This window comes from Dendrobates tinctorius, unplaced genomic scaffold (assembly GCF_039654945.1).
Source record: "Dendrobates tinctorius isolate UK_male_01 unplaced genomic scaffold, ASM3965494v1 ptg000396l, whole genome shotgun sequence".
Classification (NCBI taxonomy): domain Eukaryota; kingdom Metazoa; phylum Chordata; class Amphibia; order Anura; family Dendrobatidae; genus Dendrobates; species Dendrobates tinctorius.
Window position 1 is genome coordinate 1,028,579 of NW_027362062.1, and position 108,922 is coordinate 1,137,500.

The 108,922-nt window shown below is 44.3% G+C and overlaps 1 protein-coding gene across 1 annotated transcript; it reads right to left on the reverse strand.

Annotated features, from left to right (window-relative positions):
- Positions 1-18,426: 18,426 nt before the first annotated feature.
- Positions 18,427-95,952, reverse strand: RAB3B (RAB3B, member RAS oncogene family). The gene is made up of 5 exons (XM_073563659.1): positions 95,757-95,952; positions 82,921-83,148; positions 29,639-29,757; positions 27,409-27,533; positions 18,427-19,041 (listed from the first exon to the last, which is right to left on the reverse strand). Exons 2-5 carry the CDS (start codon positions 83,146-83,148, stop codon positions 18,854-18,856), a joined length of 660 nt encoding a protein of 219 aa, XP_073419760.1. The 5' UTR covers positions 95,757-95,952; the 3' UTR covers positions 18,427-18,853.
- Positions 95,953-108,922: the final 12,970 nt, after the last annotated feature.

Sequence of the window (108,922 nt, forward strand, 5' to 3'; positions counted from 1 at the left end):
CAAAATATCTCTCACCTCAAAGACATCATCGGCCCCTACTGGCTGAGGAACAACAGGAGGCGCAGGGCAGAACTGATTGAGGACGACCGGTTTCAGGAGTGAGACATGGAAGGTGTTATGGACCCGGAGTGAAGCAGGTAGCCCCAATCTATAGGTCGTATTGTTGATGCGTCCAAGAATCTCGAAGGGACCGATGTACCGGGGACCCAATTTATATGAAGGGATTTTCAAGCGGATGTGCTTGGTTGACAGCCATACTTTGTCTCCTGGATGGTATGGTGGGAGATCCCTCCGCCTCTTGTTGGCATGTCTTTTCATCCGGGCCACAGCTTGTATAAGAGCCTCTTTGGTCCTCCTCCAGACCTGGGAAAACTCTTGGGAGAGGGCATCGGTACGCCAGAGGATGAACATACTGGAAGAGGCACACCTGGGTTCTGACCGATGACCACAAAAAACGGAGACTTGGTGGTGAATTCATTGGAATGATTGTTATGGGCGAACTCTGCCCATGGAAGAAGATCGACCCAATTGTCATGATGGGTGTTGGAGAAGTTCCGCAGGTAGGAGGTCAAGACTTGGTTGACCCGTTCGACTTGCCTGTTGGTCTGTGGATGATAAGTGGAAGAGAAATCCAGAGATATGCCCAAGAGTTTACAGAGTGCTCTCCAGAAGCGGGAGGTAAACTGTACCCCGCGGTCAGACACGATTCGCCGAGGAAGCCCGTGTAATCTGAAAATCTGATGAATGAAGATTCTGGCCAATTCGGAAGCCGTGGGCAAGCCGGGTAACGGGACAAAATGGGCCATTTTGGAAAACCGATCGACTACTACCAGAACAGTCGTGCATCCAGAAGAGCAGGGTAAGTCGGTAACAAAATCCATGGCGATGTGTTGCCAGGGGGCTTCGGGAACAGGCAGCGGCTGAAGGAGACCGGAGGACAAGCTTCTAGGTACCTTGTTCCTGGCGCAAATTGAGCAGGAGGCCACGATGTCTAACACATCCTGGTGTAGAGAAGGCCACCAGTAATAACGGGAAACCAGTGCAAGGGTCTTCTTGATGCCAACATGTCCAGCGATCTTGGAGGAGTGACCCCAGCATAGTACTTCTGCCCTTTTGTCCTGCGGGACGAGGGTCTTGCCAGGTGGCACGAAACGAAGATTCACCGGAGTTACTGTGATAAACCGGGCAGGATCGATAACATGCGACGGAGCCTCCTCCACTTCGGGTGACTACAGGGACCGGGAAAGAGCATCTGCTTTGGTATTCTTGTCACCGGGTCGGAAGTGGAGCTCGAAGTCGAAGCGAGAGAAAAACAATGACCACCTGGCTTGTCTGGAGTTGAGTCTTTGAGCCGACTGGAGGTAGATCAAGTTTTTGTGGTCAGTGAAGATGGTGAAGGGATGAACTGCCCCTTCCAGGAGATAACACCACTCCAGCGCCATCTTTATGGCCAGCAACTCTCGATTCCCCAATCGTGTAGTTACATTCTGCGGGTGAGAATGACTTGGAGAAGAACCCGCACGGAGCCAAGCGCCTGGTGGACGTCTTTTGGGAAAGAATCGCCCCAGCCCCAGTAGAAGATGCGTCTACCTCCAAGACGAAGGGCTGGCCGATGCAAAACCAGAGCCGTGGCAAAGACCCGCTTCAGGGCGAGGAATGCGTCTTCAGCTTCCGAGGGCCAGATGTTCGGTCTTGCTCCCTTCCGGGTAAGGGCAACAATAGGCTTGGTTAAAGCAGAAAAGTGCAGAATGAATTGCCTATAGTAATTTGCGAAGCCCAAGAACCGTTGAATGGCTTTCACTCCGACAGGTCGGGGCCATTTCAGCACCGCAGACAATTTCTCTGGGTCCATTCGCAACCCCGAGTCAGTGATGATATACCCCAAGAATGGTATGGAGGTCTGCTCAAACAGGCATTTTTCTAACTTGGCATAAAGTTGATTCTCCAGCAGGCGTTGCAAGACCAGGCAAACACTCCTCTTGTGAGAGGAAAGGTCTGGTGAAAAGATGAGGATGTCATCTAAATGCACCACGAGACACGAGTACAGAAGATCCCGGAAGACGTCATTAATAAATTATTGTAAGAACGCCGGGGCGTTACAAAGTCCAAAGGGCATGACCAAATATTCATAATGGCCATCCCGCGTGTTGAAGGCGGTCTTCCACTCACCTCCGGCATGTATTCGGACCAAATTGTAGGCCCCCTGTAGATCCAGTTTGGTAAAGATCCGGGCACCACGCAGGCGGTCAAACAGTTCGGGAATAAGTGGTAGAGGATACCTATTCTTGACCGTGATGTTATTTAAGACTCGGTAATCAATGCAAGGTCAAAGGGATCCATCCTTCTTACGAACAAAGAAAAACCCGGCCCCTGCTGGAGAAGACAACTTCCGGATAAAGCCCCTGGCCAAGTTCTCCTGGATGTACTCCGTCATGGCTGAGGTTTCTGCAGGCGACAATGGGTATATTCTTCCCCTGGGAGGAGTAGCTCCAGGAACTAGCTCGATTGGGCAATCGTAGGCCCAATGCAGGGGAAGGGTCTCAGCTTCCTTCTTGTTCAAAACATCCGCTAACGAATGGTAGGCCACAGGAAGATCCACGGGCACTTGGTGCAGACTGGTACGGGTAACAGGCAGCAGACAACGTTCTTGGCAAGAGTGACCCCAGCGAAGGACTTCCCCGAAGCGCCAAGTAAGGACTGGCTCATGCGTCATGCGACCTGAGCCAGGGCAAGCCAAGGAGCAGGGCGTGAGTCAAATTAGGCAAAACATAAAAAGCTATTCTCTCCCAGAGGAGAGCTCCGATCTGCATTTCCAGCTCGAGAGTGACTGTGGTGACGGGGACAGGTAACGGCTTGCCATCCACCGAGGTGATCACACGCGGCTTTTCAAGAGTGACGACAGGAATCCGAAACTTGTCCACCTCTTCCATCCGAATGAAGTTGCTCGCCGCACCCGAGTCCACATACGCCTCCACAGATCTACGCTCCCGACCTAGGAGAATTAAAGCTGAGATAGTAAGGGGTAGAGAGGGAACAGAGTCACCTAGGGAGGCCTCTCTTATCTGGCCTAGGTGGAGGAGTTTCCCGGCCTCTCGGGACAGAAACGCAGGAAGTGGTTGGTTCCACCACAATAGAGGCATAATCCTTGCTCTAACCTTTCCCTGCGCCACAGATCTGCTAGCTTAACGTGATCCACCTGCATGGGCTTCGGGGCAGAACTACTGGCAGGCTTGAACGAACGAGGACTGGGGGCTGGGTAGAACCCAGACGGACCTCACTCCCTGTGTCGCGGGAGCGTTCCTGGAACCGCAAGTCAATATGAGTCGCCAGGGATATAAGGTCTTCTAAAGAGGTGGGGGTGTCCCGACCAGCAAGCTTGTCCTTGATTTTCCCCGAAAGCCCCCTCCAAAAAGCCCCTACCAACGCCTCATTATTCCACCTCAGTTCTGAGGCCAGGGTCCGGAAGCGAATAGCGTACTGTCCCACGGTAAGAGTTCCCTGTCGGAGATTGAAAAGGGACTCCGTGGTGGAGGCCAGATGCCCGGACTCATCAAGGACCCGGCGGAAAGTATCCAGGAAGTCGTGTAGGCTGGATACCACCGGATCATCCTGCTCCCACAGTGGGTTCACCCATGCCAAGGCCTCCCCCTCGAGATGGGACACGATAAATGCCACCTTAGCCCTATCAGAGGCTGGGGCAACCGCTCGAAATGTAGGCGGCACTGGTTAAGAAACCCCCGGCACAATTTGGGATCCCTGCTATACCTAGGAGGCTTCCCCAAACGTGGCGGTGGCTGAGGTGCAGGGTCGCGGGGAGGGGCAGAGGCCGCTGCGGACGACTGCAGGGACTGCAAACTGTCATCCACAGACGCCATGTAATTTAGGGTATGGGACTGTGTATCACGCTGCTGCGCGAGCTCCTGCTGGAGTCCCACCAGCAGGGGGCGCTCCCTGGATCGGAGGTTTGAATGGCGGATAACCGAGTGTCCATGGACTTCATAAAAGCCATAATCCGGGTTTGTTTCTCCCGCAAAAAGAGTAGTTCTTTTTGAGTGGCTGCCGAGGCACCAGCGGGGTCCAGGGACTGATTATGCTGTAAGGAGTAGCAAGAGTGGACCCTCTGGGTCACGGTACCGGGATCCCTGGGGCGAGCTGGCCAGGTGGTGCCGACCCCTATACAGAGACCTGTTATGAGCTCATTTTCGGGTTTGCCTCTGGTTTCTGATGAGGGTTATGGAGCTGGCTGTGCTGACAGAGGAGTAGTGAGTTCTCTATCTGGACTCCCTCTGTTGGTGAAGAGAAGTAATGAAGCTGATCTAAATGGCAGAGACCGGCCACCTGAGGAAGAGGACTGCGATTGGACATCAGGAGTTTCTGATTGGATTTAAGGCAGCCGACTCCCTAGTTTCTTGCTGGTGATTTTTCCTGACTGTGGCTTCTGGTCTCCAGTTTGGTTCCTGCCTTCCTAAAGCTAAGTTTTCTCTGCTATTGTTCATATGAGTTTTTGTCTGGTTTACTTAGTTTTTGTGTTCAGCCAGCCCTGGCTGGGACTGGGCTGAATCCCCATTTTGTCTCTGATCAGTTGATCTCTTTTGCTCTGTCTTCAGAATATACCTGAGTGCTGATATAGTGATTTGAAGTCTAGCGACTTCAGGGCCTTTTTCTATCAGACGTGTTGGACATTCTTTTTGGCAGGGTTTTTTGCGTGATTGCAGACAGCAGCTTTTCTTTCCTGTCCTTTCTAGTTAGCGAGGGCCCCGTTGTTTGCTCAGCCTATCTTTCTACCTGTGTCTGTGTTTTCATCTTGTTTCACCGACAATACATGTTGGCGGCTGTCTATTGCTTTGGGGTCTGCTCTGGGGCAGTTTAGATTTTCCCTTTCTTTAGGCTTATTTAGTTCTCCGGCCGTGACGAGGCGTCTAGGACCACCGTAGGCACGCTCCACGGCTACTGCTAGTTGTTGTGGATAGGATCAGGGATCTGCAATCCGCTAGTTACCAACCTCTCCGGTTTTCTGGGCTTAGCTTGCTTTTTGTTTTTTCCTCCTTGGTGACTCATAACAGGGACCGTTAGGAGCAGGCCCGAAGGAGTCGAATACCGCGACAGCTGATACCAAGAGGGGCGGCTCAGGTGCGGATGAGATAAACAAGGCAGAGGACCAGAAGCGACCGGAGTCAGGAGCGACTGGAGACAGGAGAGACCAGACGGGGCCAGAGTACCGTACGGAAGGCACACGATAATCAGGCGCCTCCATGAGGGAGGAGCCGCCTGATATACCCTGTGCTGGAGCTTGATTGGTAATCGCTCCACAGGGCTGGTGCAGCAGGGGTTAAGTGAGGGAAAGGGAGCGCGCCCGTGGCCTAAGGCGCATGCCCGGGACGGGCAGAGGAGGAGGAAGTCCCATGCAGCGCTGCAGGATGAGAGACTGGGGGTGCCGCGCGCCGGCTGGAGTGGGGAGTCGGGGGAGACCCCAGGAGCAGGCAGAGCGAGACAGGCGGCGCTGGTACCGACCTGACAGGTGGCGCCGGCGTGACAGCCATAACCTTTATGGAGCAGCATATGGGGCATATTATTCTATGGAGCATCTTATGGGGCCATTATTAACTACCAAGGGTGGTTTGCACGTTAACTACCGGGCCAATTTTTACAATTCTGACCACTGTCCCTTTATGAGGTCATAACTCTGAAACGCTTCCGTGTATCCCGGTGATTCTGACATTGTTTTCTCGTGACATATTGTACTTCATGTTAGTGGTAAAATTTCATTCATATAACTTGCGTTTATTTATGAGAAAAAGGGAAATTTGGCGAAAATTTTGAAAATTCCGCAATTTTCCAACTTTGAATTTTTATGCCCTTAAATCACAGAGATATGGCACACAAAAAAGTTAATAAGTAACATTTCCCACATGTTTACTTTACATCAGCACAATTTTGGAACCAAAATTTTTGTTTGTTAGTAAGATATAAGGGTTAAAAGTTGACCAGCGATCTCTCATTTTTGCAACACCATTTTATTTTTACGGACCACATCACATTTGAAGCCACTTTGAGGGGTCTATATGATAGAAAATACCCAAAAGAGACAACATTCTAAAAACTGCACCCCTTAAGGTGCTTAAAACCACATTCAAGGAGTTTATTAACCCTTCAGGTGCGTCACAGGAATTTTTTGAATATTTAAAAAAATTAACATTTAACTTTTTTTCACAAAAAAAATTACTTCAGGTTCAATTTTTTTTATTTTACCAAGTGTAACAGGAGAAATTGGACTGCAAAAATTATTGTGCAATTTGTCCTGAGCACGCTGATACCTGATATGTGGGGGGAACCACTGTTTCGGCGCATGGCAGAGCTCAGAAGGGAAGGAGCGCCGTTTGACTTTTTCAATGCAAAATTGGCTGGAATTCTGATCAGACGCCATGTCACGTTTGGAGAGCCCCTGAAGTACCTAAACAGTGGAAACCCCCCACAATTGACCCCATTTTTGAAACTAGACCCCCTAAGGAACTTATCTAGATATGTGGTGAGAACTTTGAACCCCCAAGTGCTTCACAGAAGTTTATAACGCCTGGGCGTGAAAATAACAAAAAAATTTTTTTCCACAAAAATGATATTTTTGCCCCAAAATTTTTATTTTCCTAAGGGCAACAGGAGAAATAGGACCCCAAAAGTTGTTTTACAAATTGTCCTGAGTAGGCTGATACCCCATATGAGGGGGTAAAACACTGTTTGGGTGCATGGCAGAGCTTGGAAGGGAAGGAGCACCATTTGACTTTTTCAACGCAGAATTGGCTGGAATTGAGATCAGATGCCATGTTGCGTTTGGAGAGCACCTGATGTGCGCAAATAGTGGAAACCCCCAATTCTAACCCTAGCCCTAACCCTAATCTGAGCCCTAACCCTAATGGGAAAATGGAAATAAATACATTTTTTTAATTTTATTATTTTTCCCTATCTAAGGGGGTGATAACGGGGGGTTTGATTTACTATTTATGGCGGTTTTTATGTTTGACAGCTGTCGCACGCTAAAAGACGCTTTTTATTGTAAAAATAGTTTTTGCATCACCACATATTGAGAGCTATAATTTTTCCATATTTTGACCCACCGAGTCATGTGAGGTCTTATTTTTTGCGGGACGAGTTGACGCTTTTATTGGTATCATGTTTGGGCATGTGACATTTTTTGATCGCTTTTTATTTCGTTTTTTGGGACGCAGAATTTACAAAAACCAGTGTTTCATGAATTTCTTTTGGGTGGTGCGCTTACGCCGTTCCGGGTGCGGTAAAATTTATAAGGCGGTTTTATTCTTCGGGTCAGTACGGTTACAGCGATACCTCATTTAGGTCTTTTTTTATGTTTTGGCGCTTTTATGCAATGAAAACAATTTTATATAAAAAATAATTATTTATTTTTGCATCACTTTATTCTGCGAGCTATAACTTTTTTATTTTTTCGCTGATGATGCTGTGTGGTGGCTCGTTTTTTGCGGGACAAGATGACGTTTTCAGCGGTACCATGGATATTTATATGCGTCTTTTTGATCGCGCGTTATTGCACTTTTTGTTCGGCGGTATGATAATAAATCATTATTTTTTGCTTCGTTTTTTGTTTTTATTTTTTAAGGGGTTCGCTCAAGGGGTTAACTATTGGGACAGTTTTATAGGGCGGGTCGTTACGGACTCGGCGATACCAAATATGTGTACTTTTATTGTTTTGTTGTTTTTTTTTATTTCCAAAAAATGAATTTATTGGGGAATATTTTTTTATTTATTTTTTTTAATTTATTTGGCGATTTTTTTTTAATTATTTTTACACTTTTTTTTTATTTTTTTTTTACTTTATTACAATGTCCCAGGGGGGACATCACTGTCCTGTGACAGATTGCTGATCTGTCACATCACAGATCACTGTGACAGATCAGCAATCTGTCACAGGCACTGCACAGGCTTCCTCATGCCTGCGCTTTGCAGGCACTGAGGAAGCCAGCTTCCTGCAGGCCCCCGGAGGTCTCCGTCGCCATATTGGATCCGGGGACCTGCAGGAAAGGAGTCCCCCGCAGCAGCGCTGCACATTGCGCTGCCGTGGGGGGCTCAGGGAAGCACGGAGGGAGCCCCCTCCCTGCCGATGCTTCCCTTTAACCCCCGGTACACCGCGATCGTGTTTGATCGCGGTGTGCAAGGGGTTAACGTGTCGGGGGCCGTCCGTGACCACCCCTGACACATTGTGCCGGGTGTCAGCTATGATAATTAGCTGACACTCGGCCGCGATCAGCGGCGCTCACCACGTGGGCGCCGCTGATCGCGATGACGTAATATTCCGTCCATGGTAATTAGGTCCATGGTCACATGGACGGAATATTACGTCATTTGTAGGTAAGGGGTTAACCTTTGTGCAGCATTATATGGGGTGTGTTTTGTATGGAGCATCTTATGGGGCCATCATGAACTGTATGGAGCATTTTATGGGGTTCCTGATTCAATATGACTATTCAAAAATATTTAACCTACTGATGTCTCAATTAATTTTGCTTTTATTGGTATCTTTTTATTTTTGAAATTTACCAGTAGCTGCTGCATTTTCCACCCTAGGCTTATACGCAAGTCAATAAGTTTTCCCAGTTTTTTGTGGCAAAATTAAGGGGGTCAGCTTATACACGAGTATATACAGTAAATAAAATTTAAAAAAAAAATATTAAAATAAACTAATAAAAACACCCATTATATCTGGGCATCTGTAGCGGGAGTACTGCCCTGATGGCGGCCCTGACCTCCACCCAGCCCATTACCCCACCTTAGTAGGCCAGATAATAACTATGGAGAATTGATTAAAGCAGGCCACAAGATTGAAGCAAAATAACATTTTTATTACAGTCAAAAATATGTAAACAATAAAATAAACACAACATGTCATAAGTAATCAGTAAACAAAAGAAAGCATCACTCAAGCTACAATTGTTGATAATACGAGTCTAAATTGTTAAATCGTTGCCTGGGTGGAGTAAAAAATTGGGAAGCCTGAGGTAACATGGGATACTCTGGGGGCCCAAGGTTCAGGTTTTGCGGAGGCTCAATCCCCCTCCTCGGTGTGCTGTCAAGAGGCTCTTGCATATGTGTCCATGAGTACTGTTAACACGGATTTCGCTCAAACACAGCAGACGTCAGTTTCCCTGCTGCCGCTTTATTTAATGCCTCAAATATTACCCTTTCAGCATGCATCCTTTGGGTTTCATCCAGCGTACGAATTCTGTCATCCACAAAGTTTGCAAAGCCGCTAATGGTGGGTTTGCTCTGCTGTGTTAAAATTTTCTTTGCCAAATCGAGGAAATCAGATGAAGGCGAGGTGGTGGCCTTTCATTTGCGACATGATGATGAGAGTCACCGAGGTATAGTAGAAGGTGCAGCTTCTTCACTAGCCTCCTCAGTATTGATTGCCGTACTGGCGATGTCATCACTGCCACATGTTGGTGTTGACAAAGCTTGACAACGCTCCTGCGAGAACAGAAAATGCATGTTAAAGCAAAAACCAAAACTTATTGTACATCATACAGCAACACCCAAATACAGTAATACGTTTGCATTGGATATCACGAGTAGCAGTCACAAGCGTACACGTGCACTGGAAACAAATGTGGGGGCGGGACTAGTACTACAGGATATGAAATGGCATTCAACGGTATGAAAACTGAGTGGGCCGAAACAAGTAACGTAGTATACTTATCTGTACTGGAAGGGATAACTTTTGTGATCTGTAAAATTAATCATGCAAAACCGGAGTTACTCTTTTCTATTCAATTATGCCATGTACATACTAAGTTTAAATGCTATTTAGAGGGAAGCAAATAAGGTACTTACATCTCCGACAGGGGAGTCAGGCCGGATCTCTGGCTCTTCTTCCTCAGGCGGTGACATCATCGATGCCATTGGGCATGGTACCTCTTGGTCAAGTGTGAAGGCCATCAAGTCGTAGTACCATAACTTGGACACATACACTTCTTCTGTACCGGCACCAGACTTCGTGGACTTCTCGACCTTAAGTTCTTTTTTGTAGACTGTGCGTAGGCCCTGAATCTTTTTCTTCACCACAGTCTCATCCACCGTGTTGCTGGGATTGTGCTGCTTGAAGAGGGCAACTAGTTTATCTTAAGCCTCCTTTTTTTTATATTTATTGCTGTAGTCAGCAGATTTGATCTTCCAAAGGCAGGGCAGGGAGCGATACAATTCGATCAATTCCCGAATGAAATCATGGCTATTGAAGGACTTCTGAAAAAAAAGAAAAGCAAACAGTGAGAACGGCACAATACATGTAACATTTTAGAAAACTCAAAATCCACGTTTGACATGCACTAGTGTTTGTTGGGCGGGGCAGCAAAACTAAAATGACTGTCCATGGCAAAGCGTATGTACACAGAAGCCAAGCAGCCTTCCAGTGTAAAAGCATGACCACAATGTAGAATAGAGTTATAATTGCATATAATTGATAGCTGACCTATAAAAGGAAATGCTACAAAGATCCCAATTTAAGACCCCAAACAATGCCTACCTTGCAGACGGAGCAACCAGAAGGTGTAGTAAGATCCACTAATAATTGCGCACTAGCGACTCAGAAAGGGACACTGAAGCAAACCGCGTAGTGAAATCCACGAATAATAACGCCCTAGCGACCCCGTGTCTGTGACTGCGGATCCACGAATAGTAACGCACTAGGGACTCAGACAGGGACGCTGAAGGAAAACCATATAATATGATCCACAGCGCTCAGGAACAAAGGATGGAAGTGCTACTACGTTGTCTTTTATGACGAGGTCGCCCAATCAGAGAATGATAGCGCAGTAGTGGCCTCTAATCGCAGCTGAGTGGGCGTTGAAAAGACAAAGCAAAATCACGCCTGCGTCCCTGAGTCGCTAACGAGGTCGCTCGTCGTTGTTATGGCGTCAAACAGCGATTTTGAGCATGATCAGTGATATCCAGCGGGGGGGGGCGGCGGTCACTGGTGACACACGTAGCGAGATCGCTGTTGCGTCACAAAACCTGTGACGTTTCAGTGATCTCCATCTGTGTGAAGTACCCCTTAGTCCTGTGACTGACTGTTCCAGGCAATAAAAACTTTTAGCAGCAGTTTTTTCATGTCTCAGGCATCACATCTAATGATATCTGTAGCAAATAGATGACTTAAAGGGACTGTCCACTATTTAGATGGTGATGGCCTTTCTTTAGAAGAGGATATCAGCATCAAATGGGCGTCTGACACCGCGTGCCCAATTATTCCCGGTGTTGCCCCCTATGTTAGCGATGTATAGTAGACCGGCTGTTCAACAGTGTAGTAGTTGTTGTGTACTTCACATTATAGATGTTTCATCCCCGCCGGGAGCTTCATGGCCGAGCAGCTGCATGCAGCCTTACACCACCAAGCACAATGCCGAGCCTTGGATGGAGTGGTGTAAAGCCACCAACACTGGACTCTGGAGGAGGCGAGTTCTGTGCAGTGACTGATCACACTTCTCTATCTGGTAGACAAGTCTGGGTTTAGTGATTCCAGGAGAACGTTACCCCCTGCATTGTGCCCCCTGTACAGAGGGTGGAGCAGGATAATGCTGTGGGCTGTTATCAGGGCTTGGCCTCAGCACCTTAGTTCCAGTGACAGGAAATCTTAATCCTCCATCAGAAGCTTCAGCTTTGTGGGAACAGTTTGGAGAAGGCCCTTTTCTGTTCCCCATGACGGTGCCCAGTGCACAAGATTCATAGAGTCATGGATGGGGGGAGCTTGACGTGGAAGTACATGACTAGACGCACAAAGCCCAGACCTCAGCCCCATACAACACTATTAATCGAGATTGTGAGCTTCCCCCCAACATCAGGGTCTGACCTCACAAACGTTTTTCTGGACGAAGAGGCTGAAACTCCCACAGACCCCTCCAAACTGTTGTAGAAACCTTCCCATAAGAGTAGCTGTTATGCAGTTGGTCCTTTGCAGTTTTGCTATATGGAACCTGCCACTTGATTTATGCTGCTGAAACCACTGCCAGAGACCAGACTAGTCCGACTTCGCCCTTAGTCCTCAGTGTCGCCACTGCAGGTGATTGACAGGTCTCTCCCATAGCTAAAAACCTGTCAAATTTTTCAGCGGTTTTCACCCATTCTAACAAAAAATTGTATCAAAAACACACATTTCACACTGTTTTTCCTGCCAACACATCAGAATTTGCAGCATATTTTTGCGCTGCAAATTCTGTATTTGTGCACATACCCTTAGTAAGACTTTTGTGTTAAAGGGTATGTGCGCACATTCAGGATTTGCAGCTTTTTCCCATTTAAAATAGGGCCAGCAACTGTAAACCCCCCGTCACAGTATTCTAGAATACTCGTTGTATGTCCCCAAACCACGCTCCATAAAACAAAAATAGCTTTTATTATCTTCACCTACGGGAAGGCAGTCTCTGGTATCGGTCCGGTGCCTCTTATAATAGCAGTCCTTTTTGCTTAGTGTGGATGACGCTTCCTATGTGGTGATGAGCGAACGTGCTCCAGATAAGGTGTTATCTGAGCATGCTCTGGTGCTGTGTGTCTTCGGCATGCTCGAACAATATGTTTGGACCCCGCTGCAGCATGTCTTGTGGCTCTTCAACAGCTGCAACACATGCAGGAATTGTCTAACAAACAGGAATAGCTGCATGTGTTGCAGCTGCCGAACTGTACAGCCACGTGACATGCAGCCGCAACAAATCAAACATTTTTCGAGTGTGCAGAAAACTCTCGGTTAGCACCTGAGCATGCTCAGATAACACATTAGCCAAGCACATTTGCTCATCACTAGTCCTACGTCATCCACACAGTGTCCTCGGCATCACGCTCCTTCACAGACCTCTCGCTGTGCCTGTGCACAAGCACAAAGCCGTGGACATTGTGTGGATGATGTAGGATGCGTTATCAGGAGGATGGCGATCACAAGAAGAACAGAGGAGCCGGACTAAGACCAGAGGCGCCCGCCAGACCGTGCCATAGGCGAGTACAATTTTAAAGCCATTTTAGTTCCATGGAGAGCAGATTGGAGACATAGACCGCATTCTAGAATGCTGTAATGGGGGCTTACAGATGCTGGCCCTACTCTATATGTGAAAAACCTGGTGACATGTTCCCTTTAAACATAGTTTAAAAAAAATGTAGCAATATTTTTCACCATATTGCAATATTTATTGCTAATAAAAATTGGAAATATTGAAATCTTTAGTCCAGTTTTTTTAGACTTCAACTTCCTTTTTAAGGAAATACACACGTACATGCAAAGAACAGACTCTGGATCCTATCTTTTGTATTAATGCATCTAGTGAGCACGTGAAAAAGGTCAATGTGAAAGGAAGGGCTGCTGGTTCAGCTGTGATATCACCTAATGTGATTGTTGGATCCAGTGTTATCAGCTGTGCATAGAAGTGTAACCTGTCATTGTAATCCTGCCCCTGCTGATAATGAGCCTGCTGAAAACTTCTCAAAACAAGAGGAAGTAGGAGTCTAAAGGCGACTGAAAATTGCAGGATAATTTTTTATACAGTGGGTACAGAAAGTATTCAGACTCCTTTACATTTGTCACTTTGTTTCATTACAACCATTTGGTAAATTCAAAAAAGTTCATTTTTTTTTTTCTCATTAATGTACATTCTGCACCCCATCTTGACTGAAAATAAACAAATGTAGAAATTTTTGCAAATTTATTAAAGAAAAACTGAAATCTCACATGGTCATAAGTATTCAGACCCTTTGCTCAGTGTTGAGTAGACGCACCTTTTGAGCTAGTACAGCCATGAGTCTTCTTGAGATTGAAGCAACAAGTTTTTCACCCCTGGATTTGGGGTTCCTCTCCAGTTCCGTCAGGTTGGATGGTGAACGTTGGTGGACAGGCATTTTCAGGTCTCTCCAGAGATGCTCTATTGGGTTTAGGTCAGGACTCTGGCTGGGCCAGTCAAGAATGGTCACAGAGTTGTTCTAAAGCCACTCCTTTGTTATTTTAGCTGTGTGCTTAGTGTCATTGTCTTGTTGGAAGGTGAACCTTCGGCCTAGTCTGAGGTCCAGAGCACTCTGGAAGAGGTTTTCATTCAGGATATCTCTGTACTTGGCCGCATTCATGTTTCCTTCAATAGCAACCAGTCATCCTGTCCCTGCAGCTGAAAAACCCCCATAGCATGATGCTGCCACCACCATGTTTCACTGTTGGGATTGTATTGGGCAGGTGATGAGCAGTGCCTGGTTTCTTTACACATACCGCTTAGAATTATCACCAAAAAGTTCTATCTTCGTCTCATCAGACCAGAGAAGTAGTTCATGTGTTTTCTAGCAAACGCTTTGTGGGCTTTCATATGTCTGGCACTGAGGAGAGGCTTCCGTCGGGCCACTTTGCCATAAAGGCCCGACTGGTGGAGGGCTGCAGTGATAGTTGACTTTGTGGAACTTTCTCCCATCTCCCTATTGCATCCGTGGAGCTCAGCCACAGTGATCGTGGGGTTCTTTACCTCTCACCAAGGCTCTTCTCCCACGATTGCTCAGTTTGGCTGGACAGCCAGGTCTAGGAAGACTTCTGGTGGTCCCAAACTTCTTCCATTTAAGGATTATGGAGGCCATTGTGCTCTTAGGAACCTCACGTACTGCAGAAATTTTGTAACCTAGGCCAGATCTGTGCCTTGCCACAACTCTGTTTCTGAGCTCCTTGGTCAGGTTCCTTTGACCTCATGATTCTCATTTGGTCTGACATGCACTGTGCGCTCATATATACAGTACTTGATTTGTAAAGACACACACCTATCAGTTTAAGTAAACACAGCTGGATTCCAATGAAGGAGTAGAACCATCTCAAGGAGGATCACAAGAAAATGGACAGCATGTGACTTAACCCCTTAACCACCGCCGATACGCCTTTTAACATCGGTAGTTAAGGGTACTTAAACCACAGCGCCGTTAACGGCGCAGTGGAAAAAGTGTATAGCGCCCCCCAGGGTCGGATTTTCTCCAGGCTCTTGGTTGCCGGGGGTAGCCAAGACCCCATATAACATGATTAGGGTCGGTTTTTACCTACCCTGCTTTTGCGTATAACGGCGACTGCAAAAAAAAAAAAAAAGACCAATGTGCCATTTAATTTCTCTCTCCTCTGATGTGATCACACATCAGAGGAGAAATAGGGTCCCCTACCCCCCGGTGATCCTCGGCCCGCATGTTCCCCCTCCATGGGCGCCTCCATCTTATTCCGGTTAGAAAATGGCAGGCGCATGCGTAGTGCGCTCGCCAAAATCTGCCGATCGGCAGATTTCATTCAAGGTACATTTTGATCACTCTGATAAACCCTATCAGAGTGATCAAAATAAAAACAAAAAAAGTAAATAACCCCCCCCCTTTATCACCACCTTAGTTAGGGAAATATAATGAGATAAAGAAAATATATTTTCATTTTTCCTTTAGGGCTAGGGTTGGAATTAGGGCTAGGGGTGTGTTGGGGTTAGGGTTGGAGCTGGAATTGAGGGGTTTACACTGTTTAGGTACATCAGGGGGTCTCCAAACGCTGCATTGCGCCATCATTGATTCCAGCCAATTTTGCGTTCAAAAAGCCAAATGGTGCTCCCTCCGTTCCGAGCTCAGACGTGTGCCCAAACAGTGGTTTATCCCAACATATGGGGCATCAGCGTACTCAGGACAAATTGCATACCAACTTTGAGGGTCCTATTTTTCCTGTTACCCTTGGGAAAATAAAAATAAAAAAATTGTGGGCTAAAAAATAACTTGTAGAAAAAAGTTTTATTTTCATGGCTCTGCGTTATAAACTTCTGTGAAGCACTTAGGGTTCAAAGTGCTCACCACACATCAGTAAGCTTCTTGGGGGGGGGGGGGGGTCTAGTTTCCAAAATGGGTTCACTTGTGGGGGGTTTCTACTGTTTAGGCACATCAGGGGCTCTGCAAACGCAACATGACACCCGCATAACATTCCATCAAAGTCTGCATTCCAAAATGGCGCTCCTTCCCTTCAGAGCTCTCCCATGCGCCCAAACAGTGGTCCCCCCCCACATATGGGGCATCAATGTATTCAGGACAAATTGCACAACAACTTTTGTGGTCCAATTTCTCCTGTTAGCCTTGTGAAAATAAATAGCAGGCTAAAAAAATCATTTTTGTGGAAAATAGAGATTTTTAATTTTCACGGCTCTGCATTATAAACTTCTGTGAAGCACTTGGGGGTTCAAAGTGCTCACCACACATCTAGATAAGTTCCTTGTGGGTTTTTTTTTTTTTCACTGTTTAGGCACATCAGGGGCTCTGCAAACGCGATATGGCGTCCAATCTCAATTCCAGCAAATTCTGCATTGAAAAAGTCAAACGGCGCTCCTTCCCTTCTGAGTTCTGCCATGCGCCCAAACAGTGGTTTACCCCTACATATGGGGTATCGGCGTATTCAGGAGAAATTGCACAACAAATTTTGCGGTTCATTTTCTCTTTTTACACTTGTGAAAATAAAAAAAAAAAAAAAAAAAAAAAAAAAATTGGTTCTGAAGTAAAAATGTTTTAAAAAAAGTTAATGTTTTCCTTCCACATTGCTTCAGTTCCTGTGAAGCATGTAAAGGGTTAATAAACTTCTTGTGTGGTTTTGAGCACCTTAAGGCTATGTGCCCACGTAGCGTTTTAAAACGCTCACTAAAAACCGAACTCCTTCCCAAAAATCGCGCGTTTTTTTCCACGCGATTTCACCGCGATTTTGCCACGATTTTCGCCTGCGATATTCAAGCACTTTCCAAGCGATTTGAAGCATCGCTTGGAAAGTGATTGACAGGTTGGTCACACTTGTCAAACATAGTGTTTGACAAGTGTGACCAGGTTTTTACTATTGAGGCCGCCTATGCGGCTTCAATAGTAAAAGATAGGATGTTAAAATGCAAAAAATAAAATTTAAAAAAAAAAAAATAAATAAATCAGGGTATATTTACCTTCCGGCATCCCGCGCTGCATTCCCGGGCCACAGCGTTCCCAGTAATGCCTTGCGAGACCTGTGATGACGTAGTCTCACGTTGCTATAGCGATCTCGCGAGACCGCTAGAGTCACACGAGACTAAGTCATTACAGGGCCTTGCCGCAAGGCATTACTGGGAACGCTTAGGCCGGGAATGCAGCGCGGGACACCGGAAGGTAAATATACCCCGATTTTTTTTTTATTTTTTTTTTTACAGGGGTATGGTACCCAGGGCCTGGAGGACAGTCTCCTCTCCTCCACACCGTGGGTACCAACCACACATGAGACGCTTCACTTCCCGCATGGTGGGCATAGCCACATGCGGGAAGTAAGCGATTCTCATGCATTCCTATGGGTGCGGAATCGCAGCAATTCTTTGCGATTCCACACAAAAGAATGAGCATGCTGCGATTTTTTTCCGCGATGCGATTCCGCCGCAGAAAAAAGCGCAGCATTAGCACAGCATGTGCGGAATGCCATAGGAATGCATGGGGGGGCGTTCTGTACACGATTTTTAAACGTTTTTGCAGCGTTTTCGCTCCGAAAATCGCGGCAAAAACACTTAAAAATCGCTACGTGGGCACACAGCCTGAGCGGTGCAGTTTTTTAGAATGGTGTCACTTTTGGGTATTTTCGGTCATATTGACCTCTCAAAGTGACTTCAAATGTGAGGTGGTCCCTAAAAAAGATGGTTTTGTAAATTTTGTTGTAAACATGAGAAATTGCTGGACAACTTTTAACCCTTATAACTTCCTAACCAAAAAAAAAAAAATTTGGTTCCAAAATTGGGATGATGTAAAGCAGACATGTGGGAAATGTTATTTGAGTATTTTTTTGTGACATCTCTGATTTAAGGGCATAAAAGTTAAAAATTGCTAAATTTTCACCGTATTTGTTTTTTTTTCATAAACGCAAGTCATATCGAAGAAATTTTGCCTCTAACATGAAGTAAAATATGTCATGAGAAAAACAATCTCAGATTCAGCGGGATCCTTTGAAGCTTCCAGCGTTATAACCTCAAAGTGACAGTGGTCAGAATTGTAAAAATTGGCCTGGTCATTAAGCTGCAAATTGGCTCTGTCACTAAGGGGTTAAATATGAGTGTCTGAGCAAAGGGTCTGAATACTTATGATCATGTGATATTTCATTTTTTTTTTTTTATAAATTTGCAAAAATTTCTACATTTGTTTTTTGCAGTCAAGATGGGGTGCAGAGTGTACATTAATGAGAAAAAAAAAACTTTTTTGAATTTACCAAATGGCTGCAATGAAACAGAGTGAAAAATTTAAAAGGGGTCGGAATACTTTGTGCACCTACTGTATTTAATAAATAGGATATAAACAAAAACTTAAACACCAGGTCATTATCTGACGACAATTCACTGTAAACTTAATTGGAGAAGAAGCAACAATTTTTTTTTTCTTCTATTGGAAAAATAATAAAACAAGTTTAACTTTCTAACAAATAATTTTATTGTCGGCAGATGGAAATATATTTATATATGTACATTTCTATGACATTTAAAAAACTGCACCCAATTTTACACATCGGTCATAAAAGCACAAGTGTTTCAAAAAACTAAGTCTGGTTCACAAAATGACAGCACACACAGGACTGCAGTCACTTTTCCATACAATTACATATTAAGAGGGTCTCCCATCGTTACTACTTATAGGTCAGTTACGTCCGAGGCTGATATTCAGATTTGTGGAATCAGATTCCAGCCATTGTATCCGGGAACATGAGTTGGGCAATAATGGATTGTTGATGACATCTTATCCCCAGCACAGACTGGTAACGTTTTACCCAACAGTGAGTGGAATCGGTAAGATGGCGTACAGTTCGGGCAGCACCGCTTGCTCCAAGAGAAACAGATTAACATGAACATTTTTGCTGCATGTGGACGTCGGAGTCTGTAAAGCGGAGGTTTTTCGCACCGGTGGCTGCTGATTGCTCATTGTCCAGACTCTCCGACATCTTTTCACAGATGATATCCACAAGCCGCTCAAAGACCTGCTTCACCTGTATGTTCTCCTTGGCGCTTGCTTCAAAAAATTCAAACCCTATTAAAACGATAAAAAATAAAATTGCCATGTCACGTGGTCTGATACTCCAGAGCTGTAGTCACACAGACTTCACGCTTTTGTATAGACCAGTGGTTCCCAAACTCCAGTCCTCGCGGACCCCAACAGGTCATGTTTTCAGGATTTCCTTAGTATTTCACAGGTGATGGAAGTATCATCAAGGCATCAGGAATTCTCTCACATGTAACACTATGGAAATCCTGAAAACATGACCTGTTGGGGTCCACTAGGACTGGAGTTTGGCAACCACTGGTATAGAGTAAGGCTAGATGGCGACTGTCACGTGGCTGCTACATCGTAACATAATGCAGGTGGATAAATTTGCATTTTGACCCCTAAGTTACAGTGATTAAAAATTGCAAAGATTTCAGAACCAATTGGGTTTTTGCAACTTGCTTCTCGCGGTATCCTAGGGGTCATGGTTCTCCGGCAAAGTAGCACTTAAACGGAGCGATCTTTGGCCATGCAGCCTGTGTTGTGGCCAGAATTGACTTGTAGCTCCACCCGAAATCTTACATCTCACTTTGACTTTCCTTATTGCCATAATTTATTGAGAACTAGGATGAGGGCTCCTCGGTGCGCCCTTGGTGTGGCTAAAGACTCACCACACCATTCCAATTACAAGTCCCCATATGGAGAGATTGACATCACGCACTTTGAAGCCTTAATTGAATCCTCAGCACTGAACACACTGACACTGCATGTGCCAAGAGCACACAGCATCAACATAGGCATGGCTTATCCTTCTCTGCCCGCAGCGGTTGCTTTCTGCATACAGGATCACAGAATAACAAGCAGCCGATGGAGACAGAAGAGGAAGATGAGAATGAGCCCACTCTGACACTGCAGGGGGCACACAAACACAGCTGCAGACAGGAGAGAGGAAGGAGAGTACCCCTGCACTTACACTGTGTGCTCTTGGCTCCTGCAGTGTCAGTGTATGCAGGGTTCAGGATTCAATCCAGGCAGCGTTTCAAAGCAAGTGCTGTCAATCGCCACACTGGGGTGTGTGGAGGATTGCAATGGAGAAGGCAGAATGGTGCACGGAGCTCTTGGCCTCGCCAAGGGTGCACCGAGGAGCCTTCAGTTACATAAAGAAAAAATGACTGGCTATGTAAAATTAAATTAGCAAAATCAGTGCTAAGTGTAATATTTTGTATAGGGGTCCCCTAAAGTGGTTTAATTTTATTTTTTGGGGGTGATGTTGACTACTTTTCAAATCTACCTTCTAGCCGATATTAAAATGACTATACCAAATTTCTGACTCCTGAAAGTAGTTTAACTTTATAAAAGGTAAAAATAAAGAATTCAAAAGATAAAAATTTTAATTATAGAAATAAATAAATATATTCATTTTCTGTAATGAAGCCTCATCCTGTGTATGCACAGCTGCAGGCAAACCACTTTCCTACTCATAATCAAACTGTCATTTACGATTAAAGTCGTTAATAGGAAAATATATTCCTCCATCCAGTGACTAAGCAGATCCATGTCTGCAGAGAGTCAGTGTGGCAGCCTTGTAAATGACAGGACTGTAAAATGCCAATGTTAAAGGATTAGATTATTCATTACTGTCTGTGCATGGCAAGGATTCACTTCTGCCTGTATCCAGATAAAGGCTAAGGCGTTCAGACGCTGCAGTTGTGTGCTGCATAGCAAAACCCCATGCAATTTACTATGATTTTAAAATGGAATTAACGGTTTTGTGGTGAACTTTGAAAGCTACTGATTTTACAAGGTTTATTCCCAACATAGATGATAACTTTCTGATCGGTGGGGATTCTGAACCGCCCTCACAGATCCCACGATCGGGACTCTGAACCGCCCTCACAGATCCCACGATCGGGACTCTGAACCGCCCCCACAGATCCCACGATCGGGACTCTGAAACGCCCCCACAGATCCCACGATCGGGACTCTGAAACGCCCCCACAGATCCCACGATCGGGACTCTGAAATGCTGCATTTGGCTTTCTTCTGCAAGCCCTGGAAAAAGAAATGCTCTGTGCATGCGCGGACACATCCATTCTGACCATTGCTGTCAGCCCATAGACGTGATTAAGTCATTACCTCATGCCGCATAGACTAGAGAAGAGGAAGAATGGGAATTTTTTTTTCATCAATGAACTCTTTGTGGTGGCCAACATACAATGAGGATGCCATTTGTGGGGTCATTCTATGTAGAGGTCTATTTGTGGGGCCATCATACTATGTAGAGGACTATTTATAGAGTCATCATACTATGTGGAGGCCATAATATTATGTGAAGGGCTATTTGGAGACCATCATACGTTTTGAGTCCTATGGGGCGCTATCATATAGGCTATGTAGACGGCTATTTATGGGGCTATTATACTATGTGGAGGACTATTTGTGGGGCCATTACAATATGTGAAGGGCTATTTGTGGGGCTATCATACTATGTGGAGGGCTATTTGAGGGGCCATCATACTATGTGGAGGGCTATTTATGGGGCCATCATACTATGTGGAGGACTATTTATGGGGCCATCATACTATGTGGAGGACTATTTATGGGGCCATCATACTATGTGGAGGACTATTTATGGGGCCATCATACTATGTGGAGGACTATTTGACGGGGCCATCATACTATGTGGAGGACTATTTATGGGGCTATCATACTATGTGGAGGACTATTTGACGGGGCCATCATACTATGTGGAGGACTATATGGGGCCATCATACTATGCGGAAGGCTATCATACTATGTGGAGGACTATTTATGGGCTATCATACTATGTGGAGGGCTATTTGAGGGGCCATCATACTATGTGGAGGACTATTTATGGGGCCATCATACTATGTGGAGGACTATTTATGGGGCTATTTATGGGGCCATCATACTATGTGGAGGACTATTTATGGGGCTATCATACTATGTGGAGGACTATTTATGGGGCTATTTGAGGGGCCATCATACTATGTGGAGGACTATATGGGGCCATCATACTATGTGGAGGGCTATCATACTATGTGGAGGGCTATTTATGGGGCCATCATACTATGTGGAGGACTATTTATGGGGCCATCATACTATGTGGAGGACTATTTATGGGGCCATCATACTATGTGGAGGACTATTTATGGGGCCATCATACTATGTGGAGGGCTATCATACTATGTGGAGGACTATTTATGGGGCTATTTGAGGGGCCATCATACTATGTGGAGGACTATTTATGGGGCTATTTGAGGGGCCATCACACTATGTGGAGGACTATTTATGGGGCTATTTGAGGGGCCATCATACTATGTGGAGGACTATTTATGGGGCTATCATACTATGTGGAGGGCTATCATACTATGTGGAGGACTATTTATCGGGCTATCATACTATGTGGAGGTCTATTTGTGGGGCTATCATACTATGTGGAGGACTATTAATGGGGCTATCATACTATGTGGAGGGCTATCATACTATGTGGAGGGCTATTTGAGGGCAATCATACTATGTGGAGGACTATTTATGGGGCTATCATACTATGTGGAGGACTATTTATGGGGCCATCATACTATGTGGAGGACTATTTGACGGGGCCATCATACTATGTGGAGGACTATATGGGGCCATCATAGAATCGTAGAGTTGGAAGGGACCTCCTGGGCCATCTGGTCCAACCCCCTGCTCAAAGCAGGATTCGCTAAATCATCCCAGTCAGATGTCTGTCCAGCCTCTGTTTGAAGACTTCCATTGAAGGAGAACTCACCACTTCTCGTGGCAGCCTGTTCCACTCATTGATCACTCTGTCAAAAAGTTTTTTCTAATATCTAATCTGTCTCCTCCCATTCAGTTTCATCCCATTGCTTCTAGTCTTTCCTTGTGCAAATGAGAATAAAGTTGATCCTTCTACAATGTGACAGCCCTTTAGATATTTGTAGACAGCTATTAAGTCTCCTCTCAGTCTTCTCTTTTGCAAACTAAACATTCCCAAATCCTGCAACCTTTCCTCATAAGACAGGGTTTGCAGACCGGTCACCATTCTGGTCGCTCTTTTCTGAACTTGCTCCAGTTTGTTGATGTCTTTTTTAAAATGTGGTGCCCAAAACTGGACACAATATTCCAGATGAGGTCTGACCAAAGAGGAGTAGAGGGAAATAATGACTTCACGTGATCTAGACTGTATGCTTCTGTTAATACATCCTAGAATTGCATTTGCCTTTTTTGCTGCTGCATCACACTGTTGACTCATATTCAGTCTGTGATCTATTAGTATACCCAAGTCTTTTTCACATGTGCTGTCACTTAGCCCTATTCCTCCCATTCTATATATGCTTTTTCCATTTTTATTGCCCAGATGTAGTACTTTGCATTTCTCCCTGTTAAAAACCATTCTGTTTGTTGCTGCCCACTTCTCCAGTTTATTTAAATCTTTTTGAATCCTCTCTCTCTCTTCTCTAGTATTAGCTATCCCTCCTAGCTTTGTGTCATCAGCAAATTTAATCAGTTTACCCTCAATGCCTTCATCTAAATCGTTGATAAAGATGTTGAACAATACAGGGCCCAGGACAGAGCCCTGTGGTACCCCACTTGAGACATTCTTCCAACTGGATGTGCAGCCATTTACAACCACTCTTTGGGTCCGATCACTAAGCCAGTTATGAATCCACCTAACAGTTGCCTTGTCCATTCCATACTTAATCATTTTTTCAATAAGGATTGTATGAGAGACTTTGTCAAATGCTTTGCTGAAGTCAAGATATACTATATCTACAGCATTTCCTTGATCCACCCAATCAGTGATACCGTCATAGAAGGAAATTAAGTTAGTCTGACATGACTTATTAGTTACAAACCCATGCTGACTCTGTTTAATCACTTCATTCTTATCCAGGTATTGACATACATGTTGTTTAATAATTTGTTCAAAGATCTTTCCTGGTATATAAGTCAGACTCACCGGCCTATAGTTACCTGGGTCCACCTTCTTCCCCTTTTTGAAGATAGGAACAACATTTGCTCTTCTCCAGTCTTCTGGCACTTCTCCTGTTCTCCAAGAATTTTCAAAGATTATAGAGAGGGGTTCAAAAATTTCTTCTGCTATCTCCTTCAGTACTCTGGGGTGTAATTCATCTGGACCTGGAGACTTGAATTCATTTAGGCTAGCTAAGTGTTTCCTCACTATCTTTCTGTTTATAGATATCCTGGATTCTTCTATTCCCTTAATAGGACAGTGAATAACAGTTGATGTTACATTTCCTTTCTGAGAGAAAACAGATGCAAAATAGGAATTTAAAAGTTCAGCCTTCTCAACATCCTGTCTTACCATTGCATCATTTTCATCCTGTAAAAATCCTATAGCATCTTTGACTTTTCTTTTACTTTTGACATATCCCCAAAATCCTTTATTATTGCTTTTGACATCTCTTGCAAGCCTCAATTCATTTTCAGCTTTAGCTAATCTGATTTGTGCCCTGCAGGTTCTGCAGACAGCATTATATTCTTCTTTAGATATGCCTCCCTCTTTCCATTTTATAAACATTTTTTTCTTCCTTTTTAGCATGTGCTTAAGTTCTGTGTTCATCCATCCTGGTTTCCTTAAATGCTTCCTATTCTTCCCTCTTTTCGGAATTGTTAACAACTGTGCTTTGAGAATTTCATTTTTCAAGATTTCCCATCCTTCCTGGACATTTTTGTCTTTAAGGATATCCAGCCATTGGATCCCTCCAATTCTCTTTCTGAATCCCTTAAAATCTGCCTTTCTGAAATATAACCTTGACGTCTGAGTCTTCACAGGTCTTCCGCCTCTAGTTATCCAAAATTCTAAAATAGCATGGTCGCTACCTCCTAGGGTCCCAGCCACTTTTACCTCCTCAACCATTTCCTCCCTGTTTATAAGGATTAGATCCAAGGTAGCAGTTCCCCTTGTTTTCTCCCTTACCTTTTGGAAGATAAAGTTGTCAGCAAGAGAGGATAAGAATTTCCTTGACCTGTTAGTTTTGCCTGAGAGAGATTCCCAACAAATGTCTGGATAGACATGCGGAAGGCTATCATACTATGTGGAGGACTATTTATGGGGCCATCATACTATGTGGAGGGCTATTTATGGGGCTATTTATGGGGCCATCATACTATGTGGAGGACTATTTATGGGGCTATCATACTATGTGGAGGACTATTTATGGGGCTATTTGAGGGGCCATCATACTATGTGGAGGACTATATGGGGCCATCATACTATGTGGAGGGCTATCATACTATGTGGAGGGCTATTTATGGGGCCATCATACTATGTGGAGGACTATTTATGGGGCCATCATACTATGTGGAGGACTATTTATGGGGCCATCATACTATGTGGAGGACTATTTGAGGGGCCATCATACTATGTGGAGGACTATTTGAGGGGCCATTATACTATGTGGAAGGTTGTGTGGGGGTCATTATACTGTCCGGCGGGCTATGTGGGGGGGCCATTAACCATTATAGTGTGTGGGAACGCTAAGGGGATTCAATAGGGGCAGAATTACTTTGTAAGGGCTGCCAAATTGTAGTATATGCTCTTCTGTTCCCCTGAATGTATTTATTTTTTGGGTGGAGCCCAATTAGGACTTTTGCTATGGGACCCCATGATTTCTATGTCTGCCCCTGCCCGTTAATGGCTATGTTTGGATGTGTAACATGTTGTAAGGTGTCGGTATGCAGCGCTGGCCTCCCCGATGTACGGTATGGGTCGGTGCTGCTGGATACAGAGTGTTACAATGTAGACTGATGACTGTGATCTTCTATAGAGCGCTGACACAATGCACACAATCAACTGGAAGGATCAGAATGAAGAAGCGCAGTTTTCAGCTGACTCGGAGCTTGTAACTTTTATACTAAGCCATCAGCTGCCATTGTCCTCAACTGCTGATCCGAGCGAGTGGAAGAGGATGATGTGGGGACATGAGGCATCAACCCTGTAATAATCACTCTGAAAGGAAACCAATCACGGCAGGGCTCAGTCAGGCACCACAGAAGTTCATTTGTCGCCCTATTAAATGGGATGACTAGAACTTTTCCAACAGTAGTGGAACATCTGCAGCGTAGAGTTCTGCAAAATCCTACAAAATCAATGCAAACCGTTAGTTTATAGCAATTATCCACTTTGGAAAACTTTTGCTCCATAAAAAAAGTAAGGTGTCCTGGAGACAAGTCAGTGGGAAGGGCAATATATATTCTGGTGGCCTAGAAAGAGAAAGAAGAATTACGACACCTATACAAAATTAATTGATTGCAGATTTAAAGGAGCAGCTGTAGCCTTCAACAGCCAAGAAAAGTGCATTATGTAACACTCTGCTTTAGTTATTGGCCATTGCCAGGGACCTAAAAAGCTAAGAGGACCTGATTCATTATTGTATTTGCTCTGTCTGTTTTTTGGTGTTTTTCACCTGTTTTTGAATTTGCACCTTAGACTTTCAGGAAGGCACAAATTAAAATAATAATTTTACATTTGCTTCACCTGGGTTTTTTTTCTCCCAGAATTGCCATATTGGATGAGTTTTAGGGTTTCTTGATGTTTTAGGTGATTCATCAACTGCTTTTTTTTTTTTTTTTTTTTTTTTTTTTTAAAGACTATAAATTTGGGGGAAATGTTCTCCACTCCCACGGCAAGGAGTTCTTTCATGCAGATCTGAAATATTTACACAGAAATTACAATATATTAAACAAAACATGCAACTAAAAAAAGTAAAAAAAAAAAAAAAAAAAAGGTTAAACAAAAAAGAAAGTTTTTTATTTTCTGTAAAAATTAATGAACCGTCATATTGAACAATCTGGAGCAGAAACAAAAATTGACAAATACCACAAGACAAAAAATAAAGAAAAAAAAAAAAAAAAAAATAACGCAAAAATGATGAATTGGGTAAAAAATGCCCAGAATCTATTGTTGTAAATGTTAGTGTATATGAAGGACATAGCAGTAATATTACTTCTCATTGTATGATCTCAAACCTTTTAGCCACATTTAGTAGAATGTATACATTTGAAATTCTTATATCATTTAATGTTCTAATAAATATATTTGATTAAGATTATATTATAATAATTTTAATTTCATTATATATAAAGAAATTAAAATTCTTATTAATATATATATATATATACATCTCCCCCCCTAATACTAACACAAGGATCTATATATCAGATGGTGCTTCATAAATAATGGCAATTTTAGTTTTGGTTCTATTTTTAAATCATTTGCATTTATAGATATTTTTTTTTCCCCCATGTGCAAAAAAAGCACCTGCAGACTGACTCCAATGCACCACACAAGAGATAATTTCAGCAATAACAGACTGTAATGCATCTTGTACCCAGCAGGGGGTGCTGCAGCACAGAACATACCGAGCTGATCGGCGAGGTGCTTCCCTTTTTCAGTCGCTATCACCCGCTCTTCTTCCATATCACATTTATTTCCCACCAAAATGACTTGTGCGTTGTCCCAGGAGTAAGTCTTTATCTGTGTAGCCCTAATAAAACAAAGAATAAAACAAGTGTAATAAGCGACGGACTGAACGCATACAGAAAATTCCTTTAAATTTGGCAATTAAATCTGGGTTTTAGATTTGCAAAATAATTGCAGTTTTCTCCTTATTACAATTTTCAGCCATTCTTGAGATATTAGCACTTTTTCCTTTTGTTTACAGCTCGTTGACTTGGAAACCGACCACCGCTGTTTAGACTACAGAACCTGCACAGTGCTTGCCAGCCTTTTTCTATTGAACTTCTCATTTTGAAGCTGGTGGTCTTGCTGGAGAGTGCAGTTACCTTGTAATCCTACACTTGCTTACAAGAGAACCAGCAGCGGTGGTCGGTTTCCAAGACAATGAGCTATAAACAAAGGTGGTAATATCTCATGATCGGCTGAAAATGTTAATAATCAGTAAATTGCAAAACAGCTTGTGTCTACAAAGCCGTCTGACAGTATCAGTCTATGGAGATGGGAAATAACCCTTTAAAATAAAAAAAAAAAAAATTGTAAAAAAGCCATTATTTATGGCTAGAAATGTTAGAAGGTGGAACAAAGTCTCGAGCGCATCACTAAAATTTCCATCAGAAAAAGGATTAAATTATAAACTTTACAGTATATTGCCGCCCTACTTGGTTTAGTTTGTTGTTTGTTTTTTTGCATTCTTTAGTAGAAACTGCAGGAAAATATATTTTTGTATTTACTATATTTGTGCAATGTGGAAATGTGTATATATGTTTATGAGTGAATTTGTAAGGTTAATGTCAATATGCATGACGGACGGGGGTGACCCTAGACAAGTCCTGCACAGGGGCCCTTGACCTTCAATATCCGCTCCTACTATATGGATACGTTTACAGTGTGCATGAGAATCGTATGCTGAACACCGTTAAAAAGGTGTGAACAGAATCTACGTGCACACGTTGTGGATTTTGATGTGGATCCGCAGCGTTTTTTTCCGCGCGGATTTTCATCAAATCCGCAGTGTAGTGCACAGGCAATGCAAGTCTATGGTAATTGAAGAACTGCTGTGCACATGCTGCAGAGAAATCCGCGCAGATTAGCAGGTTTTTCTTTTCCCGTAGCATGCGTTTTCCATTCTGGCACATAAAAACACTCTCTCTCTCTCTCTCTCTCTCTCTCTCGGCACAAGGGAGAAAATTCACAAATCCGCACACCAAAAACGCATTACAATCCGCATCAATTCCGCAAGCATTTTCTGCCAAGAGATGCAGATTTTGTGCAGACTAATCTGCATCGTGTTCACATACCCTAAGGGTATGGGCACACGCTGCAGATTTTGCTGTGGATCCGTAGCCGATTTGGCCCTGAGGGTCCGCAGCAGAATCTGCTGCGTTGTACAGTACCATAATAACCTATGGAAAATGGAAACCGCAGTGCACACGGTACGGAATTTTCTGCGGTCTCTAATCCGCAGAAAGATTTGACACGTCACTTTTCTGTGGATTCCACAGCGGTTTACCATCTCCTCCATTGTAGAGATGATAAACTGCAGGTCAAACCCGCAGGTCTTTTGACCTGCGGATTTAACTGCAGCTTTTGCAAAATCCGTGCCGAAAAATCCGCAGCGTGTGCACATAGCCTTAGATGGTGAGTAAAAGTACTGGGGCCCCCAGTGTGGTTTAAAAAAAATAAATAAATAAAAACACTGGACTCTAAAATCCTATTCTCAGCCAGGGATTAAGGAAGGTTTCTGACCTAGGAAAATAACACCCAACAGGAAGAAAAAGAAAAAGAAGAAAAAGAAGAAGAATTTCTCCACCTTTTCCTCTCCATTACTCAGTGAAAAATGGACAGCACATGCATGGCAGCCGAATGCTGTCAGATATTTTCCCGGACCCATAGACTTGCATTGCTGATTTTGATCAGACACTCAGATCAATATCAGACATGTCTCCATGATTTCACATGGAACATTCGATCTGAGGGGAAAAAAAAAAAAATTGACATGTGAATGACCTCATGAACTGTCATAACTGCGAGTGCTATCCATGAAAAACACAGAGAGCACTCAGATGAGAAACTAATGTGTGATTGAGGCTCTATAGGCAACTAACAATAGAAGGAGCTACCAGGAGGACGTACCAGTCCTGCACAGCATTGTACGACTCCTCGTTGGCGATGTCATACATCAGTATGAACCCCATTGCCCCTCTGTAATATGCGGTGGTGATGGTCCGGTATCTTTCCTGCCCAGCTGTGTCCTGAAAAAAAAAAAAAAAAAAAATATATAGTATTAGTCAGATACCTCGTTAAACATTTTGTAAATTCCACAGTAGGGCTATAACAGAACTGAAAGCTTTTGCAGGAGGTGAAGTGTGAAACTTCACATTCCAGAAACAGATTTGTAGGTTTATATATTCCAATATGTTTATGCAAGATAAAAGTTGTGAAATGCTTCAAAAGAGGTTACCCCCCTTTGGGAATATTTTTTTACTTACCGTAAGTGCAGGTATTTGGATATAAAAGTAATTTTTCCCCATTGGGGTTCATAACACTGTTTTTTTACAATTCGGCTTTATTTTCCTGCACATTCAACTTTGATGCAGTCTGGGGTCAAATCAGTTGAGAAGAGCTCAGAAAATGACAGTTCAAGCTCTCCCATCAGAACGGGCACACTGGTGGATTTTCAGTTAACTCATTCTGCAGACCGCAATAGACAGGGCAGCAAAGAGGATATAGAAGGCAAACTGTGCAAAATATTTATTGAAAAACAAAAAACTAAGTGAAAAAAATTAGTTTTAACCCTATGCATTTAAGGGAAAAAAAAAAAAATACTCAAAAAGTGGATGATCCTTTTAAACCAGAGAAACTGAACAAGCAGACCTGTAAAGTAAAGAGGGCAGATCTAGAAAAGGTGGATTTAAGAATACTTTATAAGCCATGGCTTCCAATGATAGATCCTGATGATGCAGACCCGAAAAGCAGCCTAAAAACAAATTGATAAGCACCACTTAGAAAGATATTAACTTCTGAAGCCCATCCATGTCCAAAGTTTTGGAAGATTCCCAAAGTCAAATAATTTGTTTTGTATGGCAAGATTGACAGATTGTTAGTCCTGTAGGTATAGAATGTATTCTGTAAAGTGTCATCAAAACTCACACTTCAATATAAAGATCATTAGAAGTCTAAATTCCCATGTAGCATCTCCACTGTGGACCCCGGACCGCACAACATCACTTACAGCAGCACATTTGCATTGAAAAAGGTGAAGTTTAAACCTAAGTGTGCAGCATAAATTTACCTGCTGAGGATCTCAAACCCGCCACTCTTGTCAATTTACCCTGCAGATATATTTTACAGCATGTGTATGCAGTTTTATTAAAATGTCATACATTATTCTTGGGACTGTAAAAGGATTTTTTTTGTTTTTTTACAGCTTAGACCTCAGTTTGTCTGGTACAAAATTCCTCTGCGAAGATCAGAGAGTTTATTGATAGAATTCTAGGTCCATGCAGCCACCACTAGGGGGAGCTGAGGAGCTAAATGCATACAGTTCTTCTTGATATCAGTGTGTATGGATCCCCTCATGTCTAGCCGTTACGTTTGTAATGTCTCCAACATTAAAAAACAAACAAACTGGTTCTGGAACAAATAAAACAAAACCAGATGCAATATAAAACATCATGTTTCCTCAATTCATAGACTCCCTGCTCCTAACCCCTTCGCCCCCCGGCGATCTTCTACCCACCACAGCAGCTCTAAAGAAAGCTTGGTCCTTATGGAGCAAGCCAGTGTCACAGGCTCTAGGTCCCAGCCTTCCCCTTAGATCGCTGGAAGCCTTCATTCCGAATTTGAATCTTGCCGCCTGGACACGTGGAGGTCCAATTACCCTAGCAGATCTCTATAGAGAAGGCGTCCTACTCCCGTACTCAGAAATGTGTGTTAAATTTAACCTCCCCCGACACAGTTTATTCCAGTTTTTTCAAATACGTCACTTCCTTCAGTCCGCTCCTCACCTACCGGTTCCCACAACAGCCGACCACGCCGCAATTAAAAAATTCTTTCAAAATAGCAAAATCAAAGGCCTTTCATACATCCATAACCTGCTAAACTCCCCGGAACCGGACAAACAATTGCCGTATATGCTCAAATGGGAAAAAGATCTAGCCTCTCAGCTTCCGTCGCAAGAATGGTTCGCGGCCTCAAAATGGATCCACAAATTCTCTTCATGTCTCAATCACATAGAGCAATTAAAGGTTCATCTGCGGTGGTACAACTCCCCTACTAAACTGGCTTCTTTTTCCCCACATATGTCACCTTTGTGCTGGAGGGGATGCAACCACAGGGGCACCTTGTGTCATATGTGGTGGTTTTGCCCTAAGTTATCTAACTTCTGGCAGGAGGTGTTCAATCTAATCCATGAGGTTACTAGTCTCCGTCTTTCCCCAAACCCAACCTTAGCGGTGCTACACATTGGCCTAGATGGGATCCCGGATCTTTTAAAAAATATCATTTCTCACATTCTCATAGCCGGCAGGTACTGTGTGGCATACAAGTGGAGGTCGGTGAGCCCCCCTACAAAAACAGAACTAATTGAGAGGACCAACCTACACTGGCTATACGAAACCAACTTGACCCCCAATCTAGAGAAGAGAACGGTGAGACTTAAACAATGGCATCCGTGGGCCACTTCCCTTTATGCAACGGCCCTCCCCCAGATACAGACACCTACACCATAAATAAATTGATTGTGCCTAAGAATGCCATGCATGTAGAGCTGCTTCCCCTTCCCCCTCCCCCCCCCTCTCCCCGCTTCTATGTTCAAGTTGTTGTTGGAAGGGGTATTTAATGTCCCAGATTGATATTCTAATAATGGCTCGAGGTTATTCCACCTCTTGCTACTCATTGCTCCTGTTCTTGATGTTTTTGTATGAGAAGTTTGTATTTTTTCTGAAAACTCAATAAAAACCTTTATGATAAAAAAAAACAAAAAACACATCATGTTTCCCATGTTGAATGGAAAAAAAAAAAAAAAAAAAAAAAACCACAAAAGGGTGAAAGACCAGTTGTCCCTTTTTATCGTTTCACTTAGAAATTGCTAGAGATCTAATTATCTGAAAAGGAGAAACTCCATAAATTATAATAAAATCCTCATCTGGTTTTAGTGTCTCCATTGCAGAACCTGAAAGCAGCAGATTCCCGTCCGGCCTTTCAGATGTTGTAAAGGCCCCTCTGAATTCCGGCAGAGGTCAAACGGAGCTTTGATGAAAACTAATCCCTGTTAATCATCCGATACATTTGCGAGGGGTTAAAGCAGAAGGATTCATACAGATTCAGTGATTAAATGCAGCAATTAGCAGCCACCGAAAAGACTCTTCAAAACTTTTCCATAGCATCTTAATGATGCCAAGATGACGGCAGAAGTGAAAAAAAAGCCAAAAATATTGGGTCTATCAACGGCTGAATTGAAATCAGAGATGTCAAGCAATAAAATAATAGCACAAAAAAAAGGAAAGTAATGGAACATAAACAAAAGGAAAAAGGTGACGATTCTGAAGATTGGGAGAGTTGGCACTGGATAGTGGACCAGGTGAGGTTGGCATGTCCCCATTAGAGGGGACCAAGGGTCATGTCAAGAGCCGCAATTGATGTGGATAGACGTTAATTCAGAAATTATATTACAATAGATAGAAGGATTAATAAAAAAATATATAAAAAAAAAAAAAGTCCTGGACCAACCTCTGCAGATTTTGCACTAACAGAGGGAATGGATACTTGTGCATTTGACTATCTTGGTAATATTTTGGCCGTAAAAAGATACTGTAACAATAAGAATAATACCGAATGCTCTTTGTCTCTCGCTGCAGAGATGCGTCAGCTCCAGGGGTCTACATGGCACCTGGCCTTTTGAAGATAAACTCAACAAAATAAAAAAAAAAACAAAAAACCAACAACAACATGTGTCTCCTCTGACGAGATGCTGTTATAATAAGTATCCAGACAAGTCCTTATCTCCCAGACACACACACTTTGTGCAGTTGGCGACCCGGTGCACCGATAAGCCATTTACAGCCAGCAACAAATAACCCGACCTCTTATTCTACCAGATGGCAAATCTAGATCTGTATTAGGGGATGGAGGGTGAACAGTTTCCCAAAAAGAAAAAATGCATAGAAACTTTATTTGGGAGGGCAGAAGAACAGAGGGAGAGAATATAATCTTACAGGATACTTATTGATGGCCAATTGTTGTCTATATTGTGGGTCAATGAGCATTTCCTAAAAATATATTTGGACAGAGCTTAGAATCCCCTGATTTTATTCACACAGCTATTAGGGTAAAAGGAAACTAAAATTTGATTTTCGCTCCCCTAATCACTACCATACAGCTTTGCAAAAGCTTTCCCAAACTTTTCCTGTATGAAAACAGCATTTTAGCATTGTGCATAAAATAAAGTTATAATGTAGCGTATGCCCTATAGCTAAAGAGCTCCATGGGCGGAGGTATTCAGGTCAAGGAGTCATTCAGTCCAATGCAGAGGGGACACGGGCAGAAAAGGGCCCCTGTGCAAGGACAATATATGGGCTATTTGCAGTCCAATAACTCATCATAATGCACAATTCCACGTTTTGGAGGTACAAGTGGTCCCGTTACCTACTGGACCTCTGAAGAACATTGGGCCCACCAAAGGATTTGATTCTGAAGGGTGTTCTAGGGCAATTGTAGTAGGGAAAGCCGTCGTGGAGCGGGGACGCCAATTGCGCAGGTCTTTAGGGTGCCAACCTCCGCTGGTAGGAAGGTTTTTTTTTTTTAGTGTAGTGTCTAATAGGGAAAGGATGATAGTTGGAGCACATCTTTCTAAAACACTTAATAATGTGTCCTTATTTGGTCATTCCCTCCGTTATATGATCTGCTGCCCTTTTCTGGGTTTAATTTGTGCTGTTCTCTCTGGCATAGATATATATTTATAAAACCAATAAATAAGGTTAGATTTCCTTCTGTGGTGCTTTTGGATGATTACCTAATTCTGACCCCATTGCAGAACACTGAGTAAAATTGTATCGCTACCATTCCTCTGGGTTTGGGAATTCTATATGCTATTGCATTAGATCCATTTATTTTTTTTTGGACAGGTGGATTGCCTGTTACCTTTTATATTGTGGGCATACTGGAGATATTTACTGCCCTTTTATAATTAAGTGAGCTGCGGTAATCATTGAACCATATAAACTACAGGACCTTTGGTGATGTCAGAGTCACATGACTTGTCATGTGACATCGCTTGAACCGCAAATCCGGTTCTCTGTTTCAGAGACCGAGACCAAGCGCTCCAGGGACCGGAAGTGGTCTTTTGAACCTCAGGAAGCACGCGACTCACAGCATACAAAAGGTAATTAGCTGCACAGGCGTGGTAAGCATGCCACTGTGCCGTATCAGTGGGCAACAGTGCCTGCATGTATGCTGACCCCTATACATTGCCCCATACTCCCCTGAAGAATCTCTATAGGAAGAAACGCATTGGGAGTGGAGTTACCATCCGTGATCTCACCACCTGATTGATGTGATAATGTGCATGAGAATACGGGGTGAGATTGTTCCTTATATTGGGTCTTAATATGTGAAATAAGCCCTTGGTTTTCTACTTGTACATAACTGGGTGCTGGTATATATTGATAGCACTGTTGTAAATATGACATTCATTGTGGGCATATTATCCACTGGTAGACTGGTTTGTTATAATCAGCATACGTGAAGTTTTAAATGCCCCGAATCTCATATCTGCCCTAATATTAGCTATAATGAGCTGAAATTGTTGTATATATCGGTTGGAATATATAAATATAAAATTCTGAAGGCCCATCTTCCTCCCCCACTCAAGAGCCCAATAGCAGCGGCAAGGTTTGCACTAGGTTCTCTCCTGAAGGTGACGTCAGGGACCACTGGAGGATTCTCCGGTTCTCTGGTGGGCCAGTCCAACCCTGGCGGCTTCACAGGTTGTACCAAGGATATGTCCGCCTCATGTTCCATGCTCCTCCAAGCTTGACTAACAGGACGAAACATGGAGGAACAAGAGGCGGAATATGGAGAAGTATGGAACAAGTTGGGATTTCGGATACATCATTTTAACCCAGTTCTGGCAGCATCCGGCACAACCAGACAAAGGCCAGTACACTAACGCACCTAACTTTACAGCGCATGCGTCAGAGGTCAATGGCATTGACCACACATTCAGAAGCGCAACTTGCAGCTACAGGGCCCCAATGCAAAAATCTAACAGTAGAGGAGTCCTGGTGTAGTCGCCATCTCTGTATCCTCTGACTAGACATGCAAGACAAAAAATAAACCCTTTAAAATCAGCTATAAAAGTCCTTTTTTCAGATTATTGAAAATGAAGGATGTTACATTAAAAAGATATAGATATATATACACATATATATATATATATATATATATATATATATATATATATATATATATATATATATATATATATATATATATATATATATATATAAGCAAATGTCTCACGAAAACCGAAGTCATTCTACGCCACAAATGACACCAACTTATTAGATCTATTAGACTTCCACAGGTACATGCAGCATGTTTGAGAAATCGTAAAATGTTAGGCCGGGGTCACAAAGTAGCAAAAAAGAGTAGAGAAATAACCATGCACAGGACTGCAAGGCTTAAGGATTGTCAAAGAAATCAGATTTCCAGATACATTAACGGTTGGAGAACTTAGTGCCGGACTGTCATATTAGACTATGTTCACACACTGCATTTTTTTTTTTTTTTTTTTACTGTGCTCCCGCCCCCCCCCCCCCCCCCCCCAGCAAAACCTGCAGTTACCCATTGTTTCCTATGGGTGAAAAGACGCTGCAAATACGCTGAGAGAAGTTTGCAAAAAACGCAGCAGTTTTCCAAATCAGTCAGGAAGGTAAACCAATTTTCAACTCTTCTTGAACACACCATGACTAATATGTCCAGGGCTGCTCCCATTCTCTGCAACCATCCACTCTTATTTCTGTGGGTGGCTCCTCTGTCAGCATTCTGCCATCACTATCGGTGCCATCACCTCCTTTCCCTCACTCCCATGGTTACATTGCAAAAATAGGTATTAGACCTACCGGTAATGATGTTTCCAGGAGTCCATCCTGACAGCACCATGGAGGACGTCCTCCTCCTCCTTACAGGGACAGGAAGCACACAAGAGGTTAAAGGTCACGTCCCACCCCCTCTCCCTCAGTGATTTGACAAGTACCGCAAGGTGGATGATGCTAATAACAGTTTAATGAAATAATCATATTACAGCATATGGCATATGAAAATACAACATAGCATAACAGGGAGGGAAGTACCCGTGCTGTCAGGATGGACTCCTGGAAACATCATTACCGGTAGGTCTAATACCTATTTTCCAGGACGTCCACCTGACAGCACCATGGAGAGTACCAAAGCACCTCCTCAGGGTGGGATTACCGCCTAGAGAACTTTTCTCCCGAATGCGGTCTGCTGACCAGCCAACACATCAAGCTTGTAGTGCTTGCAGAATGTATTTAGATTGGCCCAGGTTGCTGCTCTACAGATTTGGTCAACCGAGGCCCCCGCCCGTTCAGCCCATGAGGCTGATACCGCCCTTGTAGAGTGGGCTTTTATGGACCCTGGCGGGCTAACGCCCTCGGCTTGGTAGGCGTCAGATTACCGAGGTAATCCAGCGCGCGATAGACGCCTTAGAGGCTTTCTTCCCCTTATTTTTACCCCCAAAAAGGATGAACAAGTTTGGGTCGATGTGCCAGCTATTGGTGGCTTCTAGATAGTCTAGCACTGCGCGCCTCACGTCCAGCGAGTGAAGGCGCTGTTCTTTTTTATTACGGGGATTGTCGCAGAACGATGGTAACACTACCTCCTGGTTTAGATTCTTTGAGGAGACTACCTTCGGGGTAAATGCCGGGTCTAACCTTAGGATTATACTATCCTCTCTTATCTGAAGATATGGGTCCTTAGTGGACAGGGCCTGGATCTCCCCTATTCTTTTGGCCGTGGTAATGGCTACTAGGAAGGCCGTTTTACGGGTGAGGGCAGAGATGGTTATCTTCTCATCTAGAGCATAGGGGTCTGTACAGAGAAACCTGAGTACCAGGCCCAGGTCCCAAGGCGGGGTGAGCTGGAGAAGTGCCAGAAGACTGGAGAAGAGCAAATGTTGTTCCTATCTTCAAAAAGGGGAAGAAGGTGGACCCAGGCAACTATAGGCCGGTGAGTCTGACTTCTATACCAGGAAAGATCTTTGAACAAATTATTAAACAACATGTATGTCAATACCTGGATAAGAATGAAGTGATTAAACAGAGTCAGCATGGGTTTGTAACTAATAAGTCATGTCAGACTAACTTAATTTCCTTCTATGACGGTATCACTGATTGGGTGGATCAAGGAAATGCTGTAGATATAGTATATCTTGACTTCAGCAAAGCATTTGACAAAGTATCTCATACAATCCTTATTGAAAAAATGACTAAGTATGGAATGGACAAGGCAACTGTTAGGTGGATTCATAACTGGCTTAGTGATCGGACCCAAAGAATGGTCGTAAATGGCAGCACATCCAGTTGGAATAATGTCTCAAGTGGGGTACCACAGGGCTCTGTCCTGGGCCCTGTATTGTTCAACATCTTTATCAACGATTTAGATGAAGGAATTGCGGGTAAACTGATAAAATTTGCTGATGACATAAAGCTAGGAGGGATAGCTAATACTAGAGAAGAGAGAGAGAGGATTCAAAAAGATTTAAATAAACTGGAGAAGTGGGCAGCAACTAACAGAATGGTTTTTAACAGGGAGAAATGCAAAGTACTACATCTGGGCAATAAAAATGAAAAAACCATGAAAAAACCATATATAGAATGGGAGGAATAGGGCTAAGTGACAGCACATGTGAAAAAGACTTGGGTATACTAATAGATCACAGACTGAATATGAGTCAACAGTGTGATGCAGCAGCAAAAAAGGCAAATGCAATTCTAGGATGTATTAACAGAAGCATACAGTCTAGATCACGTGAAGTCATTATTTCCCTCTACTCCTCTTTGGTCAGACCTCATCTGGAATATTGTGTCCAGTTTTGGGCACCACATTTTAAAAAAGACATCAACAAACTGGAGCAAGTTCAGAAAAGAGCGACCAGAATGGTGACCGGTCTGCAAACCCTGTCTTATGAGGAAAGGTTGCAGGATTTGGGAATGTTTAGTTTGCAAAAGAGAAGACTGAGAGGAGACTTAATAGCTGTCTACAAATATCTAAAGGGCTGTCACATTGTAGAAGGATCAACTTTATTCTCATTTGCACAAGGAAAGACTAGAAGCAATGGGATGAAACTGAATGGGAGGAGACACAGATTAGATATTAGAAAAAACTTTTTGACAGTTAGAGTGACCAATGAGTGGAACAGGCTGCCACGAGAAGTGGCGAGTTCTCCTTCAATGGAAGTCTTCAAACAGAGGCTGGACAGACATCTGACTGGGATGATTTAGCGAATCCTGCTTTGAGCAGGGGGTTGGACCAGATGGCCCAGGAGGTCCCTTCCGATTCTATGATTCTATCGTGGGGCGCAGGCGCTGCGTGGCTTATATAAATCTTATTACCCATGGATGTGAAGCTAGCTGGTAATCGAAGAAGGCGCTTAAGGCTGAAATCTGGACCTTTAGAGTACTAGGCTTAAGGCCTTTATTAAAGCCTGCCTGCAAAAAACTTAGTATGCTAGGGAGGTCGGGGCTGCCTGCCACGAGATTGGACCTGCCACCCTCCATACAGAATCTTTTCCATATCTTTCTATAGATTGCGGATGTCACCGGCTTCCTACTGGCCAGTAGGGTGGATATGACCTGGTCCGACAATCCTTTTGACTTCAGGATGTCCCTCTCAGGATCCAAGCCGATAGATGAAGTCTTGCTGGGTTTGGATGGTAGATCGGGCCCTGATGGATGATGTCCTTCCACAGGGGTAGCTCGACTGGATTTCCGGCTGCCATGGCTCCTAGGAGGGGAAACCAGCTTCTCTTCGGCCAGTATGGAGCGATCAGCATCACTCGTGCGTGGTCCTCGCGTATTTTCCTGAGCACTGCCGGTATGAGGGCCAGTAGCGGGAATGCGTAGGAGAGGGATTCTCCCCAGGTCTGACTCAGGGCATCCATGCCATCTGGGTGGTCCGTCGGATTCAGGGAATAGAATCTGGGGACTTTCGAATTCTTTCGGCTTGCGAAGAGATCTATACTGGGGGTCCCCCAACGCTGACAGAGATGGTTGAAGATCTCTTCGTTCAGTTCCCATTCCGTCGGGCGGATCCGTTGTCTGCTCAAGTAGTCTGCTACTTCGTTTTGGGAACCCTCTAGGTGTACCGCGGTCACTGATTGGACTGTTCTTTTTGCCCAAGCGAATATTTTTCCCGCTAGGTCCTGTAGTGGTTGATGTCTGGGCCCTCCCTGGTGCTTCAGGAATGCCACTGTCGTCATATTGTCGGATAGTATACGGACATGACGATTCTCTAGTATCGACTGGTTCCGCCGTAGCGCTTCCCAGACCGCGTAGAGTTCTCTGAAATTGGAGGATCTGGTCTTGATGTCTACTGGCCATCTCCCCTGGAAGATCTTCCCTTCTATGTGGGCTCCCCAACCCCACATACTGGCGTCCGTGGTGACTACCACGTATGGAGAGGCTGTCCAAAATACGCCCACCTGAAGGTTTCTGGACCGTGTCCACCACCGAAGGGACTCTCTGACTTGTTCTGGCAGCTTTAGGGGTCTGTCTAGCGACGCCTGACTTCTGTCCCACCTCGCAAGGATCTCTTTCTGCAGTGATCTTGAGTGGAATTGGGCCCATCGGACGCACTGGATGCAGGCCGTCATGAGGCCCAGGACCTCCATCGCCTCTCTTAGGCCTGTTTCACACTTCCGTTTTTTCAAATCCGTCAAAATCCGTTGTTTTCCGTAAAAAAACGGATCCGCCATTTTTTGCAGGATCCGTTTTTTTTGTCCCATAGACTTCCATTACGGTTACCGCGGATCCGTCAAAAAAACGGATCCGTTTTTAAAAAAACGGATCCGTTTGCATCAGTTTCCGTCAAAAAACGGAAACGGATCCGTTTGGCGGACACAAAAACGGAAGTGTGAAACAGGCCTTATAGAGCACTGACGTCTCAACAGGTCTCTGGTTCTGGTCTGAATAGTCCTCTGCTTCTGTTCGGGTAGCCAGGATATTCTGTCGGTTGAGTCTAGGAGGACCCCAAGAAATATTTTCCTGGTTTCTGGCCTGATGTTCGACTTCTCCCAATTGATCACCCATCCAAGGAACTCCATTACCGCAGTTGCTCGATTTCTGTCGCGAACAAGCGCTTCCCTGGATCTTGCCACCAGTAGGAAGTCGTCTAAATAGGGTATGATCACAATACCCTGATCTCTCAGGTAGGCCACTACTTCTCCCACCAGCTTTGTAAAGATTCTGGGAGCTGAGGCCAACCCGAATGGAAGACACTGAAACTGGAAGTAGCAGGTCCGGGCTGGTAAACTGACTGCAAACCTTAGTCTCTGGGATGAGGGATGGATAGGGACCTGGTAGTAGGCCTTCTTTAGGTCTAGGGTGCACATGACGGCGTCCCGATCTATCAGCAGGGTTGCGGATCGGACCGATTCCATCCGGAATCTCTTGTACCTGACCCAGGCATTCAGTGGTTTCAGGTTTATGATGGTACAGGCCTCGCCGGACGTTTTGTGATAGAGAACAGGGACGAATAGTGCCCTTTCCCTCTTTCTGACGGGGGAACTGGTACTATGACCTTTGATTTTACCATGTCCTGTAGATCCGTCCACATTGCGGAGTCCTCCAGGACGACAGTGGGGGTAATATATCTTTCGGGGGGAGGTGAATAAAGTTCTATATTGTAGCCCTCCGCGATGGTTTTGAGGACCCACTGATTGTGGGTGACTCGGGACCAGTTTGTCGCGAAGTGGCAAAGTCTCCCCCCAATACCTATGGCGTCATTGCCTCCTCGATCTAGAGGTTGATGAGAATGGAGGACCTCTGTCCTTTCCGGTCTGGCTGAAGGAGCCCTTATAGGAGCCTCTACTGGACCTTGCCCGACCCCTGAACTCGGTCTGCCTCCTAGGAAAGGGACCTCTCCGAAAGGGCTGGGGCCGCCTGGGTTTTTCCTCCGGGAATCCCCTCTTTTTATCGGACACCGACTCTAGAATGTTATCTAGGGCTGGCCCGAATACCCTCAGGCCCGAGAAGGGGATGGCGCATAGCTTAGCTTTTGAAGCGTTGTCCCCCGACCAGGATTTGAGCCAGACTGCTCTTCGGGCCGCGTTGGAGAGGGAGCCGTTTCTGGCTGCAAATCTTACCGATTCGGCCGACGTATCTGATAGGAACGCCGTAGCCGATTTCATGAGCGGAAGGGATGCTAGGATGTCTGATCTAGGGGTCTTGTTGGTTAGGTGCTCTTCCAACTGCCCCATCCACAAAAACATAGATCTGGCCACCGAGGTGGCTGCTATGTTGGCCCTAATAAGAGCCGCCGACGTCTCCCACGCTCTTTTTAGTAAGACGTCTGCCTTCCTATCCATCGGGTCTCGAAGACCTGATGAGTCCTCGAATGGGATAGCCGTCTTTTTGGTAACTTTAGCGACTGGGACGTCTATCTTAGGAATTTCCTCCCATGCTCGGGTTTCCTCAGGATCAAAAGGCAGTCTGCTCCTAAAGTCTCGGGAGAGTGTCAGTCGACGCTCTGCCTCTTTCCACTCCTCCTGGACCATCGTTTTGATGTGTTCACTTACAGGGAACACTACCTGTCTCCGGGCCACCAGTCCTCCGAACATTAAGTCCTGTCTGGACTGTGGTTTAGGGACCTCCTCTATCTGCATAGTATTTCTGACTGCTTGGACCAACTCGTCCGTGTCCTCCAGTCTGAATAGGTATTTCCTGCTCTGATCTTGTCTATCCCCCCGGATCTCGCCTTCTCCCTGATCCGAATCCCGGAATTCGGACTCCTCACTAGGGCTTTCTTCCGACTCTGGGTCCGCTTCCCACCTTGGACGTTTGTGACTCGGCCCTGGGCTGGGAGACTGACGCCGTGCGAGGCTGGATGTAGTGGCCCGAACTTCCTCCCTTATCAGCGATCTCATTTCGGCTAGGAGGGATGGCTGTTCCTCGCCTACGACCCTTGAGGTACAGGGTCCGCATAGGGTCTTGTTATATGCGTCTGGCAGCTTTACCCTGCATACTGGGCACTTGACCGATTTGGAGGTGGCCTTTGCTGGGTCCTTCGCCCCCGAGGGGGATTCTGTCGGGGCTCCCCTCTCCTAATAATACAGAAGGGGCACCTACTCAGATCTGGGTTGGGGTAATGGGCGGGGTTGTCTGCGCTATGCGCACTTACCCCTCCGCCTGCTGGAGCGACCCCTTCCATCCTGGCGCAGTCACCGAAGCTTGCTCCCTGGTTCTCCAGAAGCGCGCTCTGTGCCTTAGGAGCGCGCGATGTGGACCCCCCAGGCGAGCGGTGTGTGGTTCAGTGGCAAGTCTCAATAGCGAGTGCTGTCCGGCCTTAGTAGCGAGCGCTGTCTGGCTTCAGAGGCGAGCGCTCAGTGGCTATCAGAAGCGTGCGCCGGGATTCAGAGGGCAGCGTCTGACGTCACCGCATGTGACGTGCGGCCTCTCGCGCTAGGCCGCCTCCTCCACTTCCTGCGACTATGGCGGCCTCCTCTGTCCTGCGCCGTGGGGAGCCAACCCCCATCCATCAGCGTCGGACTGCCACTCCGGCCTCTTCGCCTGCTATGGCGGACTGCGGAGGCCTCGTTCCTGCCTCCCAGTGCCACTGCGCCGGTCGTCCGTCGGTGCCCACCCGGCCGACAGCCTGCGGGGAGCTGACCATCACCTGCCATGGCGGTGAGTTTTCGGAGCCGAGAGCCTCCCATAGGGAGGAACGGTTCCCTCCAGGAGCGTCGTCCTGCTCCTGGCCTTTGGGGCAGAGGGACTCCCCCTGGAGAGTTTCGGCCCCGGGACCTCTTGACAGGGGAAGGCTTGGACTGGCCGTACGATCCCCTGAGCTCCTCCGGTAAGCTTCTCGTGTGTCCCTCCATGCAGGGACAGGAAAAACACTGAGGGAAAGGGGGTGGGACGTGACCTTTAACCTCTCGTGTGCTTCCTGTCCCTGTAAGGAGGAGGAGGACGTCCTCCATGGTGCTGTCAGGTGGACGTCCTGGAAAATGGTCTTGATTGCCCAGAATTTAAAGTCTCTTGGCTTCCGCTCACCTGTCTAACTGCTCATAGGTACCACAAAGACAAAAACCAACCCCACTTCCTACTGCAATCCATCTCAGAGTCTCTGCTGCTACAGACAGATGATCACACCTGACAACAGGCAGGGGAGCAAGTAAGAGGCAAGGGAGACACCTAGTGGTCAGTAGTTTGGAGCAAGTTTCATTTTAGATGCATTGATCATAGGTTGCAAACATTGTCAGAACACAGACAGACCTTTTCAATTGTCAACTCTATATTACAAACTGAAAAAAACAAACAAAAAAAAAAAAAAAAAAAAAACAGCTTGGTGGACACATTTCATCTTTTTAGAATTTTATACAGAAAAACAAATGGGAAGCGCTCAGAAAACTCAAGTGAATGGATCAGTGGGGGAGGAAATAAGAAAACCCCACACAGATAGCACATAAACGTCATCCACGATGCATCACTGTGCTGTACGATTTTCACTGGTTGCACTGTCCCATTGGGGCTCACAATCTAAATTCCATATCAGTATGTCTTTGGAGTGTGGGAGGAAACCGAAGAACCTGGAGGAAATCCACACAAACACAGGGAGAGCATACAAACTCCTTGCAGATTTTGTCCTTGGTGGGATGACGTGCAAATGGTAAAAGTGGGGGAAAAAAGGACAAAACCAAAAACGTAAAGACAAAGCAGATGACAAATAAGACAGATGAAACATCAGCACATTGATGAAAATTAGTTTGTTATTTTGCAAATTTGTCAGTTCAGCTTTAGTTCACACTTGGACTTAAGTTTTTCTGTTATAGAAAATAGAAATAGACTCGTAAGAAACCGATCCATCCAACGAGGGAATCCAATGGCTCCAGTTAAATCACCTTCAATAGAATGCGTCCATTAGGTTGTTTATCATTGTAACAGCAAACAATAAATAGATAAATAAACCACAGAATGCTGCTCCTTCTGTTCTTGCAAAAGCAGCTTTCCTTCCCGTTGTTTGGCGTTATATTTTTGCACGTAATGTTTGGTTTTCTTACATGCATCAGCTGCAAAATAAATGTAGATTTTCTATGCAGGTATTCAAAACGGAACAAAAATATAATAAATATGTAAAAAAAAAATCTAGTATAAAACAGAACTTCAGTGGGTCAGTTTGCGCATCTCAACTTTATATTATATACAAAATAAGGTTGCACTCTATCATGCTAAGGCATGTCAATCTGGAATATGTGACATTTGAATAGCAATACAGCTTTGGAATTTTAGGAAAAAAAAATGAGACGCTTAGCATAAAATTTGGCCAAATTTTATGCTAAGCGTCTCATTTTTTCCTAAAATTCCAAAGCTGTATTGCTATTCAAATGTCACATATTCCAGATTGACATGCCTTAGCATGATAGAGTGCAACCTTATTTTGTATATGGAGGTAGCTCCTCCTGGTATGCACCTATTCACACTAGACTGGATGTGCCAGTCAGTTTTTTGTCAAACTTTTTATATGTTCACGTGCGTGAGACAAAAGACTTATTGCAATGGTAGTATTAGCAGTTAAGGACGAGTTACCTTTGGTGCTTTAGAAGCCATAAATAATCTATTCAGAGTGCAAACAAGGACGAATCTCAGCTTATTCTAAGCTGTCTACAAGACAGATCCAAGGAAGCCCAAAGTGCAATTTTGTTTTTGCCAATGCTTCATTCACTTATAAAGAAGCCGCAGAGCAGTTTTTACTTATTTGGTGATCAACAGAAACTGTTGAAGATTTTTTTTTTTTTCCCCAGTCTTGTCAATGTAAGGTTGGTTGCACCGATACTTACACAGTTTGGAGCTCGTTTCAGTGTAACAAAACATTTTAAATCTTTTCAGTGCCCTGAATAATAGTACACCAGTTGGAAGATCAGAGCCCTGATCTCGGCAGATCATAAGAAAACAAGGCTTTCAGATCTGTGGTCGGTTCTCCAAGATGTTTGGAACAACTTCCCCACGAGTTCCTTCAAAAACTGCAAGTAATTAGAAGAATTGAAGGGAGCCAAAAGGAGGTTGCACTCAATATTGATTTGCTTTAGATTACCCCTTTTGTTCTTTTAGTTTAAAATATTGATAATAAGCTAAGAAAAAAGCATTGTTACCTTGCAACAATTTTCTTCAACACCTAACTAAAATTTTTGGCACAGTAATATACATATCCCAAATGCAACAGTGGTAAAAAAAAATAAAAATAAAATAGTAACCAGCTCACCCCTGCAAAGGATATTATAAAATTCTTGGCATGGAGAAAGCCATTCCTGCCCAGTGTGGTTCAATGAAGATTCAAGGATCAGGGAACTCCAGTTGCTTTCCAAATAAAAATGGTAAAATTCTATTCCAACATCTTTAAAATGGAGATGTTTTCCAGTATGTCGAAATAAAGCGCACTTTTCCCCCACGCGTTTCAGACCAATAGTAGGTCTTTATTCATGAATAAAAAAAAAAAAAAAAGCTATGAAACAGTATTCCCCTACTTAAAGATGTTAGAATAAAGTTTACCATTTAATTTGGATAGCGGCTCATGCAGATATCTGTGCAAATCGGTCCGAGCACGGACGGCAATGCACGGACTGGCCAAGGCTCTCCCAACCAGAGCATTACAGCTTCATATATGTCCATGAGGCTGTGATGGTTGGGTCGGGAGACTCGCCAGCCAGTCTGTGCTCGGACGTTTGCATGAGCCCTAAAGGAGGAATATGATCACCGGATGAAAGGGAGGCATCCACAGCCCAGATCAGCTGCTGAACATGCGATACGTATGTAGAAAGGGACTGACAAACATCACCGTCGTGTCAAATGATCTGATGTTTGAACAGCTGTCGACTAAAAATGCTCAAAATAAAGAAGCCTGCAGACGAGCACACCATGTAACCACGTCCAGAAAAAGGGGAAAACGTGGTTTTGCTAAAAACAGATAATATTTTGGGGTATTTTTCTTTACCTTTAATATACTGGAGGCACAAGCCAGATGGGTACCTGAGATTTCTCACACCAAGGTAAAATATACATCAAGGTATACTATATTAAAACTATAATATAAATCATACTAGTCTTTCGACAGTCACCACTCCAGAACAGAACACCTTGCAGATCGCCTTCCAACATACGCCTCTGGTTTTAGACTTTGCTCATCTATGACTATAGTGGGGGTAACATGTTAATCACTCCTGTAGCCCTGTACTTAGAACAGGTCCAAAGGCCGTACAGACACTATATGGATGAATGTATTGTGCCCCCTCCACATTACACCCCAGGAGCTTCTCTGACCTCCCATTCTATATCCATAGACATTAAATATGGAGTCGGCCCCTCTGCAGATATAACGGTTCCCGCTCTGCTGGGAAGGTTTTCTACAAGATTTTGGAGGTGTCTGTGGAATTTTTGTCCTGTCAGCCAGAAGAACATTTGTGAGGTCAGACCCTGATGTTGGGGAGAGGCCACGCAAACTGAGACTAACACATCCCAAAGGTTGTTGGATGAGGCTGAGGTCTGGGTTCTGTGCTCATGATCTTCCCACCAAATTCACCCAAACATGTTTTTTTTTTTACATTGTGCACTGGGCACAGTCACGGGGGAACATAAAAGGGCCTTCCCCTGTTCAAAATGTCTTGTGCTGAAGCTTTAGGATTTCCCTTCATTTCAATGAAGATTCTGAACCCTGAAGAAAAAAAAAAAAAAAAAAAAAAAACCACCTCCCCCACCAAACTGTACAGTGGACACAATGCAGTCAGGTGGTAATATGCTCCCGGGAATCACCAAACCCCACCATCAGACGCCAGATAGAGAAGTGTGATCCGTCACTGCACAGAACACGTTTCCTCCAGAGTCCAGTGGTGGCAGCTTTACACCACTCTATCCGACGCTCGACATTGTGCTTAGTGATGTAAGGCTGCATGCAGCTGCATAGCCATGAAGCTCCCAGCGGGGCGCAGTGTTTGTGCAGATTTTATACCAGAGGAGGTCTCGACTCTGCAGTTATGGGGTCAGCAGAGCGCTGGCGACTTCTGTCCTCTGCTCCTCAGCACTGTGAACCCGCTCTGTAATGTTACGGGGTCTCCATTTCGTGGCCTAGCTGCTGCGGTTTCTTCCACTTCTCAATAATATCAGTCACAGGTGATGGGAGAAGAGTCAAGAGGAAGAAACGTCATGGACGGACTTGTTACCCCGGTGTCTCCTATTACATGATCAAGCTGGTATCAGTGAGCTCAGCACCACCAGCCGTTCTGGCACATGTTCGTAAGGGCAGATGGCATGGCGAGGAGTCAGATAATATACTCTGGGGGGGGAGGTTATACACCGGCGTGGGGCGCCAGGGGTCCAGATGATATATACCTGGGGTAATTGGGCTGGATGAGAAACCAAAAAAAAGGCATGATAGATTATACATAACTGCAATACCAGTTAAAGCTATACTTGATGTTTGGGGGGAGGGGTGCAGTGTCTTTGAAGAGTCAGAATAGAATTGTACAGTTTTCTAGACATCATGAACAGACCTTCCTGAGACTGTCTTCTTGACTTGGCTTCACTACATAAGAGGTTACAGGAATTTATAATATGGGTATTTGTCTCGGCATCTGTTGAGCTCCTCCAATCTGGGGATTCCTGACAATAACCCCTCGGATATCTGACGGCTTAATATACACACGTCCGCTGTGATCTTGTCAAATAAAAATCAAGAATTGATGCAGAGCCTCCCCTCATCTCTAAACTCTCAGAAATAACAGAACCCCTGGGAACGGGATGTACGAGAGCTGAGTGGAAATCTCACAGAATACTAATGAAGCCAACGTGCAGCAAAAGGGAGAAGATCAACTGTTCAGACAGCGGGTAAGAAATAATGCTTTATGTAGCCAGGCAATGGAATACCTGCACATTTTAGGATACGGCTTGACGACTTCAGGTGTTCCATAAGGCCCCTTCCACATTCCACTTTGGCCTATGCTCAGTGGCTCAGTTGGGGCTTATATCCAAACCCCCCACAAAAAAAAAAAAAAAAAAAAGAGAGGAAAAAAAAACAGAGTTTGGGCGTGTGCACCGACGGGGGCCATGGACTATAATGGCGCTCTCTGCCAAGCATCATTTTCTGGCATCTTCACCTACTAGAGGCGGACAGCCAGATGTAGCACACTGCGTCTGAGTGTCTGTCTCATGTAGGCGTACACGCCCGAAAATAACGTCAGACAGAACACATCAGCACCATTATAGTCAATGGCCACATCAGCACAAACTCCAAAATCTCGTTTTTCTTGGGGAGGTTCGGACGTTAACACCGGCTGGACCACTGATCGTAGGACAAAACACACTGTGAAAGCACCCTAATGGAAACAAGCCCTACATTTGCCGACTCTGAAGAGCAAGTGGCGGCTTTGTGTTAATATACAGAAGCAAGTCTGCAAAAGAAGACCTGCAAATAAATCATCCCACACTAAACACTTCCTTATTTTGAGAATTTGATGACATTTATAAAAAAATAAATAAAATCAAAACACGGACACATATACCATAGATCCTAGAAAAACCAAGATGAGAACATAGGATAACTCTTCTATACCAATTCTCCTCCTTTTGTATCGAACCAAATCTTCCTCCTGTCTTGATGGATTTATATGAGGTAGTAGTGTATAGGGCAATCTCTGTAAATTTTTGACAGTTCACTAGGGGCACCACTGAGTAGTGCTTTATGGCAGTACCTAGGTGGTCCTATAACACAATTAGAGCCCCCTCTTAGTGCTAGTTAATGCCATTATAACGGGGTCTTCTGTGCTGTAATACCTCTTACATTACCACCCCGTGTTTCAGGAAGTCCACTCTGCTTTTCCTCACTTCTGGATGAAGGATGCTGGCTCGAAAGGTTTTGTAACATGAACTTATAAAAGATCACTGCTTCACCACGTATTTCCAATGTGACAACATTTTACTCACCGGTCTCAGAATATATATTACACATACAGAGGACAGGACAATCAATATGTGGCGGGCCAGTAGATAACAGGCTCCAATTAAGACGCCAGACGTACATTACAATAGCCTCTGCCCAGGGGGGGGGGGGGGGAATGGGGTCGCAGCCGGTCGGTTACTGTATTAGGGGTATGCATCTCACATTGCACCTATCATACATGCATCTCCTATTCGGGGTGCTGGGGGGCGTCTGTAACACGGTTCCCCCTTTTCAGCGACGTGATCGGCATTCACAGTCTGATCCTTAACGGATCGGCTTGGGGATGACAGAAGTCTATGGGGTTGGTACAAGTTCCGTTTGTCGACTTAATCCATCGGCGTTACCATTTTGTTTGCCGGGTCTGTAGTGGATGGTGAAGTCCAGAGGTTGTAGGGCTAAACTCCACCGCAGTAATCTGGCGTTGTCTCCAGAGACCCAATTAAGCCACACTAGGGGATTATGGTCCATTAGGAGGGAAAACTGTTGTCCATACAAATATGGTTGTAACTTCTTGAGTGCCCATACTACTGCCAGGCACTCCTTCTTGATGGCCACATAGCTTACTTCGCGGGGCAGCAGTTTTCGACTCAGGTAAGCTACCGGGTGGTCTTGACCGTCCGGCCCGACTTGGCTCAGCACTGCGCCAGTCCAAACATAGAAGCGTCTGTGTGAACAAGGCAACGTTTAGTTGGATCGGGTGTGGTATTTGTGAGGGCGTCCTTTAGCTGGCGGAAGGCTTCCTCACACTCGGGGGTCCAGGTTACCTGGCGGGGGAGGTTCTTACGGGTCAGATCAGTAAGGGGCTTGGCTATGCTGCTGTAATTGGGGACAAAATTTCCTATTATACTCTGCTATCCCTAGAAACGCCATGACCTGGGTTTTAGTGCGTGGGGTGGGCCATTTGGCTATGGCCACAATCTTGGCTGGTTCTGGTCGCTGTTTCCCACCCAATGTCCTAAATACTGAACCTCTGCTTTGCCCACGTGACACTTGTTGGAGTTCAAGGCGATTCCGGCCTTGTGGATCCTGTCCAATACTGTCTCTAGGTGATTTAGATGCTCATCCCATGTCACGCTGTAGATGGCGATGTCATCCAGGTAGGCACAAGCATAGTCCTGGAGACCATCCAAAGCCTGTCAGCCAGCCTCTGGAAGGTCGCAGGGGCATGCTTCATCCCAAATGGCATAACTCGAAACTGGAATAAGCCGAACGGGGTGACAAATGCAGACTTGGCAATAGCGTCAGGACTTCGGGGGATCTGCCAATAGCCTTTGCATAAAAAAAAAAAAACAAAAAAAACAAAAAAAAACAAAACACACTCGATGGTGGTCAAATACTTTGCCCCCGCCAGCTGGTCTAACAACTCATCCACACGCGGCATGGGATACGCATCCGTCACAGTTCTCATTTAGCTTGCGATAGTCTACACAAACCCGGGTAGTCCCCTCCTTCTTGGGTACTAACACTACGAGGGATGCCCAGGGACTGACTCTTCAATGACCCCTAACGCAACATCTCGTTGCATCCCTTCTCGTACAGACTCAGGGACGCGGAAAGGGGGGGGGGGGGGGGGGGGGGGGGTCTGATCCTGGGTCTCAACCTTTCGTTGTGCTGGGCGGGTATACCCTGGTCTCTCTGAAAACATCCTCTGTCGCTGCCTCAACAACGCCTCTGCCTGCTGTCTCTCCCGGGGCCCTAGGTTTTCTCCCAAGTGTACCTGGTCCCATGTTTTAGACTGAGTCCTCTCGCCTAAGACATCAGGCAAGGGGAGTCCTGCTAAATCCTCTGCTTTGGGTGCACAGATGGCCACTATCTCTTCAGGGCGCTCCCGGTAGGGCTTCAGCATATTCACGTGGAACACGCGGATAACCCTGGGGTCATCACAATCGGCAACATTGTAGGTGGTGTCGGCTATTTTCCCCCACTACCTGGTAGGGCCTCTGCCATGCAGCTTAGAACCAACTAGGCAGAACAAGTTCAAACACCAGGACCTTCTGTCCTATCTCAAAGGTGCGTTCTCTGGCCCTCCATTCATAACACACACGCTGGCGCCGTTGGGCTGCCTGCATGTTCCCACATACAGCCTGAGTCAGCTCCTGTAAGCAGTCCCAGAATTCCAGCACATAGGGCACAATAGGTATCCCTTCTATGGTTCCCTCCCCTTCTGTGCCTTCCCACGATACCCCTGTAATGAGGGATCCTCAAATACCTCCCTTTTAAACTCAGCTAGGGTGGCCCAAGAAATGTGTCTGGCTATGGGAATACCTGTAGGGCTGGGGTGTCTTACCTAGGCCTCCTCTGAGTGCGATTCCACCTCCGCAGCGCGAGCTTGTCTCCGGGTGGTCACAGGATAGGTCTCAGCCAGAGGGGCGACCGAGAATGCAGACAACATGGGCCCCAAGTCATTTCCCAGCAAGCCGTCCACAGGCAAATCCTCCATCAGGCCGACCTCAGCAAGGTCATTCCCGACTCACCAGTTCAGGTGAATCCTGGCAGTGGGCAGTCGATGTATGGCTCCCCCGGCTAAACAGATGGCCACTGTCCGGTCCGTCTTCTCTTGGTCCCGGACGAGATGAGGCTTCACAAGGGTCAAAGTTGCTCCAGAATCTTAGTCCCTGCATATGTTTCCCCATTAACCCACACCGCCTGTCGATGCTGTTGTCGATTATCTGCCCGGGCTGCCTGCACGGGGTCTAATTCATGCAGCACTTCCTCCATCTCTTGCATCCCCGGATTACTCCTAGCCCCCAATGCCAGGTCAGCTTCACCTTGGTAGTAGTGTACAGCAGCCCAGTTGACGGTAGCCGTTCCCGCCTTTGGCCACTGGGTACGCCGAGTCCAGTTGGGACATTGTCTTTGCAGGTGCCCCAGCTGATGGCAGGTGTAGCATCGCGCCCCAGGGGGACTCTGGTAGGCCGGGGTTTTAGCTGGTCCTCCGACAATCTTCTGTGGTTTAGGGGCCTCCAGACCCATGGGAGGGTCCCTAGTGACAGTCTTTGATCCTGGCAACTGAGACCTCCTGGCATCATGATGTTCATCGGCCAGACGAGCGGCCTCCTCAAGAGTCATTGGCCGTCTGTCCCGAAGCCATTCTTGTGTCTCGGGGTTTAGTCCAGTAAAGAAAATCGCTCTAACAAGAAGAGCTGGAGGACGTCCTCCTTAGTGGTTGCTTGGCTCCCTTGTACCCACTGTAGCAGTGACCGCCGTAGTTTACAGACCCACACTGAATGGGCATCTGTTACCTGTTTAAGTCTGCAGAATTTTTGGCGGTATGCCTCTGGTGTCAGCACATACTGGGCCAAGATCACTTCTTTGACCCACTCATAGTCAATGCAGTTCTCATCAGGTACTGTGCGATAGGCGTCCGCTGCCCGGCCTGTCAGCTTGCTGGCCAGAACCTGAACCCAATCCTCCGGCTTCACTTGATGAAGGGCACACTGCCACTCAAAGTCCTGCAGAAAGCTATCAATATATTCCTCTACATCCCCCAACTGTCAGAAGGCATTATACTGGATTTTTTTGTGGCTTACTGCTGACGGCACCTGGGCAGAAGCCAGAGCTCCCCCTGCCATCTCTATCTTGACTAGCTCTATTTTGGTCCACTCTGCCATCTCCATCTTGGCTAGCTCTATCCTGGTCCGCTCTGCCATCTTTTCTTTCAGATCGGTACGCACATCAGCCATCACCTCTCGTACAATCTCCACTTCAGGGTTTGGGCCATAGAACGCCAGTCTGCTCTTTACCTCCCTCTTGGAATTCAGTCTCTTCCACGTTCACATTGGGGGGCGCTGCACTGTCGTGTTCCATGATGGCTGCTATCAAATCCGCTTTTGCTTTGTTGCTGGCGATTAACCCTCGAGCTTCTACCAGGTCTTTTAATGTATTCCTCTAACTTCTGGTAGTTGTTTTCCATTCAGTCCTTTACTACTATATACGGGGTATCATATCCCGCTGCTGCCACCAGTGTAACGGGGTCTTCTGTGCTATAATACCCCTTACATTACCACCCCGTGTTTCAGGAGGTCCACTCTGCTTTTCCTCACTTCTGGATGAAGGATGCTGGCTCGAAAGGCTTTGTAACATGAACATATAAAAGATCACCGCTTCTCCACGTATTTCCAGTGTGACATTTTAATCACCGGTCTCAGAAAATATAATATATATATATATATATATATATATATATACACACACACACACACACACACATACATATATACATACACATATACACACACACACACACACACACACATACACGACAATCAATATGTGGCAGGCCAGTAGATAACAGGCTCCAATTAAGACGCCAGACGTACATTACAATAGCCGCAGGTGGCCAGCAACCCCCGATCATTTACCATGGGATTTGAAAGGTTGGGGGGGGGGGGGAGGTCAGAAGTGGGATATCTCATTTACCTCTGCCCATGGGTCGCAGCCGTTCGGTTACTGCATTAGGGGTATGCACTTCACATTGCACCTATCATACATGCATCTCATATTTGGGGTGCTGGGGGGGGGGGGGGGGGTCTGTAACAGCCATCTGCTACCCTCATCCTAGGACAGAAAGGGTGAGTGCCTCACTTGAACTATAAAAAAAAAAAAAAAAAAATATAATAAATATATATATATATATATATATATATATTTATTATTATATTTTTTTTTTTTTTTTTTTTTATGGTTCAAGTGAGGCACTCACCCTTTCTGTCCTAGGATGAGGGTAGCAGATGGCTGTTACAGACCCCCCCCCCCCCCAGCACCCCAAATATGAGATGCATGTATGATAGGTGCAATGTGAAGTGCATACCCCTAATGCAGTAACCGAACGGCTGCGACCCATGGGCAGAGGTAAATGAGATATCCCACTTCTGACCTCCCCCCCCCCCCCCCCCCCCCCAACCTTTCAAATCCCATGGTAAATGATCGGGGGTTGCTGGCCACCTGCGGCTATTGTAATGTACGTCTGGCGTCTTAATTGGAGCCTGTTATCTACTGGCCTGCCACATATTGATTGTCGTGTATGTGTATATATATATATATATATATATATATATATACACATACACACACACACAGTGGGGCAAAAAAGTATTTAGTCAGTCAGCAATAGTGCAAGTTCCACCACTTAAAAAGATGAGAGGCGTCTGTAATTTACATCATAGGTAGACCTCAACTATGGGAGACAAACTGAGAAAAAAAAAAAATCCAGAAAATCACATGGTCTGTTTTTTTTCATTTTATTTGCATATTATGGTGGAAAATAAGTATTTGGTCAGAAACAAAATTTCATCTGAATACTTTGTGATATATCCTTTGTTGGCAATGACAGAGGTCAAACGTTTTCTGTAAGTCTTCACAAGGTTGCCACACACTGTTGTTGGTATGTTGGCCCATTCCTCCATGCAGATCTCCTCTAGAGCAGTGATGTTTTTGGCTTTTCGCTTGGCAAAACGGACTTTCAACTCCCTCCAAAGGTTTTCTATAGGGTTGAGATCTGGAGACTGGCTAGGCCACTCCAGGACCTTGAAATGCTTCTTACGAAGCCACTCCTTCATTGCCCTGGCGGTGTGCTTTGGATCATTATCATGTTGAAAGACCCAGCCACGTTTCATCTTCAATGCCCTTGCTGATGGAAGGAGGTTTGCACTCAAAATCTCACGATACATGGCCCCATTCATTCTTTCATGTACCCAGATCAGTCGTCCTGGCCCCTTTGCAGAGAAACAGCCCCAAAGCATGATGTTTCCACCACCATGCTTTACAGTAGGTATGGTGTTTGATGGATGCAACTCAGTATTCTTTTTCCTCCAAACACGACAAGTTGCGTTTCTACCAAACAGTTCCAGTTTGGTTTCATCAGACCATAGGACATTCTCCCAAAACTCCTCTGGATCATCCAAATGCTCTCTAGCAAACTTCAGACGGGCCCGGACATGTACAGGCTTAAGCAGTGGGACACGTCTGGCACTGCAGGATCTGAGTCCATGGTGGCGTAGTGTGTTACTTATGGTAGGCCTTGTTACATTGGTCCCAGCTCTCTGCAGTTCATTCACTAGGTCCCCCCGCGTGGTTCTGGGATTTTTGCTCACCGTTCTTGTGATCATTCTGACCCCACGGGGTGGGATTTTGCGTGGAGCACCAGATCGAGGGAGATTATCAGTGGTCTTGTATGTCTTCCATTTTCTAATTATTGCTCCCACAGTTGATTTCTTCACTCCAAGCTGGTTGGCTATTGCAGATTCAGTCTTCCCAGCCTGGTGCAGGGCTACAATTTTGTTTCTGGTGTCCTTTGACAGCTCTTTGGTCTTCACCATAGTGGAGTTTGGAGTCAGACTGTTTGAGGGTGTGCACAGGTGTCTTTTTATACTGATAACAAGTTTAAACAGGTGCCATTACTACAGGTAATGAGTGGAGGAAAGAGGAGACTCTTAAAGAAGAAGTTACAGGTCTGTGAGAGCCAGAAATCTTGATTGCTTGTTTCTGACCAAATACTTATTTTCCACCATAATATGCAAATAAAATGAAAAAAAAACAGACCATGTGATTTTCTGGATTTTTTTTTTTTTTTTCTCAGTTTGTCTCCCATAGTTGAGGTCTACCTATGATGTAAATTACAGACGCCTCTCATCTTTTTAAGTGGTGGAACTTGCACTATTGCTGACTGACTAAATACTTTTTTTCCCCCACTGTGTGTATATATGACACTAGTGTCGTTATTCTTGGATATGAGTGGCGTTATTTTTGGATACAAGTGGTGTTATTTTTGGACCTCTTTTTATAATCTCAGAAACACCTTTCAGAGAGGTATGGTCCTAACCTGGACCTTTACGCGAGTCCTACAGCAGATGCTTTTATGTATATGCACAACTTTTACTATGTTAGCACCATCTGCCAGGCAGCATTTAGGTTGGACACGACACATGGCTTAATATGCCTTTCTGAAAAATCTGCTGCGGAAATTTACACCACGATACTTAGCGTTACCAAATGTGCAACAAATACACGGTTTACATTTTCGCATGACATTTTTGGGTGCAGAGTGTGTGTCATTATGAACTTCACAAATCCTGAACAGCAACTCAACTTTTTGCAGATTTTGTGCTGTATTTTTCGGCTACATGTATGTACCCACGTATGAAAGAAAAAAAAAAAAAAAAAAAAAAATATATTACTCCTTTCCAGGAAAAACGCGCTTTTGACAGGAGCCTCCTCCTGCTCATAGAATATAGTTAGAAATGCGGATTTTTCCGCAAAATTAATGAGCATTCTGCGTTTTTTTTTACCGCTATGAGTTTTTTTTTTTTTTGGGCGGGAAAAAAAAAAAATCATCAATATGCACAAAAAGTGCGGAATTCATTAAAATGAGTGGGATGCTTCTTGTAAGCGTTTTTTGCCGGTAAAAAGGCTTAAAACCGCTTTTGTGGTTACACAGCCTAAATCCAGAGAGATTTAGGTAATTTGATGGTAATAAAAGAAAAAAAAAAAAAAAAAAAGAAAAAACACACACACTTAAGGCATGTAATCAATGTGTGTCCAGCTACGGAGGTAGGGTTGGCACCTCGCATGTTGCCACGATGCTGCGTTGCTCCAATGAGTCAATGTTTTATCTGTGCAATTTGCAGCTTATTCTGTGTACATGGTTATTGTATCCAGAGGTGCGTTATTAGCAGCCATCTGGGAGGGTTGTCCATAGATCTTTTACTTAGGAACAGTTTCTTGATGACACGGTGCAGATAAGAGGATTTGACGTCAGCCCGGCCACCGAAACTGCTGCATGTTCCTATCTGGGCCTCATCTATCACTTAATATGATGTATGGGCTTTGAGCCACAGCTAATCCACGAGATGACAGCAGCTGCCAGGACTAAAAATAAGTCCATTTACAGAGGCACTCGCCTACCGGACACCTTTATGACAGCAGCAGGTAGACAAGAATCATGCGTGACGAGTGCTGCTACCTGCACGGTGAGACTTGTTCCACTAGATGTCTATTTATTTATGTGCAACGTAACTGGATATGTAGTAATATTATAGCGTGAGCTGACAGTAAACTTTTAAAATTTGTTTTGGGCAAAGGGAATCAGTCATCAGGTTTTTCTACTTAGAGCAGCATAATGTAGAAAAAGAGACCCCGATTCCAGTTCTATGCTGCACATCTCTGAATGCTGGGCCCTGTATAACCCCGCCCACACCACTAATTGGCTGTCAATATACAGTACACACAAATCTGCCAATCAGTGGTGGGAGGCGGGGTTACACAGAGCAGTTGACTAGTAGGCACAAGATACCTACACCTAGTCCTGTAGTGATAACCTTCTGCTCATAAAACACTGGATGTTATTGAATCAGCAAATAACACTGTAGTAACTAGTGACACATTAATATAAATTGACACATTAATATAATTAGAATCTCAGCTCCTATATCATACTGTTCTCAGATTACAAAGCAAAAGCCTGTTGACAGATTTCCTTTAATTCAAGACTATTGCCCTATCATACACAAGCGTGCTCAGCCGCTTCCACAATTGCCATAAAAATCAATGGAGAGAGCCGAGCAGCTCTCTTCATTCCCCAGCCAGGGGTGTAATGATCACGATAGTGCCCATGCAGAAGGTCTCCCTGTCTGGCAAAACACGCCGCTAGCCAATCAGAGGCTGGCAGCTGATGTCGACTTGCCAGTGAAGGGCTAAGTATGGTAGTAGTGTCAAAGTCAGCGGAGGGTTTCTGTGCCTGTAGTAGAAAAGGACGCCACTAATTTAGAGAGAATGACGTTGTTTATTTGGAGAGGTACATATGCAATCCAACATCTGTTCTAATGGATGCTCTGCGATTACAAGAACTGCCTGGGAAAAGCATTAATACAAAAACTGGTGGTCAGTTGTTGTTTAGGACACCATTCAGACTGTGATTGGGTTGAGAAGCCATAATTTCACCTTTTAATTTGCTCACATTTACTCTGGAGCCTTTACAAGTGCAATATTGTCGACTTTTGTGAATTTTTTGTCTACATTTGTAACAATTATATTTTTTGCAGCTCTTTGTACTGTGCTCCAAAGGTTTTATAATCTAAGGGAGGAGTGAGAAGCTGAGAGGAAACAAGCAGTGAGAGATACTGAAAGACCGTGTGGAGCTTTCTGACAAGTCTTCGCTATACTGCTCAATACTTATGTATAATGTCCTCCATGCTTCTACTGCTTCTCTATATGTGCTAAGGAATGAAGAAGAGCAATCTCTATCTGTGTAAGGAATTCATCATACCAACTCATCTCCTCCAACTTGGTCAGACTCAATTGCATATTAAGGGATAGTGAAGGGAAAAAGCTGGTGAAAATGAAGGATGCAAGTAATCTAAAACGGCCAGAAGTAGTGTTATTCCTTTTCTACACACACAGGACAGCTCTTACTGAAAATTTACTTGAAAAGTACAGTTAATCTTTAAGGCCTCTTTCACACTTCAGTTTTTTGCATCAGTCAAGATCCGCCAAAAGGACGGATGGCGGATCCGTTTTAGTACTGATGAGAACGGATGGCACCCGTCCGGTTTTTTGGGAGAGGGAGAGGGAGAGAACTACTGCAACCTGCTACTCTCTGGCCTCCCCTCTAGCACTCTGGCTCCACTCCATCCTACACTCTGCTGCCCGACTAATCCACCTGTCTACCGCTATTCCCCAGCCTCCCCTCTATGCCAGGCCCTTCACTGGCTTACTAGTGCCCAGAGGCTACAATTCAAAACCCTAACCGTGACATACAAAGCCATCCACAACCTGTCTCCTCCATACATCTGTGACATGGTCTCTAGGTACCTACCTGCATGCAACCTTCGATCATCTCAAGATCTCCTCCTCTACTCCCCCCTAATCTCTTCTTCCCACAACCACATACAAGACTTCTCCCGTGCTTCCCCCATAATCTGGAACTCTGCCGCAACACATCAGACTCTCACCAACAGAAACCTCAGAGAAGAACCTGAAGACCCACCTGTTCAGACAAGCCTACAGCCTGCAATGATCCTCGGTCTAGTGAACCACCGCACGACCTGCTCTACCCTCTCCTACTGTATCCTCACCCATCCCTGTAGACTGAGCCCTCGCGGGCAGGGTACCCTCTCCTTATGTACTTGTGTGTCCCTTGTCTTACACATGTTTATTATACTTGTCTATATTTCCCCTTTTCACATGTAAAGCGCAATGGAATAAATGGCGCTATATAAATGAATATTATTATTATTATTATTATGACACCAATCTGGATGTGGATTCATATATTAAAGGTTTTCTTGTAATACACTAAATACAATAAAGAATTCCACCTTTCTCAAAGTTTAATGGGGAAGTGAAGAGAAGAGGAACACGTACAAAAAAAAAAAAAAAAAAAAAAAAATACAAGCCCACTGAACCAACAAACGACTCCATTCCCAGGTAGCACCTTGTGGAGACTGAAACCACCATGGTTACTTACCGGTAGCCGGTTTTTCCGGAACCCATGACAGCACCACATGAGAGAGGGATCCGCCCCGCCAGGACAGGAACCTACTGAGACATAAGGGGCGGCACCTCTCCCCCGCTTCAGTTGGGTTACAGAGCATTGAGAGGACTTCCCGGTTAGTTACATGTTTATCCAACACCACAACACTCAAAACACCCTACTAATTGTGCACACCATACAGTGAAAAAAGGGGGGGAATGTACGGGTGCTGTCATGGGTTCCGGAAAAACCGGCTACCGGTAAGTAACCATGGTGGTTTTCCCTTCACCCATGACAGCACCACATGAGAGATTTTTGGAGACTTCGAAACACCTTAGGGAGGGACCACCGCTTGCAGCACCCTTCTACCAAAGGTTAAGTCAGCAGAGGAGGATAGATTTAATCTATAGTGCTTAAAGAAGGTTGAAGGTGAGGCCCAGGTAGCGGCCTTACAAATTTGTTCGATTGATACCTCTGCCTTTTCAGCCCAGGAGGTCGCCACGGCTCTGGTGGAATGAGCTTTGATGCCGTCAGGAATCGGGATACCACTAGCTGAATAGGCTACACTAATGGCTTCCCTGATCCATCTAGCAATAGTCCCTTTTGAAACCCCATAGCCTTTCCTGGCACCCTGAAAAGCTACGAATAGGGACTGTGACCTCCTCCACTGGCTAGTGGCAGATATATATTCTACAAGAGCTCTTTTAACATCCAGACTATGGAATTTTTCCTCCCCCAGATTTTTTGGATTTTCGCAAAAGGATGGAAGAACAATTTCCTGACCCCGATGGAAATCTGACACTACCTTGGGCAGATAACTGGGGTCTGTTCTTAACACTACCCTATCCTGAAAGACTTGCGTATAAGGAGGATTTACTGAGAGAGCCTGTAAGTCGCTTATCCTGCGGGCTGATGTGAGGGCTACTAACAGGATCGTTTTTAGGGTCAAAAACTTTAGGGGTAGCTGATGTAATGGCTCATACGGTTCTTTTGTAAGGGCTTCTAACACCAGGTTTAAATCCCAGGGGGCTATTCTAGGTATTGGAATAGGTCTAGCTCTATGGCAGGATTTAATAAATCTGGCTATCCACCTATCTGATGCCAGTTTGCAATTGTAGAGCGCCCCTAGTGCCGACACCTGAACCTTAAGTGTGTTTACTGCTAACCCCATCTGCAACCCAGATTGTAAGAACTCTAGGATGTCACTAATCGGAGGTTCTTTCCCTAACGGCTTACCCAAGAACTGTAGGAACTTATCCCATGTTCTGCCGTAGATGTTAGTAGTCACCGGTTTCCTGCTTTTTTGCAGAGTGGCCACCAGCCCAGGGGAGAACCCCCTATCTATTAAAAGCGACCTTTCAAATTCCACGCCGTCAGATGGAATCCTTTGACCTGAGCGTGTAATATTGGACCCTGAGCTAGTAGGTCCGGGATTTCTGGCAGAACCCAAGGATCGGAGAGGGACATCTTCCGTAGCAGAGCGAACCAGGGCCTTTTTGGCCAAAATGGAGCTATTAGAATCACCCTGGCTTGATCGTTTCTGATTTTTCTTACCACAGTCGGGATCAGAGCTACTGGGGGGGAACGCGTAAGCCAGTCTGAAGTTCCACTGGATGTGCAATGAGTCCACTGCCCATGGGTTTTCCCTTGGGTTTAGAGAGCAGAACCTTTCTGTTTGCCTGTTGTGCTTGTTTGCAAAGAGGTCTATCACCGGTTCCCCCCAAAGCTGAATTAACTTTTGAAAAATGGATCGGTTTAGTGCCCATTCTCCTTGCCTCAGGGTATTGCGACTCAGGAAACCTGCCTCTATGTTTTCTGCCCCTTTTATGTGTAGGGCTGTCACGGAGTGTAGGTGATCCTCTGCCCTGCTCAGAATGTTTGTTGCTGCTTCCATTAAGGAGTGTGATCTTGTCCCTCCTTGGTGGTTGATGTATGCCACTGCTACCTTGTTGTCTGACATGATGCGTACATCTTGACCCTGGAGTAGCGGAATGAAGTGGTTTAGGGCCTTGCCCACTGCACACAGTTCTCTCAGGTTGGAGGATGCCTTCCTTTCTTGAGGTGTCCAGGAACCCTGACCTATGAGGCCCCTTAGGTGTGCCCCCCACCCCGAGGAGCTTGCATCTGTTAAAATTATATCTGTCGCCTGTCTGTCCCATGGTATTCCTAAGGTCAGATTTGTCTCGTTCAACCACCAGTTGAGAGAGTCTCTGGTTTTTAAGGAAAGCTCCAGCTTTCCTTCCAAACGCCCTCTTAGCGATCTTTGTGCTCTTAGTATCTCCCACTGGAGTTGCCGGGTGTGAAACTGAGCCCACCTGACCGCCGGAATACAGGATGTTAGGGTACCTAGCAGGGACATTGCTTTTCTTAATGTCATACATGGTTGGTTTCGGCCTGCCAAGGCCAGATTTTGCACCTTCTCTATCTTGGACTCTGGGAGCAGACACTCTTGCCTTTCTGAGTCCAGTATAAATCCTAGGAAGGTCTGTTTCTTTAGGGGTTGTAATTTTGATTTTTTGAAATTGACTATCCACCCTAACTCTTGCAAGGTGTTGATCACCTGAGTCAGCTGTGCTGTACAGTGGTCCTCTGAACTGCCCACTATAAGAAAATCGTCCAGGTATGGTATTATGACCGTATCGTGAATCCGGAGAAAGGCTGTCACTTCCGCTATGACCTTGGTGAAGACCCTCGGGGCTATGGATATGCCAAACGGAAGAGCCCTGAACTGAAAGTGCCTTAGTGTGCCCTGAATATAAAGCGCTACCCTCAGGTTTTTCTGGTAATCTGGATGGATAGGGATGTGGTAATATGCATCCTTTAAATCGACTACGGCCATGAAGCAATCTTGATGTAGCAGCTTCACTGCCGTAGTTACTGATTCCATCTTGAAGGTCGGGTTCTTTATCCATAGATTGAGGCGTCTGAGATTTATGATTGTCCTGAACGACTGATCCGGTTTTTTTATTAGGAAAAGGGGTGAATAAAACCCCTTTCCTTCCTGTAAGCGTGGCACCTCGGACAGTACCCGCTTGTCTATCAGGCTCAGGATTTCTGTTTCTAAGGCCAGTTGTTCTTCGGTCATCTTCCTGATAGGTGTGATGACGACCACGGATTTTGGCTGACGAATAAAGGGGATTTTCAGGCCTTCTTTTAGGATGCTCAGAATCCAGGTGTTGGAGGAGATCTTTTCCCAGGCCTGGAAAAAGAGTGCCAATCTCGCTCCTACTGGAATACTGGCGTCACTGTGGTGACTTTTTGGAGGTGGAGGGGCCTCCACCAAACATAAACCCTGATTCTTTCTTCTTTTTATCCTCCCATCTTCTCCTGTCAGCGGGAGGACGTCCTCTATTGAATCTTCCCCTCCGAAAGGGCTGTCTCCTCTGATCCATAGGGAATCTGGGGAAGCCTTTTTTCTTATCGCCTGCTTTCTCCAGAATATCATCCAAGTTTTTGCCGAACAGGAATCGGCCATCGCAGGGGAGAGAGCACAATTTGGTCTTGGACTGAAGGTCACCCGGACAGCCTTTAAGCCATAACGCGCGTCTAGCAGCATTTGATAGTGACGCTGCTCTGGCTGTTAATCGCATAGAGTCCGCCGAGGTATCTGCCAGAAAAGCCGCTGCCCCGTGCAAGAGATACATGTCTGATAAGATCTTCTCTCTTGGGACCCTTGACGCCAGCTTCTCTTCTAACTGCTGCAGCCAGATCATGAGGGAGCGTGCCGTGCAGGTGCCCGCTATCGCCGGCTTAAGACCTCCTGCTGTTGCTTCCCATGCGTGCCTCAAATATGAGTCCGCTTTTTTGTCTAGCGGGTCTCTAAGAACCCCTGCGTCTTCCAAGGGCAGGGCCGACCTTTTGGAAGACCTGGACACCGCTGCATCTATTTTTGGGACTTTGTCCCATATTTCCGTATCCTTGTATTCAAAGGGGTATCGCCTCTTAGAAGCAGATGGAAGGGCCCCCGATTTTTCAGGCTTTTTCCACTCCTTCTCAATAAGCGCCTGGATTTTCGCGTTTACTGGGAAGGTTCGTTTTTTCCTCTCCTGAAGCCCCCCAAACATGACGTCCTCTAGGGTTTTGGCCGCCCTTTCTTCCTGTAGGCCCATTGTGGTTCTAATGGCCTTTAGGAGGGCATCTGTATCTTCTACAGGGAAACATGGCTTACCCCCTGTGTCACTATCTGAGGAGTCTGAGGAGGATGATTTTTCCGCCTGAGATGATACTGATGCGGAATCTGAGGGGGAACTAGGGAAATCCTTCCTGCTTTTTTTCCCTTTTTTCAATAAGGACTTAATTGAGCCTTCCATTTCTGACCTGAGGGCAGATATTAGATTGGCTGCGAAACTAGGTGCTTCCTCCGCCATAGTTCGCTGAATGCACGAAGCACAGAGATCTTTTTGCCAGTCTCTTGCTAGGGGAGATTTACATATAGCACAATCCCTATTGTTCTTCTTGCTTCCTGCTTTTCTGGGCCTTTCCTACAGGGTGAAGCATACAATAGAAAAACCCCCTATTAACATACTGCTGACATTCACGAAGATCACTCACCACCCGTAATCAAGGGTACCGGATTTGGAGGCTGCGTCGGAGCACCTGACCCGCGCTCTTTGGACCTTGAGGAGTGCCCCGACCTGCGGCTGGGGCGACTGCTGCTTGAATGGCTTCCATGCTTTCTGCCAGAGGGCTGTGAGGGAGGCAGGGACGCTGAACGTTCCTGCTCGGACTCCATCTTGCACCGCCGATCTACCGCTGTCTTCCCCTTTAAATCTGCATGCCTCCGCCTGGTGAGCGTCTTCCTCCCCTCCCCCCTGCGACCGCCGGCCCAGCGCTTCAGAAAGCCGGCCGGCGTCGCACCCGGCGCCATTACACCGTCGCCTTCTGCTGACGTCAGCCGGCGCACCCAGCATTCCAAGCGCCGCTGACGTCAGCGGCCGGAAGACGCCAGCGTCTCTCCCCTGCCACGGGGATCGAGATGCGGCGTGCGCGAGGGGAGGGCGGCGCGGTGGGGGCTTCCCGGAGCCACCGGGATCCCATCCACGCCCGCACGAACCCGGAGCCCCAGGGACCCCGGGGACTGCGCTTCCAGGACCCGACGGCCGGCGCTACAGGTAAGCTACCTGTTCTTCCCGCGCCGGGACGGGCCTGGGTCTTCTTTCTCTTCGCCCATGACAGGCACCGCCACAGTGGGATTCCTTCCAGGACAGGAACCCAACTGAAGCGGGGGAGAGGTGCCGCCCCTTATGTCTCAGTAGGTTCCTGTCCTGGCGGGGCGGATCCCTCTCTCATGTGGTGCTGTCATGGGTGAAGGGAAAATTAAAAGTTCCACTTGGCTGAGCCGCAGATCACATCAGCTGAGCCCCAGTCAGACAGGTGAGAAGTCAACACAGGCGAAGGTCGGGGACCAGGAGCCACAATGGGGGTGGAAATGCATCCATTAAACCTTTCCATGGCAGTAATGCAGCAACATCAGCACGTTAGTGTTAGCCCAATTAATAATAGAGGATATCCTCACCATGTACAAGGTATAGTTTCTTTATACGCCTCTCAGTTCAGTTACAGGCGCTGTGTATAGAGAGCGGCGGCTGTGTTGTGTTTTTATGTACCGTAATATGGATTTTTGGACAGGATTCAATAAGATTTTTTAAAAGCTGCAAAAGAAAAGCAAACACGTTTTTGAGGCATTTCTTCACAAAAAAAAAAAACACCATTTTTGACTTCAGAATCAATTAACTAATAAAACAAACGCCACACCATAAAACAAGGTGGAGGGGGCCGATCAATTAAGACTGGAGTTGTCGATGACAACCTTAATGAAGGGGTCCCTCAACTTCGATTCATCCTGGTGTAAAAGCTTTGATAAAAATCCATGTTCAAAAACTGTTGAGCATGCTGAAATGTTTGTTTTTTTAATCCATGAATTGCGAGCTTAAAAAAATAAAATAAAAGTTATATTAAAGTGGAACTTTTTTTGTCCCCTACCAACTAAAAACCCAACAAACACCACATGCCCCATGTGAATAAATGCAATGTACATTACAATGGGAAAAAGAGTATTTGAAACTATTTTCTTGTGGATTTAGGAGCAGAATCATGCAAACCATGTGAGCATATCCATATGCAGAAAGTGGGAGACAACTAACATAATCATGTGAGATCTTTACAGCCATAGGTTCAGCAGTAACCAGTGACATCAGCAACGGAGCATAGCGGGATGCCTTATCAACCCTCACAATCTAGTTGATATATATATATATATATATATATATATATATATATATATATATATATATATATATATATATATATATATATATATATATATATATATATATATACACATATATACACACACACACACTTGTGAAAGCATTCAACCACTTGGCATTGTTCATGTTTTGCTACCTCACAACCTGGAATTTCCCCCCCCCCCCCCTTTTTTTTTTTATGGTTTCATCAGTTCAAACATCGATCAGAAATAGAACAAATTGTATATAAAATTATATGTCAAGCACAAATTAAGATAAGATCCTATAAAAAAAAAGTGCAATAAAGACAATAAAAGTATAGTATATTATGTCAAAATTTTATTAAGTATACAAAATATTTTAATCAATATAGTAAAATTAGCTGAATAAAAACGGAGCATGTTTGAATATTATAAATTTCAATATAGAAGTATATTCAAGTAAATATGCCCCAAAAATATTTCATATAAATAAATAACTGCAAACAATGTAAATATACGGTATATAAAACAGACAAGGCTAATATACAAAGATATTCACCAAAATAGTCAAATCCATAAAAATGTATCTAGTAATTAATATATAATTTAGATGAAAAAGTGCATAAAATAAAACGCAAAAATACTAATGTGTAAAGAAATATATTTGTACAGGGCACTATAAAGTGCTGCAGTGAAAAAAAACAAACAAACCTGATAATGCAGAGCACTATAAAAAGTGCTACAGTGCAAAATGTTGATTAAAAAAACACTATGGGAAAGTGCAGCAGTGCGAAAAAAAAACTAATACAGAGCACTATAGAAAGTGCTAAATGCAGGAGAACCAAAGTGCAAGGTGCTGCAGTAGACAATATAAGGGCATAAATTACCAGAATCAAAATCATGCTGCCGGGTCTCTATGCACGTTTCGGCGCTTTGCCTTCTTCCGGGGAGGCGTGTATGATATACTGCTTTTTATAGTACTCTGCATTATCAGGTTTTTTTTTTTTTGCACTACAGCACTTTTTATAGTGCCCTGTATAAATATATTTCTTTACACACTAGTATTTGTGATTTATTTTATGCACTTTCATATAAATTATATATTACTAGATATATTTTTAGTCTCTGTGCTACCTCTCTGATTAATGCCTTCCTTGGTGGAAGGCCCTCTCTTGGCAGGTTTGCTGTGGTATCATCCATTTGATGATAGGGATTTGATGGTGCTCCGGAGGATCATCAACGATAGGGATTTTTTTTGTTTTTTTTAATAACCAACCCTGACTTGTACTTTGACAATTTTGGCCCTGACTTGTTCATAGGTCTCCTTGGTCTTCATGGTGTTTGGTTAGTGGTGCCTCTCGTTAATGGGGTTTCGAACTCTGTGGCCTTTCAGAACCTGTAAAGTGTAGATCGTGATAGACGTGTGACACTTACAGTTGTGGCCAAAAGTACTGACACCCCTGCAATTCTGTCAGATTATACTCAGTTTCTTCCTGAAAATGATTGCAAACACAAATTCTTTGGTATTATCTTCATTTAATTTGTCTTAAATGAAATAACACAAAAAGAATTGTCCTAAAGCCAAATTGGATATAATTCCACACCAAACATAAAAAAAAAAAAAAAAAAAGAGGGTGGACAAAAGTATTGGCACTGTTCGAAAAATCATGTAATGCTTCTCTAATTTGTGTAATTAACAGCACCTGTAACTTACCTGTGGCACCTAACAGGTGTTGGCAATAACTAAATCACACTTGCAGCCAGTTGACATGGATTAAAGTTGACTCAACCTCTGTCCTGTGTCCTTGTGTGTACCACATTGAGCATGGAGAAAAGAAAGAAGACCAAAGAACTGTCTGAGGACTTGAGAAACCAAATTGTGAGGAAGCATGAGCAATCTCAAGGCTACAAGTCCATCTCCAAAGACCTAAATGTTCCTGTGTCTACCGTGCGCAGTGTCATCAAGAAGTGTAAAGCCCATGGCACTGTGGCTAACCTCCCTAGATGTGGACGGAAAAGAAAAATTGACAAGAGATTTCAACGCAAGATTGTGCGGCTGTTGGATAAAAAACCTCGACTAACATCCAAACAAGTTCAAGCTGCCCTGCAGTCCGAGGGTACAACAGTGTCAACTCGTACTATCCGTCGGCGTCTGAATGAAAAGGGACTGTATGGTAGGAGACCCAGGAAGACCCCACTTCTTACCCCGAGACATAAAAAAGCCAGGCTGGAGTTTGCCAAAACTTACCTGAAAAAGCCTAAAACATTTTGGAAGAATGTTCTCTGGTCAGATGAGACAAAAGTAGAGCTTTTTGGGCAAAGGCATCAACATAGAGTTTACAGGAGAAAAAAAAGAGGCATTCAAAGAAAAGAACACGGTCCCTACAGTCAAACATGGTGGAGGTTCCCTGATGTTTTGGGGTTGCTTTGCTGCCTCTGGCACTGGACTGCTTGACCGTGTGCATGGCATTATGAAGTCTGAAGACTATCAACAAATTTTTCAGCATAATGTAGGGCCCAGTGTGAGAAAGCTGGGTCTCCCTCAGAGGTCATGGGACTTCCAGCAGGACAATGACCCAAAACACACTTCAAAAAGCACTAGAAAATGGTTTGAGAGAAAGCACTGGAGACTTCTAAGGTGGCCAGCAATGAGTCCAGACCTGAATCCCATAGAACACCTGTGGAGAGATCTAAAAATGGCAGGGACCTGGAGCAGTTTGCCAAATTAGAATGGTCTAAATTTCCAGCAGAGCATTGTAAGAAACTCATTGATGGTTACCGGAAGCGGTTGGTCGCAGTTATTTTGGCTAAAGGTTGTGCAACCAAGTATTAGGCTGTGGGTGCCAATACTTTTGTCTGGCCTATTTTTGGAGTTGTGTGAAATGATCAATGTTTTGCTTCATTCTCTTGTGTTTTTTCATTTAAGACAAATTAAATGAAGATAATAATACCAAAGAATTTGTGTTTGCAATCTTTTTCAGGAAGAAACTAAGTATTATCTGATATGTGACTTATGAAGGTAATTGCTTGCACCAGAAATTTTTAAGGGCGTCATAGCAAAATGGGTGAATACGTGACAATTTTCAGTTATTTGATACAAATTTAATTTATGCCTATATTTTTCTCAATTCACCTATTAAGACTATTTAGTGCTGATGCAGCACATACATATCGGATGTTTGGAGTCGAGCCCCGACGTGACCCACAAACATGAAGATAAGGCCTCTTTCACACTTCAGTCTTCACGTCAGTCGAAATCCGCCCTTTTTTGAAAAAATGGATTTTTTTTTGCAGAATCTGTTTTTCTCTCTCATAGACTTACATTAGCGGCGGATTGTGATGGATGGTCGTCCGTTGCATCCGTTTGACAGATCCGTTGGAATTTAAGCGTCCGTCTGGAGTAGACGGACAAAGTAACTTTTTTCAGCGGCGGACCCGGTTTTTTTTTTTTGTTTTTTTTTAAACTGAGCATGCCCGGAAGATTTTTCCATTCATGCAATTTAACCCCAAAAGCCGTTCTGGAACAGACAAAAAAAAAAATAAATAAAAAATCTCCCTCAAAATTTCAGACTCTTGGCTGCTGCAACGGATCCGCCCAAAAAACGGATCCGATGCATAAGTTTTTTGGCAGTCTGCAATGGATCCGTTTTTTCCCCACACTTTGACGGATTGGAACTGACGTCAAAAGACTGAAGTGTGAAAGAGGCCTAAACGCAATGTCAAGGCACCCCTAATAACCGGCAAAAAGATCTGAAGTAAGTCAGCAGGAAGAGAACAGATCTCGTCCACCATGTTATCACTATTGTGCATTACATGGAGCTTTACATAAGAGATTCTCTCTACTTTAATATCCTGGCTGCTCGGCATAAGCCACTGACACCCGTTTCCCTACATTTGGCCATTATCAAATTTGCTTTCTTATTTACACTGTCGTTTTATCTGCAGGAACACAGAGAATATCTTAAGTTCCCGTTACACATAGCGACGCTACAGCAATCCCGACAACGATACGACCTGGTAAGGATCGCTGGTACGTCGCTAGTAAGCTGTCAAACAGGCAGATCTACTCAACGACGCAGCAACGATACGGCGATCCGTATAACGACCTCGGCGGTCGTTGGTACCTTGTCACAGCAGCGATTCTGACGACTTACGCCTGCGTCCCTGAGTTCTGAGTCGCCAACGAGGTCACTAGTCAGCATCATACACAGCGATGCACGCTGGCCAACGGGACGCCAATGATAAAAAAAAAAAAAAAAAAAAAAAATGACCTGGGACATTCGAGCACAATCAGCGATATTGCAGTGGGAGGCCGGTCGCCGCTATGTGTCACACGTAGCGAGATCGCTGGTGAGGTCGCTGTTGCGTCACAAAACCTGTGACGTTTCAGCGATCTCGCTATGTGTGAAGTACCCCTTACACTTATTGTTCAGAATTATCTGCTGTGATACTACACATTAATGTCCTTTATTTTTATTTATGGGCATTAAAACAACCAATACTTGGCATGGCTGTGATGGGGCCCGAAGTGCCCACACCAGGAAAGCTTGTTCAACAAGCTTTATTCAGGTTACCTAACTCGAACACTAAGGCTACTTTCACACATCCGGTGTGTGTGGGGTCCGGCGGCGTGCGGCGAAAAGCCGGGCCGCCGGATCCGGCCTGCAGCCGTGACACCGGATGTGTGTGCGGCGAGAAGATACGGCTCGGACATTATTAAAGGAGCCGCAGGACGAGGTGGACAGAGGCAGCCAATGAGACAGCTGCTGAAAGGGAGGGGAGGGGAGGAGAGTGGAGAGAGAGAGACATGGGGGGTTAACACTTAGTGTCCAGGCAAGAGAATCTCTCTCTTGCCAGGCACTTGTGAGGTTAACCCCACAGAGAGATCTCTCTCTCTCACCCAGACACTGAGTGTTAACCCCACAAGTGCCCGGCGAGAGAGATCTCTCACAAGTGTCCGGGTGACAGAGAGAGAACTCTCTCTCTCCGGGCACTTGTGGGGTTAACATTCAGAGTCCAGGCATGCGCTGTGGAAAAAGCCAGTCCGGCGCTGCAAAAAAACGTTACATGGAACGTTTTTTCCAGACGCCGGACAGGCTGTTTTTTGCCGGATCAGGCAAAAACCGGATACGCCGCATAGGTATCCGGCGCGATGCGGCAATAATGAAACTGAATGGGGGAAAAACCGGATCCGGTGGCAACCGGCGCCGGATCCGGTTTTTACACTTTTCGCCGCATCGCGCCTGATGCTGAAAACCGGATGTGTGAAAGAGGCCTAACATTAACACGGACTTCCAGGAAAAGTCAGTGTGCTCCTCGTGAACTCTGCTGCTGTGAACTGAGGTGACATCATTAAGGTTACCTTTGTTCACAGCAGCCAGATGTTCTCACAAGGGCAGTGCAACTGCCAGACTGATGAGTGACTGATCATCTGACTAGCACTTGCGCTGCACTCATAAGAACTGGCGCATGTGAACTGAAGTAACCTTAATGAGGTCACCCCAGTTCACAGAAGCCGGGTGAAGCAGTGGCTGCTGCTTCAGACTACAGAGCTGTGGTCTGTGAACAGAGCTCCACAGATTGAAGACTGGGAGCGTCGTGTGACCTCCATTTGGACTATGACAGACTGGTGTGCATTTTATTTATTTTAAATAAGTGGGGGAAAGAGGGAAGTTGTTTGGAAGTTACATTGCTTTTTTCAAATAAAGTTTTTTCCTCAGTGCGATTGTTTCTTTTTACGTACTGGGTTAGTAAGGGTTGTGTCAGATTGATACTACACCATTACTAACATCTGGGCTTGATGTCAGCAGATATTAACCCCAAAATATTATCCCGCTTGCCAATGCACCAAGGCAAGCATTAAGACACTGGCAAAGCACCACATCTAATGGATGCACCTTTTCTAGAGAGGCTGCGGGCTGCTATTTTTAGACTGGGAAGGGCCCAATAACTATGGGCCTGCCAATCCTGAGACTTACTGCCCCCAGCTCTCTGCTTCTGCTTTGTCTGGTCATCCAAGTGTGGGGAACCCATTAAACCCGTAATTTAAAAAAATAAAAATGGCATGGGTCCCCCCCCCCCCCCCCCCCCCTATTTTTTGATAGCCAGCCAAGATAGAAGCAGACAGCTGAAAGCTGCAGGTCACAGACGTCTGCCTAACCTGCACTGGTTATGAAAAAGAGAGGGGACCCCAATTTTTTTTTTTTTTTTTTTTTACACACATTGTTTGCCGGCTAATAAACAGCCATGTCAATAATTGACATGGCTGTGAACGGACCAGAAGTGCCCACACAGCCTTCAACGAGCTTTGTTCAGACTGCCAAACCCAAACAGTAAGGCTGAGTTCACACGTGGCGTTTTTTCGCATTTCCGCGGCGCTTTTAACCTTGCGATTTTCCCGCGAAAAATAAGCATCCCATGCATTCCTATGGGATTCCGCAATGCTGTGCTAATGCTGCGGTTTTTACCGCTGCGGAATCGCTTTGCGGTAAAAACCGCAGCATGCTCATTAATTTGCGGAATTGCGGCGATCCCGCACCCATAGGAATGCATTGTTCCGCTTACTTCCCGCATGTGGCTGTGCACACCATGCGGAAAGTAAGCAGAGCATTTGCGGATGGTACCCACGGTCCCGAGGAGAGGAGACTGTCCTCTGGGCTATGGGTACCATATCCCTGTAAAAAATAGAATTTAAAATAAAAAAAATATTGTTATTCTCACCTTCCGGCGTCCTGCGCAGCCTTCCCACTTCTCTCCATGCTCTCGTTCCCAGTAATCCTTTGCGAAAATGCCCGCGATGACGTCCCTTCTCGCGGGATCGCGAAGTCTCGGTCATTCGCGCGACATCGCGATCCCGCGAGAATGGCCGTCATCGCGGGTATTTTCGCAAAGGATTACTGGGAACAGCTGCGTGGGACGTCGGAAGGTAAGAATAACACCATTTTTAATTTTTTTTTGGCATTTTATCTTTCACTACTGATGCTGCATAGGCGGCCTCAGTAGTAAGAAGTTGGTCACACTTGTCAAACACTATGTTTGACGAGTGTGACCAACCTGTCAATCAGTTCTCCAAGCGATGCTACAGATCGCTTGGAAAATGCTAGCATTTTGCAAGCCAATTACGCTTGCAAAATGCTAGTTTTTCCACGGGAAAATCGCGGGAATTTAAAATGCGATTTTCCGGCGGAATGGAATTCCGGAATTCTCGCGGTAATTTCCGCGAGAGTTCCGGTACGTGTGCACATAGCCTAACAGTCTTCCGGGAGAAGGTCTTGTTTGCACGGACACTAAGTGGCCGGTACAGACCTCAAACTTTATCATTCGAGTTCGCCCATCGCTAGTTAAACAGGTTCTTTGGCCTTAGAAAAAAAAAAACAAAAAAAAAAAAACAAAACACAACAACAGAGCCACACCTATGATTGCTTCTGAAAACTTGGCCTGTTGGTAACCAACACCACGAGATGGCAGGGGGAATTTAATATTGCAGACTAACACACGGAGCCCACTCTAAACCTGGCAGGTGCCGGCTGTTTAACATTGCAGACAACCATGGGTTAGTGCTGTGTTAGCAGATAACTTGATTGCAGAGGTATAACCCTTTAGATGCTGTGGTTATTAGTGACAATGGCATGTGCGTGGTTAGACAAAATGGCCCAGTTTCTCACTCCCACAATGTTATCGGTAACCCCTTGGATTGTGGCCAATAGACCCCATAATAAGTGTCCAAATATGGAAACAGGGAGGCGCAATTCAGAATCTTTCTAGCTACACGGTTTTTATGTACGTTCCTAGAAATAAATTAATGCAGAAAATATGGGAAAAAAAAAAGCCACAAGATTATAGTTCTGTCACTACCTTAACGCTTAATTACAACAGAAGCCATCGGTTTAACCAGTAAATGAGCACGTTCTGCCAGTGTCCATTTATAAATTGAACTGTTCATTAATATTTGTGTGTTGCCGGTCTGCTTTCCATCCGCCGCTACAATTATGGCTCTGCATAATTAAATGTTCCCAGAAAGGATTACACGTGCGAGATAAGAGCATAGCCTGTGCTGTAACACGTAAAGTGGTGCGGAGCGCGTCTATCACATACAGAAAAAGCTTAACCCCATCATCACTGTAAGTGTGGCAATGGATCTTCATAAAATATATCACTGTCCATTCTACCAATAAGTTATATAAAATAATGCCCCTTCCGAAACCTTTACAACATCGGTCACATGAAAAGCAGGATAGAAAATTTGCACCATTTGCCATGGATTTTTTAATGAGCTTTCCCTGTGACCCCAAATAAACCCCCCCCCCCCCCAAAAAAAAAAAAAAAAAAAAAAAAAAAAAAAAGCTGTTTCTTTATCAGACCTTCTGTCATCAACATGGCGGGGCCTGGTGCTGCAGCCCTATTCTAGTGAATGAGCTGCACAGTTGAGTACAGATGCTACATGGTGTATAGAGTGGAGCCAGAAAAGGCTCCGGTGCTCAAATGGTGTGCCGCAGCCTCGTCAATCAGCTGATCAGTGGCGGTACCATGAGTTCAATTTCCAAATGATGCCATATATTGATGACTTATCCTAAAGATGGGTCAACAATTGCAGAAAACCCCTTTAAGAGCTCGGATTGCTAAAAACTCTAGACTTCGTATTAAAGAGATATTCTCATTTGAACATTTATGGAATGACCTGTGGTCAGGCCATAAGTGCCCAATACAGATCGGTCCTACTTACCTGGATTTCGCTCAAGAATTCGGTCCAGTCAGCACCACCGGGGGGAAAAAAAAGAAAAAAAAAAAAAAAAAAAAAAAAAAAAAAAAGAAAAGGGAAAGCACATCCCTTTCCTTTCACTTTTGTTCCAATTCAAATGATTTCAGAGAGCCGTGCATGTGTGGCAAAATCTCCAATCCCAGCAACACACGTTAGGGCCCCGTTCAAGAAATATGTGGGACCCAGCAGTGGTACCTGCATTTATAGTGCATCCTGTGCCTCTTACTTTTCGAGTGAATACCAGTCGAGTGATTCACAGGTGACGTTTTTTCCGAATTAAGTCCTTAAATTTTCACTTCTCTTCACATCCCGCACAGACCTCCATGACAACTTCTCCCAGCCCATCTGAACATCTATGGCAGGATATGCTATAGATACAGCAGGTTCCACTGCCGGGTCCCAAATTTCAAGGACAGTGCCTTGTCTTGAGCCATCGGGAATGTAAAAGTGGTTGCCCATGAGATGATCTCTCCATTCAAAGTTAACATACAAACAAAAATTGGGAGTGCAGCACATGCATGACCACCTCTCCATTCCTGGCAATAAGGCCCCATTTGCATGAAAGATGCGGGTCCCATCAGTGACAACTGCATCTAAAGTATAAGGCATATCTTGCGCTGCATGTCCTTCAAAAAAAAAAAAAAAACACAGTATGGGTACATCTCTGAATTATTTTTTTTTTATGTTCCCTTATCTTCCCCCGATACAGACCTCCATGACAACTTCTCCAACATTTAGGACATGGCCACCTGCATTAATTCCATGGATAATGGGCATCAATATCAGCCCTTTTAGTAGTTTATTATCCCACAGTAGATATTAACTATTACGATCACTAACCACCCATGTCAATTTGTCGGACGTAGAACATTTAGAAATGTAGCAATGTGAAAATAATTGGTTGGATTTTTACTGACTCAATCGTCAGCACCAACGCACTGCCCCAATGAGTTTGCCCCCAGAATACGCCACTTCCATTCGCTGCAGTTTGTGCTTCACCATGAATTATTATTACAGAATTGTTATCTGGTGGAGGAAGAAGCAGAAAATACATTTACTCTTTGCCGGAGGGTTTCTGTAATGTACTTTTATGACAGGTGCGGTGTATGTAGTTCCATCACGCGGATTTGTCTTTTTCCTATTTTACAAGGCGCGGCAGTAAAACTAATGGAGGATGAACAGACACAGACGCTGCAGAATGACTCATCCGCTATATTACAGTGATAAAGGGTCCTGGGAAATCTCAGACGTTTCTGCGATGTATAAACTGCATCAAAGACGTAAAACATGGCTCCGTGTCACTGCCTCGGAGCGTGAAACCCCATGTCATAAATAATGGGCTCGTCACTAATTACTGGTAGAGGGATGCGGATCATTTCAGAAATGGAATGAAGATCAATTTCATGGCCCAGTTTTATTGCACAAAAGTAAACCTGCTGCTAGGAAGTGGTCGTACTTTTGTTTCCCCCCCTCTTTGTTAAAAGTTGGCTATACACATATGGTCAACTTTGTTCTTATGTGCCAGCCTTGCCTTGAAAAGTCAACTGCCGTATATGTGGAAAGTCCTCCCGTTTTCTTCCCTAGCAGATAATTCAGCGGGAAGGAAGGATTGGGCATGTTTTTGTTTTGTTTTTTATTAACATGCCCAATCCTTTGTTCTCATGGTAGACAAACAGTCGCTAGAGGTGTCAAGTAATGGCCTACTTACCCACTCCACAAATAGATTCGATACCATCGTGGCAGAATGCTGGAGAATGGAGTCCGAATGGTTACCAACCAAGACAAGGTTTAGACTTTTCGTGACTCTCTAGTTATGGTCGCGGCACCGCGCAGGTTGCAATGCGACCCAGTTCACCTCCAATTTAGCAGCAGCATAGAGAGTGATTTTTGGCCCCATAACTGATCGGTGTCCCATCCAAAAGGCATTTTTGCAAACTCTTCCGAAATGAGGGGGATAATCCCAAACGTTTAGTACATTTTGGAGAATTACCCCACAAATAAGCATGTAATAAAAAAAAAAAAAAAAACAAAGTCCTGTGCTTTTACACAGGACTTTGGGGTCCAAATGTGCTTTTGAAGGGGTACAGAATAGGGCATGGCCACAAGTTCTCTGTTCCGTGCTGCAAAATATGTTGCCACGATACAAGCAATATTAAGTAAATCAAATCAGATGCAGTAATGTGATTTTCTGGACTTTTGGAAGATGAAAAAAACACTAAACTAAAAGTCTTGAAATGCCAGGCATTCTCTGCTTCCAGCCGTCTGATCACCAATAGACTGTATAACAAGCAATGGATATTAATAAAAGCCACTAATAGCTGCAGGACATAAAAAGCCGAAATGGGACCATTAAGGGCCACTTTATTATCCTGCAAATTATAAGTCATCTTAGTGGGTACAAATAAATAGCCAGGTCCATAGTCCACCTTGAAACTTCACTAGGCTCCACTCCAGCTCCGCCTCCACGCCACAAGCCTTCTATAGTCCCACCGCCCACTCTTGCAAAAAAGACAACTTCTGCATCACATCCTCACCAGATCATATACATACAGTAGTTTTAGTGGCCCCGTGCAAAAAAAAAAAAGTGTCTAATTGGGCCCCTTTAACAGATACCACAATTTATAATGAACACATATGGCACAGAAATATAAATTTCATGCACAGGGCCTAGCCTGCCCCCTCATCCTTCACATACGCAGACATGCATATTTGAAGACCAATTCACAAAAACATGTACAGTCATACACATCATGCATGCATGCTCAGACATACAGATCAGAAATATATTTTAAATATGAGGAAGCCGAAAACAACCACTCACCTTCCCCCGGGCTTGTCTCCCATCCATCTTCTCTGGCATGAGGCTGTGGAAGGCGCGCCATGATTGAAGGCCATCATTTAAACAGACATGGCCACGCGCAGTACACTGTGCAGCTGTGTCTGCTAATAACGACTTTGCTCGTGTGTAACCCGGCAGCATCATTTCTAGCAAACACAGCGACTAAATGCGCTGTCATGTTTGTTTAAGTGAAAACACTGCGGAGACACCATCACGTGTTTCTCAACGCAGTGATTCTAGAGCACTGCTCCCATCCCTTATGGGAAATATGTAAAACATGCAAATATATAAGCCGGGGAGACACCATCACATGTTTCTCAACACAAGCAATGACTAGCCAGGTCTTTCACCGGGAAGGAACAACCACGGGAAGGGCAGTCTCCAATGAAGGAAACCACCTATGCCAAAACATGGTATCCATCCACAGACAGCTGTTTCGGAGTATTGCCCCTCATCAGTGTGGAGTAGGAAACTGGCTAGTAGGCGCAATGCCTAGTAGCAGACTATGAAAAAAGGAGGATGATTGACCTCATGGAGATCAACATCCGACACTGCGGAGACACCATCACGTGTTTCTCAACGCAGTGATTCTAGAGCACTGCTCCCATCCCTTATGGGAAATTTGTCCAGGGCCCCGGGTGCTATGTCAGTCATGTAACCAATAATAACACATACAGAGACAACTACAACCACACCATGACCAGATCACATATTACCACCACATAGTGACTGAATACTAAAATACTGATCATTAATATTAAAGGGAATCTGTCACCTATTTTTTCGCATATGAGCTGCAGCCACCAAAATCAGGGGATTATCTACAGCATTCTGTAATGTTGTCGATAAGCCCCGATGTAACCTGAAAGATAAGAAAAACGAGTTATATTATACTCACCCAGGGGTCAGGTCCTCCGGTCCAAGGGCAGAGCAAAGTACTGCAGTGCACAGGCGCCGGGAAATGTCAGCGGGGCCAGTGCCTGCGCAGTGCAGTACTCTGCTCTGCCCTCAACAGGGCAGATAAAGTGCGCCTGCGCAGGTGCCGCAACAGGCAGCAAGGAAGAGGACGTCATCGCATGAAGATGGGAGTCGCCGGACCGGACCCCGGCTGAGTACAATATAACTTGTTTTTCCTCATCTTTCAGGTTACATTGGGGGCTTAGCTATAGCATTATAGAATGTAGATAAGCCCCCAATTTTGGTGTCTGCAACTTATATACGAAAAAAAAAAATTAAAAAAAAAAAAATTAGGTGACAGATTCCCCCAAACCCCCCCCCCCCCCAAGAAAAACACAAAACCCACAATACTATTACCATAAGTGCCATTACACACAGGGACTCTGTATATACAATGTCAGTGTACAGGTAATACAGGGGAGTCTTGCAGTGGCAGCAATGAGTCCGTATCTACATCCCACTGAACACCTGTGGAGAGATCTTAAAATTGCTGTTGGGAGAAGTTGCCTTCAAATATGAGACCTGGAGCAGTTTGCAAAAGAAGAGGGGTCCAGAATCCCAGGTGAGGTGCAAGAAGCTTGTTGATCGTTATAGGAAGCGATTGATTGAAGTTATTTATTCCGAAGGGTGTGAACCAAGTATTAAGTTGAGGGTGCCAACAATTTTATCCAAGTCATTTTTGGGGTTTGTGTGAAATTATATCCTTTTTGTCTTTATTTTCTCTATTTTTTGTGTTGTTCCAATACACAAAGGAAATAAACGTGTATAACAAAATGTGTAACTGGAATAGTTTTCTGGGAGAAATACTTCACTTCCCTGAACAATTTCAAGGGTGCCAACACTTTCAGCCATGACTGTATATCTCCCCCAATATGAGAGAGAAATCGACAAGTAATGCGAGAATGTCCCGGTTGTCAATATCGGATATAGAAATCCGTCATGTTTGATGGTAAAGTGATGGGCTGTATAACTTCATGTCATCTGGGAATCACAGCACAAGCGGCAACTAACAATGATTAATTATGAATAGGTAATGGACGCCCCCACACGGGGCAAAAGGTGAGCGCCTGGGTGACCTCGCAATGTTTATTATGTGCATGAATTAATGTGCATTCATTAAAGCCACAAAAGGGGTTGAATTGGGATATTCCGACTATTTTTGGACACAAAATCCAATCATGCTGGTACTTGTAGTTTTGCAAAAAGCTAGGGAACATTTCGCTTATCTAGTCTGATATTATTGATCCTATCACTAATTATTGTAAATGCACTAGGTCTATAACAGAGATGCACAGCCAATGTAGCAGCTTGGGATGCAATGGACTTCCTTGGTTCAGAACCAGACCATTTTTTTTTATGTGTGTGAAGGCTTTGCTTGGGTGGGACGCAAAAAAAAAAAAAAAAAAAAAAAAAAAAACACCACACACCAAACATCAGTACCAAGGATTGTTTTTTCAACAAAGTTTATCAAAGCGGCATCGAGAACAGAAGAGACGGCGACCATTAAGAATTGTACTGCAGGTGGGGGAACTAATCATGCTGGAGGTGAAAATACCAAAAAAAAAAAAAAAAAAAGTCGGAGTGGGGCTTTAAATAGTCCTGGAGAGCCCCTTTAAAATTTCAGGTTGTTGTGACTTGCTTCTTTTAAAGACGGTGATGTTGCTGTTCTTAGAGTCACAGCTTGAAAGTGGAGGTTTAGTTTATATATGTGCACGCTTAGTCTCTGCTCAAAGTACCAGTCAGGGTTAGAAATAAAACAGATCCTCAAAAGATTGTTGAGCCAAGGCCACACTTACACGTGCAAGAACAAACATGAGTTACGAAAACGGTATCTCAGTCGTTCTTGGCTGTTTTTTTTTTTTTCCAATCTGTAACCCCCATTGTAGGAGTCTGGATGGAGTCAAGGCTACCATCAAGGCATTATTACCCTTACTGGTGTATGGGGCCCGGTGAGCAGAAACAAAAACTAAGTCCGGGCCCCCCCCCCCCCCCTTCCCTCACTGGGCCCAGGTACAGGGTTTGGTTGCGTAATATATCTTGGAGAAGGGAGCTTTCCTGAAGCTCTACAGCCATCAAAACGGCAGCGCAGCTCCGGGGGCACTCCCTCCACTTTTTTTGTGACATACTGATGACGGTGTCTACAAGGTTTTTCTTTTTTGTTTTTATTAAATAAATTAAATGGGTATGTAATGTTGAAAAATGATGAATTGAGGGGGAGGGAAAATTATGCTACATGGGGGGTGAGCTAATAATTATGAATTGAGACTGGGGGTGGGGAACAACAAATGATGATGACAACTTGAGAATGGGAGAGAAAAAAATAAAAAAAAAATAAAAAAAAAATAAAAATGATGAATTGAGGGAGGGGTCCAGTTACTGTGCAGGGTGGCACTATTTTGCATTTTTCTTCATCTGACATAGTGCAGAAGTTGGGTAAAAAGTGGGGAATGTTGCTCAGGAAGCGGAGCTCTAGGTAACTTATTTTCTGCAGTGACGAATCCTGGCTGGAAGAAGTGATGGCTATCTGTGTTGGATTAACATCTTGAACTAGAGACATCACTGGTGAGTCAGTGTCTTACCTGTACACTGACACTATACAATGTGTACTGTATACAGAGCTCCTGGGTATAAAGGCACTGGTGATCCCTGTATTACCTGTACACAGGAGCTCTGTATATAATGTCATTGGTGATCCCTCTATTACCCGTACACTGACACTATATACAGAGCTTCTGGGTATAATGCCACTGGTGATCACCATTACCTGTACACTGCATACTAGTTACAGAGCTCCTGTGTATAATGGGCACTTCTGGTAATATTAGTACTGTGTTTTTTTTTTTTTGTTTTTTTTTTTTATTAATGATTTGAATAGTATTCGGTCACTATGTGATGGTAATATGTGGTCTGGTCATGATGTGATGGTATTTGTTCGTACTTCACAATAGACCTTGGAAATGAAGCTCCCAGAGTCTGGAGGAAGAGTGGGGAGGCCACAATACAAGCTGCTGGAGGTCTAGTGTGAAGTTTCCACAATCAGTGATGTTGGGGAGCCATGTCATCTGCTGCTGTAGGTCCACTGTGTTTTATCAAGACCAAAGTCAGCACAGCCGTCTACCAGGAAATTTTAGAGCACTTCATGCTTCCCTCTGCCGACAAGCTTTTTGGAGATGGAAATGTCATTCTCCAGCAGGACTTGGCACCTGTCCACACTGCCAAAAGTACCAATACCTGGTTTACAAACAGTATCACTGTGCTTGATTGGCAGCAAACTCTCCTGACATTAACCCCATAGAGAATCTGTGGAGTATTATCAAGAGGAAGATGAGACACCAGACCCAAAAATGCAGACGAGCTGAAGGCTGCTATCAGAGCAACCTGGGCTTCCATAACCCCTCAGCAGTGCCAAAGTTTGATCGACTCCATGCCACACCGCACTGATGCAGTAATTGATGCCAAAGGAGCCCTGACCAAGTATTGAGTGCATTTACTGAACATACATTTCAGTAGGCCAACATTTCAGATTTTAAAACCATTTTTCAAGCTGATGTTACAAAGTATTCTAATTTACTGAGATAATGACTTTTGGGTTTTTATTGGCTGTAAGCCATAATCATCAACATTAACAGAAATAAACACGTGAAATACATCACTTTACATCAGTTTCATTTTTTGTATTGTAGAACTGAAATAAATTCACTTTTTGATATTCTAATTTTGTGAGATGCACATGTACATGTGAATTTCCTGAAAGAACAGGAAATAAAAAAAATTCACTAGTGGCTGGAGTGGAAAGTGTAAGTTTGTTTTAAAATACAGATCAAGATGTGACAAAAAGCATAAAACAAAAAAAGTGAATTAATAATAATTTCCCTTTAAAGTGGAGCATCAATTTTTTTTTTTTTTTGCATGGAGCAAAACAGAATAATCATTATCCACTTACCCAGATCTGTAGCTTCACTCGCTTATCGTTTCGATACACCGTCTTCACCTTGAAGTCAATTCCCACAGTGCTGACGAAAGCCGACGTGAAGGTGTCATCCGCATACCGGAACAGAAAGGAGGTTTTCCCCACGCTGCTGTTCCCTATGATCAGCAGTTTGAACATATAATCAAAATTCTGGTCCGAAACGTCTCGATGTCCGTATTTTGGATCGGTGGCGGAGGCCATCTGCAACACAGAAATGGTTGGATTTAGCGCAGTGGCCAACTTTAAAAAGGAGGAGGTCTTGAGGTTCTAGTTAAGAAAGTTAGCGGAGCATGCCAAGACATTCCTGACAGAGGGTGCAGCTCCACGAGTGAAAACCAGGAATAGAGAAAACACCTTTCCAGTTGGTCTTCACCCAGTGGCTTTCCAGCTGTAATGAATGGACAGGTTTCAGCATGCAATAAAGCTGCAGACTGTGCGAAAGATGGAACTTGTAGTCTTCCATCAGTCAGATTACTTTTTTGTAGTACAGTGGTATGCAAATGGGCATCTTTTTCAAAGTTAAAGCAGACTAATCACCATATTTCACAATAAAGATCTTTTAGACCTGATGAGGATGGTGTACTTTCTTTGAAAAGCTACAGAATAACGGCTGTATAATCCCATTTTAAAAATGTTTACCTGTCTGATATTAAAATAAGCTAGATAAAAATGCTCATTTGGTATCAGAATAAAAGCAATGCTGATGATTTTCATAGTAAGTTCACCAGCCTCAGCAGGCCCAAGATCCCTGTAATAAAGTATGCTTTTCGTATTACGAAATCTGCCGATCCCCGGGTTCATACGGTGAGCATTCGGTGCCGATTTTACACTTAAATCTGCAGCATTTCACAGAACCAACAAAGTGGAGGAGTTTATAGTAATCTCACACTTTTTTTTTTTAATCCTCAGCATGTCTGTTTTTGTAGTGCAGAGCAGATTTTAAACATTTATTTTGTTGTATTTTATTTTATTTTTTTTTGTGCATTTTCAACACACACAATTAGCATAAATAAGTTGAGAAACGCTTTGAATTTCAGTTTAGAAATCAGTGCATAAAATCCACATCAGATCGGCAATGTGCCTGCAGACCACCCTCTTATAGGACCTGCTCTGGTTATACCCCGCTTTACAATTCCCCTCTAATTACAGCATATAAATACGACTGAAAATTTGACCTTCTGGTGAGACAAGTGGTAAACTTGCAATTCAGCCTTCATGAAAAATAACTAAAATTCATCTATTTTAATGAGCTTTTCAAAATTTACGATTCTCCATCTAACGATATTCATCAGCTCCGTGGAGCTTCCAGCCCCAATCAACATCTAATTTACAAGACCTGATAATGAAGACATCAGATAACCAGTTCCATGCAGAACAAGCTTAGAATGACAACAATGGTTATATTAAAATGAACAAACACAATCTAAAATTTCTTGCAGTGTTACCAGATCAGAGCAGGCTAAAACAAGGGGACATAAGGGTACATCTAAAACAAATACTAAGCAAAAGCTACAATAAAAACGGATGTAGAAAGGACACTTACAGACCAAAGGCTCATTACAATCGCTGTGCTTGACATTCAGGAAGGTTACACTTCTCTGAAGGAGGCAATGAACCACTTAGAAATTTCAGCTGCAAGTCTATCATAAAGGGTTTCACAATTGGAGGAGTTTAAAAATAATGTTCCTGTGCTGAGATAATCTTATAAATGTGCCCCTGCTGTGTACTGTGCAATGGTAGTGTCCGACCATACCACATCTCCTGGACTTGAGGAGGTGGGGGGAGGGGGGGGTTGGGACACACAAAGGAGTACACAGACAGGACAGCATGGGATCACAGCTACTGTTATAGTCAGTTCTAGGCAGTTTATAATATTGTTTTAATTATTCACTTTAGTGATGAGCAAGCATGCTCATATTGAAACAGTGTCTTCCGCATGCTCAAAAAAAAAAAAAAAAAAAAAAAAATTATATATTCGAATCCCCACAGTTGCATGTTTCGTCACTGTTCCAAGAGCTGCAACACATGCAGGGATTGCCTCGCAAACTGGCAAGGACACCTTATTTAAGCACGTTTGCTCACCATCAATTCCCATCTCAGGATCCACATAAAATGCCTAGATATGTGTAGGTCCTGCCTTATCTAATATGAGAACACTTTCTCCAAAGACAGAGTCACTAATTCACAGTAGATTTATTTTTTTTTTTTTTTTTTGTAGTTCTAGGCATTATTGCTTGCCTAAAGCAGAATTCTACAGTATAGTTTTACATGACAATAGCGGCTTTTTAACCCTTTCACAACATAGAGCATAATTTTATGTCCTATGTTGCGTTTCTGAATTTGATATGCATCGCTCCCCGCATACGATGGCTGATTTAATCAGCCATCATCTGCCTCTAGCAGCCACAGCTGGAGTGACGCTCTGCTGGTGGCTGTTAACCTGGTAAATCCCACCATCAATCTCTGACAGCGAGATTTAATGTGAGCAGGTTGCGGGATGCAGTGACGGACAGGAGGCAGAACAAGAGTTAACAGGTTTATAAACAGAGGGTTACTCCACACAGGGAGGTGATGGGTAAAGCAGGGGTATGACAAGAGGGAAAAGGCCCGGTATAAGGCAGGATAAAGAGAACAATAGCAATAGATAAAGCAACTGTTCATGGGGGGGATAAACTTATCAGTCCAACAAGTACTAAGTTTCAACGGTGGCACCTTTGCAACTGGCGCGTGATGATTCCGCGCTCGTCCTGAAGATCCAGGTTCCTAATGGTGGCGACAAGTCCTTGCCGTCTTGTGGGGGTCCTGGATCTGGATTCGTCGCGTGTAGAGAAGAGTAGTAATAGTAGTCTGTCACTGCCCGAGCGCAACTCAGCTTGGCAGTAAACTGCGGGTGAGGAAGGACACAATTCTATGCAAGTCACCCGGTCTCTCTCAGGCGGCACGCGTGCAGCAGCAACCGGCACCTTCGGCTGCAGTAGCCAGCGGAGGACAGAGCACCAAACTTACCCTGCTGCGCGGGCTGTCTTCCCGCCAAGTCTCCCCTTCTTTTCCCGCGCCCCAGCTTTTTTATTCTAGACACGCCCCCTGCTGTCCAGTGCAAAGGTCGATCCGGTTTGGAAAGCTTTCCCCTGGACAACAATGGTGACAGCCCTGACAGTTCCGGTACCAGCGCAAGAGAGGTACCTCAGGTTCGGTGCATCTTCTTACATTAAGACGCAACAGCAGGGAGCGTGTCATTCCACTCTCCCATCGGCGTGCCCGTGATGTGATCGCGGGGCGTCGATGGGTTGTCATGACAGCTGGGGGGGGGCTGTGGATGAACCCTGTGCCCGTCACTACAATCCTCCTGTGAAAGTCTTCATGTGGATTGTTGGATTGCCTTTTCCCTTCATATCAATAAGTTAATCTTGCACAGATTTTACATTGACGATTAGTAACTTTAACCTTCGGGTGCCCAAAGATAACTGATCAAAATGGCCAAATTTCTACTATAGCAAGATGATTTTTTTTCTTTTATTGATACAGAAAACTAACAAAAATGTAAAAACACGTAACGGCATGAAGGATTCTTTTGGTCAATGACCTACACTCGGGCTGTAGCAAACCGTGCTTAAGTGCAGGTGATCATTTGATGTATTTGGAAGTTTGTGCGGGGCCATCACCAAAAAACGATCACCGCCCCATTTTCATCTTGTATGTACAGCCATGTGTGGAGTACGATGGCACTATAAGCAAAATAAATGTACCAATGAAAAGCAAAAACTGCAACTGTTAACTCCTGTACAGACCGAAGATCCTGACCCTGCAGTCCCTATTGGTTCTTGTGTGAGCCAAAATAGCCATAACTACAGACTACACAATGGCAACTCGGACCTATACAGCCTGAAAGACCTTTGAGCTCTTCACATTCCTCCTAGTTATAGAAAAAAAAAAAAAAAAAAAAAAAAAAAAAAAATTGTTCCGATTTGGACGGCCGAGAATCGCAAAAACGTTCCTCTGAACAGTGATCCACATGTAATCCATTTGCAATGTGATTTCCTCGCATCAAGTAACAGCAGTGCGACATCTGTATGGCATCCGCATGTAGTGCAATTTTAACATGAGCTTTTACATACAGGAGTTCTCCATGTAAAGGCTCATTGGGGGGGGGGGGGGGGAAAGAATAATCGCATTGTAAAACACAACTGCACACATCGTTTTAAAAGCAAATAATCTTCAGGATTATATATATACACACACACACACACACACACACCCTTATACTATGTATATATTTCTATGCTATCTATTCTATTGTAAGCTGTGATTTTACTGTACACCGCACACGAATTGCTGGCTTTTGAAAGGACACAGATGCATATTTGTCGAAAGTCACACTTATGGTCTGTGTGGTGTGCGAGTTTTTCCTCGCACCCATAGACTTGCATTGGAGAGTCTCGGCCCATATACGGTGCAAATAGCAGCATGCTGCGATTTCAATCGCCCGTATAATAAGGCCGAAAAAAAACAAAAAAAACGAATCATGGAAGCTGTGCCATAGAGTAACATTAGTCCGAGTGCTATTTTTTTTTCTCGCATAGCACTCGTCCGTACCCTTTAGTGTGACTCCGGCCTTACGGTAAATTCTGTGCTCAGCTGCCCACAATGTCATCTGAAGCTTTTCCTAACCATGGAATTAACGAATAAATATTTCATCTGGAAACGAGCGCGTCACCTCTATATTTGTGTGGTCGTTCCTCTTACGTCACCACTTAAAGGTCAGTCATCTAGGCTGGAAAAGGAGTCCATATATTCCAGCTGGCACGCCAATGATACCAGCTGCTGAGGTTGGCTTCATCATCCCGCGCCAGCAGACTTCTCACTTGTGCATCGCTCAAATGCAGAGCTGCTAAATGCATTTTTGTGAACTTTTAACAAGGAGGAAACTGCATTAAGCTTAGTATCATATGTGACCGGTAACTTGAGAAATAAGAGGAGTGTACGAATTGCTGAATGTGAGACACGGTGCAATACAAAAAAGGGATGTTGTGAAATTGTATGGGAAATACACAAGAGAACACCAGCTGCTTAATGTGCAAAGAAATACAGCCATGCTGCCTTAATTGCTGAGATTCTCGCATCCATTTACAGAAAAAAAAACTGCACCGAAATTATGCAAGATACATTTAATACTATTCTGTACCAGAAAGAATGACTCGTGCGCACCACGATCACTTTTTTTTTGCTTTTTCTCTGTGTTACGCACCAATCTACGGTCTAATGAAAAATATAAATAATCAATTTTACGGTGTTGTCTACTGTATGTCCCACCACAAAAAACAAACAAAAAAAACTCCAACGGGCCGACCATCAGGCGACTCCCTGATATCCACTGCCTGTTGTCAGGTGTAATCCATCTAGCAGCAGAGATGGTGAAAGATGAAAAAAAGATGGGGAGCAGCCATAGGCTTAAGAAAGGAGAGGGCTTTCAGTCCAGAACAGGCAAATCACTGGATAGATAATAGCAGGTACAATGCATGCTAGGGAAGAGAGGGGAATGAAGTTCCAGGACCTTTAGTGCTGGAAGAATGCCTCATGAACAGCAGCTTACAGACCCTGAGAATCAGGAGAGTTCTTATTTAGACTGTGGAATGGTTTGCACACCAAATGTTGTTTTAGTGTCTTGCGGAGGGTGGGGAGAAAGCAGCAATGTATTTCTATAGATGTCACTCCCTTCCCCGCCACCCCCCACTGGTATCTAAAAAAATACTTACCGATCATCACCTTCTACCATTCTCAGCACCATTCTGGCCCTCTTCTGCACTAGGACATGGCCACCGACAACTTTAGACAAGATCACACAGCGTCTTCCGCATGACCCTTAAGTCACTTTCTCAATGAAATCCTACCAGAGCCTTTATGTAGTTCTCATAGCATGACATTGAGAAAGTGACTTTTGGTCATTCACATTCAAGTTGATATTGAGGATATTTAGAGAAGCCATATAGAGCATCCGTCCCTTTCTTAAGTAAGCGGAGAAACACGACATTATACACTGGGGAATTGCTATTTAAGCATTTTTTATTCTCTAAACTGCTGCTGATCTGAGCCTTGTCTGTGTTTTTTTTCATATAGCTTGTGGCCAGTGCAGAGCGACAGGGTTTGTGTCACCTAATTTTAGTGTGGCGCCCCCGAGGATTCAGTCGCCACAGAGGTACTGCACCTTCTCCTAAGGTGTGGTACCCCACCATCCAGGTAGGAACTCTCTTCCCCATTCCAACACCTGCACCCCACTCACAGGATAGTTCAGCAGGGATCAATCCATGCTTTATGCTGGAAAGGTCATAGGGTGCCTTTTGTGGTCCCTGGCTTCGTAACACGAGAGGTGCTGGGGAGGCGGGTGGAGTTAGATATAAAAGAGAGGGAAGGTGTAGGATTTCAGGTCAGTCTGACAGGAGTTCAGTCCGCAGAAGAAGGCAGGCGGAGTAGGAGAGGACAGCCACTCAGTGAGGAGTGGGGATCCCTGGAAGAAGGGATGGAGGAAGGAGTGCTGCGGCTGCCCCGGTGAGCTGGGCCAGCTGGCACGGGAGGGAAGGGAAGGAGAAAGACTTAGACCGGAGACTACAGATTCCATAAGAGAGATAGAACAGATCGGAACGAAGGAGAATAGAAGGACGGCGGGAAGAGAGAAAGAGAGAACCCTTCCAGTCCGGAGCGCAAAGGCCGGGGCCCGGTCCCCGAGGTTGATTGGATCTTTATGTCCAGCAACACACACCGGAGGAGTAATGAGCCGCTAACGCCTTGCTCCCATCATAGACTTGGGACACAACAGCAACTGAATAGAGAGCCGGGACGCAGAGTGGAGTCCCCAAAGCAGGCTACAGTTGTCTGTCATACAAGTAGAGACTAGGAACACCTAGAGAGAGGCATTCCAGGGTAACTAAGTACTGGAGTGCTTCGCACCTAAAGGCGCATTGGAGGAGTCATTCAGTAAGGTACATGTTAGCGGAGTGTGGAAGGGAGAATCCTATCCTGCCTGGAGGATGGCTGGAGCCCTGACCTGGAGAACACAGTACGGAGGCAGGCAGTTGTGTGAACTGCAAACAGTGAGTAAAGCTTTGGAACCCGCATACTCTGGTGTCCTCCAGTTATTCCAGCACCGCTACACCTGGGTCCCAGCATCTATACCATTCTGCGCCTCTCCTCATCCACTGCACCTACACTGCCCTGGGACTCCAGCTCCACTTGTGGGGAGCTACACCATCTTTGCTGCACCACACCATCAGTCCCAGCGGATCTGCATGCAGCGTTGGCTCAACATCTTACTTGCCAAACACCACAGGTGGCGTCACAAACTATCTAAATAACTTTAACACCATTAACATCACCGCCATTGATATTGGGCGCCCAGGGCCACGGACCGGGTCACCGCTGCTGTGACACATTCCCCCTGACACCGGCCCGGTACCGAGTACCCCGCTGCCCTGGGTGTGAAGGGGCGACCCATTAGTGTAGAGGGCAGCATTAGCTAAAGGGAAACATCTTGGGGGCGGCCCCTTTGCAGCCCAAGCGCCCCAAAATAAATAAATTGCACCTGCTTTAGAGGTAGAAATGGCTCCCTTACTTCTTGGGCACCAATGATATGCCCACCCTGGCTTGAATGGGTGAGACTGATCCCATTTACAGAGGAATAGTGCATGCGGTGATTTTTATATGCAGATTTCGTAGTGGAGTTGGGGGGAGGGTAAAAAAAATTAAAAAAAAGCTAATCTGCAGTGCATCACTGAATAATTGGTGCGTGTGCTTATCCCGCCTATCCACAGGAAAAGTTAAGAATGTGCGACTGCTAGGATGATCCTGAGAACGAGGGTCCCAAAGTCTAATGTTTAAACGGTGGTGCACATTCACTTCCATGGTGCCGAGAGAGAAAGCCATTCAGAAGTGAACAAGCATGCTTACCACCTCTCTATTCCAAGGTGAACTTGGGACTTCTATTCATTGGGGGTCCTGTGGATAAGTGTATATAGTAGAAAGACCCCTTTTAGGCGCTGCTGATGGTGCAGATAGGGTGCCGGGTGGTCCGCTTATTGATCCTTTGCAAGCGATATTTTATATTGACAGCAAGGGACTAGTGATGAGTGAACGTGCTGGGATAAGGTGTTATCCGAGCATGTTCCTGTGATGCTAACTGAGTGACTTTGGCATGTTAGAAAAACACGTTCAAGTCCCCGTGGCTGAATGTCTCGTGGCTGTTAGACAATCCCTTCATGTGTTGCAGCTGTTAAACAGCCGTGAGACATGCAGCCGCTGGGGCTCTAACATTTTTCGAGCACACTAAAGTAACTTGGTTAGCACCCAAGGATGCTTGGATAACACCTTATCCTAGCACGTTCGCTTGTGCCCGTTTGGGCATACACACCTGGATAAAAGATAAAACAAAAAAAAAAAAAAAAAATTATATATTTCAAAATGTCGTGTGAAATAGACCCAAAGCCTGTGTGGTCCAGATCTGCATTATGGCACCCAATGGACCGTAAAAGTTTTTTTTTTTTTTTTTTAAATTGATTCAGACATCATCAATGAGAAGAAAAAAAAGCCATTCTCCATCGCTCGGAGAGACAAATCCGGTCTTAGGAAGCAAACAGCCATTGAGTCGGCCCTAAGACCACATTTGGCCCCTTTGTGGACAAGACCAGATAAACCCGTACAATAGCCGCTTACCGAGCAACAGACTAAAAGGTGAATCCAGTTCTACAGACACCAGATGGGAGGATGAAAGACTCGCCAGTTAATCACCTGCAGGAAGTGAAAAGCGTAGAATAGGACGGTGCAGAGTCACAATGGAACAAAGCACGCGCAAAGCAAGGCAAACACATTTATCAGCGTCTGCTGTGTACACACGGCAAGTATTAATAAGTTAAGGGCTCCAGCTGCTTACATAAATACTTCCAAGTCTGGAAGCACAAGGAGGTTTGGTTTCTATATACAGAAATCGGTTAAAAAAAAAAAAAAAAAAAAAAAAGCTATGTGGTCAAACTCCGCACACACACGTCATTCCAAAAACTGGAACGGATCCCCATTTATGCCCCAGCCATCGCCCAATCTCATTAATGTTGATAGATCAATCTTAGAGACTAAACCCTCTTCTTCTGAAGCTCCTACACCCAGATCAGGTGGGCTTTGTTCCTGGCAGGGAGGTCCAGGACAACACCAATCCCTGGACATTGAAAACCTTGCCTCGTCTCATAAAATCCCGTTACACGTTATCATTAGCATTCTATTAGTCAAATTTTAGAATCCAATTGGTTTAGGCCCTTCCCTTCAAGCCAAAATAAGTGCTCTTTTTTCCAGACCCCCATTTGTTGAAAAGTGGTTTGTGGTTTCTAAATCCCTTCCATATACAGATGAATTCTCATGTAACATTTACAGGTTTTGTATTAAAAGTGCCGCCACGACTACTAGTTTACTTACAGAACCGTGTGGGAACTGATCGCAAGATTACACGTCCAACACCACCACCAAAAATATGACCAAAAGTACTTTCTGGAGGAGTCAGAGGGGATTGTTTTTCTAAGGACACATACAAGGATCTTAACCATCAATAAATACATTACAAAATTAAAGATCACAGCCCCAAAACTAATCGGGAACGCTCGGAGACCGCCCAGTTTTGTTTCAACAACGTTCTGCCAATTTTAGAACCTTAATTAAAACAGTTGGAAAATATGAATTCTTCAAAGGAGTTTCTCCTAGAGACAGATGCTCTGTTGACACCTTCATTTCAAATTTTCCCCAATATCTCTCCCCCAGGCTCGGACTGGCCCATAGGGGGAACAGGGGAATCCCCCGGTGGGCCCCTGTGCAAATCAGGGCCCCCAACCTTACTGTATGGGCAGTACTTGTCATAATTCACTTGATTCACTCTGTTCAGAAAAAAAAAGCAGCAGCTCATCTTTTATTACCCGAACTACCCAGTTTATTACTATGTAGAGATAAAGGTACATTTGTGAACCAGGGTCGAGTAATATTTGTATGCAGGTGAGAAGTGGGCCCCCAAAGTCAGTGTTACTGGTGGGCCCTTGGCACCCCAGTCCGACACTGCTCTCCCCTATAATGTGTCACTACACCACAGACTGCGCTTTCTGCCCCACGCTTCCAGCTCCTCTTAGGACCTCTGCCTGGTCCCTGCCAAACCGGACTTCCACATATGGCACTTTAGCCCCTCCTGCATATTCATACTGCCGTGATTGCTTCTTTTTCTCTTGTGTTTTAAGTGAGGTTTGAGAAAGACCCGACATAGGGTCGAAACGTTACCTCAACGCACTATTTCCCTGTGGTGTCTTCAATAAAAAATTTTTTTGCATTGAAAATCAAAACTTCCCAGAGCGCAGCTGTTTTCTCTTCACTGGATGACCGTCTGGACTAAATTCCAGGTTCATCTTGCACCTACCTCATATCCACAGAGTGCACGCCTTGTCTGTATCACTACAACCATCTCTTTAGTCCTGTAATTGCAAGACAGAATGCCATTTATAAAGTGGATGCGGTCCTAGCGGTGGACCCCTCACTTACAGCGCCTGATATTGATCCTGTGGATACGTGATTAATCCGAAATGGAGCACTGACGCATCCCTCCCTATATGTGTACAGCGCAGAGACCTGTCACCATAGCTGAGCAGGTGGGGACCTGCATCTTGGACTCGTCACCTTGTCCGTGGCAACAACTTTAGTAAAACACAGTCATTTAGGATGCAGGAGGTGGTCTCAGATTTTAAATTAAAGGGAACTACCGCCATCCCTATTTATATTGAATGGGTCCGTACGGCAGCCAACTGCAAAATACGTCAGAGCAACACGTTTCCATAACATTTTCCATTTAGCCAACATCCAGCCAATCACAAGCACTGAACAGTTGGGTCCCCAGAGGTGCACTGCTTGCAGGTACATCCAGATCACATAGGAATAGAGAAACACTTATGCATCAATGATTTACTCTTCCGTACCTGTAATGGCTGTGATCCCGAGGGAGTGATGATGCTACGCAAGGCCTGTTTCACACATCCGTTTTCTGATGTCAGTTGCAATACATCAAAATGTAGGAAAATGGATCCGTCTCCGTTATCACACCAACTTGTGCTACCGGACCGTTGTTTTGAAGGAGAGACACAGAGACACAGAGACACAGAGACACAGAGACACAGAGACACAGAGACACCGCGCAGGCGCTGTTAAAAATAGTGGACCGTCAAGTCAAAAAAACATTGCAGTGTCCGTCCCATCCGCCCGGGAGACCGAAAAATTTTGGCGTATCCGTCAAAAAAAAGGGGTGTGACGGACGACCGTCAGTCAAGATCCGCCACTAATGAAAGTCTATGGGGGAAAAAAAAACAAAACAAAACAGATGTGCCCCTTTTTTGGCGGATCCGTTTTTCGGAAATTGGCGGATTTTGACTGACGCCAAAAAAAAGGATGTGAGAAACAGGCCTAAGGCTGCGTTCACACATCCAAGTAACACATCCCAGTGCAGACTTGTTTCCCCACCCTCTCGGACATCCCACATACCTAAAGCATTTAATTCATCCATACACTCATGAGTTATAAAAACAGATCTGTGTGTCTCCAGTCTGCGAGACTCGGAGCGTGTCGAATCTTCATTTATTTTACGGATCAGACTCAGCCGTTAAAGCCTGAGACTCTGTTTGAAGCGTAAACAATAGTTTACACTTCAGAGTTCCATCCGTTTGTTTTAATTGATTTATTGGCTCTTTTTTTCTCCCAATCTAAGAGTCAATAAATTAAAGGGAACAAAAAAAAAAAAAAAAAAGATAGTTTTATTTAGATATAAAAATAGACACGGATGAGTCTTAGGCTGGCTGCACACCACCGAATTGGGCCTCAACCGAGAGAATATGCAAATCATACTCTGATCGGAGTTTGATCCAATTCTGTTGGATGAAGAAAAAAAAAAGCAAAAAAAAAAAAAAACACAACTTTTGCTTGACCGTGAAAAATCGGACTGCACTCATGTGTCATCCCGAGTGCAGTCGCAGGTTTTCCACAGACTCAACAACTTGCATGGCCGAGTGTGATCCGATAATCGGATGAGATTTGAACATGCTGCGATTTTTTTTTTGTCCCCAGACTTGAGCTGAAGAAAAATAAAAATCGGACATGTGCACAGCCCCATGGAATGCCACTGATCCGTGTACGATCCATCAAAATGACGGATAGCTCGCGACCAATTGTTACAGTCATCTGCAGGAGCCCTTGGTGTGTGACCCCTTTAAGTAGAGAAGTCACATAGCATCTGATCATTAGACCATGTCCCACTTCCATCAGGAACGTGACAAAATGATACAATATCAAGGTCTATCTATGATACACTATCATACAGTGGTCCATCACAATCTATAGGATTATTGTGTAGTCCCCATCAGCCAGTGTTGACATTACAGCAAGTGCGATTAACCCATTGTCACCCTGTGAGTGAGGCACAGGGCAGAACCCAGGTGCTAGCAAAAGAAAACATGAAGCAATTTCCTTAGAGGTTACAGACAAGCTGATCTCAAGGGGGGGGGGGGGGGGGGGGGGTGTGGGTGAGAGACATAGGAAACAGCAAGAGCAAGTGGATCATGGAACTGGAGCACAAAGATCAGAAGTGCAAAATGTGCAGCGCATCAATAAGACTGCAGATCTGAAGAACCTGGTGTAGCACTACAAGTCCCAGCCAGTTCTTGGCATGCTGCTGAGACTCTTTAATGCCACCTAAGCCAGAAATGCAAAAAAAAAAAAATAAAAAATTAATAGATGAAGTCTCAGAAGTTCCTTACCTCTGTCTGCTGTGAGGCACCTGCAGGAGCCGGATTCCCTTGGAGTCCCTATTAACCCTTGACTCCCTGACCTCCTTGCTGTGCCCTCCTTTCTCCTGCTGTCTCTCAGCGCTCAGCTCTGACCATTGTGTCTTGCACACAACTTTCCATTCTTCGCTCTCTGATTAAATCCCCTCCACTGCAAAGGATCAGCTCAGGTTTAAAAGGACCAAACACTTGTGGGCGTGGCCAGCTGTCATGACGTCAGAAGGGTGTGTCCAAGAGCCAAGTCTGCATCCCAGAGAGGAGAGCATGCATTAACCCCTTGGTTACCAAGTGCTGGAAATCTTGCTGTGATGACTCATGCTGGCAAAAAAAAAAGAGAAATGCATAGAACAGCATGGGAGTAGAAAGGGAAAAACTATTTATTTTTTATGATTAACTTACAGATTTAATAACATAACTTCCTTTTCCTTTAAAATGCACCTATATGGTTAATATTACAGATACATTTGTGTCTCTGGTTTCCAAAATTTATTATATTACCAATCAGATTTTTCTTGATCACTGGAGCTCCAAAGTAACTAATCCGACAATCCACTTAACCCTTCCCATGCTGCAGGTGTCTATCAGACACCTCTGGTGGCAGCTGATGTCCAAAGAGAACGAAGGATCCGGTGTATTCAAATCTAAATGTCCGGATCCTCTTTTCCCCACTGAGATTTGGCATTGCTAAAGTCAGTACACCCCCCATACACATTAGATGGTTGTTCAACCCTGCCGAAATCTGAAGAACTCATCTAAGCGTGTATTGTAGGTGTCCTGAACGTTCCCCGGAGTCAGATGTAAGACAATTTGTTTTAAGATTTTTATTATTTTTTTATTTGTATTATTTATTTTATTATTATTTATTTATAATATAGTTTGTAATTACCCTTTGTTTATTATTTTATTTATTATTTTTTATTTATTTTGTATTTACTATTTATTATTTTATTTACTATTTTTAATATTCAAATGCATGTATTTGGGGCAAAAAAGTGTTTTTGTTTTTTTATTAATAATGTTGCACCATTCAGCATTTACAGGTCTTTTGTTTCCCTGCACATCTAACATTGATGTTATCTCAGGTCCTAAACCAGCTGAGAGGCACTCAGAGAAAGAAAGATAAGAGAGATAGTAATTTTCCATCATAGTGAGCTGCGTGACGGATTCTCAGCTAACGCATTCTACAACCAGCGATAGACAGTACAATACGGAGGGTATAGAAGGCAAACAGTGAAAAACTTTTAATGCAATTGAATGGCAATGATGAGTTTTAGCCTAAATTGTATACATTTTGATAAGAAATTGAAGGTGGACAACCCGTCAAAAATGACATGCGATTGTCTGCTTTCTTTCCCTGTGAACTGATTTTTCATGTAGGGTCGTTTGTACAGGGTGGGGCATTTATAGTGTTGCTATCAGTGTATAAAGAGTGGGAGAAGAGGGTTGCATTGACAATCCAACACAATGGGAAGCACTTTGAACACATTCTTTAAGTGGTCATAAACTTGTAAATAACTCATGAAAGAATAAAGTTACGTTAAAACAAAGCACAACATTGTTTTTCTTGTGAAATTCTCAATAAGTTTGATGTGTCACATTTCCTTCTTCCCATTGGAAAAAAATAAAGTTGGATCCAAAATGGCCGACTTCAAAATGGCCGCCATGGCCACCACCCATCTTGAAAAGATTCCCCCTCCCATATACTAATGTGCCACAAACAGGGAGTTGGTATCACCAACCATTTCCATTTTATTTAGGTGTATCCATATAAATGGCCCACCCTGTATATGGTCAAATGTTATGGATTATAGTAGTCATCACTCTGTATTGTAATAACCTATGATATGTATTAGTGACGTTAGCCAGTTAGCCTCCTAAAAGGCAGATTTTTCAGGAATTAGTTAGATTTATACCTAGGATTGCATTTTATGTTTTTTTTGCAGTGATTTTACATTTTTAAAGCCTGCATATATTACACTGCATTCCAAGCAGCTCAATAACGTTCACTTTTAATCCCGACACCCAAATCCCTGTTGGGTCAGTCTGTAGCCCTTCGCTCCTGAATCCTCTATTAAACTCAAATCTATCTTTAAAAAGAAAAATCAATTCTAAATCATTTGAGCTTCGATTCACTTACAGGAGAAGACAAGGGTGACTGGAGACTGAGCCACAGGAAGATTAGCCGTCAGTATTGACACTGAACAGCATTGAGCAGCTTGTGATGTATTGTAATACATGCAAGCTTCAGAAGTGAGAAGGCTAACAAATTTTAATTGCAATCAATTGCAATTTTTTTTTTGCAATGCAAGTTCTAAGATACAAAGGTGTTCATAGGGAGTTGTATAGTTATATATTTGTAGGTTCAGTGTTCCTTTAAAGGGAATCTGTCACCATTTTTGAGATATCATATAATGATATCATTCAATTGTATGTCACATAAGGATTCTCTTAGTACTTTTGCTTCCCCCTGACCCCGCACCTTTCATGCATAAATACCTTTTTTATATCGGTTCAGATGTATGTAAACTGCCGCGGTCCGGTCCGCTGGGCGGGGCTTATTCACCTGTTCCTCCCCTCCCTGTCTTGCTCTACGCATTTCTTCTTGTGTAGAGCAAGGCAGGGAGGGGGGAGCAGGTGAATAAGCCCCGCCCATTGGACCGGACCGCCACAGTTTACATACATCTGAACCGATATAAACAAGGTATTTATGCATGAAAGGTGCGGGGTCAGGGGGAAGCAAAAGAGAATCCTTATGTGACACACAATTGAATGATATCATTATATGATATCTCAAAAAAGGGGTGACAGATTCCCTTTAAGCTGTTGATAAATATTACTTTTTTGTTACCCGTTCTTTCCAATTTAAGGAAGATCTGTCCACAATTTAATAGCCAAGGTGGGTGGCAGGTGTCTGGATTGTTGATGAGGGAACAGGGATCGAACATGATAGATTTTTCCTGTCTGATCGCTTTGTTTTTCACAGAGATAAGTGGTGCTCGAGTTTTCTTAGCAATTGCTTCTCTGTACTTTATTAGTAAGCTTTGTGTGTAGCTCGGTATGAATGATCTATGGGACGAGATTTCAATATATGTGAAAAAAAAAATCTGCAATTCAGGATACATTTGTTGTAATGTAAGCAAAAGTTTACAGGCAGAGTTTTCTATTTGGACAGATAATATTTCATTCGGGCAACAGATACAACAATATGATGATTTTATCAGCAATTTTTGTGCAGATAGAATGATTAAGATGAAATGTTCATAAATAAAGAGAAATGTCTCACTATGATCAGTTTATCTCAGGGAGAACCATCAAGAGTTGCAGGGCCGGCCCGAGAGATTACGGCGCCCGTGGCGAAACTATTTTGTTGCGCCCCTACTATTCTTGGCAGTAGATGAAAACTTGGGATATAAATTTAGGAGCAAAATAAACCACAACAACAATGATTAATTAACTCTCTCCTAACTCTTTAATCTTCTGAGAAGTTGTATAGGACAAATATATACAAAGTAATCAATAACACAAAACAAAAACAACCATAGGTAATTAAAATTTTTGTTTCCTTGCCTTTTTTTTTTGAAAAGGATGACACTAAGTCACCGAGATTAATTTGTTTAGCAACTTCAGATTCTATCGAAATTGTTGCCAACCCAACCAACCTCTCTTGCGTCATATTTGCCCTTAAATATGTACACTTTTCTTTCCATCCCTAAAACTTTTTGCCTTTTGAAAAGATTTTTTATAATTTTTTCTATTTTTTCTCTGGCGCCCCCTTTGGGTCGGCGCCGTAGGCGGCCGCCTAGTTCGCCTATACGTTCGGGCCGGCCCTGAAGAGTTGGAAAATTTGAAAAACATGATTCAGTTTTTTCTATTTTGGTGCCAATCTGGAATTTCTAATATTGGACACGTTCGTTACACCTAACAGGTGACCGCCTGGTTTTTGCAATGTTCTGGTTTTTAAGAATATTACACCATCTTGAGTTGAAATTGTGCCTTTTTTTCTCCAAATTCCACATGGATTTGTCATGTTAAATCTGTGCGAGTTTCCATTGAAAATTCATGAATTTACGTTAAAAGCCCCAACAGTCTATGGGACAGACACTCGATCCACCGCATATAAAGTGCAATACAAGATGATGTCACTAGTGTGAACAGTGACTAACTCCTGTGAATATGCAACATGTCCGACAAGTCATAAACAAGAAGACAAGAAGTGGCAGGGACCAAACTTAAATGGCTATTAAAGTAGGTTGAATTTTGATCATTTTAGTCATTTTGGAAAAAGATAGGGCTTAGTATTTAAAAAAAAACTTAGGTTCCGATTCATTATTACATTTGCACCTGCTTTTTTTATTGAGTTTTTAGTGTTTTGCACCATTTTTTTGCTTCTGCCATGTTTATTCCAAATTAATGTTTGTTTTTTTTGTTATTTTTTTAAAATCTATTTTATATGTATTTACGAGTGTTATTTTAAGTTCAGTACTGGGGGAGGGGTGTGTGAAAGTTAAGGTTTCCAGATATTTTCACCTGATTTATATTTTTGAAACTTTTCAAAAAGTCACAAAATTTGATGCAAATGCACTCCAGTATTTGTCATTGTATGGGCGCCAGATATTTTAGTACAAATTTTTGAGCTATTTTTGCAAAAACTTGCAACTTTTTGCAATGAAAAGTCACAAAAAAGTTCCAGTGAAATTGAGGAACTCAAATGAATTCTTCACACACCAGATACTTTTTTGAGCACTTATAAACCCTGGTAAACAATAACTATGATTCTCAGTAGAGATTGACATGCATTTCAATAGCTTCTTTTGGGGTTACATGCGCTCCTTGAGGAAGCTGGGTGAAACGTGCGTTGAGGCACAGGGCTACACATTAATAAATACTATGTAAATTTGTCTTCTATACACTAGTGTCACGTGGACCCGTCCTGTGTGACACGGCTCGCAGACTGGTAACTAAAACAACAGGACGCGGCACGTGATACTGTCCTGTGTGACACGGCTCGCAGGCCGGTAACTAAAACAAGACAAGGGGTAGGGAAACAGTTACAACGGTGGGCCCTGCGATAGGGAAAGGGGACATGGAGACCTCCTGCACTCCCCTGAGTCAGTGTCCCTAACGCTCCTAACGTTCCCTATGCCAGTTACGCACCGGGCGCCGATCACGAACCTGTCGCCCTAGCACACCCTACACCTATCCCTTGATAGGGAGCTGTGTGGTGCAGGCACTGGCCCCACCGCTACACTAATACACACTAAGGAAAAACACAAACAGGGAAACACCACTTAGCTTTACTCTGTTGCACTTGCTCCTGGCAACAGAGTCCACCACCAGCATGCAGCTCTCCTCCTGAATCGCTGCCACCAAGCTCTGTCAGAGCTAAGGAAATACCCTATGACTCCTTTCACACCAGGCTCTGTCAGAGCTGCTCTCCAGCTCCTTCCTCCACCAAGGATGGTTGAAATGAACACTATCACCAACACTGATTGCAACACCTGTGACTCTTTTATAGCAGAGCCAGCAATCACACCTGCATTATAATCATGTGCACTAAACAAAAGAAACTAGAGTGCAATGACGCTCACCACCACCAGGGGCAAACTTAGAACATACGACACCACAGTGCAATAATCCTAATGGCCACCGGGGGCAAAAACACCTTAAGCACAGCTTAGGGAAAAAAAAGGTTACCTGTGCTTTATATCAGTCCTGATCTAGCATGGATCATGACAGTTACCTGTGCTTTATCTCAGTCCTGATCCAGCATGGAGCATGACAACTAGCTGCTGGATATATTAGCTATTATGGAATGTACTGCAATAAATATGTGGGTATACTAACGATATAGCCTTGGAAGGTTTGTTGTTAGCCCTCCATTCAGCTACCTTTTTTTTTTTTTCTTACAAAATCCTTTATATTTTATCTCTATATATAAAAGTGAATGTATGTATGTGTGCATCACCAGCCAATCACAAAGCATCTTTCATTTTACCAGAGCTGTTCAAAAGAAGCTGAGCTGTGATTGGTTGCTATGAACAACAGTTTTCCTTGCAACCAATCACTAAGCATCTCTCATTTCACCAGAGCTGGTTAAAAGTAACTGAGCTGTGATTGGTTGCTATAAGCAAGTTTTCCCACTTGACAACACCTCAGCAGACACTTACATGGTGGGAGAAATCTAGCATCCCCGGGAGCATAAGCTCCCAGCCATTGTCTGCCCTCCTGAAAGGAGCAGAGAAAACATGACAGAAATGAATCCTCCCCTCCCTGCCCATATCCCCATCACACATCCTCCATCCTATAGGCACATCTTCCCTCTTAAAGGGATCATTGGTATGGAAGTCAGAGCAAATCCATCCAGGGCTTTGGTTCTGAACCCAGGCCTCTCTTAAAGGGATCCCTGGTATGGAAGTTAGTACTGTTCCACTCAGCTCTGTGGTTCTGACCCCAGGGTCTCTTAAAGGGATCATTGGTATGGAAGTTAGGGCAAATCCACTCTGTGCTTTGGTACTGACCCCAGGCCTTTCTTAAAAGGATCTCCTGTATGGAAGTCAGGACCAATCCATCCAGCTCTTTGGTTCTGAACCCAGGCCTCTCTTAAAGGGATCCCTGGTATGGAAGTTAGGACTGTTCCACTCAGCTCTGTGGTTCTGACACCAGGGTCTCTTAAAGGGATCATTGGTATGGAAGTTAGGGCAAATCCACTCTGTGCTTTGGTACTGACCCCAGGCTCTCTTAAAGGGATCTCCGGTATGGAGTTAGGGCAAATCCCTCAACGCTCTGATTCTGACCCCAGGGTTCTATTAAAGGGATCATTGGTATGCAAGTCACGGCAAATCCACTCAGTGCTCTGGTTCTAATCCCAGTCTCTCTTAAAGGGATCCCCAGTATGGAAGTGAGGGCAAATCCACTCTGCGCTTTGGTACTGACCGCAGGCCTCTTTTAAAGGGATCTCTGGTTTGGAAGTTAGGGTAAATCCCTCAGCACTCTGGTTCTGACCCCAGGCTTCTATTAAACAGATCATTGGTATGGAAGTCAGGACAAATCCACTCAGCGCTCTGGTTCTGACCCCAGACCTCTCTTAAAGGGATCCCCGGTATGGGAGTTAGGACCGTTCCACTCAGCGCTCTGGTTCTGACCCCAGGCTGACTGGATGATGTGGGATATTAGGGTTTTTAGTCCGGTGGCTCTGGCTGACTGGATGATGTGGGATATTAGGGTTAGTAGTCCGGTGGCTTTGGCTGAGGGAATGATGTGGGATATTAGGGTTAGTAGTCCGGTAGCTTTGGCTGACGGGATGATGTGAGATATTAGGGGTAGTAGTCCGGTAGCTTTGGCTGACGGGACGATGTGGGATATTAGGTGTAGTATTCCGGTGGCTCTGGCTGACGGGATGATATGGGATATTAGTGCTAGTATTCCGGTGGCTCTGGCTGACGGAATGATGTGGGATATTAGGGGTAGTAGTCCGGTGGCTCTGGCTGACAGGATGATGTGGGATATTAGGGGTAGTAGTCCGGTAGCTTTGGCTGACGGGATGATGTGTGATATTAAGGGTAGTAGTCCGATGGCTCTGGCTGATGGGATGATGTGGGATATTAGTGGTAGTAGTCCGGTAGCTTTGGCTGACAGGATGATGTGAGATATTAGGGGTAGTAGTCCGGTAGCTCTGGCTGACGGGACGATGTGGGATATTAGGTGTAGTATTCCGGTGGCTCTGGCTGACGGGATGATCTGGGATATTAGGGGTAGTAGTCCGGTGGCTCTGGCTGACGGGTTGATGTGGGATATTAGGGGGAGTAGTCCGGCGTCTGTGACGGGATGATGTGGAATATTTGTGGTAGCTGTCTGGTGGCCCTGGCTGACGGGATGATGTGGGATATTATAGTGAATGTGGCTATGCAGAGTAGGCGGAGCTCTACACTCAGCTTTATATATATACAGATATAATCATTATAATTTGTTATAACTAACCGTAGTTAGTTACTATGCCGGGGCAGCACCGGGCTCTTCAGCTAGTATTTAATAAAGTTGATATATTTGTTAGATATTTTGTAGCACCCTTTTTTATTTTGGTTTATCTCATGATACTTAAGTGCATCTTTCTTATTGAGCAAGATACTTTTTGGCTATATGAATATTCAATGGTCCTAATATTGGGGCAGCGGCAATGTCAGACTGGGGTACCATGGGCCCACCAGTAACCCACTCCAGAGCCCCACTTTTCAGCTACATGCAAATGTGACATTATCCTTAATCACAAATTTATATAACAATAAACTGGGTAAAATGTTAAATGAATAAGATGCTGCCTCTGTCTGTACATAGTGATTCAAGTATATTGTGCCAAGTGTTGCTCATATTAGACTCTTGCACAGGGGCCCACCCGGGGATTCTCCTGTTCTCCTGTGGGCCAGTCCAAGCGTGGCCGGCACCCTATGGACAAAAAAAAAATGTAATCCCTTTAAATCATGGGCATAACTATGTGACCAAATAAGTCATGTTTTTATTCTCTTTTTTTATGTAACAGATTTATGGACTTTTCCCTTAATAGAGTAGTTTCATAAAATAAACAGATGAAGAGCCACTTAACTCTGGGACATGCTCTCAACGAAAGCACAATCTTCTCACAAGTGCTGCCATGCAGATGGTTTTGTACCGTAGCCAACACAAAAAAAGTGGATGATGTAAAATATATATAACTTTTGTTCTCCAATTGCATAAGAGTTTATACCCCATGGGCACAGAAACTAAACTAAAAAAAAAAAATTATTATAATAAAATATATCACAAGCACCGCTTCCATAAATGTGCTAAAATTATTCGACACGTCTGTGTTAGAAATAAAAAAAAAAAGTGCCAATGACGCAGACAGCGATAATGATTTGAAATCTGAAAGTGCAGTTTTGGCAGGACACAGGCTCAATTTGCTCTGAAAACACAAATCTATATATAGAGCGGTCAAAGATAAGAACGCGCGGTTCAACGAGGTTGTTTACGTGCGGCTGAATGATTGTTGGCGATGAAGGTTGTCGAAAAGAAAGTGTTTGTAGGATAAATTGCCCAGCAATATTATCAATTCTTGTGGGCTTGTAAAGTATGGATATGATAAAGTATTCACACCTTTTTCAGGTGTCCTCTATTATTGCAAACCAGTCACACAGAATGGATTCTGACAGTTAATCACACAAGGATGCAGACAATTTCATTTTATTTTTGTGGTTTTCTTCACAATATTCACTGGGGGTGTGCACTTTCACCCCTCTCTCCTAGATACAGCCAATCACAGCTCAGCAGCTGATCCAGCAGCCTATCAGTCTCAGATGCTGATGTGCTGTGATTGGCAGCATCTGGGAGAGACAGGTGAAAGTGCACGCCCCCCAGAAAAGACTCTGAAGAAAAGTCCAGCAGAGATTTCCCAGAGATTTTGCTCCAAAAGCAAAAAATGTAATAATATCTACAAAGGAATTATGCAGCGCAAAACAAACAAAAAAAAAAAAAGCAGAAACAGGGGAGCATAGAGATTTTTTTTATTTTTACAAAGTATGAGTTGATTTTAGAGAACATGTGACAGTTCGTCTTTAAAGCGTCAACCCCATCTTCATAAATGGGTATTGTTGGATAGTACTCATACATACAAGCATTTTTTGCAATTTACTGCTTATTAAAATTTTCAACAGTTCTTGAGGTACTAACACTTTTCTTTTGTTTACAGTTCATTGTCATGGAGTCCAACCACTGCTGCTAGACAACGCAACGTGCTCAGTGCTTACAGGCACGTTTTTTTTATTGAGCCTGTAGGTACTGTTTCAAAACTGGTGAGATCACTGGAGTGCACTGCTATCTCCTAATCGAGGGCAGTTTCAGAGCAGTGGCTACAAACTAGACAGCAGCGGTGGCTGGTCTCCTAGGCAACGTAATGTAAACCAAAGAAAAGTGTTAATTTCTCGAACGGCTGCAAATGTTAACCAAACAATCACAAAGCCCTGACATCAATGTGATGAAAGAAATAAAACATTAAATAAACCATTATCTTTTGTATTATTCTTACATTTCGCATTCTAGATCTACAGTAATGATCCGAAATTACCTAAATCAGGGAATGTGTACAAGGATTAAGTGTCATGAATTGTGAAAAACTAAGTCTTAGCCAATTTTAGACTGGGCCATTCTCCTCCATACATGACCAGGAATATATGGTGGCCGGGCTCAAAAGAGTAAATTGAACTGAAGTTGTCTCTTATTTTTTTAGGTCATTGTTTTTTATTATTTTTTCTCATTTATTTCACACATTGTTCCCTCTCCAAGAACCTTTGTGGAGCATTTCAATATGCAAATATATTTTTATTATTGCTGATTTCCCCTGTAACTGCAGCTGGCACATTAAGCCCCAGTTCCAGGACACATTCAGTTTTCTGTCTGCACTGCTGAGATGATCTAGTCTTGCTAAGAATCAGCATCTCCTGCTCACTCTGTTAGTTTCACTTGTGAGGTGGAATCTCCAAACCCAAGGTCCGGTTGACCACATGGGCCACGGGTCGTCGGTGCAGCAGGAAAGGGAGGTGAGCGGGAAACAGATGGCAGAAGTGCTGGAGATTGCAGGAGGACAGGAGCCTGGGTACAGGTAGCTGAGGTAATGGAAGATGCAAGCAGGTAGGAGACGTCTTGGATATCGCAGAGAGGTAGCAGAGGTACTTCAGACAGATAAAAGGTGCTAGAAGTCGCAGACAGACAGGAGCTGTCCTGGAGACCGCAGACAGGTAGCAGAGGTATTGGAAGTTGCACTCAGACAGAAAACATCCTGGAAAACACAGACTGGTAACAGAGGTAGTGCAGACAGGTACCAGAGGTCCTGGAAGTTTCAGACAGAGAGGAGGCGTCCTGGAGACCACAGACAGGTCTCACAAACACTAAAGTCTCAATACGAAGTTACAAGTAGAGAGATCTGCATGTAGTTAATTAATGGGTTGAGATGGGCGTATTTCTCAATCTATATAAAGAAGACCATAATGTCCAGATTGGCCCCAAGTGTCCCGAAGAAAACCTTACAGCCTCACATATGTCTATCAGGCTGCAAATTCAGGTTGGGAGACCTGCGATCAGTCTGGGCAGTATACGGACCATACAATATCTGTCTACACCCGGGCTAAGGTGTACGTAATGTATGTATGATTTTAAATGCATATAGTGCTGATATATTTAGTATTTAATGCCCCAGAGTGAGGTGCATTCTTCACTAGCCCCGGCACATGTCTACCGACTGTGTGCAGTCAGCATCAACCTATTGGAGCTGCCGTTCCTTAAATTTGGAGGTCTGACAGCTACAGTTACTATGCAGTTGAATGCAACCATCAATTTATCAATAATTACTGACAAATCGACCAACTCCAGTGCCCTCTAATGGGATTATGGGTATAATAATGGACACAGCTGCTGAGGAAATTACAGTCATTTTGCATTCGGCCTGTGCATTTACAGCGTGCAGCCACAAAATAAGCTTCATCCCGCTAATAAGTCTTCCAAAATAGAAAGGATTATTATCAGACGTATTGACACGTGAAATGCCCTGAAGGGGACACCTTTATGATCAGCTCCTAACTGCACCGACTGCCTGCTATAAAATTACTCGCAAGGGCCCAAATGTATTAGTATTTTCATCTAGATTTTTGCAGTAAAAGGCACAAATTTGTGCAGTTTTTTTTTTTGCAAATTTCTCCTTGTGAGCCAGGTTTGAAAAGTGACGAGAAAGTTGTAAATTGAGTTTGAAAAGTTTGTTATAAAGAGGATTTACGCCCAGATTCCATTCAATTTACAGTGTGGAAAATTAGTATTTAATACATTGGCGAATTTGCTAATTTTCCCACCTACAAAGAATGGAGAGATCTGTAATTTTTATCATAGCTACACTTCAACTGTGAGAGAATATAAAAATAAAAAAAAACAAATAGAAAATCACAATGTATGCTTTTTTTTTAAATAATTAAATTGCATTTTATTGCAAGAGGTAAGTATTTAATCACCTACCTACCAGCAAGAATTCTGGCTCTCACAGACCTGTTAGTTTTTCTTTAAGATACCTCCAACTCTGCACTCATTACCTGTATAAAATCCACCTGTCCACACACTCAATCATACTCCAACCTATCCACCATAGCCAAGACCAAAGAGCTGTCTAAGGACACCAGGGACAAAATTGTAGACCTGCACAAGGCTGGGATGGGCTACAGGAAAATAGGCAAGCAGCTTAGTGAGAAGGAAACAACTGTTGGCACAATTATAAGAAAATGGAAGAAATACAAGATGGCGGTCAATATTCTTTGGTCTGCGGCTCCATGCAAGATCTTGCCTCATTGGGTAAGGATGAGAAAGGTCAGCAATCAGCCCAGAACTACATGGGAGGACCTGGTCAATGAAGTGAAGAGAGCTGGGACCACAGTCTCAACATTACCTTTAGTAACACACTACACCGTCATGGATTAAACTCCTGTAGGGCACGCAAGGTCAATCTGCTTGTGCTAGCACATTTCTAGATCCATTTGAAATTCACCAATGACCCTCTGGATGAGTCAGAGGAGGCATGGGAGGTCATGTGGTCAGATGAGACCAAAATAGAACTCCTGCAAGAACACCGTCCCAACCGTGAAACATAATGGGGGGAAACATCATACTTTGGTGGTGCTTTTCTGCAAAGGGGACAGGACGTCTGCACAGTATTGAAGGGAGGATGGATGGGGTCATGTATCACAAGATTTTCGCCAACAACCTCCTTCCCTCAGTAAGAGCATTGAAGATGGGTTGTGACTGGGTCTTCCAGCATGGCAATGACTCAAAACTCAGAGCTAGGGCCAGCGTCGGACTGGAACACCTTGGGCCCACCAGAGAAAATCATTCTTGGGGCCCACTATGTAGCTGCATAGAGTTAAATACCAGACCACCAATTATGCGGTAAAACACGCTAATATCCGGGTATAATATAAGGTTGTACATGTCTTAATTATGTAGCAGGAGTTGGGGTAGCCCCCTCATAGAATATAAAGCAGCCATCTCATAGAATATAATGCAGCCATCTCATAGAATATAATATTGCCCCCCTCATAGGGTATAATACTGCCCCCCTCATAGGGAATAATGCACCC

Coding starts and splice junctions, on each gene's coding strand:
- RAB3B (XM_073563659.1), bottom strand. CDS start 83,148: ATGGCCTCCGCCACCGATCCAAAATACGGACATCGAGACGTTTCGGAC. Junction 27,534..29,638: donor TACAATGCTGTGCAGGACTG/GTACGTCCTCCT, acceptor TTGTTTTATTAG/GGCTACACAGATAAAGACTT. Junction 19,042..27,408: donor GCACCTCGCCGATCAGCTCG/GTATGTTCTGTG, acceptor TCGTTTTAATAG/GGTTTGAATTTTTTGAAGCA.